The 144,179-nt window shown below is 27.5% G+C and overlaps 3 protein-coding genes and 3 long non-coding RNA genes across 10 annotated transcripts in view; all 6 read right to left on the bottom strand.

Moving 5' to 3' along the window:
• Nucleotides 1-18,181, bottom strand: part of LOC107456390 (uncharacterized) — a 62,005-nt gene extending 43,824 nt beyond the window's left edge. The window contains exon 1 of the long non-coding RNA XR_006224786.2: nucleotides 17,908-18,181. This is a non-coding gene — a long non-coding RNA (uncharacterized lncRNA). The remainder of the gene's footprint in view (nucleotides 1-17,907) is intronic.
• Nucleotides 18,182-46,353: 28,172 nt separating this feature from the next.
• On the bottom strand, nucleotides 46,354-67,851 carry LOC139424937 (uncharacterized). Of its 2 annotated transcripts, XR_011636074.1 has the most exons (3): nucleotides 62,098-67,851; nucleotides 55,462-60,624; nucleotides 46,354-53,232 (listed from the first exon to the last, which is right to left on the bottom strand). It is a non-coding gene; the product is annotated as an uncharacterized lncRNA (long non-coding RNA). The 2 variants fall into 2 exon arrangements; XR_011636073.1 differs by having other exon boundaries at nucleotides 55,462-67,851.
• A 963-nt stretch (nucleotides 67,852-68,814) lies between these two features.
• LOC139424832 (histone-lysine N-methyltransferase PRDM9-like) lies at nucleotides 68,815-110,877 on the bottom strand. The gene is made up of 8 exons (XM_071178139.1): nucleotides 110,826-110,877; nucleotides 107,699-107,878; nucleotides 96,535-96,657; nucleotides 94,040-94,258; nucleotides 92,487-92,539; nucleotides 80,888-88,279; nucleotides 77,864-79,251; nucleotides 68,815-75,574 (listed from the first exon to the last, which is right to left on the bottom strand). The coding sequence occupies exons 1-6, from the start codon at nucleotides 110,875-110,877 to the stop codon at nucleotides 88,136-88,138; spliced, it is 771 nt and encodes a 256-aa protein (XP_071034240.1). The 3' UTR covers nucleotides 68,815-75,574; nucleotides 77,864-79,251; nucleotides 80,888-88,135.
• LOC107456375 (oocyte zinc finger protein XlCOF6.1) lies at nucleotides 82,479-85,563 on the bottom strand. The gene is made up of 3 exons (XM_043039879.2): nucleotides 85,434-85,563; nucleotides 83,679-83,825; nucleotides 82,479-82,678 (listed from the first exon to the last, which is right to left on the bottom strand). The coding sequence occupies exons 1-3, from the start codon at nucleotides 85,561-85,563 to the stop codon at nucleotides 82,479-82,481; spliced, it is 477 nt and encodes a 158-aa protein (XP_042895813.2).
• Nucleotides 110,878-113,603: 2,726 nt separating the features above from the next.
• On the bottom strand, nucleotides 113,604-120,149 carry LOC122268918 (uncharacterized). Of its 3 annotated transcripts, XR_011636078.1 has the most exons (3): nucleotides 119,562-120,132; nucleotides 116,970-117,389; nucleotides 113,604-113,741 (listed from the first exon to the last, which is right to left on the bottom strand). It is a non-coding gene; the product is annotated as an uncharacterized lncRNA (long non-coding RNA). The 3 variants fall into 3 exon arrangements; XR_006224781.2 differs by lacking the exon at nucleotides 113,604-113,741 and having other exon boundaries at nucleotides 116,864-117,389; nucleotides 119,562-120,149; XR_011636079.1 differs by lacking the exon at nucleotides 113,604-113,741 and having other exon boundaries at nucleotides 116,864-117,389; nucleotides 119,636-120,149.
• Nucleotides 120,150-127,002: 6,853 nt separating this feature from the next.
• Nucleotides 127,003-141,611, bottom strand: LOC110282086 (zinc finger and BTB domain-containing protein 8B). 2 transcript variants are annotated; one of them, XM_043039847.2, is made up of 5 exons: nucleotides 139,763-140,749; nucleotides 138,203-138,268; nucleotides 135,031-135,075; nucleotides 131,262-131,530; nucleotides 127,003-128,229 (listed from the first exon to the last, which is right to left on the bottom strand). In XM_043039847.2, exons 1-4 carry the CDS (start codon nucleotides 139,779-139,781, stop codon nucleotides 131,295-131,297), a joined length of 366 nt encoding a protein of 121 aa, XP_042895781.2. In that variant the 5' UTR covers nucleotides 139,782-140,749; the 3' UTR covers nucleotides 127,003-128,229; nucleotides 131,262-131,294. The 2 variants fall into 2 exon arrangements, 1 of the variants encoding a protein (XP_042895781.2); XR_011636062.1 differs by lacking the exons at nucleotides 127,003-128,229; nucleotides 131,262-131,530; nucleotides 135,031-135,075 and adding an exon at nucleotides 141,477-141,611 and having other exon boundaries at nucleotides 136,416-138,268; nucleotides 139,763-140,006.
• Between the last annotated feature and the right edge of the window lie 2,568 nt (nucleotides 141,612-144,179).

Below are 144,179 nucleotides of genomic sequence, written 5' to 3'. Positions count from 1 at the left end.
GAGATTTTAAGGAAGTCTTTCTACTGAAGCGTTTGTTACACTTGCCACATTGAAAAGGTTTTTCCCCAGTATGAATTCTGATGTGTCTTGTTAAGTCTGTCTTGTTCACAGTTGTGTAGCGGCAATAAATGCACTGATGTACTTTATTTTTCCTAAAAAATTCTGAAAAAATTAAAAGAATCTTTAATTGAAACAATTTAAAACTAAAAACTTAATACATAGTGCCAATATAAAAGAGAGAAAAAAAATCAAATAAATTTATGAAACAGAAAATGTAAGAAAAATATTGCAGAATTTATAAATATTTTAGGGATTTAAATTTTAGGAATTTTTTAAAATCCATTAAGGGAAAAAAATGTAGAAAATTATAAACATATATCAGAGTTGCTTATGCTCTCTTAAAGGTTATTTGCTTATTGCGAAAGTTTTTTCAAAAAATAACAAAAAAATTAGAAAACAATATTGCATAATTTATAAATGTTCAACACTTAGGGAATTTTAGGGATTTACAATAACACATAATAGGAAATAATAAAAATAGTGTAAGCTGCTTTCATTTCAATTTTTTTTAGTCTATTCAAAAAATAAGCAGATTCTAAATAGCCTAACAGCAACATAGATGATTAGCAGCTGAGCAAGAAATAATTTTATAAAGTGCAAAAAAAAAAAAAAAAAAAAAAAAAAAAAAANAAAAAAAAAAAAAAAAAAAAAAAATTGATCTAAAGATTAGATTTCCATGAACTAGAACTAAAACGTATCGGTTTGTGAACCTCACCTCAAATATGCTCATCAATTTCAGAAGACAATATTCCAATAAACAACATTAGACAAAAATGAAATTAAAATGAAAATGCGAGGGGTAGTTTTAATCTGAAAAACATAAACCCAATAATTTAGACAGAAAAGTGGCCAAAATTTTTAGCTCTTTAATTGTAATTTCATTTCTGACGTGTTTTGCCAAATCTCCAGAACTAACGATGCAAATTAAGGAAGGAAAAAAATTTAGATACACTTATAAAACCAAAAATAATTCCACATAAAAGATTATTTTTTAGAGTTATTTATTATTTCTTACAATTTTAATTTGTATGATACAAAAAAAAAATTTGAACTGTGGTGTATATAAATATTTACACTACTCTAAGCCACATAATTTTAAGTTTTAAAATCGCAAATTTGAAGGGAATTGGTAAATTAGTCCTTCAGAAATAAAAATTTTAAAATACTATAATTTGAGATGGCAAAATATGCAAAAACTGAAGTTAATGTCATAAGGTTGAAGTATTTGACCATTGTCCTGGCAAAAATATTAGAACCATATTTCTCAGATTGTAGCCATTAAAGAAAAAGAATAAAAAACAGTAGGAAAAAAAAGACATAGAAAATACATTTTTGTGTCTGATTTCATAATTTAAAATACTGTTTGAAATATTTAATTAGTATACATTTAAGTTTGTTTACTTGAACCACAAAAATTGCATCGAAGTACCTGAAAATTCGATCGTCAGATCTCAAAGTTATTAGTGTGTTATTCATTTTGATCCATGGTTCAAAAAAATATTTTAGGAGTAGATCAATTAAAAATATACAGCAAATTTAAATTTCAAGCGAGACAACTATACGAATACCTGTATTGCAAAAAGAAAAATTATATTTAATGTCTTGTGGTTATTTACTAAAACTTAAAAAATTGAAGAAAAAAAGTTACCATTTTTTTAATGCAACAAAAAAATTTTTTAAACAAAAATTAAAAAAAAAAAATTTATCAGTAAAATATCAACATTTTTCATTATGCATAAACACCTTAAAAATGAAACAAAATATATCTATACTAATAAAAATATACATAGTAATGTGGACAATTATTGTTATAGCATTTACAAGCAAAAAAAAGCAAAAAAAAATAATTAAATGTAAAGCAAAAAAAAATAATTAAAAAAAGTTATATGTAAAAATAGTTTTTAAAAAAATGAATTTTGGACTGAAAATTGAAGTATTTCTTTTTCTCTCTTTTTAACCTCTTTGGGACGGGCGAATAATAGATGTATTTCGAAGTAACTTATCTCAGGGCCAGGTGGTTCACCTATGCATTGTTGGAGAACTAGCCTATTGAACAGGCAATGCGGATATGCATTTTCAGCTGGAACATTTTTAAATAACCTTTAGATATCCATTATATTTAAACTGAAAGTAGTTTCAGTATTTTGACCTTCGGCTTGATCATATTTTTCCTGTCTTCGGTCTACTGCACATTGGGTGTGGCTGGGGAGGGGAGAAATCGTAATGTAAACGAACAGAGCTTGGTTCTTTTACTTTCCACCTGATTTAAATATTCTCGCTTCTGACAGCTCTTCAAAACTTTTTTCGGAACTTCCGACAGCTTTTTATCTACATTCCATTTTTTTAAAAACAATTACATAACTTTAAATTTCTTACTCTTATTTATTATTTATTTAACGCTAAAAATTCATGACTTTTCATACTACCAAATTAAATGAAATTTAAAATTGAAACAGTAATAAAATTTTTTTATTTTTTATTTTCAGGCTTTTTAATCCCTCAAGTAAAAAAATTTTACGATTTAAAATCTCAATTAATTTTTATCTTTATTAAATTAACTTTGAGGAAATGCAGCTTGATGATTCTTTACTGCTCTAGGAACCCACATGAAAATACGTAAAATAAACCCAAAGTCTAGTTTAAGGACTAAGGTACTGATCTGTAAACAGAAAAGAGCGAGAAGACCATTAGCTTGCCAGTGGCACTTCACGAACGATGAAATTAACAAGAGAAATATTTGCTATTAAGGAAAATAAATTTCTGGCAATGTTTATTTAGTTGGTTATCAGCAAAAATTCCAGAAATTTTTCGGTTTGATTCCAGAGGGTGGAAAATGAGAATTTCTTGCAAAATGCAGCAGAGTTGCACATGAGAGTACAAGAGTCCTTCCCTTCCAGCCGAATCCATCTCAGTATACTCACATGCTAAACTGCAAGTATTTCATCAAACATGTAAAAGGACAGGCATTTTTGTACGCTGAGGACCAACAGTACACCGAAATAGATTGTGGTTGAATGCATTGTGAAAACACTGAATAGAAAAATGTAAAAAAAAAACACTTTTTTTTTCATGATTCATGGCAAAAATTGACATGCTAAAGAAAAAATATCTTGTTTTGGAAACGGGAAAATTAAGCACTTTTTAAAACATCCAATGAAAAAAGCACCCTTAAGGGCTTTTAAAAAACAAAAATCGAAAATAAGCACGTTTAAGCACTTTTTAAAAATGCTATGCACACTGATTTATATATATGGCAGCGTACTGTGATTTATCAGGACAGCAAGAATCTCATGAATGACTCTGTATTAAAAATTTATAAGTTTTTATTTTTTCCATTAAAGACATTCATTGTGTTTTCAAAATATGCCTTTCAAATTTAGACATTTCAAAATATGCCTTTCAAATTTAGACACTTTACACATTTAGATACGTAAGAAAAATAATAAATTTGCTTAACAAATTATTTTTTTAATCAACACATATCATATGGGATAATTTTTATAATGAACAATCAGATGAGTTTGCAATGTAGCCTTCCGGTTAAAACATTTATAACAAATAGCGCATTGAAATGGTGTTTCTCGATTGTGAGTCATCACATGCATGCTATGACATGTGTTCCAAACAGTTGAATAAGGACAATGAGGACATTGATACATTCTAGCTGCCTTTGTAAAAGCTGTAAAAGTAAAACAGAAATGTAGTAAAACTATTTTTAAAAAATTGCTTGTAGTAGTCATTTGATCACATCTGAGTAGTAAAATGAATGCATATAGCAAGTATAAAATAGGAAAAATATGTTATTACATTTGACATGTATACTCTTAGAATCTATAGATAAATAAATATAATAAACAAATTACAAAATTTTCTCTGAATTTAAATATTTAAATAGATAAGTTGCGTGCATAATAACTAGAAAACGATATAGGTATTGCTGAAATTTTAAGTTTATAAGCATGAAACGTTTGATAAAATTTTGAAAATTAAGTAGACATCAGTTAAAAAAAAATATATATTAACTACAACAAGCATAACTTAAAAATAAAATAAAAATACTTTTCTATAATATTGCTGAGCATTATTAAAGAAAATGATTTTAGCAGTTTCAATAGGTGGAGAAATCTATTAGCATTGTAATGTTGAATTACAGTTAAGCTTTTTATAGTATACAAAGATCAATTTTCAAAGTTTAAAAAATATATCTTTATTTTCATAACACTGCTAAAAATAAAGTAATCCAAAATAACTTAGAAAAAAAAATCATTAAAAACTTAGTTTGAAAATTGCTTACTTACATTTTCTAAAAAAATAAAAATAAATAAAATATAAAAAAAATAGATTTTATTATTATACTGAAAAAATAAAGAAACAAAAACACATTTTACAATCATACCATAAAAAATACAGTAATAAATGTTGTAGATATTAATATTCTGTATAAAACTGAAAAAACGTGATTTTATTAGTTTTAAACAGAAAAAAATAAATAAAAGTGAAAAACTAAACATTCTTGCATGATATAAATTTTAATTTGTTTAAGCTATTCTTAAAATACTTATAGCTAAACAAATGTATGTCATTTTCAGTTTTTTCAATTTTGTTCAATTTCTTCCATTTTGATTAATTTCCTCTGGTATTTTCCATTTTTCCTCCGCTTCTTGGAATAAATTGGCTTCTGAAAAAAATACCAACCCTGGTTGAAATCAACAGTACTTTTCAAGTCCATTTGAAAAAAGCCTAGGCAGGGTGTTTGAGGTCGGCTCATCTTTTGCAGATAGTATTTGAAATAAATCCGCAGTGTCTTTTTTTGTTTCAAGAACTGAAACAATTTAATATCAAGACAGAAAATCAAAAGAAAATGAGAAAAATGTGCAAATGTAATAACAAGTGGCTAGATTTTCGTGGGAAATTTGTCATTTTTTTAAACAAATAGCAGAGCAAAACGCTTTTTCTTGAGTTCGTGTTAGAAAATGCCTCATTCAATCTCCTTTTCTGAAAGCACAATAGTCGCAATAGTAACACTGGCGAATTTTAAGAGGCTTTTCCGTATCTGAAATATCAAAACAAATAGATTATATAAAAAATTCAAACCGAAAATAATAACCACGGAAGTTTCAATGAAAGTAAACAAACACCCAACATTAAACCAAAACATTTTGAAAAACTTTTGTTTTATTTTAATCTTTTATACTTTTAGAATGTTTTAACACTGAGTTGTTTGCAGGGGTCTGTCCAGGGCAAACTTACTACCGTTTGGCAGTATCTTCACAAAGTCAACATAAGGAAAAATGGCAGTTTCACAAAATACTTTTAAAAAAGCAAGTTCTAAGATCTAACCCCCCCCCCCCNAACCCCCCCCCCCCCGTCGCTTCTCTTTTAAAATTTGTTGTTGTGTCCCCATAAAAACGATAAACTCCGGGTTAATTACGCATTTTAATTTGCAACGGAACTCTTCCTGTGGATTGCTATCATGGCGTAGAAGAATTTGCTTCCCACACAGTTTGTAAGAAAAGCACTTTTCATCCCCATGCTTTCAGCCATGGGAGAAAAGAAGCGTCAGCTACTCCGTTCCTTAATTGAAGTGGAAGGAAAAGCGCCAGAACCATGTAAACCCCGTTCTCGTAGCAATCTATGGAAAAAAGGAGCTATTCAGAGTAAAACGAGCTCTTCTACAAATAGGCAGCACGTGTTTGGTCCGTTAGTGCGTTGTGGTAAGCCTAACCAGTCGCTTGCGCCATATTAAAGCAAGCTTTTCTTTAAAAATGAAATGAAAAGGATGTCCATCTGTAAAGTTTATAGGAAGTAGAAATTCAAACTATTATTTTAAACATTATTCTAAGTTTTACAATAGCAAAATTGTTTTTGAACATATAGGAAAAACATATATAGAAATTTACCAGTCATAAATGATTTTTATTTGTAGTAAAAATTTTTATAATTTTTTCTTATTTTACCATATATATTAAATTCTCAAGTGGAACAAGGTAAAAAAAATTTCTTGCAAATCATGCAATTAGATCTTCGGAAAAGTTTAATTTTTCAAAAGTTTAAAAACAAGCAATTATTCTTAAATTGCCAAGATTGTAGCTGAGGAGCACACAAATCATCACTCTCAGTGAGATCGATTTATCAATAAATGTGAGTCTAGCAAAAGTGAAATTAACTGATCTCATAACACATGAAAGAGGTAAAGAAATTGTGATTTTAAAATTTACTATTTAAAATACACAATACAAATCAATAAAATAAACAACAAGAATTTATATGATGGTTTCAGCACTCCTAATCTATATAATCTATAAATTAATGTGAAGAAAAATTTTTTAAAAAATGCTGAGGTAAACTATAATCATTGAAAATAATTTAAAAATAATTCCTAAATTGCTTGCATAACATCAGTTTTTTCTTCCTTCCTCTTATTCAGGGGTGATTGTGAGCCTAAGTCAAAATTCTGGAAAATTTCTTGAGTTAAAAAAAAATAAAAACAGTTTAAATTGAAAAATTAGAAAAAAATTTAAACAAGGTTTTTTTCCTTTTTCTCAATATTTCTTAGTTTAATTAAAATATATTTAAAATTTCACACATACCTATACCATTAACACATACCTATGATGACCTGGAGAAGTAATTAAAATTNCAGATACTATTGGTGATTATAACAACTATTTACTGATAAAAAATGAATATTAATCATGAATATAAGCTTATAAAGTGTCTCTCTGGCTCTCCCTTACAAATGAATAAAATAAACTGTGTTTTTAAGTTCCACCTTTGAAAATTTGATTTCCAGAAACTTCTGTGATTAATGATTTTTTTAAACATCTGAATCTCCGGAAACTTCTGGATCACTGTTAGCGAAAACTCCGGAAATCCGGATTTTTTACGGAGCACAATCAGCCCTGCTTATTGGAATTTTTTTAAAACTTGAAATAAATATTTTAAGTAACTAATATTTATTTAAAGTAAAGCTACTAAATTTTTAATTTAGTAGAGCAGGAAATATTTTTTTAATAAAACAAAACGGCTAATATAATTATCAAATATATCGAACTTTTTTCAAATAGAACAGAAAAATACTTTCACAATATATAATATCATAAATTTTTATTTCTTTAAAAACAATTATACAATATCATAAACTTTTATCAAATAGACAGTCAAATCATCAAGAACAACATTCTCTAACATGCTTTCTTTAATATATTTTCTTTAATATACTTACTTTAATATACTTACTCTGATATATTTTCAATAAACACATTCAGTATAGTAGCAGGTAAATACTTATCTCCACTCACAATTTCAAAATTTTAGGGCAATCTAAAAATCTAGATTTAAATTCAGGCTGCAAACCACATGCATAAAATATTTTTAATTAATAAACCTTATTGAAAACTGCAATAAATAAAATTTATGCTTTTCAAAGCAGGATGCAAAATTTCAAAATTTTTCTTGACCTAGTTGGATCAAACATTCAACTAAATAATCACAAAACATTGGGAACAAAGTTTCAGATATTTATAAAAATTATAATACAAAAATACTGTACAACTATTTTATATTTTCTCTGCACAAATTAATTCAAATTTATCGGTAATATTACTCTGAAAAAAAAAGAATTGAACTTTTTTTTGTCTTCAAAATTGTAACAAAGAAATCAACATGAGAAACTCTCTTTGAAAAAGACATTGGACACAGAAAAAAATTCAATATTTGAAATAGCATAAACATCCAACCAAACGATTACCAAACTCATTCCTGTGGTTTATAAATCAATATAGAGTTCGATAAAAATTAAATATTTTTAAAAAAAATCTGTAATTTTCAAACAAATTTTGCCAAAATGAGGTGGCAACAAAAGGGTTGAAACTAGTTATACGAGCTAATGAATGCATACAGAAAGTTTTTCATTCTATGTAAGTCTGGCATTATTTTTCAGCTGTTATTTATACTTCTTTCGGCTATTTTTACATGGCTTTTCAATTTTTTTCCTTATTGCCCTATTGCGACGAGGAATTGAATTTGATTTATCCGTAAACCTACACCATTTCGCTATTGTTTTTTTTTAACCATTTCCACTTGTTTTGTCCAAATCTGATATTCTTTATATAATATTATTATGACAAGCATGCATTTCGAACTTAAGGAGTCACATTTGTTTTGCACAGTTTGCAATGATTCAATCATAAATGTACATCAATTATGGGCTGCTATTTTGGCAGACATTTGGCAGTTATTACAGTTACTTATTGTTATTTCAGCTATTATACATAATAATTACAAGAAGCAACATTTTCAAAATATAAGAATTAAGCTCGTTTTAAAACCAGTTTATAGAAGGGAATTACTTTTAGTTTAACTATCTCTCTGAAAATAAGATTTTACCCTTTTTAAGGTCTAGAATAAACCCTGCCTTAATTTCAAATACACAGTGTTCATTTTATATTAATCTGTCCATTCATATTATTTTATTTTACTCTGATTCATTATTTGTTTTAAATTATGTATTTTTTTTTTATTTAAAACAGTTCAATATTAAAAGCCATCTGCACAATACAGGTAAAATCTTGAACTTACAGGGAAAAGTCAGGGAATTTTAAAATGTCTTTTCACTGGACACCCTGAGAAAAAATGACTTTACATCATTATGTTTCAATTAATCTTCAAGTAATGCTAGAGTTGTATACTGTCTTTAATTAGTCAAACAATATCCTAATTGTAAATAATTGATTAATGATATAAACCACTAATTGTTTAAAAGGGAAAAAGTAACAAAAATATTATTCATTTACTTACCCACGCAGACATTTCTTAATTTTTTAAAATATTAGTCAAACCCAATCAGTGCATCTACCAGCATCTACATTGGGCAACACATTGTCTTTGCAACTTAATAGATAAACAATATCCTAATTGTAATTGATTGATTAATATATTGTTCTTAGACTGCCACAGGTCTACATGATGATGATTGAAGTAATTTAAAAGTAAAGCAAGTGTGACACATTGTTTCTAGTAAGTAGTCAAACAATATCCTAATTGCTAACAATTAATTAATGATATAATCATGATGCTTTTTGACATGAAGATTTGTGTAATCTTAAGATTACACAAATCAATGAATAAATCACAATAATGTACTAATTCATTCACTTACTCAAGCAAACAGTACTTTATTTTTTTAGTATTACCAAACAACCTTAAAGAAACCTTTGGAAAACCTCAAAAACCTCTTATGAATAACTGGCCAAAAAATCCTAAATTCTTGAAATTAGATAAAGCAAGAAAGGTTTCTTGCCATTGCACATTATTTACGAAAAAAAATTCATTTATTTAAAATTTTTCAACTTAATCATGTCATAATGTTTCCCTAATATTTATTATTATTTAAAATTCATAATGTAGCTAATATTTGTAAATAAAATGTTTAAAATTATTATTTTATTAATTACAAACTGTAGCTCGTTCACCAGGAGTTGGCACTTGGCACCGCCTTCATCACGTGGTATGCGACAATACTATTTTGCTATTTTTGGGAGAAGAATGTGAGCAATTCTGAACTAGGTTGCTATTTGGCGATAGTATGGCAAAAATATTTATTTCACAAACTTTATCCGCATTTTTTTTTCATAAATAACCTGCAATATTTTATAAATTTGACGATATTTCACGCCATTTTTTATAATACTTCTCTCTTTTGAGTGAATAGTTTGTCCTTTTTGAGACAATTTGCTGGAAAAAGCAAGCAGTTTTTAAATTTAAGATATATTTACTTAGCTAGAGTAGCGAAATGTATAATAGCAGATGATAAAGTGAAGTAAGTGACTGAAAAAGAATTCTCTGTGTTTGGCGTGCAAAGGGTTGTCTCAATTTCAAGGACGGAGATGTTTCTCTTCTTACTCTCAAGCTGAAATGAACTCTGCGACCGAGAAGGTGGAGCAAAGTGCTAACTCTCGGTGAACGAACTATAAATACTTAATAAAATTATTGTTTTTGTTAAGTTAAATGTCCTAAAATTTTAAAGAAAGAGCAATTTATCTGTTAAATATCCAATGAAAAGTAAATTTCTCTGGGCAAGACAAGTCTTCATTCATTATTGATACTACACTAATTACATATTAAATTCATTTTAAAAGCACTTGTATTAAAATAAACATAAAATTGAATGAGTGTAATTGAAATATGTTTATTACTAGTTAATTACTTTAAAAACAGCTTATAGAAAATTATAATTTGAAAGTTTAATGTCACTTAAAAGTATCTTTTTTATTTATTTCTCTTTGAAATATAATAATTTACATACATCCCCATCCATTATTTCTCTGGACAAAACCTTTATTCTTAATTAAATTTGACCTAAGAGTATATTTACAAACATTTACATATGCATTTTAAAATCACAACCCAACTATTATATTTATACATAAAATTGTATATAAATATTTCCCACTTAAGGATTTATTTTAAAAAACATAAAATAAATTTGGCTTAAATCAAAGATTTTTTTTTTTTAAAAAAAAGTAACATTTAATTTAAAATATGCCAATCCATTCATTGTGACACAAAGTTTTTTTAAGTAATATTAGAGTGACACATTGTCTGTAATTGGTCAAACAATATCTTAGTTGCAATTGATTGAGTATTTTCTTCTTATGGGTTATGAGTGAAAGAAATGCTTCACTGTAATTCATCTACTTACTCAAACAAACAGCTCTTAATCTTTGAAATATTAGGAAAATTCCACAAAATCTCATAACCAGTGCTACTACCATACAAATTATGCACCTTGATATCCAGAATTCATGAGTTTAGATAAACAATGATGGCTTTTCATGGTCACGATTTGAATTATATTAGAGTAATACAAACATGGCAAATATTCTTTTGTTGGTCAAACAATATCCTAATTGACATTGATTAAATTAATGACATTATCTTCTTACGGTTTATTAATGAAAAAGTCAAAGAATAGTTATTAATTTACTTACCCAAGCAAACAGCTTTTTATGTTTGAAATATTAGGCAAACCTCATAAGTTCTCATAATCTGTCCTTCTGCCTTATGAATTAAGGAACTAAAGATCCAGTATTCATAAGACTAGATACGACATGAGTATCTTAATGTCACAGTGATTCAATACTAGCATATTTGCACATTATGACAGTCAAACAATAGACTAATTGTAAATGAATGAGTAATGATATTATTTTCAGATTACTCTTGGTTATGATGATTGAAAAGGATGCAAAGTATGATACATTGTCAATTGATGGTCAAAGCATATCCTAATTATACATGATTCCGGTAATCTGAAAGCGGTACTAGCCCCGAGACAAAGCCTTCAGTTGGTCAAACAAGATCTTAATTGCAAGAGATGAATCATTGACATTATCTTTTGAGCATTTATAAATTTAATTCATATACTTACACACAAAAATAGTTTCCTTTATCTTAGAAATATTAGGCAAGCCCTCATAATCGGTGCCATTGCTCTATGAATAGGGAAAATTCGAAATTCATGATTAAATACAGCTAAGAGAGCTTTTGGTCATGATATGTTACCTTTCCAAGTTGGTGAAAAAATATCCTAGTTGTAAATAATTAATTAATGATATCCTCAGACTGCTTTACTTCGTATAGATTTAAGTATCTTAAAATGCTATCAAGCATCACTCTACCCTAGTATCTCATAGTATAACAAGAACAAGGCATAGCATATTGTATTCATTAGTATAACAATATCCTAATTGCTAGCAGTTTAAAAAAATAGTATCCTCAGCTTGTTTATAAGTCAGGAGCAATACCAGAATATATTCACTCACAAATGCAAACGATTATTCATCTTTGAATTTTGTTTCTTTTCTACGAGAGATAATTTAAAATAAATTTTCTTTTACTTAACTACTAAACTAAACTCAGTGGCGCGACAGCCCATAGAGGGCCAAGGCCTAGTGTGCCCATCTCAGTTTTCTTGACTTTGGACTCTGGGGTGCAGGAGCAGATGTTCTGGTTAGGTGGTCAGCTGAACGCGAACCTCCAGTGTTTAGTTTCCAAGCATGCTTGGTACTCATTTATTGACTCACTGAAGGGATGAAAGGCTGACTCAACCTTCCCCGGCCCGAGCAACGAACCCAGGACCTGTGGAACGGAAGCGCGAGGCACTACCACACAGCCACCGGGCTTTTTCTTTTAATAGGACTTCATTTAAATGGCCGTTTTGAATATTGTAATTAACTCCTCAGCAAGTTATGTAACTATTTTTTCAGCATTTTTATTTATCTTTGAAATCTTTAATTTAGTAAAAAACTACAAGTTTTAATACGCAGATTTGAAGTTTAATATTCTTATAAATTTCATTTTTTATAATATGATCACATTCTCTTCAATTTCAAATTAAATCTTTTGGTACTTTTATTAATTAACACAACATTTAAATAAAAAACTAAAAAATTGTTACCCATTGAGAAGCTAACAAATTTTCATATCCTTATTAAAAATCCGCGAACCTCCAGTGTTTAGTTTCCAAGCATGCTTGGCTGGCATTTATTGACTCACTGAAGGGATGAAAGGCTGACTCAACCTTCCCCGGCCCGAGCAACGAACCCAGGACCTGTGGAATGGAAGCGCGAGGCACTACCACACAGTCACCGGGCTTTTTCTTTTAATAGGACTTCATTTAAATGGCCGTTTTGAATATTGTAATTAACTCCTCAGTAAGTTATGTAACTATTTTTTCAGCATTTTTATTTATCTTTGAAATCTTTAATTTAGTAAAAAACTACAAGTTTTAATACGCAGATTTGAAGTTTAATATTCTTATAAATTTCATTTTTTATAATATGATCACATTCTCTTCAATTTCAAATTAAATCTTTTGCTACTTTTATTAATTAACACAACATTTAAATAAAAAACTAAAAAATTGTTATCCATTGAGAAGCTAACAAATTTTCATATCCTTATTAAAAATATCTCGAGTTATTTTGAGAGTATAACTTGACTCAATAAACACTTCAAACTGGCAAATGCTTACCTCAGCTTTGATAACACAACTCGCATAAGGTGACTGCTTAACTCCTTAAGCTTTCTGATCCGAAATAAATATTTTGACAAATTCAATACTTTTTTAGCAGAATGTCATGCAACTATGCTCTCAGGTTGTTGTTAAATGCAGGTCATCAAAAATGATGAAAAATGCCTTTGGAATACTAAAACATAACAAAATTAATGATTAAATTTCATTGATTCTTCAGAATCATCTATGAAATTGTAGTAAGGTCAGAGCTCAAGTAATTAAATTATTACTGAGGCAAATTGAAGCTTTTCAAACTCAACTAAAGATATGGAGAGAGAAAAATATGGTATCCACATATTAAATGGAAGCCTTACAGAATCATAACACCTGGGCATAACTAACAGTTTAAATTGGAAACTTCTCTATATAAGAATTTCTTAACAGATGCGTAACTCATGAACCAAAGTGGAATAACCGTTGAAATGAAACCAGAATCAGTTAAGCAAGCTTTGGGAAAATTCAATTTATCCATTAAAGTCTAAAAAAATTTGAAAAACAATATAATGCTTTTGAGCTATATTAAAATAACTGATTATGTTGAAATGGATCCAGAATTAGATAATCCAGCTATGGCTCAAATCTATTCTTCCATTCAACTTATTGCATCAGCAAACAATAAGAAATCCAGAAATGAAATCCAGAAATCCAGCATGAATTTTGTAACAGAAAACTTATAAAGATAATGGATGGATTCAAACAAAAAAATCTCTATTTCAAAGTCAGGACAGCTAAAAAGTAATGAAAAACCACAGAATAAGATTATGTATATTACCGTAAAATTTATACCATCAATTCTATCCATTTAGGATTTTTATCAACAAAACTTAGTTTTGAGAAAAAATTACTGTAACAGGTAATAACGACTTGTTTGCAATATCAAAAAAGCATCCTACAAAAATGCTTTTGATGCAAATAATAAATTTTCATATACATAATAAATTTTTAAAAAATCAGGAAGCCTTGAAACTACAATTATAGTGAATATGTGCATTTATGCACAAATTGCCTAAAACCATTGAAAAATAATCCAAATAAAAAAAATCAGAAGCAAGATAAAACACTTCTGGTTTCTTTGCAACTGTTGAAAATAAAGCGAGGCTGCCAAATAAATAATATTTAGAATCTAGTTGCAATACTCATATGACATTGAGAGAAACCTGGGTAAAAAATTAAAGACCTGATTGTAGTACCAGCAGTTGGAATGGGAACAGTTAATATTCAACTGAAATATCATGTTACACCATTAGTTATGCATGTACCAGACCTAATGATCATTTTTGAACCTTAAAAAGTAAATGATTTTTTACTTTAATAGATGAAAGATAAACCAATGAAAGGTTAAAAAAAAAATGAAACATCTACAATTGTAACGGCAATCAAAGAGAATAATCTAAATACATTAGATACCTTCAAAATCTCAAATTACCAAGAAAGGTAAGTCAATAAGATTTTTGCTCTGATTGATGTAAGGCGTGCACTGTACATAAATAAGATGTCAAAAATTTAACCATTTTACTTTTTGACCTTTCACTTTACTTTTTCAAACAGAATTTTTTAATACAAGAGAGAAACATTTGGAAACTTTAAAGATTTAAAAATCAAGTCAACAAAATCTAATTTCTCGGAATACATAATGGAGGATCATATGTAAACAATACCCAAAAACTGCTATAAAGTTTAATTAGTTACGAGACAACAATACCCAAATTATCAAAATATAACAATATATGTGATTATTCAAAGAGAACTTTAGGGTTCAAGAGAATACCAGGATTTTCAACCTTATTACGAAATAAAAGAATCAATAAGTAACTAAAGCCGTAACAGATATGACTTCTGAAGAAATAAATAATTTCTTCATTACTAATTTTTTTATGAAAAGCAGTGGTTCAAATTCCAGATGTCAATAAACGACATTGCATTTTCAACATGTACCTAATGAATTTTCATTGCTACAGCAAAGAAACAAGAGGATGCCAAATTTATAGTTCCCCACCATATGATGTCACCTTCATCAAAAATCAATTTGTTCATACTTCCCCTTAAGATGATTTCAGTGCAGCTGACTTATAAATGCTTAGGTATGGATGCAACCCAAATAAACATTTCAATTTCCCCCACAATACTAAAAATCAGACACTTCCAAAACAATCTCAAATGATGAAGATGAAAATTATTTTAAAGGTATAAATAGGTATGCCAGAAAGGTTACAGAACCTAATAGTAAATTTGTTTTAACAAAGACTCGTTTATGCATGAAGTAAAGTTTTGTCAAATGCAAGATCCAGAAGCTTATAAAGCAGCCACGCACTCTTACAGCTTAGAAATAGTAGGCTGCTACAGATGAATAAATTCAACCACATAGGAATTAAGTGGATATATTTTTTTATAAGAAAACAATAAAAATAGATGGATGATGAAATGAAATAGTGAAATCGAAAGACATAAGGTGAAATTTAATTTGAAAATGATATTCTAAAAAGTATGGAACATCTATTGCAGAATGGTTCTGTGAGGAATGGTGTATTGAATAGAAAGGTCTTCTTTGATAATAATCAGATTTAATAAGTATAAATAATATAAATAAACAATAGTGGTGTGACATTTGTTTGGCTTCCTATAAGCCTTCCATTTCAATATGTTGCTTAACGCACAACTGGTATACAATCAGAATTATTGTAAAAAAATATAGTGCCATCTGTTGATCAGGTGGAAATTCGTAACATCTTCATCGACAGTCGGAAATCACCCCATCAGCTTTCTCATTGTTCAAGCAGTTAAATTAGATTTAGATCAATAGGATATTATAGTTGAATATTGATTTAAACAGAGCTTGATGAAAAATCAATATCGAATGTCTTAGAAACTTCTCATTTTTTATAAACTAATTAATCCATCTAAAGACTAAAACAGGTGAACCATAACTTTATTACTGATACTTTGAATCAGCAGAAACATGAAATAAAAGTGATACCTAGATAATAAAACTTAATCACCAGGGCTGATACTTGCATTTTCTACACAAACCAAAATGGAAATTATGATTAGTAGCATTATAAGTAGATAATGCGTTAATCTTATTTAATAACAACAAGCAAAATAAATAAATAATCTCTTCAGGGTCTGAAATGATATTTTCCTGAATTAGAGAATTATATGGCGGCCATGAGATACTTGGATTGCTCATCGCAAGAAACTACAAGAAAGGTACAATTAGTTTAGACCAATCGAGAACATGATAACACAATTCGATCTGAAAGACTTAACGAAATAAAACTCCTTTTAAGACGACTATTCTAATTAATCATATGGGTGCAAAATGAAAAAGGAAAGTAAAAAATAAAAAAGAATTCCTTACAAAGATATGCTGATGGAAGTTCAAACTATGCAACAGTAGCAACACTAGGTAATATAATACATAGAATCAGAATAGTTTGTAATATGCAAACCTCAATGGAAGCCAATCAAAAGAATCCAAAAGGTTTACGATCTCAAAAACTAAATTTTACCAGAGAAGAAATTTCAAGACTTAATTACTGATGACCAAGACAATTGAAAATCATGAACTGAATAAAAAAAACTATTGCTAGCACCAAGAACTTTAAAAAATTATAGCCTTATAAACAGCCATAAGCAGATTACATGCTTAAAATTACTGCATCATTAAAATTGATATGGATACTACAACAAAACAAGAATTATTCGAGTTCATTTAACAGACTAGAACAATTGAATAGCTTAACAACAATATGAGTGCTAGCAAAATAAGTTCCAAGCATATGTTTTTCAACTTGCATGAAAAAATAAGAGAGATTCATCGCTACTTTATGACAGAAAAAAATGAATAAGGACAGATATAAATAATTTGAAAAGAAGAGTTGCAGTCATTTTGTTAAAACTTGTGATCAATAAACAGATTGATGTAATAGAATATTTCTAATATTAATATGAAAGGCTTTGAGAATATCGATCCTTCAAATACATTATCTAACCTTCTCAAAATTAAATTTAGGAATATCAGCATACTATCTGCTTTGTAAACATTTATTGCTTTAACAATGCTAAACTAACAGGTATTTACATTTAGAAGAAGTCTAAGACTTTGATATTTGAACACAATTAACACAGATTTTAAAAAAAAATTGTGAAATTGATCTCTCAAGATCTAGTAACAAAGAGAATTGTATAGAGAAATGTTCTAAAGAAGGGGAGAGCACACCCTGAGTTGGCATGCTAATGATAGCGAAAAATAGCATTTGTCATTCAGGCTTTCAGTGTTTTTCAAATTTTAAGAAAAAAAAAATCCATCAGACTAATTTAATGGCTCTTTCCCGGTATTTTATATTGCTTTGTTCTGTTAGTACTGCTCAATTTTAGCAACGTATAATTAATTGCGTGACAAATTAAAACCCTAATTCTACTAAATTTCAAACAAACATGTTCAACTTGAAATAGGTTTTCAGATTCAAACAGCAATTGTTTGATTACGTTATTTTGGTAAAACATAATTATTAACTCACAAAAAAAACTTATAACTCAACACTTAATTCATTCTTAAGGAAAACTACACTTAACTCATACTTAAGGGAAACTTAAAATCAATATTACACAGAATTACAGCAAATTTCTTGAACTTGCACCGTTAATTTTGCTCACAATACTCTTTTTACTCCAAAATTTAACTCAATATTTTCTCTGCTTTAAAAATAAATACATAGAAACAATACTTTCATAATATATTTCAATAATGAGAACATATAGAGAATAACATTAAATCTTATCTGTTTAGAATCCAAACTGGACATCAGAAAAGTCTGTTTTAGCACAAATCAAAATATTGTCCACTATCTCAGATAACAGTACAACACAGATAAACAAATACTAATTTTTCAACTCACAGTGTCACAATTTAGTTTAAAATTCGTTTTATCAGAAACATTTCTTTAAAATTCCGCCGGATTTTCAACAAAATAACAAACATTTCGTTAAATTTGAATGCGGCAAGTTTCAGAGCTTTATGCGGTGTTGCTTATAGCTTGTATAAAAGTAACCAATTATTTGAGTATGAAACTACAACGAGTTTAGTTGCAAAAATTGGTGAGCTAAGCATGGTTTGTTTGCTGCAACTCACTATTTCTGAACTTAGCAAAAATAAGCAGTGTTAGCTTTGTCATGGTAACAGTGAATAAGCAAACCAAACTGTGCCAAGCGAAAACCACATGATATTTTGCTCTCATTCTCATTCATTTTTTGGTAGTTGATGTCAGAAACAGCTGTGAAGGAAGATTTCTAGCATATTTATTTAGTTGCTATGCAACGTGAGATGCTTATTCATTAGTAAATAGATAAAGAACACTTTCTCTGTCCCCAAGACTATGTTGCTTTAAGAAAATATTAACCAAACAGATTTTTATTAACGTTTCAATTTCTTTCTAGATCGCTTATTTTTGTTTGCTTATTGTATAGTTTTTTTTTTCTTAAAAAATTAATAATTACAAAAGTTATTAGCATTACATTAATGCCATTTTATGATAATTCTTCCTGAATCACGTCGATATTAGAGAGAAAAATTTAAATTTGAGTTTTCAATTATTATTGGACACTGTTTCAGTTGAAAAACATTTAAAATATGCTGAAAACTTATGTTCAATAAAACAATTACTAATAACATAAATAAATAAAATTATTTACTCACTATCTTGTGAAAAAAAATCTTCTCACAGCGAATGTTGGAATGCTGAGAAATATTAATTTTTTGTTTTACACGAGTTGACTACAAAATTGATTCGAATAAAAAAACAAAAGTTTTTCACATAACACTTTTTTAAAGCAATCCTTTTAAAAAGTGTTAAATAATACTTTGTTCCGCGGGCCTTAAAAAACGTATTACCACAGCATTACAAGTACCGATAACCAAAATACATGCAGTACCTATTTCCACAATTAATTAAGCATCTCTGTAGTCAACAATATATTGATGATTATTTTACGACTGCAAAAAATTTATAAAATACATATTTCTATTATTATCACAGTTATTATTAATAAAAAATTATTGAGAAATATTTAGAACTTATCTTTGATAAAATTTTTGTCTTGTATTGTTTGAAATTGTCAATTCTTTTTTACCATTTTCTCTTGTATGATTAAGCAATATTTCTTTGGGAAAATGCTAAATAAGTTTATTCTCAATTTACAGCTTTTAATTACTGATTTTGTAATGATAAAACTAGCCGGAAAAGTATCTGCAATACCTGCTTTTTAAGTACCGTTAAGTACTTTGTGATTTTTAAGAAGAAATGAGCTGTCATTTCCTTCTAAAAAATTCAATCATAAGAGAAGAAGATGAAGTAGCTTCTTAAGTCTTCAAAAAGGCTTTTAAACTTTTTGAATTATGTTTAGATCTTTCAGACTGCCTCTTGTACAATAAACTAAGCAATTTTAATGTTTATGCAAATTTGAAAGCAAGAAAAAAATTAATTTTATTTTACCTCTCTTCCACTTTTATCAAACTACTGTACGAAGACTTATTGTTGTACAAAATTGAATTTTACCAATGCTTCTATTAAATTTTACTATCTATAAATATATTTAGCTACATTCATGGGTATTTTTTGTTACATTCATGGCGAATTGGCACGCACTTTTAAGTATAAAACAAATTTAAAATTATTCATTTTTTAAAATGATTTCATTTCAAAAAATTATGAAGAATTCGCAAAATATCTTCTAAATTTGGAATGTATTAGACTAAAACTACTTGGTCAGAAAAAAAAACTTTCTATAAGTATTTCTGAATATATATGTGCATTTTTTAACAAATTGACTAACATACTCGTCCTTTTTTTTTAACGCTCTATAAAAACTGACTTAGACTGAAAAAACTCGTTATTTCTATAAATATTTTAGTTGATATGTCTAAACATTTTTTTCCCTAGTAAACCGAGCCTCAAATTTTACTATAAATGATCTATTGCAAAATTTGATTAAAAAAAATTACATAGTGTTTTCTATTATACTAGCGATCCTCTGAATGTTTCGCACGAAATAAACTTTCTTAAAATTTTCTTTAAACTATTCTAGACAAATTGACGCTCTTTTAGTATAAAATCAATTTTAAATAGCTAAAAATTAAAAAAAAAAGAACAAAAAGAGTCCTCTTTTATTTTAGCTATATATATACATATACACAGGGCCTGATTTATTATAAGGACTGAGAGGCCCGGACTTAGGGTCCCCTCATGTCTGAGGAGTCCCTAAATGTTGCAAATATTTTCTGTCTGTGTTTTCCTTAAAAATTATGAGTTAGCAAAAATTGAAATAAATATATATAAGCTCCGATTTACAAATACATTATAATTTACTTGAGTAAATTATAATATGGTTTTGGTTAATGACATTTTTATGCAGTGATACTTCTCGATAAAACTTTTATAAAAATCATCTTTTTAAATATATTTTTAGGAAAAGCACTATTTATAAAAAAAAGAGTATCAACCTTTTTTTAAACTAATTCAATTCAATTTAAGTTACATAATCACTTACTAATTTTCTTCATTTCCAAAAATTACAGTATGATCTTGTTAAATTTAAAAAATAAAGGAAGAAAGAACTTTTTCACACAAGTTTGTTGAATGTTTATTTCATCAATTGTTCATTTTGTATTTTTAAAATAAAATAAAAAACTTTTTTGCGTGCATTATGCTTTTGTAGCTTACAGAAGTTAAATAATATTTTATTATTTCTTATACTTTAAAAAGATACTCAATAATCTCGTGAAACCTAATTTTTATTCATAAATTCGTTCTGAATTATCTTTTGTTTCATGGGGTGATTTCATGAAATATTAAATAATTATAACCATATTTTTTATAAATTATGCTATTTTAAAGATTTATATATTTTTTTAGTTAGTTAAAGAAATTGGTGATTTTTAAAAAAAAAAATACCTAAGATTATTTTAAAATAAAATTTTGTGAGGAAAAATTCATTTTAATTGAAGATTCATTTCATGTAAAAATCTTTTTTAAAAAAATAAATAATGAAATTAACTTTAAAAAAATTCCAGAAATATTTCTTTACATAAATATGTATTTACTAACAGATGAACGCTCATTTTTAAATGTAAATTCTCATAATAATTTTTAATAACTAAATTCAAAAATAGTTTCTGTGAGGCTCAAATTTCAAAAAAAAATTCACAAACTGACCTAAATTTCCCTTATTTTAGCGATGCTCTAAACTTCGCATGTTTTAGACTAGATAAACTTGAAATTTTCTATAATTATATCTCCATATACATATAGGTACTTTCTAGCAAACTGGCTTACTCTTTAGCATTAAATATTTTTTAAATAATTAGTGCATGGCTAAAAAATTATAATAAAAAAATATGCAAAGCATTTTCCTTTGTGCTAGCTTTAAATATACTCTGAACTATTAGCATGTTTTGGACTAAGCAATTTTTCAATTTTCTTTAAATATTTATTCACGCATATGGGTATTTATCTAGCAAATTAACACTCATTTGTTAATATATTTCTAGTTTCAAATGATTTCTGCAAAGTTAAAATTATGAAAATTTTTTTAAGTAAATCCTCCCTAAGGTAAGTTAATACTCTAATCTGGCAAATTTTGAATTAAACAAACATTCTTAAAAAATTTCCTTAATTATTAATGAACATATCTGAATATTTTCTAACAAAATGGAGCTTGCTCTTTAGTTTAAAATAATTTTCAAGTGATTTCCATATAGCTAACAATTTAAAAACGTGCTAAGTGTCACTCTTTAGCGAGTATATACTCTGTAGTTAGCATATTCTGTACTAAACAAACTTTTTTAAATATTTCTTGCTTATAAAGAGGACTCACTTCTTATATATTCTGTTCCAAATGATTTCCCATTGTTAAAAATTAGAAAAAAAATTGTAAAATATCCTTCTGTATGTTAGCGATATTCTGAAGTTTGCTTGTTCTGGACAAAAAATGTTTTTTTAAAAAACTTTTCTGTAGAAGTTTTCTAACAAATTGGCAATCACCTTTTGGTATAAAATGATTGTCAAGTGATTTCCACAAGCCTAAAAAACTTAAAATAAATAATTTGCTAAGTATCCTCCTTTATGTAACCAATATATGTGTGTTTAGGACAAAACAATTTTTTAAAATTTTTTTCTAAAAACCTTAATTGCCATTTATACTTATTTTCTAACACTTTGAAAAATTCAGGTTTACTTTAATTAAAATAAAGTGATTTACAAATGATTTCTGCTTTGCAAAATTTAATATCAAAAAATTCCTAAAGTGCTCTTTCTATGTTATCGATAATCAAAATGTAAAATTTCTTGGATTTAACTTTAAAAAATATTTTGAAATGTGTCTATTTTATCAACAAAATTTAAAGGGCAACTTTAAGTGTATTAAGTCCTGGTAGTTTTAACAGTTACGGTCGATGAAAGTTAAGTAACTATTTCTTCTCTAGAGATTTAAGAAATGTTTTTTTTTTTTTTTTTTTTTTNTTGACATGTAAGAAATGTTTTTTTTTTTTTTTTTGGAAAAAAGAAAGATTTGTGATTTGAAGAACTATGTCCATCTTTCTTCTTAAGAAATAAACATGAAAACCGAAGGGCGTATGGAATAGAGTTATGAAACAAGTCAGGGCCCACCAAGGGCTGTAGAGCTATAGAAAAAGAAGTAAACATTATAATCTTAAAATCTATACGCAACTTCAACTCTGCCAACATAATGCAAAACATTTTTAACAAAAAAAAGGAAGAAAAAACTTGACTATAAGATGTTAACACTTAGTGAATCAGGGTTATCAAGAAGTTTTACTTTATTTATATCGATTTGATGTCATTACAATTTTAAAAAGAAAGAAAGAAAAAAAACTAAAGTTGTTAGTTTATAAATGAAAAATCATGTTCACATTAGCTCATAAAAGACATAGGTTTGTTTATGCTTAATGCTGTGGTATTGCTTTTATGATGTTTTGTTACTTTTATATATATGTGGTATTGCTTTTATGATGTTTTGTTACTTCTATCTTTGCTGCACTGCTATTATTACTTTAAAGTTTTAGTTTCTCTTTCATAAGTTGTCACCTGCCCTTAAATAATTTAGCCAAAAATAAAAATAAAAAAAGAAATAGCAAGTATAGCCCTACTTATTTTGTGATGGTGGTAACAGCCAATAAGAGTTGAGTATGCTTTGGGGGCTTGGTTAGAGGAGGTGAGAGAAAAGGCAAGGACACACATGGTTTTGGAGAGCTGAGGTTAAGATACAAAATATGAGGATCCTCAACAGCTAAGTTATATTATAAAATTTTCTATCACCCCATAATTATTTTTTTTAATATTTATTAGCAGTGCAGCTTCATAATGTATAATTTAATGTTAAATTTTTTATGTACCTATTATTAATTGGAGTGAATGCCTTCCTGGAACAAAATTTGTAACTCTAAATATCTTAAATGATCTACTATATTAAATAAATAGTTTTAACACCTTGCAATTAGTGATCATTCTAATGATCTTGTTCTCTTACTTAAGAGTATATTATTTTTAATTGTTATTCATTTTTATTCTTATCTTAAAGTGTGTGGTGATGAACTGAACATCACCACAATGCTGATTAATTGAATAGAACATAAGTCAATATCAAAATCGGTAGAAAACAGTGTCATTTATAACACATTATCATCTTCAGTTAAAATTCTGAAAATAAAATATGTTAATAAATAAGTAAAGAGAAAATTGGAAAGTTATTTTTGCATCTTAAAAACTTTTTTTTACAAATTTCTACTACAGTATTCATAGTGTTATTACGCAATATGCAACTGCACATAAAAGTGTACACCTATGTTGCCAATTTATGTTGTCTCACAGAAGAGATTTGATTAATAAATAAATAAAAAATACTCAAGATGTATACTTAAGCCCCATGTCCACACTAGCCTCCTCTGTGTATATGCCTAGTTTGTCATAAATAAAATGTATACACATAAAAAAGAACGACATAAATACAATACTATAATTTTTATTGGGACATACACTAATAAGCTATAAAATTAGGAAAACTTACATGAAAATGTTTCAAAAATGTTATACTTTGAACAAAAATAAGTAACGTTTATTTAGTTCTTAAAAACACATTAAAAATGAAGCATGCCAGGATAAGCGAAATTTTTAAATCCAACCTGTTCCTTAATATTGTCTCCAGATAGATAGTTTACAAATTTTAAAAATTTTCAGCAAGATAACAAAATGCGTATCACAGAGGCATGGGAATCGTGATGCTTTTTAATAGAAACACTCTTCTGAACTATTTGAAAGTGAGACTTATTGTTATCTTTCTCTAAATACTTCAACTGTAATAAAATAATAACAAAAGTTTATAACAGCCAATAGCAACAGGAGAGAGATTGATTTTTCAAGATTAGATTTCTCAATTCAGTGATTTAAAGATAATATTAATCCTCATTTTTCTTACTTTAAAAAAATAGCTTATCCAGGCAGACATTTTAAAAACTTAGTTTCATGCATGCTCTATATTCACTCACCCCAGTTTGACACACAATCACAATACAGCAGAATGAGTGACACACATAATAATGATTGACTTATCCTCAAATGCTTTAAAAGAAAAATCTAACCTGAAGGTATAGTGTTTTGGAAGTCTTTTTACTTTCCTACCCGAATTTCATCTTTATCTTCGATTTTCTTGTAAGCAAGGCCAGATTAAGAGGCAGGCCAGTGGGGATGTAACACCAGGCCCCACAAATACAATGCTTTACCACAAATACATTTTTAGGGCTCCACAATTGCAATGAAATTTTTAATATAACACTATTTTATTGGTTAAGATTACATTATTTTGTTGGTTAACTTCATTATTACTTTATTCTCTTTAATCATGATTTACATATAAAGCTTAAAATTTTGGTGGGCTGTCAATGCACACATATTTATGAAGAAATTTAAATGAATATGTAAACAATTTAAAGATTTTTTTTCTTTTCAAAACAGTATCACAACTTTATTTATTTTTCATGATTTAAATTAATAAATATTAGACTTTTTGCTCTCTTCCCACTCTCAATGCCTGTAAAAAGGCATTTTATATAAACACATTATTAATGAAAGACAAACAAATGTAAGGAATTAATGATAAATTATATTCTTTCACACCTATGTTTTATCCCTTGTGGCAAATTATATTCTTTCTGTGATTTTTATTACTTGTGGTGACTTGATTCTTTCCAACTTCGGATCGATGTGTACCAGCATGTCTGGGACGTAAAAGCTGCTGGTGCAGAATGCTTACCACATCATGCTCTTGATTCTATAGAGCCTTAAACTGTAAGGCCAGCAAGACCAATAACTCACACAACAAGCCAATAATTGCCCATTTTGGGAGTGGTTCTATATAACATTCTTTCCTTAACAAGCAGGGTTGGATTGTGGCATCATGGGGTTTGAGGCTGATGTGTAATTAGGGGCTCTACCAATACCAAATTATCTAAACTTTACCTATTTTCAGAAGTATTGAAACTTTTCATGAAATTGAAATCTAGATAAATTTGTTTTGCAAATATTCAAAAAGAAGCAAATTTTTAATTTTTTTTTGTAAATAATTAAATTTAAGATATGAAATACAATAAAGGGTTTATGTCAGCAAAAATATCATGTATGACATTATAAATGTTAAGTAGTGGTAAGAACTATTAAACATACTAATTTTGAAAATCGATAGAAACAAATCTGAGTTTTCCGTTTTTACTGAACATAGTATATTTTTGTCAACCAAACACCATTAGATTTTACATGTTTTGTAGATGGTCACAGAAAATTAGTCAGAAATATCAAGCACTTGTGTCTTGAAGCAGAAAGATAATGGATAAAATTGAGTAATGGCTAGAAGCCTTTATTTATTTTTATTTTTTTTTTTTTTTTTTTAAAAAGGCTTCAGGGGTATAAAAAACAAAACAAAAAAATTTCTTCTATTTTCCAAAATTTACAATTAAAATGCACAAAATATTTTTAATGATTCTAAAGAAAGTTTTTAAAATGTACGTTTGGAAACATCTATTAAATTTTTCAAAAATTTCAATTACAGCAATCAACAGATTTTTATACAAATCAACAATTTAGCAAGAACATGATGTGGTAAGGACAGTTCTGTGCATGATGTGGATGGTTCAGCCAAGAGTCACAGAATCTTCTGCCTATTTTTAGGAAACTTTTTAAATTTTTTTTAAACATTTCATTGAATGAATACTTATGTATTCATACTCATATAGGTATAAATAAATACACAAATTTCTCAACGTTAAAAAATACTGCATTTCATGCTTGAAATTTCAGTATTGTTTTAACATATGGGTGAGCATGTGGCGTTTCAAACTAAACTTCTTAGGAAAACTTTTGTTGCAGACATGACATACATAAGGTCTTTCATTCCTATGACTTCTGATGTGTCTGTTAAGATCACTTTCAATAAATGTAGTGTAAGTGCAAATGGTACACTTGTACCATCTGTCTTCACTAAGATAACCTGAAATATCAAAGTAGTAAATTGAAATGTGTTAAAAATCATAAATATTTGTCAGGCAAGTGGTATGAAATAAGCTAAAAGGCCATCATACATTCTAAAATACAGTTATGGACTTATATACAAAGGGCTCTTAGTAATTTGAACTCAGAGGAGAAGGTTAGAAATGATTGAATAGTCCTAAATTAAAATATTCATTGATTAAAAATAAGGGGGCGTTCGCCTTCTAATGAGGTGAGCTGAGTTCAAATCATGGCGATGGCTGGTAGATACGAATTCCGTTAGCACCGATCACGTTGCTGACATGAAATATCTTCAGTGGTAAACAGATCATGGGTTAGAGCCCCCTTGCCGTCAGGCTATCCGAGGGAAGTTTTAGTGGTTTTCCTTTTCGTGTAAAGCAAATGCGGGTCAGTTACATCAAAAAATCCTTTATGAAGGCAAATTTTTCTCAATACTTGATACAAGAGTTCCCTTGTTTTTTGGATTGGGTTCAAAATTACAAGACTACGGAATTAAACATTAGCAGTCGTAAACCCATAATTGGGTTGGCTTTTCAACTGTATTTATATGCATAAAATTACATACTACATTAAAATTAGTTAACTTTGATGCTCTAAAATTACTCTAACATTATAATAAATTACTAAAAAAAGTATATATGAAGAACTTTAGCAATATAATAATAAGCACACATTTTCAAATTTGTCTGAAGAAAATGTTATATGAAAAAAGCTACGACTTGCACTCAATGTTTTTGCCTATTGTGCTGTAATCAAATGGATTGTGTGAAAACTATTCGAAGAACCTATCTAGAACCAATACAAATCATTAGTTTGATGTAAAAATTTCACCTCTGGAAAATTTCACCTGGCTTATCACTCCATTGTTTCAAGACCTTCATACATGCACACGTTAATACTTCAAACCACTTAAAAAATTGTTACAACTAGGTGCTTAAAATAGTTTAACTTTATATTATTTATAAAATGAATTAATTAAAGAGAAATTTTTTTTAATAAGTTTAAAAAGCAGTTTCTTCTAGATCAGATAAACTAGTATCATAAGAAAAATGTGTAGTATCAAAAAAAAANAAAAAAAAAAAAAAAAAAAAAAAAAAAAACAATGCTGGTATGAATAGAGGAATTAATTTCCATATTTTGAATTATAGAGTTCCCTGTAATATGTTTCATCTTTTCTTTACCTCTGTGGTGTCAATCTACCATATAAGTTCGTTACCAAGGATTCATTATTTCCTCGCCTAGTTCATAGTAATTTTTTGCAACAATTAAAAAAAATTATTACATGAAATGGGGAAAATGGTAGATAAAACTTTTTCTCTCTATATCAGAGGTCGCCAAAGTGGTCTATATAGACCCCTCGGGGTCTATTTAACATAAGCGGGGGTCGATTGGTCGAAGGATTATCAGTATTTTTCAGATATGTGACAATTAGAAATAAAAGAAGACTTGGAAATATATACAGGTAATCATCAAAAATTGAGCGACGATTTTAAACTGCGTTTTGTTCATTTGGAAAACATTGACATCCCTGATTGGATTATTGTGCCATTTTCTGCTCAAATTAAAAACGTGGACATCAACCTTCAAGATGAGCTTGTTGAATTATTATGGGGATTTGAAGCAAGGACGCTTTTTAAAGATTTAACAATAAGCAAATTTTGGACAAATATAAATATAATGCAAAAATATGTAAGACTTTACGAAATAGCTCAGNTATTCATAAAATGAATTAATGATGCGAAAATCCTTTAAATTATAATGAATTCACTGACGAGAATTTTTTTTTAATAAGTTTAAAAAGCAGTTTCCTCTAGATCAGACTTTGAATAAACTAGTATCATAAGGAAAATGTCAAAAAAACAATGCTGGTATGAATCGAGAAATTAATTTCCATATTTTGAATTATAGAGTCCCCTGTAATACATTTCATCTTTTCTTTACCTCTGTGGTGTTGATCTACATTATAAGTTCGCTACCAAGGATTCATTATTTCCTCGCCTAGTTCATAGTAATTTTTTGCAACAATTAAAAGAAATTATTACATGAATTGGGAAAAAATGGTAGACAATTTGTTATTAAAATGCGTAGAACAATCTATGCTCACATTAAAGAAAACTAATACGCTACTTATTATCTCAATGGCGTCTTTGATGGATAATAAATTAAATTAGCAACTATTCCAAAATCAAACAGTGCGCTCATTTGCTATTATTAACTATGCAAGCCAATGAATTTCGTTTGTAAGGGTTTTTTCACCAGAGCAAAGCGAATTTTAACTGTTGCAATTTTTTTAAGTTAAAAGAATACACAGATCTAAAACAGTAATTAGCTTTTTTTTAAAAAAAAAATTAGCTTAATGACGCTGCTCAAGAACTAAAAATAGCCTAATCAAGTAAATGAATATCTACGTTAAAATCAGTCGTTACATTTATATTTGATATGTTTAACTGGTAATTAAAATGGACCTGCGAACTCGTTTTATTTAACTTTTCAAAAATTAAACGAAAAATTTTGATACTTAAAAATTTTCTTTCTTAACAGACCCAAGAGTTGACTTCACTGATCTAAGACTTAAATGTGTGTTCTCAAATATATAATTTATGCAAATCAGTACCCCAACTCTCATGTTCTAGTTAAGAACCATGTGTCAGACACCGCTTTTTCGAGTAGTTACATATACAATTACACACATATATGTATTATACATACATTGTACCTCAATTATATGCTTGTATGTATATACATTTGTGCATAGATACATTGGACATAGATATATTGTACAACCATACACAGAACATCTATTGTACATATGTACCAATGTATTTGCACTCAATATATGAATGGATATCATTATCATGCAATGTTATCTATTTGGTATAATTATATATTACATGTTTATATTTATATATATTGTATGTATTTACATGCTTTCTTACATCCATAAAGTGTATGTACAAAAGTATATTGTTTATTTTATGAACATACTTTTATTTTATGCCCTATTAAACATAGATCTAATAATTGGAATACATACTGTAATTTCATTCTTTGTAATCACAATTAATGTAATCATAGATTTTGAGTTCTTGTAATCATATGTTTTGGTTACTTGTAATCACAATTTCCTATAATCATTTCTTGTTGTGATTAGAAGTAATCATGAATATATGTAATCAGAGATCATGATTACTTGTAATTGATTATACCGAAGTAATTATATGTAATCAAGAACAGTTGCAATTGATTACTGCAATCAATACTTAACGCTGGCTCTTTTCCGATTTGATATCGATTGGTTAGGTCTTGATAGCATTTTTGTTTACTTTCCACTTAAATATAACTTTGAGATAGCTTATTTGAATATTCTTTGACTCATTTTTTACTGTGATTCTGAATATGAAATAATATGTTATATAAATATAAGTCTATACTAAATAGTGCTATTTCTATGAAAAGTGTTTGGTTACTGGGACGAATCAATATTTTAAATATATTCAACTTTTTAAGAAATTCTGGATACCTATCTAAATAAAAAATATTAAAATCAATGAATAATTCTCTACTTTTTGAATATTTATGTATAAATCTAAACAATTCAGTGAGGGGTATTCAAGAACTGAAAAATTGAATCACAATTGTTTTTCCCTTTTTCATAAAATTGTAGCTTTACTTCATTTTGCATTTTCATAATTAAGATAGCATTGTATAAAGATAACCTAAACTCACTCGCAATAATTATAAAAATAGCATATTATTTATTGAAAAGCATTATTCCATGTGATGGCAAAGCTTTCACCCATTAAAATATACAGGGTGGTCTTATAGAACATCTTGTATATTTTGATGGTTCAAGCTTAGAAATTTTGAAATTCTCTGGTTTTTAAGAGCTCCTACAACCAAAATTTATTTTTGAACACAAATATCAAAACAAAGAAAAAAAAGAGCCCACTTCATAAGTTTTATTAAAATTTTATTGCAATGGTAACAAAATATTTAACACATTCCTTTTTGGACATGCAAAATAACTTCATGCCGTTTTAGATCATCTTTGCGTTTAAAACCTTTACCACAAACTCTACAAGTAAAAGGCTTTTCATAAGTGTGCTTAGACCGAATATGTCTTGTTATATTATTTCTCTGATTGGAATTGTAGGAGCAAAGGGTACATTGATAGATCTTTGGCATGTTGACAAACGCTGAAATATTAAAATAAAATCTAATTATTAAAGATTTAAAAAAAAAGAGTATTTAAAAATTAGCTGCTTGTTAAAACAGATAATATTGATTGCTTTAAAGTGGGCAAAATAAGAAACAGATCATCCTACATATCTTTTTATCTAATGATCGGATCTTCACGTTTTAGGACTCAATCTTAATGGTTTAAGAGGAGAGTGACCTCAAATATGCTAACTAATTAGTGCAGACGATATTTTAATTAACAAAATCAGCTAGAAAAACATACTGTCTCTGATTAACATAGCTTCTTTTCAATGTTTCAGATTTCTGACTCCAAAAATATAGGAGGTAGGAGCAATCTGGGAAATAGGGTCTCAATAGTTTGGTCAGAAGAGCCGTCCAAGGCTTGGACTCCTCAATGTTAATTTTACTTATCGGGAGACTACTTCCTGAGAATTCAAATTTGAAAAAAGACATATTTTTATATTTCTCAGGAATCATTATTAAAATTTTGTATTTTGCCATGTAAAATTGCATTCTTTAAAATGATGTAAAAAAAATAATAAATACCTCACATTACAAAATTTTTAAAAAAATAAAAAAATTAAATAAAATAATAAATAAATAAAATAAGAAAGTTATCTTTGGATAAACAGACTTTATAAACGTGCGCCAGAACTTTTTAATTTGCTTAAAAAATTCTCAAGATATGTTGAAATGTGCAAAAAGTAAAATTAACGTTAAGGGGTACAACCTACCCCTTACCATATTCCCAAGATTGCGGTTACTCTCAATATCTTGGAAATTTCCAATCTGAATCTGTCCAAAAAAAGGTATGGTTATTCTGAGAAAGTATGGTTTTGCATTACATTTCGTAACTTAAAATAGCTGTCTTAGCATGTTAGAGGTTACTCCCTTGAACTATAAATATTGAGTCTAAAACGTGAAGATCCGATTATTACATCAAAAGTTATTTAGGGTGGTCCGTTTTTTAGTTTGCACACTCTATATCAAATTTGATAACTTAACTAGCAAATATATTGAAGTTAGTAAAATATTTTAAAGTACAGTAAAGCTCTCCTACAACAGCCCCTTGTGGTTCAAGGAGGTTAAGGCTTTACAATTTTATGACCAACGATATGATTGTGGCAATGTGATCATCATTGCGCACAAGCCGCTTTTATTTCCCAGCACCAGGCAGGCTAGTACCCATCGATCTGAAATTAGGTGGGTATAGGCAATCAAACCCCAATCTTTCACATTGACAGTTCAGTGCCTTACCCACTGAGTCATCGCAGGCCAGTGAAATGTTTTAAGATAATCTCTTTTAAAATTTGTAAAAGTGTGCTGAAAACACAGTAAATAACTTATTTGGGGTGGAAAAATACAGGAGAGCCGCATCCATTTAAAATCACTTGGCAAACGCAATCAAAAAATTTAAGCTATTATTTTTAAAATAAACAAAACTGCTGTATAATGTATAAGAAATAAACAATTATAAGAAAACACTTATTGGTGGTCATTGGTTTCATACTTCCTGTCTGTAAGATTAAATTGAATACAATAGGTATACTTTTAAAAATATATTAGATAAAGATCTTTATGGGCAAAATCAATATCTTAATCACATTTAATTTTCGGTAAGTCTTCTTATTAATCAAACAATTAATGAATGAGAATTATCAAACCAATTATATGCAATAGTACCACAATGAAATAAAATAGTCCAGTTACATTGCTTGCACAGGATGTTTAATTTAAAACAGGATGTTTAATTTGGATTCAGTATTTTCAGAAGTTACTTCAATTATTTCTATATTTTAGCTTCATCCGCTGCAACAAAATGTGTGCATAACACAGCCTACTACTTTTACTTTCCTTGAAAGTTATTAGCGAGCTAAGTTTTGCCAAATACTTTTTATTTACCCATATGTATCTTGTATACTTTTAAAAGTTATGAAGAAACACTTTTCGATTCATTAAATAAAAAATTCAAGAAACTTTTTTAATTTCCTGCCAGTCATTTAAAAAAATCTAATATAATCTTGTGAAATAACTTTACCCAAAAACACATTTATAAACCTTTCATCTAAGCATAAAATAAACANTTATTGCAATGGTAACAAAATATTTAACACATTCCTTTTTGGACATGCAAAATAACTTCATGCCGTTTTAGATCATCTTTGCGTTTAAAGCCTTTACCACAAACTCTACAAGTAAAAGGCTTTTCATAAGTGTGCTTAGACCGAATATGTCTTGTTATATTATTTCTCTGATTGGAATTGTAGGAGCAAAGGGTACATTGATAGATCTTTGGCATGTTGACAAATGCTGAAATATTAAAATAAAATCTAATTATTAAAGATTTAAATAAAAAAAAAAGAGTATTTAAAAATCAGCTGCTTGGTAAAACAGATAATATTGATTGCTTTAAAGTGGGCAAAATAAAAAACAGATCACCCTAAATATCTTTTTATCTAATGATCGGATCTTCATGTTTTAGGACTCAATCTGAATGGTTTAAGAGGAGAGTGACCTCAAATATGGTAATTAATTTAGTGCAGACGATATTTTAATTAACAAAATCAGATAGAAAAAACATACTGCTTCTGATTAACATAGCTTCTTTTCAATGTTTCGGATTTCTGACTCCAAAAATATAGGTGCAATCTGGGAAATAGGATCTCAATAGTTTGGTCAGAAGAGCCGTCCAAGGCTTGGACTCCTCAATATTAATTTTACTTATCGGGAGATTACTTCCTGTGAATTCAAATTTTGTATTTTGCCATGTAAAATTGCATTCTTTAAAATGATGTAAAAAACAAACAAATACCTTACATTATAAAAATGTTTAAAAAATAAAATAATAAATAAATAAAATAAGAAATTTATAACGTTTATAAACAGACTTTATAAACGTGCGCCAGAATTTTTTAATTTGCTTAAAAAATTCTTAAGATATATTGAAATGTGCAAAAAGTAAAATTAACATTAAGGGGTCCAACCTATCTCTCACCATATTCCCAAGATTGCGGCTACTCTCAATATTTTGGAAATTATAAATCCAAATCTGTCGAAAAAAAAGGTATGTTTATTCTGAGAAAGTACGGTTTTGCGTTACATTTTGTAACTTAAAAAAGCTGTCTTAGCATGTTAGAGGTTACCCCCTTGAACTATAAATATTGAGTCTAAAACATGAAGATCCGATTATTACAGCAAAAGTTATTTAGGGTGGTACGTTTTTTAGTTTGCACACTCTATATCAAATTTGATAACTTAACTTGCAAATAGATTGAAGTTAGTAAAATATTTTAAAGTATAGTAAAGCTCTCCCACAACAGCCCCTTGTGGTTCAAGGAGGTTAAGGCTTTACAATTTTATGACCAACGTTATGATTGTGGTAATGTGATCATCATTGTGCACAAGCCACCTTTCTTTCCCAGCACCACGCAGGCTAGTACCCATCGATCTGAAATTAGCAGGGCTTCAAGTACTATAGGTAATCAAACCCCAATCTTTCACATTGACAGTTCAGTGTCTTAACCACTGAGTCATCACAGCCCAGTAAAATGTTTTAAGATAATCTTTTTCAAAATTTGTAAAAGTGTGCTGAAAACACAGTAAATCACTTATTTGGGGTGGAAAAATACAGGGATGCTGCATCCATTTAAATCACTTAGCAAACACAATCAAAAAATTTAAGCTAATATTTTTAAAGTAAACAAAACTGCTGTATAATGTATAAGAAATAAACAATTATTAGAAATCACTTATTGGTGGTTATTGGTTTCATACTTCCTGTCTGTAAGATTAAATTGAATACAATAGGTATTCTTCTAAAAATATATTAGATAAAGATCTTTATGTGCAAAATCAATATCTTAATCACATTTAATTTTCGGTAAGTCTACTTATTAATCAAACAATTAATGAATGAGAATTATCAAACCAATTATATGCAATAGTACCACAATGAAATAAAATAGTCCAGTTACGTTGTTTGCACATATGAAACAGGATGTTTAATTTAGATTCAGTATTTTTAGAAGTTACTTCAATTATTTCTATATTTTGGCTTCATCCATTGCAACAAAATGTATACATAACACAGCCTACTACTTTTACTTTCCTTGAAAGTTATTAGCGTTCCTTGAAAGTTATTATTATTCCTAAAGTTTGCCAAATATTTTTAATTCACCTATATGTATCTTGTATACTTTTAAAAGTTATGAAGAAACACTTTTTGATTCATTAAATAAAAATTTCAAGAAACTTTTTTAATTTCCTGCCAGTCATTCAAAAAAATCTAATATAATCTTGTGAAATAGCTTTATCGAAAAACACATTTATAAACCTTTCATCTAAGCATAAAATAAACAGTTGCTTTAGGATTTATGGAATCATTTACAAAAACATTTAACAAAAAAGTGTGAAAAAAAATTTTTTAAAATATTTTTTCACATAGATGTTCAATACAAAGAATAAAGAAGATTCAGCGTAGTGTGTGAAATAGATGTGTCATATTGTGACGTTTCAGGTCATTTCTTCGGGTAAAATTTTTTCCACAAGAGTCACACGCAAATGGTCGTTCGCGTGTGTGTTTATATTGAATGTGTCTGTTCAAGTTACTCTTCCATTCACTAACATAATCACACAAATGGCATCGATAGAGTTCCGGAACTCCAAAGAATTCTGAAATAAAGTAGATTTTAATAGCCATAAAAACAAATAGAATCAAACAAGTAACATAATATAAAACAAACAAGTAATTTATTTAACATAACAATCCATGAGGTATTTTATTATTTACAGCAACACTTTAACAGTAATAGGATAATAAAAAAGCAGATAATGCAAACATTAAAACAATTAGGTACACTACGTATCGCTGTAAGTAGTGAAAATATTGTAGTTTCCTTTTTTGTAGTGTATTGTGCTACTTTTCAAGAAAAGTTGTGTAGTGAGTCGTATGTTACAAATACAAAACCAAAAAAAAAAAATACTGTAGTTTTCAGCGATTCCTGACAACTACTTTAATGTTCGTTTAGTAAACGGTCAAATGCAAATAATTTTTAAAATTGAATTACTACTAATCTTTGCGGGTCTGTCAGTTGACGCAATGAGAACACTCTTATGGTTAAGTGTTAATAAGAATTATGCATGTAGAATTACTCATTACCAATATTTAAACTAGCCATTACGAATAATAACTAATTCATCACTTTAGATGCTCCTTTCAAGTGCGAATGTACACTCATGAAACACTGCTGTTATTTCAATGGAAAAGAACACATTTTCTTTATTTCTTAGAGGAAATAAAAGAACATTAAACACTTAACGAATTTTAAAATATTTGATAATTTCGCAGCATTTCTTAAAGTAAAATATTCGCTGTCAAGAAAGGCACAAAAAGCTGAAGGTTAAGAGAACAAATTCATAAAAAATGGTTTAACATGCTGGCTTATGTAAACATGAATAAATATTTCTTAATAATTGATCATATTTAAAATTAAATTAATTTTTTATTCAAAACCATTTTGAACATGAGTGTAAATTAAGTTCTCTGGTCAAATTTGGATTTTAAAAGTAGTGACTACATCTCCAAAGTAATTTGTAGTCGCTACATATAAAAAAAAGTAAATGTAGTTCCAGTTCATTTGTAATAATGTAATTTTAGTTTACTACGAAAATAGCGTAGTTTTTCCAACCACTGGAAAAACCAGTTACCACCCCCAGAAATGGGTTTTACTACGATTAACTCCCAAGAAAGGTAAGGTTAAAAATAGGTTATTGTATTCTCATTTAACGCAAGATATGTCACAAAAAGATACCATGTTCAACTACTATCAGAGGCGTAGTTTGTTTATATGATTGGAGGGGGTTTGAGTATACATATATATAAAAATACATTTAAATATCTGAAAGAGATTAACCCCCTCCAAGCAATCTAAACCAACAACGCCACTGATAGTAGTTGACAATGATATCTTCTTGTGACATATCTTGCGTTAAAAGGGTACACTGACCTATTTCAAACCTCACCTCATATATATATATATATTCTCCAAATGCTTAAATTACAAAAAACCAGTAATAAAATTTTTTTTAAAAACTAAATCCTTCTTATCATACAGTAGTTCCATAACCAAGTAAATGTATAATTTTGGAGGGGACTTAGTCCCCAAAACTAAGCCTCTGACTACTATATCCAAAAGTTCCATGACGATTTTCAGGAGATGTTGTACGGTGTATAGGTAGTTCTGAATATATCAAAACAATCGAAAGCAACCAACATACTTACATATTTTAAAGACCAGAATTTAAAAAAGTATTTTTCCCTATTAGATGATTTAAAGACAGCAACTGAACAAAAATATACAGGAATAGCGAATCCGCAAGAAATGTACGGACAAAGCACAGCCTTGTTTGTACTCAAAAAATCACCTTATAGGATATTTTAACTCTATCCACTATTTCTTTCAGACCTAATGCTATCAGATTTCCAATTATTTCTTAATAGAGAAAACTACTATTTTTTAGTTGAGGTAAAAACTCAAGCTGAAAAGTCTGAGAGGTTTTAGATGGGCATTGTCTCCAAGTAATTATAATCAAAGTAAAAATTGGGTGCATTTCAATTTTCTTCGTAATTGGCAAAAACTTAAAAAAAAAAGTTTTTAAAGATTAAATGGAGAAATAGTTTCACAAAACTTTTAAAGTATGTAAGACACTTCTATAAACAAAACCAGGCATATAACATCAAAATATTTAATTTGTAATAAATCAAACAACATACAATTTATAAAATAAATAAATAACAAGAAATGTAACAACATATATTTAAGTAAACAGATATAGAAATCAGATGAAAGCGCTAAGAAAATATAATTGTACATTAATGAAAAAAAATTTTTACAGCCACTAAAAGAAATAATACAGCATGTTAAATTTTAAACACTTATAGAATTAAAAGAAATGTTTAAATGTTAAATGAATGTCACAATCAAAAACATGTACACACACCTCATCTGCAGAAAATATTATAAAAAAATAAGAAAAATGCTGAGTATTTATTCTCGCACACATAAATGTGGAAAAAGGGAACAATTGTACTTAAGACAATTTGAGGTGAGTCATAATGTGACATTTTAAGTCATATTTCTGTTTGAAGTTTTTTCCACATGTTTTACATGTAAATGGTTTGTCACTTAAATGTTTGTACTGAATGTGTCTGTCTAAATTACCCTTCCACTCACTGACATAGTCACATAAATTGCACTCATAGATCTTCGGGATTTTGACGAATTCTGAAATATAAAAGTAATATTTAATAGCAACAAATGGAGAAAGATAAGAAAGGAGTTGATCAACAAAAATTATGAGAATTTCAATGTATTATTTGATTAACTGATGTAAATTTGGAGATGGAATTAGAAGTATTGTGTGAGAGGCACAAAAGTGAGATGTATAAGAAAATAAATATCTTCATTTTAGTTCGCAAACAGCAAACAAAGAAAAAATAAAAATATGAAAGAATAATTATGCCTTTGAGTTATAATAACACAGAAANATTACCAATATTTAAACTAGCCATTACGAATAATAGCTAATTCATCACTTTAGATGCACCTTTCAAGTGCGAATGTACACTCATGAAACACTGCTGTTATTTCATTGGAAAAGAACACATTTTCTTCGTACTTTATTTCTTAGAGGAAATAAAAGAACATTAAACGCTTAACGAATTTTAAAATATTTGATAATTTTGCAGCATTTCTTAAATTAAAATATTTGCTGTCAAGAAAGGCACAAAAAGCTGATGGTTAAGAGAATAAATTCATAAAAATGGTTTAACATGCTGGCTTATGTAAACATGAATAAACTTAACTTTATAATTGATCATATTTAAAATAAGTTAATTTTTTATTCAAAACCATTTTGAATATGAGTGTAAATTAAGTTCGCTAGCCAAATTTGGATTTTAAAAGTAGTGACTACAACTCCAAAGTAATTTGTAGTCACTACATTTAAAAAAAGTAAATGTAGTTCCAATTTATTTGTAATAAAGTAATTTCAGTTTATTACGAAAATAACGTAGTTTTTTCAACCACTGGAAAAACCAGTTACCACCCCCAGAAATGGGTTTTACTAGGATTAACTTCTTAGAAAAGTAAGGTTAAAAATAGGTCATTGTATTCACATTTAACGCAAGATATGTCACAGAAAGATACCATGGTCAACTACTATCAGAGGCGTAGTTTGTTTATATGATTGGAGGGGGTTTGAGTATCTAATATATATATATAAATACATTTACAGAAAGAGATTAAACCCCTCCAAGAAATCTAAACTAACAACTCCACTGATAGTAGTTGACAATGATATCTTCTTGTGACATATCTTGCGTTAAAAGGGAATACACTGACCTATTTCAAACCTCACTTCATATATATATATATATTCTCCAAATGCTTAAATTACAAAAAACCAGTAATGAAATTTTTTTTAAAAACTTTATCCTTATCCTACAGTAGTTCCATAACCAAGCAAATTTATAATTTCGGACAGGGCTTTGTCCCAAAAACTACACCCCTGACTACTATATCCAAAAGGTTCCATGACTATTTTCAGGAGATGTTGTACGGTGTATAGGTAGTTCTGAATATATCAAAACAATTGAAAGCAAATAGCATGCTTACATATTTTAAAGACTAGAATTTAAAAAAAGTATTTTTCCTTAGTAGATGATTTAAATATTGCAACTGAACAAAAACATACAGAAATAGCGTATCCGCAAGAAATGTACGGAAAAAGCACAGCCTTGCTTGTACTCAAAAAATCACCTTATAGGATATTTTCACTCAATCCACTATTTCTTTCAGACCTGAAGCTATCAGATTTCCAATTATTTCTTAATAGAGAAAACTACTATTTTTTGGTTGAGATAAAAACTCAAGCTGAAACGTCTGAGAGGCTTCAGATCGGCATTGTCTCCAAGCAATTATAATCAAAGTAAAAATTGGGTGCATTTCAATAACTCCTCCACCTAATCTTTAAAATTTTTTTTAAAGATTAGGTGGAGGAGACATAGTTTCACAAAACTTTTAAAGTAAGACACTTCTATAAACAAAACCAGGTTTATAACATCAAAGTATTTAATTTTTAATAAATCAAACAACATATAATTTATAAAATAAATAAATAACAAGAAATGTAACAACATATATATTTGAGTAAACAGATGTAGAAATCTGATGAAAGTGCTAAGAAAATATAATTGTACATTAATGAGAAAAAAAACATTTTTACAGACACTAAAAGAAATAATACAGCATGTTAAATTTTAAACATTTATAGAATTAAAAGAAATGTTTAAAAAGAAGTATGTTAAATGTCACAATCAAAAACATGTACACGCACACCTCATCTCTAGAAACTGTTGCAAAAAAATAAGAAAAATGCTGAGTATTTATTCTCGCACACATAAACGAGGAAAAAGAGGTACTTAAGACAATTTGAGGTGGGTCATAATGTGACATTTTAGGTCATATTTCTGTTTAAAGTTTTTTCCACATGTTTTACATGTAAATGGTTTGTCACTTAAATGTTTGTACTGAATGTGTTTGTCTAAATTACCCTTCCACTCACTAACATAGTCACATAAATTGCACTCATAGACCTTCGGGATTTTGACGAATTCTGAAATATAAAAGTAATATTTAATAGCAACAAATGGAGAAAGATAAGAAAGGAGTTTATCAACAAAAATTAAGAAAATTTCAATGTATTATTTGATTAACTGTTGTTAATTTGGAGATGGAATTAGAAGTATTGTGTGAGTGACACAAAAGCAAGATGTATAAGAAAATAAATGTTCTCATTTAAGTTACGGAAGCTGTAAACAAAGAAATAATAATAATATGAAAGAATAATTATGTATTTGAGCTGAAATAACAAAAAAAAGTTTACAAAACATAATTGTAATTATAGAAAAATAAGTTTCAAGTCATTAATTAGATAAAAATTTCATTGCTTTTGGATTGACAGAACTGTTTAATGCTACAACAACTGGTAGTGATTCTGCTATAATAACTGCAAGGTACAAAAGTTGCAATATAGTTTCAATGCAACATAATCAAAAAAGGACACTAACACTTAAAAAAGAGAAGAAAAAATTCCCAGACTTATCAAACTAATTTTATCAGATTTTCTATTTGTTTTGTAACCATCAATGGCATTATTTTTATTCAATCTTTTGTAATTATGCTTTAATAATAAACATAAAAAACACTTATACTTGCTATTTAAATTGCAAAAAAAATTTTTTATAAAATTTATTACAAGACTAATTATTTGAAAAAAATTATAGACTCTTAAAATATCACTTAAAATCCAAATGAATTCATTTTCTCTGACTTTATTGGTATTTTAATTAGCTTCACTTAATTTTTCAGAAAGATTAGATTTTTCAGAGAGATAAAATTATCTGACTACTCCTTGCTATATAATCTATGTGTTATAGCTACTCTGTTAATTAAATAGTACCAAAAACTAAGCGAAAAAAAAGGATAGGAAAAAAAATGGAAACACCACTAGGCAATTACATGTTTTTTGAACCAGTTATCATTAAAAAAAGTTGAAATATAATATAGTAAAAAAAATTCATATTAACTGTGTATGACTATACTTTCATTATTTCTAAAGGAAATTATTTTGTTTTACAAATATTAAAATTTGCCCATTGCATTGCACATATTAAAATTTGCATTAAATATTGTTTTATAATAGTTTAACACAGTTTATATAAAATGCCTTATAGTTGAACCTTTTTAACTACCACCTACTTCATTAAATATTATTTCCTTAAACAAATTCATTAAATATGTAACGAAGCTGCAGTTAGTAAAAAAGAGAATTTGTTATGACAACAATGACAATGTTCAAAAATTTAAATTTCATTTTTTTTCTCATATTTACTAAATAATTCTACTGATAAAATATTTTCACAGTAATGTTATAGTTTTTGAAAGACTACATGAACTATAATTAGATATTTGTTTACGCTTAAATCAGAAAGTAAATCTAAAAAGAGGCATGAAGTATTATTAAACGACATTAAATATGCATAAGCAAAATGAATAAACATCAAACATTCAACTCAGTATATGATTTAATAAACTAGTTCAATTTAGATACAAACAAATAGTATTCAACATTTTTGTATGAAAACACATACATTACAACAGAAAAACTTGGCAAAAAAACAAAACAAAAACAGATTGATTTATTAGAACGGTAGAAAAAATAATTAAAAAGCTTAAAACCATATGAATTTTTATATTGCTCATAGTGAATTTAAGGTAAAATTTGATTGATTAAATTGGTAAAATTGATTTTTTAATTTAAAAAAGCTTTTTCTAAAGAAAATTTCTGTTACAAATCTTGATGTATTATATTTAAAATAAATTTGAATGACACAAAAAGTAAATTTGCATGTTGTAAAAGAGATTATGCACAATATATATTCTATAAAAAGATAGAAAAAATGTATTCTCTTCCCATTTATCATAATACTTTGTCAAACTTATTAACTCCCCTCCAAACAGCAAATGACTGATTTCATAGTAAAAAATAATCATCAGTTTAAAAAAAAATGATATCAGCTTCAATTATTTTCATCTATGGAACCCTAACTTCATAAATAATAAAGTACATAAAAACAAGAAAATAAAGCATATAAAAATAATTGTGAGCATATTAATTAATAAAAGACTACTTTATTTTGAAAATATTTATAAGAGGAATAAAGTTTTATCACAGTTTTTCCTTAATGATATACACAATATTATAGGTATGCATTATATAAGTGAACATGCGAACTCTATTCACACAAAATTTATCACCATTGCAGAATTTTTTTAAAAATATGTCTTATTAAAAAAACGGTCAGAATTCACATATTACATGCTGTCAATTTTAGAAAACTGCCAAATTTAAAGAAATGTATGGTGGCATGTATCAATATAGAGTTTTATAAAAATTAAAGTTGTAGCAACACTACACTTTTTAAAAAAATTAGTAATTTTCAAACAAATTTGCAAAATAGTTGAAACCAGTAACAAGAGTAAATAAATTTTCAAACAAATTTGCAAAATAGTTGAAACCAGTAACAAGAGTAAATAAATTGCTCATAGAGAATTTTTCAGTTAAAATTTTGTGTTTACAGAAGGTTTTCATTTTATCTAAGTCTGGAGGGGAGGAGGTGTATTTTTCAGTTAATTACACATTAAGAGAGAGGAGTTGATATAACGTGAAAAAAGAGTAAAGGGGAGGCGATATAATGTCGAAAGTATGTTCTCCAAGATGTATGGCTTCAATTTTCAGTTGTTATACCTACTCCTCTCAACTCTATGATTATACTCGGTTGGTGTGATGCAGGAAAGCATAAATGTGGCTTCAGTCCCAGAAAAGTTAAATACATTCTTTTGAACAATCATGATTAACTATCCAATTTACTCTTTAATTTTATTAACAAGCATAGTTCATAAAAGTTTATCTTCAATTTAATAATAACACTTTTATACAATCTTATTAATTAACTTCTTAAACAGATAAAATAAAGCAGTAGTAATTGGCATCCATGAAACACAAAGATAAGTCAACGTAGGCCACCTTTTAACAAAAGTATTAAGTGATTTTGTATAAAAGTGTTTTTTATATCCACATTTTCCACACTAAATTACACAAGTAGAGATGTTTTTTTGATGCAGCTTCAGCATTTTAAGAATTGAGTGCAGTATGAACATTTTTGAAACAGTCCGTTGGCAAGTCCTTCAGCGATATGCTTTCAAGATGTGTGTCACATCATGACGTTTTAAATCGTCCTTTCGTGTAAAGCTTTTTCCACATTTCTCACAAGCGAATGGTTTTTCCCGAACATGTTTATACTGAATGTGCCTATCCAAATTACCTTTCCATTCACTCACATAATTACAAAAATTGCACTGGTGAATCTTTAGGATTCGGGCGAGTTCTGAAATATTAAAGCAACATTTAATAACCACAAACAGAAATGAGAAAGTTTTCAAAGAAACATTAAGATATCACACAATGAATAACTTTTGTTACTAGCTTTCAAAAACGTTTAAAAGATTCAAATTTGAAAAATGAAATTTAGGGGATGTAATAAATTTCAAAAGATGTGTTCTAGAGATTGAAATGGGATATGTAGTTAAAAATATATATGCTACTGTGAATGCCTGAAATTGGTAGTTGCTGACTTCCACCTGTAAATGTTGACAATCACAGCAACTTTGGTAAATGTCCGAAACATATACTAGGTCTAGTTATGTGCCACTGCCCGGTATGCCTAACATCAACGTTTTTTTAAGGTTCAGTGCCACTTCCTGGTATACATTTGCCTGGCATGCCCTAAATAAATGTTTTTTTTTTAAGGTCAAGTGCCACTGACCAGTATGCATTTAACTGATACTCCGAACACTGATGTTCCTCCTAATCTATCCTCCGCAGATATTAAAATATCGAATAAATATAATGATACCAACGAATAAATTAATATCAAATAGGATATAACAAATATTTCGGATATTCACCAAAGCGACTATGTAATTGTTGACATTCAGCGGTGAAAGTCTACATTCTGTTGATTTCGGTCATTCACGGTAACATATATACTTATAATCACTTCTGTAGATAGTGCCAAAATTTTTCTAAAAAGGAAACAAGGCCTTTGTAGTCCTTGGCTAGAATTTTTTAAATAGCTAATATAGTGTTATAAGTTAATATAAGCAATTACTGAATTTTTTTTACAGTAAACAATAACAGTAGATCTTCAAAATGAAGAGTTTTTATGTTCTAAACTCCTGATTATCAAATGTAGATGTGATCTCAATTGATTCAGATATTTGAGATTCTACTTTCCCTTTAATCTACGGTTACCCCTTTTTCAATAAATTAGGTATTTAATTCACGGCTTTATGCGTAAATGAATATTTATAACATAAAAAATAAAATACTCAGAGAAATGTTTTAACATGCATTAACCCGTAGAGTTTCAGGTCATTCTTTCATGTATAACTTTTTAAACATGTTTAACATATAAAAAAATTTTCTCGATTATATTTACACTAAATTACCCATAAAAATAAAAAAACATTTCTTTCGTTCACTGCCATGATGACATTGAAATATAAATTTTAAAGTAAAATTTAATAACAGCAAACAAAATAAGAAAAGTAGGCGATTTGATGATTGTAGAGGAAAATGGTGATAGAGTTGTGAAAATTTTTTTTAATTTCAAATTTAAGAACATGAAATAATCTGCTGTAAGATAGAATTTGAATGGACTCTATCAATTTTAGTTTGTTTGAAAAAAAGTAATTTATTTAGTAAGGTATTTCATAAATTTGATTTTTTTTTCTAACCCAATTGTCAATTGTTAATGTATTTGTGAGNTAGAATTTGAATGGACTCTATCAATTTTAGTTTGTTTGAAAAAAAGTAATTTATTTAGTAAGGTATTTCATAAATTTGATTTTTTTTTCTAACCCAATTGTCAATTGTTAATGTATTCACAAGGAAAAAATATTTCATGTAATAGTGAAATTTCTTCTCAAACACATTTGTCTCTAAACAACTATCAAGGTGAAACCTGGTGTGAAAGTTAGTGGTGATGTAAAGAATTAAATGAAAATTTCCAATAAACCTAACAAAGTGCATAGTTTTAACAATGTAATATAATCCCAAAAAAATTTTACTACGCATAAATAATTTTTACCATGTATATAATCCCGATAAAATTTCAATATGCATAATTTTAGCAATGTATGTAATCCCGATAAAATGTTTGGATATCCTGGTTGGTAGGGCATTGGGCCCTATCCCCGTCAGTCAAAGACTTCCCGTGTAGTAAATGGTGACTGATGCAAGTTAAATCTGCCGAATCACTAAGTCTTCCATGTTCCTATAACAAATCATACCTCTGCGAGTATTGATCCATGAGTTTCCATGTATTCTGGATTGGTTCAAATTTACAAGGCTATGGAGTTGAACATTAGTAGTGGTAAACTCAAAATTGGGTCGGTTGTTCAACGGCAGTTATAAAATATAAAAATAAAATATACATGCCTAATTTTAACAATGTATGTAATCTCGATAAAATTTCAATATACATGCATAATTTCAATAAGATGTACAATTAGAAAATGATTCCAAAAAGCATTTATCAAGAGGTGCTATTCAAGAAACAATTTAATATTTTGTGACACTTGTTGAAAAAATTAAAAACGTCAGCATTAAGTTATTACTTTAATATTTTAGAAAACTAATGTATGTGAAGTGATTAATTGCAGGGATATGTAAAATGGTTGAGTCTTAAAAAGAAAGATGAGTTAAAAGCATGTAAAGTCGCACTGAAATATTTAATTTCAGGACATAGTAAAAAGTCAATTATGATTAAAATATTTTTATTGCTTAAAGTAAAGGCAGTTTCCTTCAAATACTAAAATAAAATCTAATGGAAATGTCAGAACAAGTTTTAAGTTTTTGCAAACTTATACAGTAAATTTAATTGTCACACACAAAGAGAATTAATAAGTCTAAATTCCTCAGGACGGATACAAAACTAGAGGATGAGAGATGACAATACCCTCTACTGTATAAAAACACAATCCATGAAACAATAATTCACAAAACAAGTAATTTTCTCGTGTGAAGCAGTGCTTAGGGGAAATTCTTTGGCAGTAACTGGGATCCAACCAGGATCCATTAAGTCTGCAACTGAATTATTAGTAATGCTGAAAAAGGGTGTGAAATCCCAAACAGCATGTTTTAGGAAACTTTACATAGTTGTCATGGCACACTTCTCCCTGTAACAACTTATCAGTAGTTAGCTTTGTTAACAGTAGTGAGCTTTTCTATTGATTGAGATGCCACACGGTCGTGAGTGCAGTTGCTCTTCCAGTACAGTTCTGGCCTTGACTTTTATTGAGACTCCGTCGATTAGATTTGCATGTCAAAGCAAACTGCGTAGGGAGGCAAAAAATGTAGTGATGCCATCTATCAAAGAGTGACGGCGTTACATGTGTGGAGGAGTGCATAAGAGTTGAATTTTGATGGCGCCAAACTAGAATCAAACCAAGCACCTTCTATCACGGAAGTTCTAAGAATCATGGAAAAAGAGTAAATCTCCAACCAGGCATTATATAGTTGCTTATATATGAAGCTTCTAAGGAACTTTATATAGTTGTCACCGTACTCAATTTTAATTATTATTCAAACAATGTTTACATTATAAAAAATATGTGATGAAAAATCAAATCCTATTTACATATTTGTCAATTTTAACTTAAGTAAGTTTTATACAGTTGCCACTACACTCACACACTTTCAGTTATTTTAAAAATAATGTTCAATATTATAAAAAAAAATACATGATGAATAATCAACTCCTATTAAAAACTTCACCAACTTTTTTTCACGAATTAGGCAATGATTAAAATGGCAATTTAAAAATAAAAAGAGTTTATGAATACACAATGCTGATGTGTGTTATTTTATGTCGCAACATATTGGACTTTCTTGAGAAACACTTTCCACAAGTCTCGCATATGAAAGGTTTTTCTCCAGAGTGAGTTCGAATGTGATCCATTAGGTGAGACTTTACTCTAGTGTTGTAATCACAATAGTAACACTGATGAATCTTGAAAAATTTAGTAAATTCTGAAATTGATGAAAAAAAATTTATTTAATGTATATTATTCAATTTTTAAAGCATGCATAATTTAAACAATAATATTTAAATATGCATACATAATTTTTACAATGTATATAATCCCGATAAAATTTCAAAATGAATGCATGACTTTTACAATGTAAATAATTCTGATAAAATTTCAATTTGCATGCATAATTTTAGCAATGCCTATAATCTTGATAAAACTTGAATATGCATGCATTATTTTTATAATGTATATAATCCCAATAGAATTTTATGCATAATTTTAATCAGACGTTCGATTCCAAAAAGAAACTAATAAGCATTTATATTCCAAAGAAATACAGTAAATGACGAGATGAATTTGTAAATGCTGATGATGGTTTATACAGCATTTATGTGTTTATTATAAAGTATACTAACCAGTTACAATAAAAAAATTAAGTGCTTTAAATAATTAAAAATATTTTTGCTGAAAAGAAAGCGCATTAAATAAGTATGATCATTGCCAAAGTCAATGAAATATTGAATTCCTTAAATTTATTACAACTAATTAAACACTTAATTTTAAAAACTTAAAATTCAATGTTATTAAAGAGTATAATGACAGTTATTATTAAAAAAAGGCAACATTAAGCTATTTTTACATTTGCTTAAAAAAACTATGACAAACGAGTTGAATTCATAATAACAAAACACACTTAACAGCAATTAAAATTAATACCAAATGAAAAATAAACAAACTTTTTATATTATTTTTTATTGATTTAAAAAAATTAGATAAAGTGATTTATTCATGAATTATAATTAAATTAAATAAATATAGGAATGAAAAAGTATTGCAGTATGAAAAGTATTTGTATTAAAAATATCCTCCCCATCATGATTTTTACATTGCACAATGATATTGTGATAGACTTCATATTATTATAACATAAGAGAACAATGAACGTTATGCCTCATTATAATTGAAATACTTTATAATGTTTATACTATTTAATTGCAGATAATTTTCATTACCAAATCAAAAAGAATTTAAAAGTTATAATTTAAAGAATTTATAATTAAATTAATAAAAAAATGAAGATATTGGTGTCTATATCTTAATAAGAAAAGTTAAAACCATAGCGTTAAAGTCACTAATTTTTATGGAACAAAATTCAGTTATCAAGTTACTTTTTTTGAGAGAATTAATTAAACCTTCAGTAACATTTTAATTAAAACAACACTAAATTAGAGGATCTGGAACAAAGATGGTAGTGTGTCCAGTTAAAAAATATAAATAAATAAAATTCTTATTAGGGTCAGTGGAATTTATATTAATTGTAGAAGATAGTTAAGACTAACAATTGTAGCATTAAGTTAACATTTTGGAATTTAGAGTGTCTCACAGAGTAACTTACAAAAACAACATACTTAAATAATGGAGAAAGTCCTTATTTATTACAATAATCAAAAATTCAATATTTCAGGAATTTTCGACAAATATATGCAGCAATATTCAAACAAACAAAGATAAGACTTTCAGTTAAAAAGTAATCACATTATTAATTCTAATTTTACTAAGTGAATTGTCATCTTTTATGAATTTGTAAATTTTCGTTTTAATAATAAGCAAGTTTCACACTTAAGTTTCACATTTCATCTATTAGTTTTGATAAGTTGTTTTAAAAACATTATCAAATGAAAGATTAGTATATAAAATTTTGTCAAAGCAATAAATTTTCTTTTCATTACAATAAAAAAAAATTGGGAAGCATTTATACTTACTACATGCTAATTATTTGATTATGTAATAATTTGGGTATAGATTTCTTAGTCCTAGATATTAAATAAGCTTTTAAAAAACAACTGACCTCTGTCAGTTTTCAGAAGATAAGATTTCACTTAACATGTTAATTTTTATAACTTTTGCATGTTCAAATATATACACTACCGGTCAAAAGTTTAGACTCACTCTTGAATTTTTAAAAATAGACAAATAACAATTAAAAATGACTTTTTTTAAACTGAAAATTACATTAAATTAACCTTATTTTGAGAAATGTAGGTACGCTTATATGGTAAGAACTGTAATTTTATGCATAACTTGTGAATTTCGTCCAATCTTGCAATCTTCGATATATCCTCCTTTAGCCTTCATCACAACAGCACATATTTTTTGCATTCTTTCTATTAGTTTTTGTAAGGTTCTAGCTGATATCTGGTTCCAGCAACTAAGTAAAGATTCTCTAAACTAGCAACTAGTAAAGATTTGATTGGTACATCTCATTTTTGTAACATTTCTATTGAGTTCATCCCACAATAGCTCAATAGGATTAATATCAGGGGATTGAGGGGGCCAATCCATGTATTTCAGAACTTTTTTCTTTTCTTTTGATGCAATGTAGTTTCTACACAATTTCGATTAATGTTTTGGATCGTTATCTTGCTGAAAAACAAATCCTTGACCAACGATTCTCTGTCCACATGGAAAAGCGTAACACTGCAATATTCTGTGATAATATTTTTTATCCATAATACCCTCTATTCTTATAAGATCTTCAACTTTATCACCAGCAAAACATCCCCAAATCATGACTGAACATCCACCATGCTTCACAGTTGGTAGTAAACATTGACTTGTCATACGTTCACCAAATAAACGACCAACATACTGCCTTCGTTTGCTTCCAAACAATTCAAATTTTGATTCGTTCGTAAACAAAACCTTTGACCACTGTTCTAAAGACCAGGTAACATGTTTTTTAGCCTATTGCTGTCGTTTTACTTTATTTTGTTTTTTCAAAAGAGGTTTTCTAGCAGCTACACAACCTTTTAAACCATAGTCACGAAGTCGACGTTGTACAGTAGATACTGACACAATTTTCTGCCGAGTAGCATTCAATTCCTCACGCATTTCTGGTGCTGTTTGAGTTTGCTGCCGCTTACTTTGAATGCGGATAAACTTATCCTCACGTTTGGACGTTATTCTAGGTCTCGCTGATCGCTGGCGGCTCTTATTTTGGCCAGCTTCTTTCTCCCTTTGCAAAGTTCTGACAACAGTGGTCTGAGAAACATTAGTTTTAGAGGCAATTTGTCTACTTGAATAACCTTCTGCATGAAGTGCAATAATAACTGCACATGTTTCTACACTTATTTCTCGTTTTTGACCCATATTTCTGTAATAAATTGTATAAAAAAGAATTTATTTTTGTTTTTAATATATACCAGTTATTCTGGCTAATTAAGGCTATTATATCAATATTTAAAATTTATCATGTACATGAACATAACTTATAATTAACCCCATGAAAGAAGATGAAAAGTAAATTGTTTATAAACTAAGAATGCACTTTCGTTCATTTCGTTATCAACTACAGAATAGATACAAAATGAAAAAATAATGAGCAGTTTTAAAAGAAAACAGAGTTTTGAGATGTTTGTTTATGATTATGTTTGATAAATTATATGTTTAAGTCAGAAACATTTAACTATTTTTGAAAATTTTGAAATAAATACAAGTGAGTCTAAACTTTTGACCGGTAGTGTATATATATATATACTAAGAGTAATCTGCAATCTGCTTAAAAAAACAAATTAGACTGATATAAATGAAATAATGTTAAAAATATGAACATTTTTATATTTTTATTCATAGTCAAATGAATGGTTAAAGAGAAACATTGATTTAGGTTTAGTTCTTGATGGTTAAACTAAAAACAGAATGCAAAAAAATAAACTTACTTCAAGTGACAAATAGTAAGTGTTTAGATACTTTACAAAAATAAAATATATTATGGTATTCAAAACTTATGAAATATATATGAAACAAAAATATTAATATATAATGGAGATTATGAAAATTTCTGCATTTCTAAAAATATTAAACAAATTAGATAAACAGAAATGCATGCAAATGAAATTGTGAAACACATAAAAATAATTTGTAAAGTAAGAATCAAGAAACAATTAATCACTTCTTAATCTATTTTTATTTTTTTCAAACTCTCTGCAAATTATCAATACATAAAAAGAGAAAGGAAACAAAATCAAACTACTTTTTCAAAAACGTTTTTGCTGATATCCATTAAAAAGTGTCCAAATAAACATTATAAACCTACCATGAACAGAATGTTAAAGAGCTGCACTTTTTCGAAAAATTAATCCACATTACTTAGACAAAAATGAAAGTCAGGTATATAAAATAAAATTTTTTGTCAAGTTTTATTAAAATATCTTTCATAAAAACTTGTAACTTTCAAATTTATTCAAAAAATTCAAGTTAAAGTAATCAAAATTGATAAAAAAAATCAAAATTACTTTACTTGAGCAGTTAATCCTAATAAAGTGTCACTAATAATGCATTTAACACAGATTAACAGATTTAAAAAGTAACTACAGTTGAAGTCACTAGTAAAAAGCACAATCTTTGCTCCCGATAAACAGAGTGTTCATAAAAAATGCAAAAAATTTTCATACATACTTGTTAAATTATAAATAAAATACCAACTTTATTTTTTATTTCTGTACAGTATAAAAGAAGTTAATATTTTGGCTTTGAGCCGTCTGTCCTTGTTGTGCTATTACTCTTCGAAACAGAGTCATGGCCGTAAAAACATCATCATTTGCGTCTCTGCTTTTGAAAAAAGTTCACATGTTTGCTGAATTTATGACTCACACTAACTTGCAGTTGTTTTTGCAATGATGAATGTATTTTTCCAAGAAGGGATTAGCAAAGCTAGAGTGTTAGAAGTTTATGGAAAGTTTTCAAATCAAAAAAGTATTGCTCTTTAAAACTAAGGTTTGCCTGTTTAAAATAAATTATGCTTCAATAGACTTAACATTGTACCAACCAAGTATTTTTTTACATATTCGAAACTGCTGAATAATTATGGTTCAATTTCAATTTTAAAAACTTTTTGAAAACCATATTTTACAGAATTCTCCTTAAAAAATAAGAGATCTCTTAGTTTATGATACAAATCATAAGATTTCTCAATAATTATAATCTCAATTGTATTTAGAAGTTTAATCATTTATTTTTTAAAATTAATATATGCATAAAACCTATTGAATAAAAGTAGTGCATAGAAAAAGCGATCATGTTAATTAGATCATGATGATTCATGATCCTATATCTCCATGATCATGATTTTTTTAACTTTTTAAAGAGATAAAACAAATTTTTTTCCCATACAGACTTACAAATAGTATTTAATAACAGTGCAAAATTAAAAGAAATTATATTTAAGTTTTTTTTTGTCACAACAGAAAAATTTTCCCTCATGCCCTACATGGGAATGAGAGAGTTCTGTAACAGTCATCTTTGTTACAAATTGAATAAATAGGAATTAGAAGCAATCATAGCAAAATTTTTTATCATCCTAAAAAAAAGAAGAGAAAATTAAACGATTAACCTGGCTTAAATACAAATTACTTCTTTGGGCTATTATTATGACTTAATTTGTGTCGAGTTAAATTAGTTTTTTGTGCGAAACACTTTCCACAAGTTTCGCACAAAAAAGGCTTTTCTCCGGAGTGAGTTCTGAGGTGATAAACCAGATGAGATTTTATCGGTGTGATGTAGCTACAAAGAGGACAACGGTGAATCTTGCACCTTCTGATGAATCCTGCAACAAATTATAAGATTTTGATTAGAAAGATACAGAAATGTCTAACTAAAAATAACATATAACACACTTAAAGGAAAAATATTATACAGTAAACAGTTTTCTGCTCCTTATTTAAAAGAAATAAAAAAAAATTTTTTTCATGCCCAATATATGAATTACTACAATACTAATTTAGAATTGCAACATTGAAAATCAGATTCTGTTTAAATAAATCATATTACAGTAGGTATATCAGATCCATACAAAAGATCAGATTCTTCGACCTATTTATTTTATTTAACACATTCACTGCCAGCCGAGAACTGGTTGTTATGCTGATGCTGTATTTATCATTGAAAAGTGGTAGTGGATAAAAAAATAAAGCCTTTCGTTAACAACTATTTTAGTTTTTAAAATTCGCAGTAAGTTTATTTCAATGAACAATATGTTATTGTTAGGAGAAAATATATTTTCTGCAAAAACAGTTGGATGATAATATGCATCGTCCAATCACTTAACTGATATAACTACTAGGAAGAATTTCATCACCTGCTGGCGTGGGATCAGCAGAGAAACTTTTAAGTGAAGTTAATACAAAGAACAATCCCTTAGTATCATATAATAACCAACAATTTTTGAGTATCACACAGAATTAACATGGTATCAGGCAAAAAGGGAGAATTAGACACATAACTTGTCAAGGAATTAGAAAATTCTGTTCTAATATAAAAGTTTTGAGCAAACATGACTAATTCAAGAAATAAATATTGGCTTTCAGACAAATAAGTAATAACAAGACTTTTAGTCATCACAAGCCTTAAATGGAATTTGTTGAATAAACAGATTACTTTTTTAAACAATATACAAGGGCAGTTTCACGTCCTTCTATTACTATTGACAGCCTATTATTGAAAATAACTCAAAATCTTAGTAAGTTTTGCTGAAATAGAAGTTGCCTTATTGTTTTTAAATACATATATAAGTTTGAAGGGTTCAAAAAAATTGAATATGTGTTATCTCGTAGGTGAAAGTATGACAATGATATAATTCTACCTTTCAAAATACAAAATATTAATTTGTGTAAAACAAATTATTTTATATTTTTAAATAAATGGTTCACATTTACAATTTCTAAAATGTAAAGAACAATAAAATAAAATGAAAAAATTAGTTGATAAGAAAATGTGACATTTTTGGCAATGTTTTTATGGTTTGGTAATCACACCAATTATTTATTTAACAACTAAAAGCACAAAAAACTTTAAAAAAACCACCATTAACATTTAATCAACAAAAATTACAATTTTTTTGTTGCATCATGATAGTGTCACATGAGGAACATTGCAATTAAAAACCTATCAAAAATTAAGCATCTCACATTGTAACATTTTTAATAATAAATTTAATGCGAAATATATAATGTAATGCAAGATAATTATCATTGCTTCAATTCATATCATTTATTTGGGCCGGGCAGGGTAATCTCAGCCTTTCATCCCTTCAGTGGGTCGATAAATGAGTACCAAGCATGCTTGGGAACTAAACACTGGGGGTTCCGCGTTCGGCTGACCACCTGACCGGAACATCTGCTTCTGCACCCCAGAGCCCAAGGTGAGATGGGCACAGTAGGCCTGGCCCTCTAGAGCTGTCGTGCCGCTGAGTTTAGTTTTAGTTCAATTCATATTTGTTCTTATTTATAAAAAAAAAATTAACCACTAAATTAAAACACAAAACCCACATGACTTCCATAATCATAAATACAAAATCCTTTAGCTAAATATAAAAAGCATTAATTTGTAGATATATAATACACAAAGAGCATTTTTTTATAAAATCAAGAAAAATATTAGAGAAGCTATAAATTGTTATGATAGTGACCTTCGGGTCATTTTGTGAATAAAATTTTTTGAATTTATTTAAATTTTAAAAGAATGCTGCATAATTATGTAAAAAAAAGTATGAAAGTCATCAATTTATCCTTGTGATTATAATTTGACTACTCTATGACTACAGAAATCATGTATACGAGTTTTTGCATAATATAATCTTATAATATTGACAATTTAAAATTTATGAGTCAAAAAGTAATAAAAGTGAAGTAACACAACCAAGTTCATGAAGAGCTAGTTTAAAAATTTATTTTGAGAGACAATTTTTGAAATATTTGTTTACAAGGTCTATTACAGAATGGCAATAATAAAATTCAAACCTAAAAATAAGCTTAAAATATTTATAGCTAATACTGACACTCAGGTCATTTCACATTGATTTTTCACTGCAATAAATTTTTGGTACAAGGCAAAAAATTCTCAAGTCAACTCAAGAAAAAGCTTCTCAAAGAATATCAATTGGACAAAAGATAATGTACTGATCTGCAATATGTAATATTAACTAATTTAATTGAGGAGTCATTGAATAGACGAAGTGAAGTGAAGGGGTAAAAGAAACAGTTGATTAAAAATTTTCCTTTCTTAATGCTTTTTTGACAGGCTGAATTATATCTTTCTTTATTCAAACAAAAACCAGGCATAGATACAAGGTGTACTGATATTCAAACGCCAAATTCAGAGATGTGATGAAAACATAAAAGGGGTGAAACCATACTAAAGAGCACAGTGACATAAACCACGTTGAAAGAACGGAAATCATGAAACCCCTGCAGGTTTCAAAATCATGATGGAAAAAAAAAGCTACAAAAGATAGTACCAACTAGCTAACTATAAAATGATTTATTTCATTAATAAGTGTAAAAATTGTTGAGATGGCAGCAGCTGACATATGGAATTTCACAGTTTCAAGGTCATAAAAATGATACCCTGACAGGTTTGAAGTTTCCAAGTGTACTTGTGATGTTGATCGAAGCAACGACACTCCACACTATGATATCTTTCTATAGATTCAGAGACTGCGTTTCTAGCGATTTTCACCATTTTAATATGCTTTGCGAACCCATTGCTCAATGATAATTTTTTTTATCTTCCTAAGTTTTTTTATCACCCCTTTGAAATTGCCAGGCGAATTTTGAGTTACCTTGAATAACGTCAGTCTCCACCTGTTTGTAAAATAGATCAATAAAACTAACTAAACATATTATCTTTTACAGTTTTTTCTCAATCTCATAAACAAATTGTTTTTGTATTTAACCTCTCAATTAGGTTTTAGGGAGATGCAACATATAAAACTTAATATAGATTCAATCAGGGGTGAAAGTTACAAAGATTGTCAAGACAAATTTTCAAAGACACAAGAGAGCATCCAAAGTTTTTAAAGTAAGTTAAATACAGGTCTTTATACTTTAAAAACAAATATTTAAAATAAACTTTAAAAACAATTCCTGATTAATGTCCCTATTATGTGATGAAGATTTATAATGATTACCGAAGATGTATTTTGACTTCATTTGGTCTAACTATTCATCATAAGATAATAAAGAGTAGTTTGCTTTTTAACATAAATTTGTAATACAGATTAAATTAAAATTAACAGCACATCAAATAAAATGACAGTCATAACTCATGTTACTGACTTCTCTTATTATTTTTTATAACTTTTTTAATTTCACCAAGTTCCATCTCACATAAGCTTCAGTTTTTTAAAAACACAAAAATCCTACAAAAGGCTAAAAACTAGAATCTTTAGATTTAAAAGTGCCTCATGAACGCTGCCATTAAAATTGCTTAAGGTTTCAACACTGATTGCCTTAACTGAAACAAATCTTAACATAGAGCACCTATATGTTAAAATGTTTGTATTAAAATAAATTATTAGTCATGACATTGATTCACTCTATATTAGTCTTGATTACTCTTTTGAAAATATGAATCATTGCATGAAATTTCATATTAACTTTTTGTGAGAGGTATTTTCTACAGAGGTAAAAAAGTTTCTAACAGTGAAAAATCCATAACCCTTTTAAAAAAGTCTAAAGTTGCAGTACTGATAGTAATTTTTAAAACAAATCTTACGTTAGAAGATCTATGAATCTAAATTCCTCCATCTTAACAGTTAAATTACAAAATTTATTTATGTTGGTCATGACATTGATACATTTGACTTAATGAATGCCAATCATTCTTATGAAAATATGAATCATTGCATGATGTTACATGTTAGCCTTTTGTGAGAAGCATTTTCTACGCATGTAAAAAAATTTCTAAGAGTGGAAAATTCATGATGCAAAGTGAAAGCTGCTTTAAAAATTGTCAAAATTTGCAATACTGACAGCAATTTTTAAAACAAATTTCACTTCATAACAACTATGAATCTAAATTCCTCGATCTTTATATTTAAATTACGAAATTTATTTAAATTGGTCATAACATTGATACATTTGACTTAATGAGTCCTAATCATTCTTATGAAAAATGAATTATTGCATGGCGTTGCATGTTAGCCTTTTGTGAGAAGCATTTTCCACAGGTAAGACATTTGAATGGCTTTTCACCAGTGTGAGTTCGATTATGTCTCTTCATGGCTGCTGTTTTATGCGTTTTAAAGTTGCAATATTGGCAATGTTGAATTTTTATACTCTTCCAGAATCCTAAAATGAAAGAAAATTAACTGTAACACAAAATCTTAAGAGGCTTAAACTAAAACTTAATGATGAACAATTTCATTATAAAGATTTAAATGATTTTTTCCAAATAATTTTTTCTTATAATGCAATGTTTGCACAATGTAATTTGAGCATTTACCTTCATTATACAATTAAAACAAAAAATTTATATCTTAGATTGTTATTTAAATAGAACAAAAAAAAGAAATAAATAAAAAAAGTAAGCAATAAAATCTAATGTAATGGGATATAGTTATACATTTTACACATAGCACACTGCTCTCTCTCTGTGTTGAAGTCATCATAGTTTGAATAGCTCAATTCAAGAAGTTTTCAATTTAGTGACAATTTCATCATACTTTTTGAATCAAGATATTTAATAATTTTTACAACACATCAAATTCAATAATTTTTAAATATTAAATGTGTACTAAAATAGTTAAAGGGTTGCTGAGGAGAGGGATAAGAATTTAAAATGCCACTTTTGTTTAAATAGTAAGTTTTTTTAAAATGTCATTTGTCAGAAACTATACAACCTACATTAATTTAACACTTTTAATAAATTTTAAATTTGTAATAAAAAACAAAAAGCAACAAACAGTAGAAAGGAGGCAATGGTTTTTCTTTTTTTGCTCTTCTAAGTTAACTATTGAGACTAAATATTAAGTTTATTTCATTTTTATAAACTAAATCTTAAAAATTAAAGTAAAATTCTTTTTAGTTAATTAAAAAATATTTAATAGAACAAAATCAATCGAAAAATAAAATTGAATTGAAAATTTTATTTCAATATAAAAAAAAAGCTAAATACTTTATTTATTTTGTAATTTTTAAGCTGCACCTTAAAGTGTTATTGATTCTTATCAACTTTATAACATTCGTTTTAATTATATTTAATAAACAAATCGCAATTATTACACAAACAAATTAAGAGGGAGAATTATATGTATTGATGCAGAAATAGAATTAAGTGTTTGAGAATCTTAGGTTATGTGATGTCTTTAAAAGCTTTTCCAAATGATTACTCAAAACCGCACTCTAAACAAAAGCAGTTGATTGCATTATGAAGTAAAAAAAAATAAAAATAATGATAAGGTTATGTAAATTCGGAAAAATTAGAAAGTTAATGTATATTATTTATAGAAAATATACACTGTAGATATATACTGCCTAGAACAAGATAAACATAACAGATTTAAAACATAAATCTGTTATATTATTGATCACCTTACTTCTCATTTGATATTTTTTTGAATAAAATTCTAATATACAGAAATTTAAGATCTTATATTTGATATAATTATCTGTTTTTTAAAAAGTTTTGATTTTATTTTTTATATCCAGGTATTAATTAGAAGTGTTGGTCATAACATTAAGTTTGTATCAACAGACAATAAAGTATTATTTCTTTTTTTAAATTCAAATGATCATAAAATTTAAAATTTTCTTAATAGCTAGTAAAATTAACTTTATTTTAATTCATAAACATGAAAGGCCATATCAACTCTTGGCTTTTAGAGTCATTCATTGTATTGTTATCAGGAGAACTGCATTCATTGTATTGTCTCCTCCTCTTAGACTTACTGTATTGATTATTGCCAAATTTATAACATTAGTTTTAATTTTATGTAATAAAAAATTGCAATTATTACACAAACATATTTAAAGTGAGAATAATATGTATTGAAGCAGAAATAGAATAAGATACACACAAAAGACACGTGTTAGACAATAAAACCTTATTGAGTATGCCAAAATGCTGAATTTTATCAAAATAAAGCTACTATATTTCATCCTATTTATTGAAAAAATTAACGTACGGAGTGTTCCATAAGGCCTCAATAGATACATATTTAAGTCTAGAACATTTCTCAAAATGAAAGAAAAATAAACAGGCACAACAAATTAATATTTTGGCAAGAGAGAAATAAAAATTATATCTAAACCTGTCAAATCAAAAGTGAGCAGGTAGGAATGAAAAATATCAAAACCAGTTTGATTGCCTGATGAAGCTTGGATATGCTTTGATGATTTTCATCTCTTCTTTATCCTTTGCAAATAAAACAGATTTTGATGTTTCATTCTCATTTAATTTTCATTACTTTTTTGTTTCGTTCCAGCTTAAATATCAATTTGAAACCCTAACATGTATGTTTTTCACTTTATTTTTGACAAAGATTCTACAAATAAGAACAGTTATTACTAAAAAAATCCGGCAGATAATATATATGAAAGAATATTCACTTAAAAGTTATAGCAATGAAATACAGTAACTAAATATCTCATGAATGATTTGAATTTTTTTCCAAAAAACACACCAGATATTCAAAAACATCTTCGCTTATGATCAGCAACAAGTAGTCAATGGTTTTATAACCAAAATTAGACAGGTTTTGTCTTGTGCAGTTCGCTTATTCCTACATTTGCATTAAAATTAGCATCATATCAAATAAAAAATAATACAATAATATTTTATTAAAAAACAACATGGGTTTCAAAACACAAAATTTATCAATTTAAAAAAATAAAATAAAATGTAAGCAAAATTAATGTTGGAATTATTAATGAATATGAAAATTTTTTAATCCTCAACCACAAGTGTTACTTTTGTTGATTTTTTATATCTCTCATCCAGTGTCTAGCTTCATGGCGACGCAAATTACACCGACTGGTGAGTTTTGCACCGCAGATTTTACACACAAAAAGGCTAAGCATAATTTTATGTGTTTTTAAATGCTTCAACATGTCAGCTTTGTTATGTGTAGCATGTTTGCACACATTGCACAGTTGGGTACTATAAGTTGAACTGCTACCAGGAATATTAACTTCCAATAATGTGTATAGGGAATTGATATCTAGAAAAAAAAATATAGCTTTAATTTTCAGTTAAATTCTTGAAAATTTTCAAGTGAAGCAGCATCTATATTTCATTCTTTTTATTTTTAAAATTGAGAACATATAAACATATGTAATAGGCAGCTGAAACAAACTATAGTTCAATTCTAGAGCATTTGCGTCAAAAGTTATTTAAATTTATTTGAGTCTAATCATGAGCATTTACTCATTATTAAACTCTAGAATCTAATGTTGAAAATCTTCAGAAATAATAGCTTATTTTTCTGTTATAATATAATTGAGACTTTAACCCACTGATGGTTCGGCACGTAAAAAGTCGCATTTTAACCTGCAGTCTTCTCTGCATAGCAAAACCGGTTTTCCCATGTTAACTGATAGGGGAACTGTGTGTAGGGGAGAAACATTCTCCCAATTTTGCCCATTTCCTTAACCGCCAATGGGTCAAAACAGATCGGAAGAAATACATTTTAATGAAAATTGAAAAATAGTGGATGGTAAAAACTTAAATTTATTTCCTCATTTTGAAAGTAGGTGATATTTAAAAGACTTTGAGATAGTCAGTTTTAGAATGTACAGGCATTTCAGGATCCTGTTTACAAAAACAATTTAACAATGAAAACTATTTTGCTTAAAAACTCTGTCGAAAAAATTAAGATATTTTATCAGCAAATTAAAATAACTTGTTCTTAAATCTAAAAAATTTATTCTTCCACAAAGCATTGCATTTATCAAAACATTTACAGCATTATGAAAGAAAACTTATATTGGAATACAAAGCAAAATTTGAGGTTTTGCTCCAAGAATTAAAGATAAAAAAAGGTGTAATAAAAAGTTATAAAAATGTTGAAGTTTTTTAAAAAATCAATTCAAAAAATCATTAAGTCGATTGTTTTCAAGTTTAAATGTAAACATGGGATATTTAATAGTTGAACATTCTTAAGTTTACAAATAATATTAGACAGTTTTAAAAATGTGTAATAAAAAAATGTAAGGTTTTAAAATTCTAGGTAAATAACATAATTTTTTTGTTTTCAAATGTGCATGTTTTCACATAGCAGTGTTCAGCATTTAAAAAAAATATATATATATATATAAAAATATTTTAAAAATTTCAATACATAAGTAAATATCAGAGATAATAATAGGGCTTCATATCAGCTAGCTTTCAGACGAAACAGCTTTTTAATAACAGCTTTATAGTCATCATAAGCTTTAGAAAGGACAAGCTGAATAAATATTTAATACTTTTATCTTTATTTTTCACATAAAAAATATACAATTTCTACATTTCTTAGAAATAGAAATAAATTCTACTACTAAATTTTACAACTGCACATTATTGAATAATCAGTATAGGATATAACAAAATTTTATGTATATATATATATACATATATATATATATAAGCCCTCATTTAATGATAACCTGGGTTAATAAATACTTCATTTAATATTAAAAAGCTTATACATAACCTGTTATTGTAAGCACAACTCAAATTCCATGAAGAATTTTCCTGAACTTCTAGGAATCTAATTTTATTAAAGCTTTCATATAACGAGCATCTGACAGTTCATTGCATTTCAGTTTTCATTTAGTTTAAAACTTATAGATGAACAATGTTAAGTGTCTTATATATCATGCCATAAAACACATAAATGTGATGACTAACAGATGATGTTGCTATGCAAACAATTGAATAGACTGTATATTTACTGATGCTTTTGTGTCTGCATGCATGCTCCTGGAAAAATAATTGTGAAACACAAAATTTGACAATGAAGAAAAAACAATTAAACCAGCACCGTCCACATCGGAGGATGTGCAGTTTTCTGGGAAATCAAGTACATTTCTATCATAAAAAAATGTTCGTGACATGCACCTCAAGTTGTATGAATCTGACCAAGTTTTTAAACCAGTACAGCAATTTGACTATATATCTTGTGGGGAGAGTCTTATCGACAATGATAAGAGCTGTATTAAGTTCACTGGATTTTGAGCGCTTGTGGTGAGAGCTGTATTAAGTTCTCGGTTATGTGTATGGTCCCTTTTGTGTTGCTATTAGAAGTCGAGTGTGTGCAGGATCTTGTTGTGCCTAGATGAGATTGAGAAGCAACAGCGTAAGGAGGTCGATGACACAGTCACATATAGCAAGTTAACAGTTACTTCCGTTGTAGGTAAGTTCATATCACATCCATAGATCACCAACGTGGGGAGAGTGTCATCGACAATGTAAATCGTCATATATCAAAATGTACCCCAAGATGAAATCGAGCTAGCATGTCTTATATACTAGTGAATTGATGTTTAATAATCGTAGTGGTAGTTAACCAGTCTTAATATCTACAATCTTGTCACAAACGAGTTTGACTGTATATTTGCTGGGGTAACAATGCACATCTTTAGCAGAAGAACCCACATAGATGAAACATTACAATCATTGTAAAACTTTAACTTAAAGTATAGTTTGCAAAAACTTTTATTTTATTCATCGGCTTTAAGTGCTTTGTTTAAATAATATTTCAAACTTGAGTAAACAGAAATGATCTGAGAATGAGTAAACAGAAATAATTATCTAAACTTTATTTCATATGAGGTTTCAATGATGCTTTTCATATAATTTACACATTCTCAAGTTCTTGGCATATTCAGTTCTCCTAATTATCTGTCAATGAAGTGTAGAAGGTTTTTAATCTCATTTAGGTAAACCAAAGCATGTTATATACCATGTATATAACAGAGTAAAACTTTATGATGATTACTTGTAAAGATGAGTTATTGCATGGCGTTGCATATGAGACTTTTGTGCAAAACGTTTACCACAGGATGAGCAAAAAAATGGTTTTTCACCAGTATGTGTTCTATGGTGTCTGATTATGTCTGTCTTTATTAAGGATGAATAACTGCAAAACTGGCAATGATGTAACTTGACTTTTTTCGGGAATCCTAAAATGTAAAAAAAAAAGTTAGTAAAAGTTACATTTTGTAACATAGCCGTAATGTCAATGCCCTATTACCGAAAAAATCCTAAAGTTTAAAAAAACTGATATTATTCTTAGTAGTATAGTTTGAGTTAGAAGTAAAACCTTTCAAGGGAGTTCGATATAATTTAAAGCATTTATAAATGAAATTATGGTCTATCTTCAAATATAAGTTCATCATAAGCAGGGAGGTTTTTTCTTTGAAAATTGACCCAAAATTCAAATCCCATTTAAGCTGATAAAAAAAGAGCTAACTTTTAATGGTAAATTTCAACTTATAATGGTAATTTTCAACTTCCCCTTCAGACTATCTAACCATCTTAATTTATTTGTTTACATTTGGCCAGAAATAACAATCCATCGAAAGTTCCACAAATTATTTTCTTCCTACTTCAGTTTTCCCTTCTCTTCTTTTTAAGTCTTTTAACCTACTAGTCCTGATTGATGTGAACAGGAAATTGTTTGACAAAAAGTTCAAGTAAATCATAGAATAACAGAGAAAGAGCATCTAAACTCAGAAAGTATCATATTAAACTTGTGGCGCTCATTTGCGGTTTTATGACGAAAAAAGTGCGATAGAAGTCTTAATAAAATAATATTCTTTTGCTATTGACATTTCTATGCGTTTCTTTTTCGTCTTTTCTTTTCAAATGCGTTATTTTATAAATTTATATGTTTCATATGAGCCATTTCATGATATTCAGTGATTTAACTCTAATACTCGATCAATGAAAAAGAATTTTTATTGGCGTTGTGTGTGTGGAGTTTTTCAAAATTAGCAGATTAGATTATAAGCTGATCCACCCCAACTTAAGCTTTCCAAAACTTTTCGTCTTATGTTTGGAAATATATGGTAGTTTTATTTAACATCAAATCACATTTTCGTCATTATACAGACTAAAATTAAAGAAAATGTAATGTATTTCGAGTTTATATTCTAAAATTAATTTTGTATAGCTTATAAGATATTATATTTTATAGATAGAAAAGGTAGAATTTCCAAGTTAATAAAGGAAGAATTATGTGAACTCAATCTCTTTATTCCTTAAGTTACTAATTAATATTTTTGAATGATTTTGATTTATTTCATTCATTGTAATGTATTCAACTAAACCTAGTTGCAGCAATTTGTAACCAAATTTGAAAGTTCTTAAAATTTTAAAAATGGTAAATATAGGTTCAATAGAACACATTTTATTGATTAAAATGGAAAAAAGAGATTAATTTGGTACTTAATAAAAAATAAACTGAGTTCATGTAATTTTTGGTACGTTAACATGAAGAAAGTAAAATGCTTTTTCTACCTTTTATGAACAATTTTAAAAACTTTTTAACTGAAATTTAATTTTTTTCAGCATTTAAAATGCACAATTACAGAAAAACGATTCTTTTGAAAGCAAACATTCAATCAATTAATGTGGAAAATGATATTAATGATATTTAAAATGCAAAATTTGAGCAAATCAAGATTTTAAAGATGTATAAATAATGTAAATTAATCAGTATGTATACATTTATATATAAACATTTATCAATCAAATAGCTAAATAAACTTTATAAAATACATAAATGAGAAACGTCAAATAATTATTTATTCCAATCATTAGACTTCATTTGGGAAGAAATTTTTTATGAGTATTCTTTGTGAATATTAAAATAAAATTGAACAACAAGGCACAACGCTTGAACAACACACAACTCTTTAACTGTTAGCAAAGAAAGCCAGTTTTCTCACATATTACTCAAGGAAGCAATGCTCAAATATGCACAAGTATAAAATCAGTTGTAGTGGTAATCACAATCATGAGATAACGGCCGGGATAGCCTGGTTGGTAGGGCACTGGACCCAAGTCCAAGAGTTCGTGGGTTCCATCCCAGGCCAGCCGAAGACTCCTCTTGTAGTAAATGGTGACGGATGCACATTAAATCTGTCGAGTCTTAAAGTCCTCCATGTTCCCATAGCAAATCAAACCTCTGGGGGTACTGATCCAGGAGATTCCTTGTCTTCTGGATTGGTTCAAAATTACAACGCTACTTAGTTGAACACCAGGAGTCGTAAACCCAAAATTGGGTCCGCTGTTCGACGACGGATATAAAATAAAAATCATGAGATAACATCACAAAACATGTCTTTTTGCATTTTTTTTCAAATCTAAAAAATTACCATAAATAAAAATGAATTTATAAAATTTTGAAAAATGAAACTGGAATCTATGAGAGTTTTTTCATTAAGAACACAAAAATTCTCTCAATGATTAATGTATGAATGGCGCATCAGTGAGGACTTTGCTGTAAAGTTTTTTCCACAAGTGTTACAAGAATAAGGTCTTTCACCAGTATGCGTACGGGCATGCCTGTTGACATCTCCTTTATAATGTGATGAATAATTGCATAATTGACAGTGATAAGGCTTTGGTTTCCGTAGAAGTCCTAAAGAAATAAACACACAAAAGAAAATTCTATGATTAGAGTAGACAAGTCTATGGACTGCATAAAATTTAAGAAAAATAAATAAGTGCCATAGTATATTTAGGTATGAACATTGGTTAGTTAAACAACTCATGAAAAACTACAATAAAATAGCTTAATAATGAAAAAAGAGAAAGTGATATACATTCAGTAGTTTAAATTCTTATTGATTAAGCTAATAAACAGAATGATGAAAATATTTACATTGACACATACTGTTTGTCTAAGTTTGGTACTCTGACCGATACTAAGTCTGCGCAGTCTGATGCTATAGAAACAAGAAGAGAACATTTTAGGGAGGTTAGCTTCGATGAAGAGGTCTCCTTTTCTCTTCCGAAACCAGTCCTAGAGAGGGACCACGCACCCCTACTTAAAATAATCATACCTCGTTACCATAGTCACCGCCACAGCTCCAGACGAATGTCTGGCAGAGTATCTATCTTAGACAAACAGTACAAATGAAGAAACATCTATATATAGCAATAATTACAAAGTAATAGTGCAATGCGTAAAAGTGAAACCTTCAGGAGAGAATAGTAATTGCTCTCATACAATATATTAAAATATTATCACAACAATGTAAAAATTTAGAACAAAGAATTGAAACCTTTTATGCTTACATACTCTCGCCAACATTTACTGCAATCTTAATTAGTCCATATGTTTGGTAATTATTACAAACAGTATACTTTCCTTTTTTTAATATTTATCAATTTTTAATATTAAAAATAAAGTTGAGTTTTTAAACTCAATATTGTTATTGTTAATTTTGGGAATAAATTTATTGATAAATTAAAAATTCTGTCTATATTGTAATACAAAGGAATTTAATTTCATTTAAAGTCAATATAAAGAAATACTAATATTTTTCACAAAAACTTTCATTAAAATTGATGCATTATTTTTGAATAAATTTTTAAGATGCAAAATGGGAGAGATAAAGCAATTTCAGTGATTAAAAAGGCAGACATAGGCTATTTTTTTAACAACTTTTATTTCCCAATTTTTTTAAATATTAGACAAAATCTGTTAAACATCGCAAATGGTCTCTATTTTTTTAACAACGGGGGGGAGGGGGTATCCATGTCACAAAAATATTATTGAACATGATTCTAAGCTAAACAATAAAGAAATTAACTGAAAAACAAACTATTTTAATTCATGTTTAATAAAAATGTAATATTAGTAGCTCATAAGAATAGTTAGTAGAAGTAGCTATTGAATTATGGAAACTAAATGAAATGGAACTTTAAATGAATATTTTGTTATAAGTATGAAAAAATAATAAATACTAGTAGCACAGCAAGAAAATTTTCTGGAAAAGGTTTTTAAACTTAAAAAATTTAATCTACCTTGCAATTTAAAAAAATTACTAGTAAAAATACCATTAATAAAATTATATTTAGGGTCACAATATAGGAAAACAGACAGCTTAGTTCAAGTGATGCCGTGACAATATGCCTACATTCCAGCAAGCTGTTTGTAGGATTATATCAGTGTATGACATCATATTGAACGATATATATTTAAATTATTTGAGGCCATAGGAAAAGTTTTGGGTTCTCCAGTGTATAAAAATAAAATGATGGTACATAAAACAACTTTTTTTTAACAAAAATGTGTGTGTGCATGTCGCAGCATTGAAGATTTTTGGGTGAATCGTTTTCCACAGATAGTACACGAAAAAGGTCTTTCACCGGTATGCGTACGAGCATGCCTTTTGACATCTCCTTTATAATGAGACGAATAATTGCAGAATTGACAGTGAAAAGGCTTTGGTTTATCCAGAAATTCTAAAAATAAGAAACACAAAAGAAAATTAATATAATTAGAATAGTTACAGTGCATGAACTGCATAAACTATATATCAACTACAAAATTAGCATGAGAGGCACAGTATATTTAGTCAATCTAGAATTATGAATATTAGTTCATTTGAAAACTTATAGATAGCTATAATGTAACAAAAAATAATGCAATAATTTGATAATTATTTAAAATTTTAATCTTATAACTAAGTCAATGAGCAGAACATTGAAGATTTTTTTTATTAATAGTAATAAAAAAGGATTAATTATATACAATTATGACATTGGCAAAGCACATAAAGTAGTAATAAAAAGAAAACTATTGCTGAGACAGAAACTGCATTTGTATGATAAATAAAGATAATGTCCCTTTAATGTAAAAATAACATATTAAATTTTTTTTTACGATCGCGTACTCTGACCAAGAATTACTACAAACTTAACTAACTCATTTATAAAATAACTATTACATTAAAAATTATTTTAAATCTTTGAGTGTAAATACAAATTTTTGAAAATTTTTCAAATGCAGGCCTTCAGGCATCAAAAAAGCAGTTTGTCATATTATTAAATACGAAAGTAATGCAAAAAAGGGAAATTCGGTAGAATTTAAACCAAGTGCTCAACACTTGAAGAGTTATTTTTTTTTACTTAATAATTCTGCAATTTTTATTAATTAAAATAAAATTGTGTTTCAAAGCAACATATTGGAATAATTTACTAGTTGGAGATAAATTTACTGATATATTAACAAATCTGTCTCTAAATCGTAATTCAAAAGGATTTTAAGTTTTTTTTCCGAAATCACAAGGAAAAGAAAGAATTTTTAAAGACTTTTTTCTAAAATAGTGCATTGGTTTTTAAAATAGTTTATTAAGAGACAAAACAAGAGTAGCATGAAAATTTCAATGACAGAAAAGAAGACAAACTAATTAAATTTTTTTTTTATTTCAATGATTTTATTTTTTGTTTTATCAGACAAAATCTGTTGAACATCAGTAATGGATGAATGCCCTATTTATTTAACCTATTAAAGGCCAAAATTAAAATCATGGATCACATCAGTAATGGATGATTACCCTATTTATTTAACATATTAAAGACCAAAATTAAAACGAAATTTGTTTAAGATATAACATTTCAACTTTATACACTTATATTTCATTATAAAAAGAACACAAAATTACTCTTTTAAACATAGTGCTGCATTTGCACAAACCCAGTAGAAAATGTGTGACAACATTTTGTCGCAATTTCTCTTTGATTTATAACTACTATAAAAGCTTCAAAACTGCCCATAAGTTTATTAAATTTAAGCATACAAAAAAGATGAGATCATCAAACATGAAATTGATGACCTGAAGTAACACAATCCCATACATTTTATTAATAAAAAAATTTGCGATGAAGTCTAATGTCCTCTTTAAAAATTACACTAAAATGTGTGAATGTTCAAATCTACAAGTTCCATGAATAGATTTACTTGCCTTACTTGATTAAAAACTTCAGATCTTTATTGAATTTTTTATAATTGTTGGGGAATTTACCACATTCTTTGCCAATGCAGCCTTGGACAAATTATAAAGCAACTTAAAACTTAGGTTTAATCAATGTCCGCTATCCAGAATATGAGAAATTATCAATTGCTGAGTATTGTTGGATTCTTGGGCATGAATTCAATTTCAACAATGCCAAAATTATTTCCACCCTAGTTACACCAGCTAATCTTGATGCCCTGGAATCTTGTTTTATTCATATGGACGCTGATTCACTTGCTAACGACATTAGATCCGCCCTACTTCTCCATAATAGCACAGAAATTCATTTTACCCTAATAAGCCTATCTTGTCCTCTATGACTTCTTAGTTCTGCTTTTTTCTATCTCAGTTACTGAGGTTTTTTTAGTTTTGTTTCTCATCTTTATTTTTCGAAGGTAACATTATGTTTTATATTTCTAGTTACTTTTGTTTCTTCTCATACATGCACCTATTTTTGAGTAGTACCTGAAAATTTTTTTCCAATTTGTACATTTTAAAAGTGAATGAAGTTTTTAATCAAGAAATATCTTCCGTTTCCTGGGTTCATTTAACAGACTTACTTGTATTTTTAAGCTAACTAATTTCTCGTTATCAGTACGTTTAGAATAGGGTGTTTTCTCTGAAATCTACAACAAGCTTTTTATGGAAAAATTTTTAAAAATTTTCGAAAAATTCCAATAATTTTTCATAGCAAGTCCAATATAATTTATAAATATTGTTGGCAATCAATCTAGGTCTAAATTAACTCTATCCTTTTATTTTTAATAATTCAAACACATCAGGTTTTGTTCTGAACTTCTCCTAATGTATGAATACTTCTTTACATGTATTTTCGTACTAGCAAAACAAAAAAAACTAGTACAGTCAATATGAAATTGATAACTCTGCCAGCATAGTATACTTGCAATATCATTTTCTGTATAAACTCTTACTAGTCTTAAAAAAAAAATAAAGAAACAGCAGGTGGAAAGGAACTGAGATAAAAAGCAAACTTAGATAATAATTATTCTCCTTGTTGAACATAAAACAATATTACTTTAATTGTTACCATAAAAAACTACATTTTACAAATTTCGGTAAAAAATGCTGCACATTTAGCACATATTATAAGGAACAAAACAAAAGTTGTATGAATTTCCTTAACATTAATTTACTAACATTTCTATTTCAAAATAGATTTTTTGATGCATTTACATTGTGCAAACAAAAAAACAGTAATGGATAAATTAAGTGGGGTACAGAAGTATAATTGACAACAATAGTAGCAGTTATGAAAAAGCTGTTTTTTAAATAAAAAAAAAATTTAATTTGATGTTTAACAAACTTATTTCAATTCCATGTTTAACAAAATTATTTCAATTCAAGGCTTGATTAACATTTAAAGCTCATAGGCATGCTTTAAGAGTAGAACAAATTATATTTAAGAAATTATATGTAAAAATAAAATGAAATTTTTTAATAGATATTGGATTTATAGAAAAAACTATCATTAGTTTCCCAACAAGAAATGTTTACAGGAAGGGAATTTTAAAACTTAAAAAATTTATTCTCCCCTTCAATGATTTTTTCCTTTGAGTCAAAATTCGACTGTTATATTTCGCATCACAATATAGATAAACAAACAATTTGGTTCAAATGATACAAGTGACATGAGATGTAGCACCATGGTTGTTAGATTCAACTGGCGTGCAGGGCCATATTTGTTTATAAAAATGGTGGCACAACAATGTAAAACAGCTAACTTAACTATAAGTGAAACAATTTGAGCCATTCAGTATCAAAAATAAAATGATGGCACACATGTAAAACATAAATATTTCAACAATGATGTGTGAGTGAATGTCGCAACATGGATGATTTTTGAGAGAAGCATTTCCCACAGGCATCGCATGAAAAAGGTTTTTCTCCAGTATGAACTCTACTGTGTCTAGTGACGTCTGTTTTTGAATAGGCTGAATAGCGGCAATAAAGGCAGTGATGATACTTCTTTTTATTTCTGATTCCTAAAAAATAGTATGCAGAACAAATTCAAGCATGATGAAATGATAGCAGTGCATATGACGGTAAAAAACAAAAGACATTTTAACACCAGACATTAATGTAAAATTTTACAACCAATAAAATAACGATTTAAAATATCATTTAAAAGAATTAGGAAAACATTAATTTTTACCCACAAACCATCTCCAAACTGAATTTTGGATTGGTTTTAAAAGGCATAATGCTAATTCGTTTTCTTTAAAAAAATAAATTTCGGTGCAAACTATGTTTGTGGTATCTGGCAACCTTACTGAATAACTAATCTATTTTATCACCATATTATTCAGTAGAAAAGTATTTACATGAAAATATTTTCAGCCCAAGCTGCTTGAATCTACGTGCTCATTTTAAAGAGATTATGCAACAAGAGATAATAAAAAAAAGCTAAAGCATTAAAATAAATAACTGGGCAAACAATTATTATTGATAATCATAATTCTAGTAATTGTAATTCATAAATAAATATTATTTCTAATGTAAACTTTGAATATACTTGCAACAATGAAGATCGGCTTTTATAGAATATTGCATGATCAGCGACATTAATCACAGTTATTAAAAAAAAATCAAGTTCAGAGATAGAATTATAAGTTGTTTTTTTTCTCTTTCAGAAAAATAAAAGGAAAATGAAGTATAATATAGTAAAATGATTTTTCATAATAACAATAAATGAATGTTTAAATCCAATAATCAAATATTAACTTAAATATATTTTTTCCTTAAAATAATCCAGGATTTTTTAACGTTTAAGTGCTTACGCTTACTCAGGAAGATTGAAATTTTGCAGTTAAAAGAAATAAAATAGAATGTCTCAACATAGTAATTTTATAACAAAAATATACAGTTTAAAGTAAAAAATATAAAAGTATGATGAATAAATCAATGTTTACCCCGTTAACATAAAATATATGATTTTTTAGATCTCACATATGCAATAAGAGTTATATATAGTTAAAACAGAAATAGCATTCAAAAATTTTTATTTCATGCAAATAATTCATTTTATTTACACTGTACTTCTATGAGTTTTTCATAAATCATGAGTATCAAAAAGAAATCAGTATAACTTGGTTTTCCAACATGATGTTGCTTTATGGCGCAACAAACTTGAATTTTGAGTGAAAGAAGTTCCACAAACGTCACATGAATAAGGTTTCTCCCCAGTGTGTGTTCTATTATGCTTGACAAGGTCTGCTTTAAAATAACTGAAATATTTGCAACGCTGACATTGATAAATCTTGAATCCTTTCTGCAATCCTGAAACATTGAAATAAAAGTAAATCCAAGCAATCAGGTGAATATACAAAATTTTAAAAGAAACAGTTAAAAGGAAAATAAATATAAATGTATGGCAAACTTTTTTTTAGTCTATCTTATTCAGTCAATGAGTTTTGAATCTTAATCATTTTGAATATGGAAAGCTTAAGCCAAACATTGGAAGCTCTTAAGGTTTTTAACAGCAATGAATGATTATGATTTTATTCTTTGGGATATTTTACATCAACTTCAGTTGGGGCTTGGAAATCAAAACAATGCATAAGAAGTGAGCATTTAATATTCAAATGCTATATAAGCTTTAGTTTATGATTGGCTTAGTATTAAAGTGCCTTATTGTGATTAAAATGCCTTATTGTGAGCATTTTATTCTTTAATGCCATACTTGTTTAAAATACATGCCATATTATCTTTATACCAGCTATAGACGGGGCTTGAAGCTTGGTCATATATGTCATAAGAGAGAATTTAAATTTTTTTTCTATAATAACATTTTATTTTCTCATTAAAGATGAACAGCCTTAATATTTAACTGCTTTGTATTTTAGAAGTGATCTCAGAAAACAAAACAAAAAAATATTCAAATAAAATATGAGAGTAAAATTATGAAGAACAATTAGCTATAGCAACTATGTTAATCTTCTCCATTTATCATAGTTGGTCGTGTACACACTTTCCACAGTTGTCTTGTTTTTAAACCTTAAGTTGCTTGGTTTTATTCCAGTTGGGAGCCACAGAAGTCTTTCCAGGTTTCCTCCCTAGATTTCTTAAAAAGATATTTGACTCAATGGCATGGCTGTGACACTCTTAAAATAAATAAATATATGTATAAAAAAGGAAAATAGTTTTTATCTTTTAGTCCATAAGCGTCTTTCCCTATTTATATCGCTATTTTTTAAATAAAAATTAAGTTAGAATGTCTATGTAAAAAAAAAAATCAAAAACATATGTGTGTAAAATATGGAATTTTTTTCTTTGCTAAATAATAATTTCATTCCCCCCCCCCAACAAATTCCAGAAAAAAAACGCCTTTCTATTTCTCACAACTTAAAATAAGTGGCTAAAATTTTCTACTCAAAATATGCTAAATACATATTTTTTCATTTAAATATCATAAAATGTTTGGTTGGTAAAAATATGAAAAAAAAAAAGCTAGAATATTATTTCCTTTCACTTTTTCAGAGTTCCCTCCTTAAAACAAGTTCTCTCTATGCCTTTGTTAAATTTGGTTTTCTCTTAAAATGCATGTAAGAGAAGCATAATAATGCTATGAATTTGTTTCAAATGAATATGGAGGGGAAAAAATTAATTTTCTTCAGATTTTCAAGATAAACAAGTTTGAAATAGCTTTGTTTGAATGTATATTCAAATAAGTAACATTAAAAATTGAGCTAAGCAATTAAAATCTTCAGACAAACATTTACATAACTATTTTTATTGAGATCAATAATATGCTCAAAATTGCATGTAAGATATTACAAAAAAAACTTTCATTCAATTTTTAAAAACTTGAAATCAATATGCTTTAATTTGAAAAAACGTATAAAACTAAAGCTATTTTATACAAAATAATTATTATGTATTAAATCATTTGAGAATAGTTATTGATATACAATTAAAATAAATATATTAACAGCTACCGATATAGTTCTTACGGTAAAATATGACATTTTGAAAAACAAAATATAGTTATAATGACTGAATAACAGTTATAAATTAATTAAAGCACTACTGTAGGGTTTAGTTTACTAATTAATAAACAAAAACTTCAAATACTCTCAACAAATGAAGACAGTCAACATATTTCGAATGTTTAAACACATTCCTTATTAAGAGCCAAATGGAAAGACAAACTTTTGTTGAAACAAACCTTCATTTAACCACATTTTTTCGTTCACGTCATCAACACTCAAGACATGTTGCCTGAATTTTGCCTCATTTTAGTTTCTTTTAGAGCTTTTTGTACAACAAATTAACCTACATTTCAACAAATTTGTGATTATTAATTTAGTTTTTTAATACAACAAACTAAAATATTAATCCTTTTTACATTTTTTTTAATATGGAAAAAGAGATTATTTTTAAACTATTATTTGGTTAATATACAGAATAATTATGTATTATTGATACAAGTACTTTGATGTACAGCAGAAACGATGATACTAAATAGAAAAGGAAATTAAATTTTTACTTTTCACAAAGCAGGGAAAATCGATAAATAGGTCACATAGAAAAATTCCTGCAAAAGTTTTTTTAGTTATTTTTTAAGGTTAATGTGACATTAATAGGGCTGTAATGTAAGTAAGGCTTGTTTTAATGTAAGGTAAATTTCTTACAGTTGACAAGAATTTTTTTCTCCTATTTATAATATTTTTAACAATTTAAACCTATTTACATACTTCATATCTCAATTGTAATGAATTTTTTTATATTTGCACAAATAATAATGATAAGCCTGAATTCTTTTGTTCAATTTATGCATCTTAAGGGAAGCATAAAAACAACAAAAGTAACAATAATTCAATCATAACTCATGCATAGGCAAAGAAACCAACATTGGTTTGCTGCTTAACACTTAAAAAGTGTAGAAATAATAGTTAATTGAAGATAGTAATAAATATGAATAAAGAATATATTGTCTGTATCACAATAGTTTCTTGATGCATGAATTGACTTGGTGACGCAGCAGATTGGACTTAACAGTGAAGAATCTTCCACAAATGTCACATGAATACGGTTTTTCACCCGTGTGCGTTCTGATATGCTTGACAAGATCAGCCTTAAAAAAAGTGGAATAACTGCAGTTCTGACATTGAAAAATCTTGACTTCCTGTCTGAATCCTAAAATATTGACAGATATTAACATATAAAGAAGATTGGACTGAAGAAGAGGAATTTACTGTTGTTAACAGGATTTAGTACATGAAAAAGGAAATAAAGTTTTTATTTATATATATATATTCATAAATATATACACACACATATATATATTCACATATATTTATATATATATGAAGCTCGGTGGCTGAGTGGTAGTGTTTTGCACTCTCGTGTCAAAGGTTCTCGGTTCGATCCTAGGGCCAGGCAAGACCTTTGACTCAGCCTTTCACCCCTTTAGTGGGTCGATAAAATGAGGACCAACATGTTTGGGAACTAAACACTTGGGGTTACGAGGTTCGGCTGACCACCCAACTGGAACAACTGCTCTTGCACCCAAAAGCCTATGGTCAAGAAAACTAAGGCGGGCACAGTTGGCCTTGGCTTTCTATGGGCTATCGTGCAACCAAGTTCTGAGTTATATATATACTGTTGAAGAAATAAATTCTGTACTTTGCAAGAAAGAAAGTGTACTATTTGCTTTTGAAAAAAATTACATCAACCGATGATAAAGGAAGCAAAAATTGCAAATTTTTAAAAATTGGCTAGAAATGTTCTTTGGGTAGTGACATGGTCCAAATGGTACAAAATTAGCTCATTCCTTTTATTTTGATTGCATCATATTTTGGATGTATTTAAAGCAAATAAATACTTTGTTACATTTAATAAGTTTTTTATTAATGGCATAGGGCCAAAGTAGCACAGAATTATCATTGGGAAGGTTCTATCTTTTAAGGCTGCTCGAAGCTCACCCAGCTTCAGATCAAGTTTGCGTAAGAGGGAAGGCAGTCAGTGCACAATTTCTTGTCATATTGACACTACCATACACTCTTCGTCTTGAAATTGTGAAGTCTTACCCTCCACTTCTTAAATTGTGAGTCCTTGGCTAAAAAATAGATTATGCAGAGCAGGAGATGCATAGGGTATAGAGGTTCAAATCCCAGTTGATACTAATTCTGTTCCTGGCTCGAAGTGACCACAGTGCTAACGTAAAATATCCTAATATGAATATATAAATCGTTCAAAAAATATAAATCATTGAAAGTGTAACGATTATTCAACCAATTTTAATTTGGTCATGAATCACAAATCAGAATTTAGAAATTCATCACTTGAGAAATAATTATTTATTAAGTAACTTTTTAAAACAACTGCAGAGATGGTATTGCATTTAAAAGTGACAACACAATTAATAAAAATCAAATAACTAATCACAACTCATTAAAATCACAATTAATAAAATGATATGTAATACAAAAAGGAATAAAGAAAACATAAGAAAAGTTCAGCGGATAAAATCACTGAAAAACTTAAAACTACAGTTGGGAAAAAATTTATAGAACCAAAATTTTTTCTTTTAAATCACTAAAATAAAAAGGATTTCTAATGTAAAGGGGATGTTTATAAATAGCTTCTGGATAGTTCTATATAATCTGGGGTTGATTTTTCTACAATTGATTTCTATCTATGCAAGGTAACATGCTTTTACACTAAGTTCGTAAATTAGTCTTCAAAAGCAAAAAATAACTTTAAAATCTAGCTGGAACAAACTCGAAAATCGAAAACCTTTCTCAGTAATTTTTGTTAATTAAGTAGCAATTGAAAACATTCTTATGAGCAAAATAATTATGAGAATAACTTAACTTTTGCATTAACTGAAACCAAAACATACCTATTTATAAAAAACTTGGTTTGTAAAGTTATTATGAATTCAACAATTGAAAGAAAAAAAATTTATAAATAAATAAATATATATGTACAAATATAAAGGATGTACCAATCTAGTTTAAAGAATTTTTTTACTTTTAATGAGACAGTCAAGAAGTGAACACAGTGATTTTGTCAGAAAGAAGACACACCAATCTAACTAAAGCAACAGCAACAAGTAAAGTACAAACAAATAAAAGTACTCAGTTGAGGAAAAACAGAAGGAATAAGTTAAAAGAAATATTGATAGTCTTTTCTATACTTAAAAATAAAAAGTGCAAGAAATTTTTACAAAAGTGTTTATAAGCAAATATTAGTTATTTGTATGGAAAAGTAGTTTTACAATTGTAGATTTTATAACGTTTGTAATTTGAAGAAAAACATTTATTTCATATGCTACATATAAAAAAAATATTCTGAAAAAGTATTTTCAAACATTATCATATCGTATCAAATGTTTCCTGTAATGGATAAGCATATGATTTTTTAAAGTAGACTTCAGGCTGAAACACTTGCTACAAAAAGTACATTGAAAGGGTTTTTCACCAGTATGACACCTGAGGTGTCTGGTAAACGATGTCTTCCAGATAGTGGAGTAATCACAATAAGTGCACTGATACTTCTCGGGTCTCTTTGAAAAGGCTGAAAAATGAAAAGAGAGACTAGATGTATAATAATTAAAAACTATTAAAACTTTTATACCACAGACATTTATTTTTAACATCAAGGGCATTTACAGATGATGTAAATAAAATAAAGATAAAAAAATACTCAAATCGACATGAGTGATAGCTGTAGAAATACAGTAGGTATAGCAATGCACCCTTTAGAATTACACATGAGCAAGAGAAGTGCAACACTGTAGCATTTTATTTATGCTGCAATTGAGCTGCACATTAAGATATCAAAGAGATTTGAAGAAATGTTCCTGAGTATAATCCAACTGGCATGCCATCACTAGACTGATGTGATGGCATCAAAGAAGTGGGGGTATGACTAGAGAAGACTACGTTAGAGAGGATAGGCTAACATGGCATGGAATGGGCTATCATGGCTAGAGAGGGAGGCTCCTCCACTTTGGTAGCCTAAAACCTGCACGTGGAGTTAAAAATAAATGAGCAACAACAGTATAACTAATACCTTCACTCTTGATCCCTTTGCAGACTGATCAAAGTTATCATATACCCCCACTCTGACCACTGCTAATGATGCTTGCCTTCAATGATCTATTGGGAGCTGTACCTTATAATCAGTACACTATGGAACACACTACAAATATCATTAAGACACAGCCACTTGTTCTTGACGTTATCCTAGTTTGTTCATAAACAAAAACAACTGATGAAATATATCCACAAAAAAACTCCCCTTTTGTTCCCAAAAATAAAACTGCTGCATATTGTTCTGTCATCAACACCTCTTCCTTAGTTCCAACTTTAATTTAGTTCACTTTAAATACTCTGAAATGAGTGGGACGACCCACTCATGAGCAGTTTGTGGTGCACTCATCTTTCCTTTATTATCTCAAATGACAGTGCTGCTATAGTTACTGTTTTTCTGGTGTCATCACAATTTTCAACTTCAAGATTGGACATTTCTCATAAATAAATGCAGGAACTAGGAATAAAACTTTTAATAAACAATTCAGTTTTATTTACAAAAACAAACAAAAAATGATTAGAGGTTAAAAATTATAAAATATCAGAACATTTCTGAAAGAAATGATAGTTGTAACGATTACAAAAATTTCTTTTTAAAGTGTGTTAACATATGACTTTGCAAATGAGATTTCTGCACAAAACGTTTTCTACAAGTTCCACACTGAAAGGGTTTTTCTCCTGTGTGAATTCTGACATGACGGGTTACATCAATCTTCTGATAACTTGAGAACCTGCAAAAGCTGCATTGATATCCTCTGCTATTTTTTGAATATCCTGCAACATGAAAAAAAATGCTTGACATACTTTAAAATAAAAACAAACCAGAAGTTAAAAAAAAAACATTAGTTGCTTCACGTTACATTTTTTAACCCTGAAATAAATCAGTTAAATATTAATTTACCATCTTAGCAGGATCTACTCAGAAGACAAAAATACACTTGTGCTGGGAAAAACATAGGATTCTGATTATTGCAACATTTCTAATTTTGGAAAAAAAAAATGATTCTATTATAATTTTCCTTACACATTTGAAAAAAAAAACCCTAAATATGATTTCTTTATTATTTTAAAGTGTTATGAGTTTGACAAAACATAACACTTTACTGTGTTATGTTTTGCTACGTACAACTTCAGTTTCACTTTATTTTGATTTATAAATAGCACAAGAATGGCCACCTTATTAACTAGACTTGAATCGATGAATTTCTGTTCAGTCTAAATTGGACACAAGAGTTTCGCTAAACCACTTTGGGTATCCCTAAAAAATTTTGAGCAGGGAATGGAACAAAATATTAGTAGATGACAGCAGACAGTTTTGTGAAATTCATACAGCTTTGCTTTAAGGCAATATTATCTGGCAAAGTTCTAAAAGAAATAACAGTAACTCTTTTAAATTTTCAAATTAAAATTTAAAAAAACAAAAAAATTTTCTCAATATTTTTTAAAATTTACTAGCTAGTAAAATATTTAACACATAAAATCAATCAGACGAATTTAAATTGAACTTTTAAAAGTTCAAATAACATTATATTTTTTCTTACATTTTTACTAAGAAAGAAAATGTAAATTAAAAATTTCCATAAAAAATGCAATTAGTAAATGTTCATAAAAAAAACAGATTAAGAAAACTTTTGGAAAAAATACTAAAATGAAATTGTAATTTATATATTTTTTTATAAGTATACTTAAACAGTATCTTTTGATTTTTTCCTTATTTTTATTATGAACATTCACAGAGATATAAAACAGCAATATTCTTTTTCAAATAAAAAAACAATTTTAACTTATTGTGCTTTTCTAAATACGCAGGAATTAGGAAAATTTTCTTTTGCTAGAAGAGAGGATTAAAGAAATAGGTTTTTCTTCCTGATATTAAATATTTTTTACTAAGAAATTAAAGATTTTTTTGGTTTTTTCAAAAACATAAAATTTTCCTGGCATTTTCAGGTTTTCCAGGGATTTAAAAAATTATTCAGTTGATTAGACAGTCTGTCATCACTTTAATTTTTTTTGAAAGTATGTTATAGGTTCCTATACTAATAGTTTCCTCTTAATTTGAATGTTTAACTTAATATTTTCATGAACATTTGAATTATAGTGTATGTGTTAAGTTATTGCTTGTCACATATGAAAATCAAGAAAACATGAATTATTGTAATAGCTAAGTTTAACTTTAGATGAGAAAAGATTCTAAAATATATAAATATAATATAAACAGTATTGGTTTCATTAATTTAAAAACCATCAAAATATCAGACATAAAATTTAATATTTTATTTCGATTTAATATAAAATGTACAATCTTAGTATACATTATGCCCACACACATTACATTTATACATATACACAATTCTAATATAATGTTTTAAGAAAAAGAAATTTTATCAATAAAAAAATGAAGCATCCCTACACTATGACAAAATATTTTCTTCTTGAATTAATAATGAAGGGAACTTGCAATTTACACAGGTGGGCAGAAATATTCCTTATGAATGCGCACCAAATGACTCTGCAAATGAGATTTTTGGATGAATCGTTTGTTACAAATTTCACACACAAATGGTTTATCGCCAGTGTGTGTTCTGATGTGCTTGTTTAAATCTGCCTTCCAAACAGTTGAGTAACAGCAAAAAGTACATTGGTGTATTCTATGTTTTCTGAAAAAGACTGAAAAATGAAGTTACAATAAGTGATCCCATTATCTTAGCAATGTAAAAAAATCAACTTCTAACAATATGTGTGCATCATAACACTAAAAAAAGGAAATTTAAATTAATATTTTTTCCTAATAAAATAAAAATTTATACTAACAATATTCATGTAACATCAGTAAAGGAATTAACAGGAACAGCAATAGACTTTTTTTTCTTTGACACATCTAGACTCCTTAGACACACATTTTTTTAATAGAATATATTGATGGCAAACCGTGCAAATGCCAAACATTTCATAGGGATTGACAGTAATTTTTTTAATGCGTGAGAAAGATAATCTCACAAGTTCAACTTGGGCATAGACTACTCAACCTGGTAATATACATTACTTAATGCAGTAAGAATGATATTTTTAAAAAAAGTTGTTAAGTGAAATACGATAGCTGTAAAGAATATGTATGGAGGAAGAAGGCTAGCTTTCATAGACATAAAGTAAACAGGTCCTCCAAAGGTTGGAGTGGTTATGTGTGAAGGAAAAAACAACATTTAGGGGCACAACAGCATAAATTTTTGAAGTAGGTTTTCACTCTCCTCTCCTCCCAACCTCTACTGGAGCGGAGAATGGGTAGTGGAGGAGGTGAAAAGCTCTCTTTTTATTTATTGTTGCTTTTTTCTGCATTTTTGAACTATTTATGAACAGTTCCTAACTATGAATTAAGATATTCTATAACAAACCAGCTTACAGGTGACGCATTTTCTGACTGTCACCTTGTTTGTTATGCGCTGGATCTTAGTACATATGACGCTCTGCTATACCTGAGTATCTTCCTTGCTCGGTAAGCTGTTTTCTGGTTTAGCATGCTGTACTGAGCAGTTCCTCATGTTAGAAGAGTATTTAAAGAACTACACTTCTTCTCCGTTTTATATTCTTTGGCAGCTGTGTACATATGATTAAGAAAAGTATTTTACATTTTTAATTGTAAAATAAATTACTTGACACTGTGCAAATACAATCACCAACAAAATCCTGGATAATGTAAAAAAATAAATAAATTAAATGTTGCTTTATATATGCAAGTCAGTTGCTCACAAAAGTAAAAAAAGAAAATGGAAATAAATTGACCATTATTTTAAAAAATCAGAAAAATAGGCATATTTGTATTGAGAGAGAAATCAAACAGAAACATTTATGTAATTGGCTATCAATATATTATATATTCTAAATATTTTTTTAAAACTTTGCATTTTTTATTTTGTTTTTATACATAAAATCTTTTTTTTAACCATAAATCGAAAATGACTTGGTTGCAAATATTTTTCATAAATAATACATGCAACTACTTTAAATCAGAAGAAATTCGGTTTCGTATGAGTTGTAATAGTATGTCTCATCAAATGAACTTTTTGAGAAAAGCGCCTAAGACAAATTTTACACAGGAAGGGTTTTTCGCCAGTGTGAGTTCTGCCATGGCGTGTCATATCAGTTTTATAAGCAGTAGAGTAGGAACAAAAATGGCATTGATACTTTTGGTCCTTTTTTGAAAATCCTGAAATATTAAAATAAAAATACAATTATGTATGTCAATCATCTGGTACAAATAAAAAAAAAAGTTTTAACTATTTTTGACATAGAATAAATAAAACACTAATCCTTAATTGTCTAGCACGTTAGACTAATTTGCACAAAAATGTTGTATATCAACATTGATTCTCTTTCAAATGAAAAATAAGTATGTTATGAAAGACACATAATACAATCAACAGACAATAACAGATGCAATGGAAGATTTATATATAAAAAGTTTTTAATTTGCAATTCTTCATAAACCACATTAACAATAAAAATCCTAACTTAAAAATTTCTTCAACTCAACAAGACAGTTAGCAGATTATTATAACTGTTCACAGATTGCCAGAAATATTTTTCACTGAGTGGGTAAAAATTTTAAAAGCAAATTAAACCAAAATTGATAGACTTGTTTGTTGTCAGTTACTATGTTCTTGATAATTTAAATTTTTTTCTGTATCTGTAAATAATAAACACTTATGTGCCAATTTTTGTATTAAGCATTTATATTAAAACTTATTTTCAAGTATTTTAATATTTATCTGGCTGACATATATATTTCTGAGTTTAGTAAATAGATTTCATGATACATGAAATGATCTATGCAACATAAAATTCTATATAATACACAGCACCACATTTTAAGTTTTGCATTATACAGATTTACTGTATGTCTCAGTCATCAAGTAAGATTTTTAGAGGAATCATAAGTAATGAATTTCACACCTTATGAGTTTATCATCAGTAAGAAATTAGACATGCCTATTTAACTGTGCTCTTTTAAAGTGAAGACAAAAAGTAAGTTAACACAATCAATATCGCCTGAAAATATATAAAGATATTATTTTTTCAAGAATACTGACATAAAAGTTACTCTTGACAATATTAATAGGACATCAGGAAATGAATGATAGAGGTCACTTAATTAAATTAGAAGAAATCTTTTCGAATATGAACTATCATATGGTTCTTCAAATGACCTTTCTGAACAAAACGCCTACTACAAATATCACATTGGAAGGGTTTTTCGCCAGTGTGAATTCTGACATGGCGTCTCATAGCAGCTTTATCAATAGTACAAAATGTGCAAAAATGGCATCGATACTTTCCACCAGTTTTCACAAATCCTGAAATAACAAAGAAAATAAAATATTTTAAAACATATTTTGCAGAATAAAAATTAACTTTTATGATTTTTGAGACAATAATACAAAACTAACACTGTTGGGCAATTCTAAACCATGTTGATTAAATTTACATAAAAATTTCTTTTCAAGGAATTTTTGTCCAATTCAATACCAGTTAGTAATATAAGAAAGCAATAGTGGCAGGCAGGTTTTGAGCAAAAAACGAAGATCCAATAGACAACTAGCAATACTAAAACTTTGATTGTTCAAAAAATATTTTATGAATAATGAAAGGTGATTTTCAAATAAATTTAATAATGAAGGTTAAGGTCATAAAATCTTTATTTTTTTGCATTTAACAAACAGTTAAGAATATTTGATCTAAGCATTTTCTTACAGAACAATAAATATTTAATGCTTGCATAAAAACTTCTAATTTTTACAAATAATATTTTTTATTTTTGGACTTCTCATAATAATATTCTTCACTTCAGGGGCATCTAATTGAAGATTTTTGCTCTGAGCATTCACACATATATGCGCGCCACTGGTTAAAAATTAATTTTTGAGTCCACAGTTGAAAGGTAGATGTAAAATTTCATAAGATAATTTAGTCTGTTTTTATTAAACAAATTTTAATTTTACCTTGAAATTGTACTATGTTATTTTAAAAAGTCAAATGGTTGGTTTATTTTACGATGATATTAAAAACCTTAAACACCATACACATATAAAAGTAAAATAGTAACTTGATCATTCTAATCTTTTTCACCCAAATTCCTTGTTGTTAGTGACTTCAGGCGGCGGGATGCGAGAGAAGCTGTGACCACTCAAACATTTTCACGATTCGGCAGATTGTGCTTGCCCATTTGCCATACTTACGAAAATTCCTTTCCCTTTATTTTATTTAGAGATCACAAATGGAAATACGTGTGACGCGCCTTACTTTTTTTGGATTTCTATTAAAATTGGAGCAATTAAATAGTAAAACTCTGAGGATACAGGAGCAATAAATGGTAGAGGGACTAGCTTTTAATGTAATTAAAATGTAACATAAAAAATATCAAGACATAAAAAATTGGGGTACTAAATTAACTAAAAAGTAATTATTTTTATTTCTTCTGTTTATATGCTAGTAAATTTATTGAATTATTATAAATTATAATGTATACTAACTGAAAGAAATTAGGGATAAAATCACATTTACTATACCTGTATTTACTTTATAGTTGTTCACGTTTTAAATGCAGCAAGTAAATATAAAATTTAGATAAATTGAGCACAATATTTGTAATAGTAAATTGTTAATTTTTAACTGATGAAATTATCTTTTCATTTTAAAGCACAATTCTCAGAATACCTATTTTATTTATACCCAACAAGATTTGCTGATGACTAAATTATTTGTTGGATAGAGAAAAATTATGTCACCATTTCAGCTGCAAATTAATTTTCTTCTTTTTTTAGATTTATTAAATAAAAGGTTCAATATTCATTACTTATTAACTAGAATAAAAATAAAGCATTCCCGTTTCAGAGGGTTCATGAAAGTTTCGGTCCCACCATGTGGCAGTTGCTGATTGTGGGGATGTGGTCAGCATTGCACACTGGCAGCTTTGACTTCCCACATAGACTGGTTCCCATTGGTCTGAAGCTGAATGTGCTTCAAGCCACTAGGCTCTAACCCCAGTTCTTCACAACAGTTTACTTCCATACCCACAGACAAATCGCAGGTCATTGACTAGAATAATTAAGTATAAAGTCGTTAAATCAATAGTATATTGGTGGAAAGAATTGAAATATTGTAAAAATATTAGCAACAAAATAATTTTTTTTATTGAAGCTAATGAATTACATACTTATTCATGATTAGGTCAAATTTGAAATTTCATTCAGCAAATTGGAAATTTTGTCCTTCCCAAAAGTAGAAGTTTGTCATTCTACCTTAAAAGTCAGTACATTACTTGGTCTATAAGAACAACATTAGTTCTTAAATTGTCATGACCCACAGACAATTTTATACAATAATATCCTGTATTGTTTCTTTTTTGCCAAATACTTCTCAGAACATTGTTCTTTATCTTTTCTTTTTAAAAAAATTTAGTGCATCTTTTGATTCATAAACACAACATTTCACTTCTTTTATTGATGAGCTCATCTGGCAAATCTGTGAAAATAATTTTTGCATACAGCCTAAAATGGATATTTTCAGTTTTCTAAAAAATTAAAAACAATTTTTAACACTAGAGAATGGCATTCATCAACCACGAAAAAATTAGTATCAAAAATATGAACATTCTCTGAACATTGTTTTTCACCTTTTTTTTTTGGAAATTTTGTGTATTTCTTGATGCTTAAGTACAACATTACTTCATTTATTGATGAGCGCCTCAGACACATTTGTGAAAATTTTTGCATAAAGCCTAAAATGGTCATTTCCAGTTTTTTTAAAAAAATTAAATGCAATTTTTAACACTAGAGAATGGTATTCATCTATCACGAAAAAAATTAGTATCACAAAACAAAGAACAAAAATTTTCAGTGGTAAGTTACACATTTTTTTCGGTTCTTTAGAGTTGTGTAATCTTGAAGTGACTGTGTTATATATATATATATGCTGAAAATGTAAAATAACACATAAAAGTCAATAAAGTTGTTTCAGTAGTTTGAAAAGTTTTACTTGTAAAAACATCATCAACAACTTAAATATTGACAATAAGAATTGAATAGATAACTAAGAAAAGGTAAAAACTGTGTGAGAAAAGAAGTGACTGTGTTTTATATACACACATATCGCTCATGTACAGCAACACCAGCACAACTCAAAAAATCAAGTTTTGAGATAAGTGGGTTTAAAGTTTTCATTGCTAAGGAAGATGCAATAGAAATGCTTCAGTTTGCTTAAACGAAGATTACCTTCAAGTTGAATTATGAGTTGTGCTAGTATTGCTGCTGAAAGAATGTGTATTTTCATATTTACACCTGTTCTTAGTACAAAACGTGTGTTTTTTTAGTTGTGCCACTATTGCAGCCCATGAGCGATATATGCCGAAAATGTAAAATAGCAGGTAAAAGTCAATAAAGTTGTTTCAGTGGTTTAAAAAGTTTCACTTGTAAAATCATCATCAACAATATTGACAATAATTGGATAGGTACTAAGACAAGGAATATAATTTTCTAATCACCCGCTTAATTGTATTTTTTTTGTTACAATATGTAATACACAGAAAGGATTAGGACAATACAAAAAAATAATAAATAAAAATATAGTATGCGAAATTAATGATGGTGTATTCTACAGTGAAGGAGTAGTAATTTTTTTTATAAAATACACTTCTAAGTTATCATATAATAATAAATAAAAGAAAAACTACACAGGCAAACTAAGCAGGTTTTAAATAAAAAAACAACATTTTATTAGCATAATTAAAACTGCAGAGTGCTCTTTATAGATATGAAAAATATTTTTAACAATAAAAGTTTAACTTTAGTGATAAATATAACGCTTCTTAGCAATGGGTAAATATCATGTATTTAAGTTCCTTAGACTTTTGAAACCATAGGATTCAAACATCTTAGAATACAGGTTCAGAAATTTGGGAAATTATGCTTTACATAATAGAACTATAGTGAATCTCTGGTACAAGAAAGTCATCCATTATTCCATTGTAAGTAATGCCCAGTTGGTTCAAGGCGTACATATTAGATTCTGGGAAGTGCTATGCAACAGAATAGAATCAGCAAGTATCACAGTACTACTAAAAACTCACAGTACGATTATAAAATACAACACAGTTGTCCATTATCAGTGATGTTTAGTTGCTTTATGTAATGCATATTAAACTTAGGAAATATTACATAGTGTAGAATACTCTTGAATCAGATGCTACCTGATACACATTTTTCTTTGGGGTTTGTTGAATATCATAGAAGATTCTTGATATAGCTCAGAAACTAAAAAGCTGTTTGTTGTAAGTGATGTGTAGCTGTTTCCTGGTGATACATATTAGACTTTAGGAAATTTTACATTGCATGTAAGATTTCTGATGCAGCCAATACACCAGAAAGTTGCATAGAAAATTTCTGATATAACTCAGAAACTAAAAAGCTGCTTGTTGTAAGTGATGTCTTGCTGTTTCCTGGTGATACATATTAGACTGAAGGAAATGTTCTATTGCATGTAATATTTCTGATACAGCCAATAGAATAGAAAGTTGCTTCTTGCAAGTGATGCCTATCCAATTTATGATGATGCATATTAATAATTTGGGAAATGTAGCATTGCATAGATTCCTGATTCAGGACAGAAACTAGAAAGCTGCCCGTTTTATGTGATGTCTAGTTGCTTCATGGCGATACATATTAGACTTTTGGGAAAAAGCTTTACCACAAACACTGCAGGCAAAAGGGCGTTCCTTAGTGTGAGTTCGTAAGTGTTTCACCATATCACATTTATTAAGACAATTGTACTTACAAAGATGACAAAAGACAAGAGGAAATTTTTGATGTTGATTCCTTTTAACATCCATTATCGAAAACAATGAATCACTTCCTGAAAAAAGAATAACAAATTAAGCATAACATGTATACTTAGTCCGTAAACAGGGAGCTAATCATTGTCATGTTACAGTGTGCAAAGGATAAAAATAAAGATACATACTGAAATTTTCTGTTATGTTCCGAAAAATCTAATTACTGAATTATCACATACTTAAGTGAAATCTTTGTAATTCCAAGATAATACAAAAAATATGTAAAAGAATGAGTGCAGATGGTTCTTAAGATTGGTATCATTGAATTAATACCCCAAAAATGTACTTTTGCTGGAAAAAAACATACCCTTTCTCACAGGTTGAGATTTTTGCCCTTTAAAATATGGAGGGTAATGGCACTTTGGAAAATATTGTATCATTGTTTAGTCAGGAGAGTTTTGAAAACTTGAGCACTTAAATAAGTAAGCAAAAGTAAGATTTACATTAGTAAATCTTACTTTTTGAATATTACCTTAAAACTAAGTAGGTAAAACCAAAAATTAAACAAAGACACCGATAAAACTTCTTTATCCAAAGATATTCCAAGCAACATTGACTAAAATTTAAGTATAAAAAAAGGAATAAACTTTTTACTTCCATGTTCAGTCAAATAGCATTTGAAAAATAAAAATGTAAAATACTTTTAAAATTTCAATTTTCTCAATATGTTGATTGATAATAAACATAGGAATTAACCATATATTACATTATTTCATAGCCTACCAATTCTTGACAGTTTTTCAAAGTTAATAAGTAACCTTAAGACTTTTAAATACTTCTGATAAGTTGAACATCAATTTTGTTCCCTTTTTTTGTGTTTTCATAAAAATAATTATCCTGAATTTTCTTGATATAAATGAAATATAAAGCATGTATGTTTTAAACTAATATATGAGATGTGCAATTAGTTACAGAGCTATAGTTTGAAAAATAATTATTAAAATACAAATTTTATTTTTTCTTCAATTTAAAAAAAATAAATATATTTTGTGCATGAATTACTTAACAAAGGATTAAACATTCATACAAACAATTTTGATCAAATTTTTATATTACCATTTTTATTCAACTATCTACGACTGCTTTTAATTAAATGTATATGTAGTATTTAATTAAACAAAAGTTTTCATTTAAAATTTTACCCGTTGAGCTCAAATTCAGTAACAATGATGCATTTTTGTACAATAAATTGGATTTTATTAAAGTGAAGTGCAAATTTTTTTTATACAAATATACAAGGTTGATGATTTAAAATGTTAAAAAATAAGAACAGGAAAATAAAATAAAAAATAATAAAACAAAAACTTTTAGAATGTAGAAGAAAAAGTTAATAATTTTACTGAATGATACTTTTTTAAAAAATATAAGAAACAAATGCATTTACACACAATAAAATTTCACAAACAATTTAAAAAGTCTGAATAAATTATTTAATAAACCACTTACAATGAACAAAAAGGATTTAGCTTGTTTATATGACAAAACTTATTAAAATATCAACCAATTATACTTGAAACAACCAACAGCTTTATATACAATAGACCGTTAAACAAATGTTCCAGAACACATAATAGTATACGAATAAAACTTTAAATATGAATGTATTTTAGATGCATGTTTCAAGTAGGTAATTTAAAATGAAGCAGCAAAGCGAACAGAATAGCAGAAAGATTATACATATAAACATAAAACAAATGCACCAATATTAAAAAATTTTAATATATATTCATACAAATAGCTGTCAGTTGAGATCATGATCGTAGCACATATTTTAATTTTATAAGAAAATAAGATAACTAGAAACTTGTAAAATACCAAACTGGAATGTACACCTTTGGGAAAAAAAAGCTAGGCTTATATCATATTGCTTCAAGCCCTTTAAATATTTCATTAAGTGTAAATATAGTTTACATCAATTACTGATAGTTAAAACAATAGAGTGTTAAAATATTTAATGTAGACCAACAATCTACATCAAAATAAAGTCTTGACAGTTAAGTAGGTAACAAAACAGTAATTAGCTACAACGAAGTATGCAAACACAACACAGTTTAAAGTGCTAAAACATTTTTATCAATTCTGTCTTCTGTAAACATCTAAAAAAAAATTTGAATTCAATACTAAGCCTGAAAGATAGAAATAAAAAAAAATAACAATTATGTAGTAATATTGTTTAAATAAGGTTGCTAAAAGTAGTAAATGGTAGTGGGGGAAATATTTAAAAATACAATTATTGTAAGTGCAATATATGCATATTAATACTTATATTATAATTAATACATATTATAATAAAGTATAATATATTTTAAAACTTTAGTTTATACAACATTTATTTACTTCTTAAAACTGATGTTATACAGATTGTTGAGAAATATTCAATATTCACCACCTTTCATGTCAAGATCTTTGTGATATTTAAAAGTATAAACACACAGTGATAGCAGGGTCGGACTGGGCACCTCTTAGAAGAATGAAATTTTCCGATTATTAACATTTCCAGAGATGTTAATAATCTGTAACTGGTTTTATCATTCATAATTCAATTTCCAACATTACTTAAAAAGTTTAATATTTTACATTTAATATTTTTAAACACTTTATTTTTTAATTAATGTGGCAAATGTGACATTACTTTTGTTAGTTCGTAATATTATTATCATTAAAAACATAGTAACAAACAAGTCATTTTTTTTATAATTACTTAACTTAAAGAAAAAAAAAATATTATCCAATTATATGCCTTCTAAATGCTGAAGAAATATTGACTGAAAATTCAAATGCCATTTTGGCCTGAGTATTTTTCTTTTCCTAATTTTAAGGAGGGGCTGCACTTTAGCCCCCCTGACCTTTAAACATTTTGTGGGTGGGGTCCTTCTTTTATAACATCGATACTACACTTGCACAAAGCTGAAATGCTGGTTGATGGATTGCAATAGTTGTTTAAACTGGGATGTTCTATCACGCCTTCAGTAATATTTATTCAACAAAGTTCTAAAAAATATTTCATTAATAATGCTAAAATGGAATAAATTACAGTAAGATATATTTTAAAACGATTTTAAACTTTTTCAATGCTTTTTGTTTCAAATTTACTTGTGATTCCAGGGCTCACCACAGAAACTGGGGCCCATGAACGATTGCAATTTTATTATGGGTTTATGGTCAGTCTGATCTTGAATAATTGCAGAACTTCACCAATGAGATTCAAGATGCATGTAACAGAGGTCTAGTATTGGACGAAGATTTTGTTTTCCTCATTGGTCGATACTTAAGCAGTGATATTAGCACTTTATTGACCAGGAATTTTATACAAAAACTATGCAGTGCCGTAGCGAGCTTAACTCGCGCCCGGGGNTTGTTTTGCTGACCATTTGGCGCCCCTTTGTGAGTAGCGCCCGGGGCATGATGCCCCCCCTTGCTCCCCCCTCGCTACGCCACTGAAACTATGTCATATCATCAGCTATTATTTCTATAAATCATGCACAAAACTTTTTAACTAAACACAATGCGGAAAACTTTTGTAATATTCTATATCACCCTGAGCTTCATTAGTTGAAACAGATAGTGCAATGACGAGTTGACTCGTTATTGAACAACGAGTTGACTCATCACTGAACAATGAGTTGACTCGTCACTGAGCAGCAACATTTGGTCCTAAAAAGACCAGTTAACTCGTCAGTCAACAATGTGTTAAGATTATTTAAGAGGAAAGACTCAAGCGAAATGTGAATAACATGAGGTAACAACAAGGTTTTGTTCATACTGTCAACTCTTATTGACTGTAAGTATGCAAGTTCTTAGGTTTCAATTAGCCAATCTCTGACTTGGGTAGTTTCTGACTATTTCTACTTTAAGGTAAAATTATAAATTATGATATAGATGGAAAAGTAGAATAAAAAATTTGCACAACATATAAATAATGCAAGTAATGACATGCTTGTGTTGCATATTAGCTGCAATAAGTATATTAATTTTCTGTTAAGTGTCAAAATACTATATCTTGTGAGATATTATAAAGATACTTAATGTTTTTCTTCAGGCAACTGTATACCTTTCAAATTCACAAGTACACCTAAATTTACATCTCTTTCATAACATGAGTAATATGATGACGCTTCAGGTTATTTTTCTGGGTAAAGTCCTTTCCACAAAGTTTGCAAACAAATGGACGTTCTTTAGTGTGTATTCTTATGTGCTGTTTCAAATGGCTGCTGTTCGCAGTTGAATAGTCACAATATGGGCACTCAAACAATTTTGCAGGAGTTATAGAAAGTAGGTTGTTGATCAACTCTATGGTAAAAGAACACATGTTAAATAAAGTTTTACATACTGCAAAAGTTCGATAATTTTACACATATAAAATTTTAAAGCAATTTGCTGAATGTAAATACTACTTATACTAAAGATGAACTCAGGCTTATTTTTACATAACATAGTCAAAGTAAATACTACTTACACTAAAGATACTACTCTACCAAGTGGTTCTTAAATTTTAACTCGAATAGTTCTCTTAGCAAAACTATTTCGCCCGAAACTAATTTTTCGACTTTTTATACAATGGTTGTTAAATTAATTCAGAAGTATCATTATTCTTCAGTTCAGTTTAGATACAAAAAAGTATATATAAATGAATGTAATGAAAAGCACTGAAACTGTGGCATAACGATCCAAGTTGCTTTTTTGTGTAGATTATTGCGCTGACTAATTTCCAAGGAATTGAATAATGCTGCACATCTATAAGCATCAAACTTTGCTAAAATAACATTTAAATAAATAGCCTAAACTATCTATAGTTAACTTTTGAAAACGTCACAGTTTATGACAAGTGTTTGCATTTAAAGGAAAATGCGTTAAAATATTATTTTTTCCTTTTTACAAAATTTCAATAGAAATGGCATTAATATAGTATACACAATTTGTACATGTGATAAATACATAATGATTATTGGAAGCAAGATAAATGTTTTCAATCAATCATTCTCTGGGATCTTTTAGATATTTCATATTTGTCACCATTCTCCAATCAAATTTAATGTTTTTAAGCAATGTTTCCCCTTTATTATGTGCTCTATCTCCCTTTAATGTGTTTTGCTTATATTTTTGAGACATTCTGTATAAATCATTTCTTGGTGTAATTTTAAACTAACATATGAGTGCTAATGGCACAGTTTACTTACAACAGTCACTGCAACTATTAAATAATATAAGTACACAATAAGAATGAAATGCTTTGCATTAATTGTAAATGGATTTTTCCATATGTACTTTTGTTCAGGTTATAAACAGATGGATATAAAAATTTCCTTATAAATCCGACTTTTGAAACTGTTATTTTAAATCTTTTTCACTTATAATAGGGTTAAGCCTAGCCCATTTATAACATATGAACATTGGAAAGAAATAACTTTGAATCAAAACTAAGAATTTCACTTAAAAGTTGACATTTTAGTGGAATAAATCTAAAGTTTGATTAGTAGGCAGTTGTTAACATTTTATGTTTCACTAAAAGTTATCAAGAATTCAAACTATAAATCATTGATTATATTTATTAAAATAGTATTTTTTTGGTTTTTAAAGAAATTACAGTCACAATTTTTAATAGCTGAAAAAAAAAGAAATTAACAAACTTTACAGAAAAATTATTGCAGTTTATTTTTTCCTCGTTTCACAATTTTCGTAAATGTGAAATGTTATGTCGCACTAGATGATGCTTATGCTTGTAACTATTGTTGCATAACTGACAAACAAATGGTCGCTCTTCCGTGTGCGTTTTGGCATGCTTGATAAAGTTCCCTTTGTTATTAGTAGAATAATCACAGATATCACATAGATGGTACAGACGAGTTGGATTGCTTTTTGCAGGCCTGGGAGAGTACGATATCTCAAACTCAGTCTTATCACCTGAAAAAAGCCAACTTCTTAAGAACATTAAATAAGATTTTTCACATTCTCAAATAAGAAAAAAAAAATTTATATTATAATAAAAAAAATAATAATACATATAATAATAATTTTTTTTTATTATAATAAAAAAACAATCAGCTGCCTGAAAAGAAAGAGCGGTAATATTAATTTAATAAAGAAAAATGTTTTATGTTCTAATCAATGGGTTTTACATTTTAATGATTTCCTCATAAATGTTTGATAAAACTTATACTGAATACTAAAAATTAAGAGACTTAATAACTAACTTTGCTTTATACCTTATTATAAGATAAAAACAAAAAAAATCTACTGATAAAAGAAAGGAAGAAAACACTTTAGATGTACATTTTAATACAAATGCAAATTCATGAATTTATTTTTAAACGAATGAGGAAAAAACACTTGTTAACAAATATACAGAAAAATAAGCCCTGATTTTGAAATAAATCCCAATTTTTTTTTCTTTTTTGATAAAACTTGATTTTTTTAATGGTACACATACTGCAATTAAAGGAGAAATAAAGTACTAACCAAATCATGCAATCGTTATGATTTTAAAAGTAACAATTCTTTAATTTTCAGTTTTTAATGTTTTAGCGAATTTGAGTACATTGGCTAAAAAAGATAATAGAAAAGTGAAGATGTCTTTGCTTCATTCTTTCACATTGGAAAAATCCGCAATATTTATTTAAATTGTTTCTAGTTTTTTGTTCTCACACTTTAAGCTCTTTTATTTGAGATCAAAATACAAGTTTTTGAAAGTCACTCATCAACTGTTAGTTGTTATATGCACTTATAACTATTTACCGAGATCTCCGAAATTTAACTACTTAGCAAAATAAATCCAATAGCAGTAATAGTAATATTAGTTTCTTTTACGTCGCACTAGGGATGCATAATGGGCTATTGGCGACAGTCTGGAAAACATCCCTGAGGATGATCCAAAAACATGCCATCACAATTTTGATCCTCTGTAGAGAAGATGGCACCCCCCGATTCGGTAGCCAGATGACCTTGCACACGAAGTCAAGCACTTTGTGGTAGAAAAATTCAACAAGGATCAATACCGTACAACCTCGGTCCCTACGCAGACTACTGATCTAAGTGGTCCCCCACCCGCACACTGACCGCAGCCAGTGATGCTTGACTTTGGGGATCTGTTGAGAACCGTGTCTGAACAATCAAACAATCCGTGTCTTAACAATCATTGAGGGACAAATAAATTCAATGTTGTATACTTAAATAAAATTTGATTTATACATAATATATTTTGAAATAAATTTATTAAAAATAAAATTAAATATAAAATGTTAAATAAAAAAAAATGTTTTTTTTAAATGCTTTGAACATTTTTTAACAAGCTTTTCAATTATAAAATATTTCCAACGAGCAAAAATATTTTTCCTAGCATTAGTGATAAAAATGAAAACAATCAATTCACTGTTATCGATTTATTGAGCATTAATAATATTCAATAATTTATAAATGTTATTGAAAGCTTCAAGAAAGTAACTAGGTTTAGTATGACATATTCCACAAGATATGTATGAAAGACTAAGGAAGTGTAAAAAAAGTATTTTATTCTTTAAAAAATCATGTATTATTCAGTTTCAGTAACTAAGTTAAAAAAAATATATAAGGAATTAAATTTATATGAAACCAGTTACAAAAAAAAGAAAAACCAATAACTGGAAGTCTTTTTCAGTTCAACAGATTACAATCTCTTTGCCTGATATAAAAATTTTCATGTTATAGTTAGAATTTTTTTCGAAAAATATTCATTAAAAAGTTACAGCACATTTCAGTGTCATCCATTGTAAATAAATAAATATCATTAAAGTTGTTTCAGTGGTTTAAATGCCATACTTTTAAAACATCATCAACAACTTTGACATTAACATTGATAATCATATAATTTTTTTTTAATGCACAATATAAATTATAATAGAACATTATTAACAAAGCACAAAGAAAATAAATATTTTCCGAAAACTAAGCAAATGAACTTTCTATACTTCTCAGAAACTTTCTATAAATCTTTGCTGAATTCAATGTTTTAAAATTAGAACTAAAATACATTGAAATTATCAAAAATTTATTCTGTGTACACAGTCAACTATTTTTTCATAACATAAAAATCTTTTTTTTTTATCACATTATAAAAGAGAAAAACAGAAATTACAGTAAAGTTTTTGAATAATGTACTATCATGTGCCGTTTTACGTCTCCTTTTCGGCTAAAACACTTTTTACAAATTGCACAAGCAAAAGGTCTTTCTTGAGTGTGTGTCATAATGTGTCTTTTTAAATCATTCCTTCGAGAACTAGAATGATTACAATAAGGACAATGATGAATTTTCAAAGAGGTTTCAGAACCTGAAAAGAAATCTTTTTTTACAATCATAGAAATAGCACAATTTTGAATTATTTTTTTTTCTTTCCAGAAATGAATCACTTATGACGTATAGACACAATTTAGATTTTTTACCATTGTAAGTTCCAAAATTTAATAGACCTTATGAGCCAAAATTTACAAATGAAAAAATATATTCCTAAAATGAAGCAATGAAATATAAAGCAAAGAAAATGTTATGATAAATTATTCCAGAAATAAATTTCATTAAAAATAAATAAAATATATGATAAAAATTACAAAAAACTCATGATTAATTAAAAATTAATTATGTAAAATTAAACATAAAGCAAAATCCAACAAAGGAGAGGGTAATACTTTGTGCAATGTAGACTAAAGCAAAAACCAATATGAATAAAGCTCATTGCACTTTAGTCATAAAGCAAAATATCTGGTACAGATTATAACTTAAGAAAAATGATAGTTTTATATATGTAAAATGATTGTAAATTAATCCATTATTAATTTGTATAAATTATAATATTATTATTACTTTTGAGTATTTATTAAAATAAAATTTTAAAAAGTGTTACTACATCTTTACTGTCCCTGCATTGCTGCTAGAAACAATTCTGAAAATGTTGCTTAAAAAAAAAAGGAATTGTAGGAAATTTTTAAATTTTATGAATTGTGACTTAACAAAAAGCTAATGAGAAACATAAAGTATGGTTTACTACTTGAAAAAATCTGAATTGAAAGCAATTAACAATGGATTAACAATAAAGTTATGTATCAAGTAATAAATGCTGTACAAATTGTAGAAATTTTAGTAGAGAAAAAAAAACCTTTAATGATATTTGAAGAAAAACATGATAAATGATTTTATATATTACCTATAAATTTGATTATAAATAATACAAAGCTTAATGCAACAAATATGATTAAAGCATTACATCAAGAAAATGCCAGACAGTTAGTCAAATGGAGGGAGTGTGAAGTTTTAGTTTTAATATAATTGAAATAGTATAAAAAAATAGCATTGCAAACAAGAATAAGAACGAAATTACAAGAATTAACAGAGGCTTAATGCTGAATAAAATTTATTATAGTTAGAAGTTTTTACAAACTAAATTTTACAATGGTAAACTTTGCAGTTCTCTAAATGGAAAACATTAATAAATTAAAGTAGCACATAAAAATAAATTATAATTAGATTTAAAAAAAAAACTTAAAATAAATAAAAATAGCTATTTTAAATGAACTATCATATGACGGAGCATGTTTGATTTTATGGTGAAACTTTTTCCACAAGTAAAACAAGAAAAAGGTTTTTCACAAGTATGAGTTCTTATATGTTTGGTGAGATCTGCTTTTAAAAATGTTGAGTAGAGGCAGTGAGGACACTGATGACGAGATTTTCTTTGATATCTTGAAAATAACCCCTTATGGTTGTCAAAAGCATTAATTTGTTTGGTATATGCTGAAAATTAAACAAAAATCTATTATTTCATTACAAAAAATTACATAACAAAAATGAAATAAAAGATTCCACACAATATACAGTGGCATACACCCTCATTTCAAGATACATAATGGCAGGCCAAATGTCAAAGCCAAAGCAGATATTTATAGTCTCATTACAACAAAAACAGAATGTAATTCATTTGGAACTTAAAGTGTTAAAAAAATAACCACGATATTGAAAATACACAATATGACATTTCATAATTTATTTTGCCTTAATTGAAAAATTGCAGTTACAGAATTTGTAAGAAAATGTTCAGTACAACTTAACCTCTTATAGCACAGACCTAAGCTTTCTATCATTTTATGTACATATAATGATTGTAGAAATTTACTAATGACATATTAAATGAAAGTCAAAGTTAGTTTCCATATGCTGAATCTAGATGGAGATATTAGGAAAATTTAGGCGGAAGAACCCAAGAGAAATTAGTTTTTTCTTCTAAGGCTCTTTCATTAAGCACAGAGACCCCAAATCTTTTTAACATAGTCCTTGAACAGTCTAAAATAGTAATAAAAATATAAAAAAGTACAAAAAATTCCATTCAGCCATTTTCAGTAACAGAAAGTAGTTGCCAGAGGTTCAAAGTAGTTGCAGTAGGTTCAAAGTTTGCAGTGAAAAATAATTACTTATGAATTTTTACAAATAAATTAAAAGAGAAAAAAAGTCAAAGAAAGAAAAAGTCAATGTGCCTATAAATTTATCATAATTTGCTTTATCTAAAAAGTATATTTGCTTAAAGCTATTTACATGAATCTTTTTTATGATCTATAAGAGAGCAAAAGATCAATTGTACATTTGTAACTCATTCAAACAGACATTAAATATTTCTCGTCTTTTTATAATTACAGCATCACATTAATTTTGGCCCCCAATAATGTATTTTGCAGTTTTAATGACCCACTGCCAGAAAATGATTGTGCATCCCTGATCTAGCACAACATGAGATTAGAATAAATCATTAACTCTTGTTGACTTTAAGTAAGCAGTGAATTAGGATATAAAAATTTACATTGTTTCATATGTGTATTTATTTACCTATTTTGTCCAGTTTTAGCTAAAGTATTTATAAAAACTCAGATTGAATGATAGAAATAAAAAATTTAAATAACATTAACAACTAATTATTTAAGATTTAAATTTAATGTTCCAAGTTTATTATTTTGCGAAAATTTTGCTATAATACATAATTAAGTAAGTTAACATCTCCAATGATGACATTATAAGATAATGTAGTCTTTTGTTCTGGTAAAAATGCATATTTAAAACCCACGTGTACATTTCAAGTAAACTTTCCTTCATTGACATGAGTAATTTGATGACGGTTCAGGTTATTTTTCTGGGTAAAGTCCTTTCCACAAAGTCTGCAAACAAATGGACGCTCCTTAGTGTGTATTCGAATGTGCTGTTTCAAGTGGCCCCGATGAGTAGTAGTATAATCACAATGTGGGCACTTAAAAGATTTTAAAGGTGAAGGAGATACACAAAGCAGGCCGCAGATCATCTCTGTAGAAAAAAGAATACAAGTTGAATAAGTTTTACTAACTTAACATAATAGATTCCTTAACACATTAGAAGAATTTCATTACAGTGAAACCTCTCGGTTGCGACCATTATCCATTCGACAGTAAAATAGTCATTGACGGAGGTTAAATACATTGACTGGAAAACTGTTATCAAAGCCAAACAATTTTAATTTTAGTCAGTGTCATTTTGTTAGGGCGAAAATGCAACTTCTGGTGGCGTCATGGAAAAATGGATAGATGAATAAATTTTAGCATTTATAAAAATGATCCCAACAGATATAACTGTGCGTAAAAACAAATATACCAACTATGAATAATAAAGCTATTTTAAATAAGTAAACAATTTCGTTTTTGCTTAAGTTTGTATTTAATTTTATATCATATAAATTAGTTAGCTTTTAAAGATGAGTAGAGATTTATTTGTTTGAAATGCTTGTTTTTTTTTGTAGAATAACTTTTTTTTTAAATTCAAGTTTCAACTCTAAAAGTAAATCATAGATAGCCTCGTCTTTAGTGCAGTCTGACTGCAACATGAAGTTATATCATCAAAAAGAGCTCTGAAAATAAGAGCCTCGCACAAATATTTTGAATACATTTTAATCTACTTATTTTTTTGTTAATATTTTTTTATGCTTCCTTATTTGACTTTTCCCCATTTGGTACATATGTTTGTCCGGTCACTTGAAGAGATTTTAATGCTCTCTCCTAAAGGTTTTTTTCAACATATGGGAAAATTCTGTGCCTCCAAAGAGTGGTCGCTACATAGAGGTGGTCTTTCCTGGAGGTTTCACTGCATAAAATAAAAATTTCAACATTAAAAAGGAGTTTGGAATCACTTTTAGAAAAACAAGTCTGTTTGAGTTTATTTTTTAAATCTCATTTAATTAGTAAATCGTAAAAGCCAATATACCACATTGGATAATGTTGAATTTCCCTTTTAGTTAGACACTTAGCGATAAAAAACAAAATTTTGGTAAGAAAAAATTTGAATATATTATAGACAGAGCTATCAATTCTATGACTACAGAGATGCCAACTGCTCCGGACACGCCAAAAGAATTTTAAAAAAAAACGGTAAATAACTACAAAGTAAATTTTGCAAATATTTGACTATTTTTACTTGCTTTTAAAAAGGTATAGCATCACATAAGTACTATAAAGTGGTGAATTATATAAGCCAATGAATTATTTAGAGATAGTGGTGGATAAAAATCTACTAAATTGAACTTATTAAACCAAGAATCCCAATTGATAAACTACCACTTTAAAATATATATTTGCTGTCCGGAGCAAGTTGGCATCTCTGTGACTATAATGCACAGCTTTAACTCACATTTAAATATAAATGGATTATGGATACAGATGGGCAATGATAGTACAAAGGTTAAGGCACTGTGCTAGTATTGTCCAAGACCAGAGTTCTTGATGAATTTTAAAGTTCACTCAATTTTGGATCAATAGGTAGAGTTGGTCTGAGATGTAAAAGTGGCTGGGTTGCAATTCCAACCCCATTGCCACCATTATGTCAGGATCTTGAAATTGTGCGTCCACCATAATTTATGCCAAAACTCAGTCATTGTGGAAATGCATTACATAACAAAAACAAAATTTTTGGCATATAGTTCGTCAATTGCTACAGTAAAAATAAAATTACATTAAAATAATTCAAATTATACCATGCAAGTTGAAAATTTCTTTTAATTTATGTAAGAAGATAGGCCTAATGGTGTCATAAACCTGTGGCCAGGGTAACAGCTCTCAGAATCTTAAAAATTTAAGAAAAAAATTACTCCACGAGACAGTCATACATGGTTGCATTCAAATTTCATTTAAAAAATGGCAACCTAAACTTATATTCAACAATATTCTTCATTATATATGATTAGCAAATTATTTTACCAGGTATTACAAATTTGATAAGTGTGTTATACTATGCCGTTCGAGATTATACTTATGCTTGAAACTTTTACAACATATTTTGCAGACAAATGGTCGCTCTTTCGAATGAACCTTAACATGCTTGAACATATTTCCACGGTTATTGGTACTATAACCACAAATATCACATAAATGGTAGAGAAAATTTGATTTGCTCTTCGTAGGATGGGAAGAGTATAATTTCAAATTGCCTGAAAAAAAGAGAATTTTTATACTTGTATGATACAATCAAAACACAACCAAAAGTTATACAGTACATTGATAGATTTGTTTTTTAATATAACTTATTTCATTCTTGAATCTATGCATTTCCAAATTCTAAGGCAATGCAGAACAGTATGAATGCTAACAATACAAACAAAAGAAAAGTTTACTTTAACCACACATGTGTTATCAGTTTTTTTTTAACTATAAGAGATATTGACATTTATAAAAAATCAAGCTAAAAGGAATAAAAATTAAGTAACTAAGAATGATTAATATGACACTAAAAATAAAAGGGTTAATAGCTCATATAAAAATCAAGTTATGGTATACTTTCAATTGTAGCAAACTCAGTATAAATTTTACAAAAATTTTTTTTCTAAGCCTTATTCAACAATAAAGACATGGTCTATATCTAGAAATAAAAATCGATTTATAGGGAATAAAAGCAGAGAAATTGAGAATAATTATTATAAAATTAAAGCTGAAAGGGTTAAAGGCTCATAAAAAAAACAAGTTACTGTACTTAAAATTATAGGGAATCAACTGTATTTTGAATGTAATGAAAAAGCACTTAAAACAACATGTAATGAAATGTTTATCCCAAGAACTAAAGAAAAAAAATTATTAAAGGAGACATGTTCCCTCTACATTCCAGAGTTGCTAATAAGTAACAACATTAAAGGTAGAAGAGGGTGTTTGTTAAACTTTACAACAAATATAAAGCAGAAATGAAAAACACACATAACATCTTTTGTTAATTTATAAATGTTAATTAATTAATAAATAATAATGATTAGAATTCACATAATGTGTACAAACGAATAAGATTAATGAATGTATATAAATGAATATGATATAGATAAATATACTATGATATGAATTGTTAAAAGTTTGATTTAAATGTTAGTTTACATCAATTATAAGGCACGATATTGTGATAAAAGGAAGAATAGAAAGGAAAAATATACGAACTAATAATAATTTCCCTATATATAAAAGCAAAAGTCTATGTATGCATTTATTCTAATAACTGGAGAATGGGAGTACCGATTTGGATCATGTTTTTTCTACAATACAGAATAAATTTTCCTCGATAATTTCTTTAATAGTTTACCTAACTTTTTCTGTGATTAACAGATTGCTAATATTTTTTTGATCATTTTGCAAATCAAAAAAATTGATCAAAAAAATTATGCATCTTTCATTTTCAAAAAGTACACTGACAGGGAAACAGCAATTTAAAAAAATACTTGAAAAAAAGGGGAATAAGCGAAATCTCCAGGAAAAAAAAATGAACTAGTACCCATTTGAAGCTCTCTAAGTTCATAGTTCAAATGTTTGATTTAAAATATGAGCTAGAAACAAATATATAGGCTAACATAAGTTCCCAAAAATATAGAAAATACTATATTTAACCTCATAGGTAAATTTAAACATAAATATGCTACATGGTTAGATTGGTTTTGTTAGATCCATGAATTAAAATTCTTCCAAATAGCTTTCCAATTTCAAAATGTGTAGGTATATAAAGTAACTTTTTGTTGGCAAATATTAATAATATTTTAAATATCTGTTTTTAAGCATAAATTTTTCACACTTTATATTATTATTTTTTAAGTAAAAATATCATAAAATTTAAAAAATAAAGCCATATTTGTAAAAGAAAGAAGTTGGGTGATAACTGCTAGATACACCAAACATGATTTAATTAAATGCTTGAATACTCAGATTGACTCCTTTGAGTAAATGTTACGGAGTGAAAAAATTTTAGCAGTAAAAAAATCTTTTGTCTCGTAAAAAAGGTAAATAAAACTGGTAGGAAATTCCTTCCCTTGTATAACAAGACACGTTTAAACAGCATTTATAAAAAGCAAAAAAATTGCCCAAAATATTGAAAAAAATACCATTTGTTTATTGTTGTGTATGAAAAAGAACACTATATACAAATTTCCTCTTAGTTAGGAAAACCTCTCTACATAAAAAGGAACATATTATTTTCTTATTTCTAGCAAAATTCTTAAGCCTAACAAAAAGTTGAGGGATGACAATATATTAATTACAAAGATAAAAATAGAAAAAAAAAACATCCAATTTTTTCACCATTTTTATTCATTAGAATTTAAAAAAACTTTTTATAAATTATTGCAGTACAGTTATAATAAAACAAAATAGATTGAATACATATATTAGTTTGAAATTATATGCAAAATCAATAAATATTTTGTATGAGATAAACATTAGGTAAAAATATTTCAATAGCATTTTAAAAGAAACTTAATTTACATAATAACGTTTATAACATAAGGTTTTGAAATAAACAAATCTTACTGAAAAATGTGTCAAAACAAATGTATGAAAACCGGATATCAAATTTTCTAGAATAAAGTTACCAGAAATAAAATGCTTCACATTGACAAATCTTATGCTATATAGAATATGTTGATGCATGAAATCTTCGAATATTTAAGAAGTATTTATATATCAAGACTTCTTTTAATATAAATTATGTTGCGAGGAATAAAATGCTTCACAATAAACTGATTTCGCAAGAAATGAAATTTGGATTTAAAAGAAAAAATGCTTAAGTAATCATTCAATAGATTTGGTTATGCACTTGCTTTCACTGAGTTCTCAGAAGCGGAGAACTAAAAAACAAATGTGCGGACAGCAACAAGGTTTTGATTGGTCCAGATTTTAACACGTTATAAGGCTATTCAGTGAGGTTTTAACTGAACTTTCCACTGAATTTGTATAGCTATTATATTGTCGGGGTATTTGCTACTGACAATATCAACCGTCATCTTTCAAAAGGTACCAGAAGATAGGATTGAATAAACATGTCTTATATACTAATGACTTGGGATTGTATGATTGTAGTGGTAGTTGCCATACATTACTACACCAGAATTTTATCTGTGATAGAATTCGATGAATAGATATCACTAGTTGATTCATTTCTGTTTTGCGAAAGATCAGGAGAGTTGTATTAAGTTCACCAGATATTGATAGCTAGTCCTGAGAGCTGTATTAAGTTCATGGCTGTGTACACGATCACTCCTGTGTTGCTATTAACAGTTGAGTGTATACAAGTTCTAACTGAGTAGAAACAGTGCTAGGAGGACAATATTGCAGTCACAAATAGCAAGTTAACTGTTCAATGCGTATCATCCTTCAAAGTAGACGTGTTCAAATCGAAGTGGGCATTAGTTACATGATGGGCATGTTCAAATAATGACCAAAGGTCACCAATGTAGGGGCTAGTTTACTGACAATGTCAATTGTTATCTATCAACAGATACCTCAAGATAGAATTGAGTTGACTTGTCTTACATATTAGTGAATTGGAATTGCATTATTGTAGTGGTAGTTACACTACAATATAAACCTTATTATTACTAGTAATTATTATAAACTACAATATAACCCATCCCATTATTAATATGATGGAGAAAAAAAACGATGCACATATAAGTGAAGTTGAAAATCCAGGGAAGGATACACATTGTCTTAACTTGTAGTAAGAGTAAACAAAATGCAATATATAATAACTGTTACATAAAAAAAATATAATAACAGAATCCATTATAAAGCCTGCAGAATTAATTAATTAAACATTTTAATTAAAACCATTAAATTTAAATGGTAAAAAGCTAAAAGAGACAGGGTCTGGTTGATTAATTTGATAAGATTATATATTTAACTCATGAAAGATAACATTGCAAAATTTTCAATCGGATACATGTATATAAATAATATTTTTAAGTGAAATTTAAACTATTTCTTTTAAAGGTTTGCAATAAAGACTTATATTTACTTTGACAATTAAAAATTTAAATAACTTGTTTAAAAACATTCATATTTATTTAAAAAATGCTTTAACATATAAGGTTAACTACAGTTTTATATAAAATTTTTTACAATAAACAAACTCTTATTAAAAGAAGTCACAACATAAAACATAATAATAAGCATCTTTGATAAGGTTATAAATTATTAACAAAATTAAAATTATAAAATTAAGTTTAAAACATGTTTTAATAAATAAAATGCATGATAATTTTGAAAAAAACTTAAAGGATTATATTTATTTAAAAATGTTTACAACATAAAATATTTAAAATAAGCATTTTTACTGAGAATATTAATTTGCCATTATTACATTAAAGGATTATTATAAATTAAAACATATATTTATTATGCAGTTAATACTTATTAAAGTATTAGCACATTTATACTTGTTTGTTTTAGAAAAACTAAACATATGAAATATTACGTATATTAAATGACACTCTACTATTTATAACACAAAATTAATCTCAATATATTAATGGTATTTTTTTAAGCACACATTTTATTTAATTTTCAAATATAATTATAGGCAAATGGTAGAATGAAACGCTGAAATAAATGTAGATAAATGTTTCAAATGTGCCACTTAACTTATTTTCAAATGTAGATAAGAAAATTAAAATATTATGAATAAAAATATAAGTGCCAAATCTTGAAGTTGCTTTATTTCATTATTATATGCAGCTTTTAAAATTTTGCAATCCAAAAAAAGACAAACTTGGTTGATTATAATGAATTTCTGAGATGCACCAAGAAATTGAATATGTAATAATAAAAACTTAATTATTCCTGAAAAACTAAACTTTATTAAGTTTTATCAACAACAACTGAAATGGAAATGGCTAAGGGCACCAATTGAGAAATAAAACGCAATCAATGATGTAAGTGTTTACAAATATGGAAAATCTACTTGCATTCACAGACATAAATAATAAAACATAGATATATGGAATTCAATAATATATCAAATATATAACGATTTCAAATGCTAGATCAAATGTTCAAATTTATTGAATCATCAATATCAATTATCATAATCAACAAATAACTATAATCAAACTCATAAATAAGAAGCTTTATAAGTTACCAAGAAAATATAAACTTGAATAGAAAATCAAAATAGGATTTAATATTCAAATATTCTATAATTTTTTAAATTTGATCTCAGATTACTTTGCAGTAAAAAAAATCTTATAGAAATGCTACCATGAAAGTATTATATAAAAAGTAAATAACATACATGCATATGTTACCGTGATTGACAGAAATCAAGATAATGTTGACTTTCATTGGTGAATGTCATAGTTGGTTCAGTGAATGTCCAAAATATTTGTTAAATTCAATTTGACATAAATTTATTTGTTGATATTATTATATTTATTTGATATTTTAATACAGGATGAGGATAGATTAGGAGAAACATCAGTGTTCGAAGTACCGGTTAAATGCATACTGGGCTGCAGCACTTGACCTTAAAAAAACATTGATGCAGGGCATATCAGGCAGGTGGCACTTAACTAGATCTAGTATATATTTGGGATATTTACCAAAGCGACTAAGTGATTGTTAGCATTCACCGTTGGAAGTCAACAACGACCAATTTCGGTCATTTACAGCAACATATATATATTCATACATAACATTTATGTAAGTTATATTGAAGATTCTGTTAACTGCGTAAGCATTTCTATTCCACATATGTCAGAACACTGATATAATGCATCTTTTTAAATTGATTAAAGCATAAGGAAATATAAAGTACTTTGTTCCACCGGTTAAATCAAATCGAATAAAGATTATAATACGAACACACAACCAAGTTCTCATAACATTTTGATTCAGAATAACAATAAGAGTTAGAGAAACAGCATTAATGAAGCAAAAACATAGAATATATATAAGTTCGAAATTGTTCCCCATCATAAGAAGCTTAATATATCAATAATTAAACCCTGTATTTTTTCGGTAAGTGACAAATTGAATGGCGTGTTAGGTGTTCCTTGCGCGAGAAAGCTTTACCACACACTTTACATGCATAGGGTCTTTCACCTGTGTGTATTCTGATATGTTTTGTAAGATTACTTCTACTAACAGTTGCATAGCTGCAGTAAGTGCAGGAATGTACATTTTTGTATCCACTACCACTTCTCAATGAAGCAGTAAAAGATCTCTCTATCACAGGCAGAATATCAAACACATCTGAAAAAAAGGAAAAATCATTTTTAAACCTTTTAATTCTTTACAGCAATTGAGTTAAAATCATAATTTTCATTGTATTTTTATGCATACATAATTTTTAAATAATATATTTTCGCAAATATACATTTTGGCAAAGTCGCTTAAGTTTCATATAATTCATAATTTTTTTAATAATATTACATTTTTACAGATAAAAACTAGGTACAGTTGTCCAAGTTGATCTGGTCCATAATAATGAAGTATTAAAGTAAGCTCAAACATGTAAAATAAAAAGAGTAATAAAGCTTATTTTAATAAAATATTACTTAAAAAAATATAATTTATGTATTAAATAATGTTTTTAAATATTATTATATTTTTGAAAATATATAATCTGGCAAAGTTGCCCAAGATTCATATTATTTATAATATTTTAATAATATTAAATTTTTGCAGATAGAAATCAGGCACAAGTTGCCCAAAGGGAAAAAGTTGATTGGGTCCATAATAATAATATAGTATTAAAAGTATACTCAAATCTGTTTAAAAAAAAGTAACTAAATTTACTTTAAGAAAATAATATTTAAAAAGGAATCTTCAGAAAACTTTGATCATTTAAAACATTCAAAGCTCATCATTACGGTAGAGAAAAACTTAAGTTCTCTAAGCTTGCTATATTTTTTACAGATAGTTTATGTGTTCCAGGATGTATACAGCAATTCAATAAGTTCTACATATATTCTCTTATAAACAAAAATTTTTGAAGAAAAAAAAACTAAAAAAAAATGCAGAAGGTGATTTATTACAATTATTTTATCTCTTAAATCAATTTAATGGGATTAAAAATAGGAGATTTATTACTCACAGGGAATTATTGTGTATGAGTAAAAAGAAAATAAATTTAAATAATGATTCAAATTATATACTTACAGCTCTTCTGTGTAATATTGATTTACTTTGTGAATAATAAAATTAACTAAGCAGGCTAAAATAGTTAATAAATCTACTGAAAAAGATACTAAATTAAATAGTAAATCTAACTAAAATAATTATTTATAACTAAATTCAAATTTAATTTTTTGTTGCTAAACCTTGATATTATTAGAAATAACATAAAATAAACACTACTAAAAATGAGCAATTAATAACTTATAATGAGACATAAAGAATTTATAATTAGAAGTAGAATAAATTAAATTTGTATACTATGAATAATCTATAATTTGTAGAAAAATAAAAGAATTTTTTTTACATGTGTGTATGACTTTAAATAAAATGCTGGTTTGCAGTAGTTAAAACAATGAAATATGAAATACATCAATATCAGTTGTAATTAAAGTAAAATAATCACTATAAAATTGAAGCAACTCAGAACAATAAAAACAGTAAGTACATTAAAATATTCCATTATCAAGTAACATGCATTTTTCAAACTGATATAAGATAAGATTTTAGGGGTAGGAAATAACAAAAAGAATTGTATAATTTACCTAAAAAGAATTGTATTAATTTATCTTTGAAAATAAGAACTTAAATTAATATACAAATTATGAATACATAGACACGGTTACTGATAAATCAGAATGAAATTTTACATGCACTTATAATTCTTTTAAAAACGAAAATTCTTTTTATACAATTCAGAACATATAATATGTATAATAGTTACACTTATTTAAAAATTTATCAAAGCCCTTATCATTAACAAATATATTAACCATTGTTTACAAATTTAACACAATGAAAATTTACAAATTCAAAGAATTCTATGCCCTTTAAAATTTTATCCAAAAATTCTTTGTTTATTTGTAAAAAGTCCAAGATTCTCATAAATATATTAAGCCAAAAGAAATATCAAATTATTCGATTTTTAGAAAATATGAGACCTTACTTATGAGGATGCTCTTCCACGCGTTCATAGAATATAAAAAATTTCTTATATCTCTGTTTGTTTGGGCTTAGTAAGCTGATTTTACTGTATTTTAGGAGCCAAAAAAGAAGAGGCGCTATGAAAGTTGACAACATTATATAATATGGATCATTATCATAAATCTAAATATTACTGAACATATTTTTGGATTAAATGCCATTAAAAAGTTAATTCAAAGTGAGGAGAACTTATTACATTTGCAATATCCAGTTAATTTATCATCGGTCAACAACGTTTGGGCATGAAATCAATATTTAGAATGTTTAACTTTACTTCTATATTCAATGTGAAAAATTTCTGGTCAGAAAAGTTTTAAGATTAAAAGTATAAAGAAGGGTTAAAATAGTTATGTCAGAAAGTTAGTGACAACCATGATAATTTACCAAGTTTTTTTCTTTAACTGCTAAAAGTATTATTTTTGGAAAATTTTTTCTTACAGAGACAATAATTGTTGGACAACAATAATTGTTGGAATTCTAATAATTCTAAATTCCGTGTATCAATAAATAAAAAATATGCTTAAAAGAAACTATATGGCACTATAACATTACGAATTTATTTTGGCCTATATAGTTAGGTCTTTAAACATAATGGTGTGTAAATATTAGTTATATTCTTAACCTAATGCAGATGACTAATATAGATCAATAAAATGAAGATTTTAAACATGAAACTAAAAATAAAATAATTACATGTAGCAGAAAATCATGTCACAATAAATGCATATTTGTTAATGATACTAGCCTCAGATCTTTCAATTCTCACAAGAAAATATCATCATTGGCTAACTGTGTAAATAGAAGCAGATGTAACACAACAGCTAAAAACTTTTGTAACACTATTTAAAATTATTAAAAATAAGTAAGATAATAAAAATTATGAAAGTGATAAAACATTTTCTTTTCAAATTGCTAGTATATTACCAAAAATGACTAAATCAATTGTTGATATACTAATGTAAAAAGGGGATAATATGCAGAGCGTAAAAAAATAATTACCCCAAAAAACTTTTTGTCTCATAATCAGATTTTTACATACTAGGACTGAATCTTAATGATTCAAAGTGGTGATGACCTCTTATAAAATTCATGTACCTGGGCAAAAAAATTTTTTTAGCAATTAATTATTTTACTTAATAATAGTGGAAAAAATTTTGAATTGTAATTTATACAAATTTTTCCATCATTCTAAATAATGTAATTTTCTATGTCAAGATAAAAAATTTATACAAAATCAGTCAAATGGTTCTTGTGAAATCAAATTTTAAATACATATTTTTTTAAAAATTCTATTTCTCAAGAACTATTAGACTAATTTCATTAAAATTTTGTATTTTGACACATAAAATTATGTAAGAACTTGTATACCTTAAAATTTAAATAAAATTATAAAAAAAAATAAAAAATTATTTAAAATTTTTTGCCTGGGATTATCTTTGGATAAATGAATTTCCTAATTGTGTGCAAATTTTTTTCCATTCACTCAAGAAATTCTTGAGATATGGAGAAACTATCATTATGAAGACTAAACTCGAGTGCCATTATGGGAACATACTTCCTAGATAACGGCTACTCTCTATATTTTGAAAGTCCGAACTAAGGCATATTTATTCAGAAAAAGCATGTTTTCGTACCTAATTTCGTAACTAAAAATATTTCTTGTACTCATTACTTAGGAAGTTCAAGGTCACCTTCTTAAAATATAAAGATCGGGTTCTAGTATGTGAAGATCCGAATAAAAACAAAAATTATTCAGGTGGTTCAATTTTACTTGCACATTAAGTCTTTAATGTCGTGACAAGTTATAGTTCTGCTGTTTTAAAAAGCTCCATTTAAAGTTAGCAAAGTCTCAGTCAGCATACATTTAGCAATTCAGTTTGTAAAATACATAAAAATGGAAACAGTTCTTAAAAGCTTGACCCCAAGACTGACATCAATTCGATAGATATAAAAATATATTATCTCCAGATGCTGTAAATTCTTGTTAAGTGTTAAGGGAAAAAAAACAAGTTAATAAACATACATTTTGATAGTATCACTCAATTAACTTGGAATTTTTTCACCCCAAAAGGTTAATTGGAAGTCCTCCACGAAGGCAAAATTTCTCCCAATACTCGATCCAGGAGTTCCCTTGTCTTCTGGATTGGGTTCAAAATAACAAGGTTACTGAGGTGAACATTAGTAGCCCTTAAAACCATAAAATCAGGTCGGCTGTTCAATGAAGGTTATAAAAAAAAGTTAATTGGCATTTAAAAGCTCAACTCCAGTTTTTACCAATAATCGATTTAATCACTTTTGACTGTAAACCTACAAAATTTTTAGCTACATTTTGAACAGTTTTTATTTAGAAATTTATTTACAGAATCAAAACAAGAATAATAAATAAATTTATTAACTTTTACTAATAACAGTGTAACAATAATTGAAGTATTTATACATATATATATGATAAGAAATACAACTGAAGACCGTAAGAAATATAATCAACATGTGTAAGAAAGTAGTTCAATAGGTAAATATTTGATTTATAAAATGCAATTGGTAAATTGAATTTTATAAACAATGATTCAAATACAGGTATAGTCTGTTCTTAGAAAGAACTTCCCTCGCCATTTATCTGGAGCAGTGATGGTGACTATGGTTATGACGTTTAACTATTTTTTAATAATTATGATTAGGTTCTATTATGATGAGGGGTGTTCGGTCAATATTTGAGAGGTTTTGGTACAGGTTGCAGAGAGAAAGAAATAAAAGAAGAGAGAAGCTCCCTTTTGAAATACACTATTTTTTGTTTCCATAGCAGCAAGTGGCCTAAAACTCTGTGGTTAGGGAGTTTTTTCTAAAGACAAACTATAAAATGGCAGTGTGTCTCTTATAATAAACATTTGGATTACCAAGGATTCAAAGTTTAAAATATTCTTATTTTAAATACATAATTATTTGGCAAAATATTAAAACATTTTTTTAACGTTTTCTATTTCTTGTTTTATTACAAAAGTTATAAATTTAGATTAAGGTTAGTATAATTTAGAATAATACTACAACTACAAGTTGCTGGAAAAAAGTTCAATGAATGATCTTATAGTTGAATAGCTGGGTTGGGAAGTTGTAATTAGCATTTCTTAGAGACCAAATCATGACAGTTAAGCAGAAAAGAACACTGACCGATTAAGGACAATTAGTGTGATAAGACATTTCATGAAGAATAGAATATCAACTTTGGCTTCAAATAAGGCAAAACGTTAATGAAAGCGAGAAAGCAGTGAATAAATTGTTTTTGAGTGATTTATAAGCTTTAGACAGCTGCTAAATATGACAATGGTGCTTTGAGCAATGCTAAAATAAGCAATTGCTCATAGTTACCACCACTAGCATAATTGATATCAAATGTGTATTCTAGCTTGTGGTGATTATTTAAAATACCAGTTATCTTGTTTTGGTCTCTTATTTATTTTATGAGACCATTCACAGAATTTTTCAAACACAACTTGTATTTTGCTTATTTTTGATTTTCTTCTTCTTTCCTTTAAAGATACATAGATATAAAATATAAATTTGGATAAGTAAATATTAATTAAATAAATCATCAACAGTTATTGGGCACTAAGCCAAATTTTTTTTGTTTAATTGATAAATTGCGGTGAGTCAGCATTATTCATTTATAATTATTGAACATGTCACTTTTCATTTACTTTCTATTCTGTGCTTCTTTGAATAGATTATAAATTAATGTGAGAAATTTGATGCCTCTTTAGATTTTCTTTCTGTGTAAACCCTTTGTAACAGACTTTGCATTCAAAAGGGCGTTCACCAGTATGCTTTCTTATATGCTTCTCAAGATTACCTCTACGACTAGCAATATATCCACAGTAAGAACAAGAGAATTGTTTATGGGCCTGTTGCAACTTTACACTGGATAAGACTTTTTTAAATATCCACGCATTGTTTCCAGAAACTAGAAGGAAAAGAAAAATTAATCAAGAATTATATAGATGAAAAAAGAAAAAAAAACAGCAAACAAACAAAAAAAAAGAAAAAAGAGAGCAAATTATAATTTATCCATACTTACAAAATGTAAATTTTTCCTTTCAAAATTGTTAGAAAACTTTGTTAGAAATTAAGCATAATTCCAGTCAGTTAAAATAATAAATATAATATCCCTACTATAATAAAACTTATTAATATCTCATAGAAAATAAAAAAACATAGTTTTTTTTTCTAGATGCAAAAAACTTATTTTTTAGCGTGTTGCAGGTCATCCTTAATTTTCTGAAAAATAACGAAATCATCTAAAATAGAACTTTGGAAAGTGTCTACCTTGGCAGCAATATAGCTCAGACCATTATAATGTTGCATAATTTTTTACCAAATAAGGTTCAGGGAAGCTGTGTTGTTAACCAAGTTTTTCCCTGGGCAGACCCTATTCCCTTTACATGCCATAATGCGCTATATACACTAATAATTGCAGAGGAGATGCAAAAAATAAGTGAAGACGTGACCCCCAGGACGCATAGCTCTACAATGGAGAAAAAGGATAAAAAAAGGTAACTGCCAGATTTATGTAGACAAAATTTCAACAAAACTTTATACACACACAAAAGGGGCATACAGGTAGAAGGGATTCAACTATTAAAGGGTTAACTTATATATTAAATATACAAAGGGTTAACTTATATTATTCTATTAAAGGGTCAAGCAAAAGAAATATCATTTAAAGGGGATGAAAACATGCCAGTTTGACTAATATGTGACATTTTTATAACAAATAATTGTAATAGATGTTAGAATTATTTAATTTGAATCTCAATAACTGATTATTGTAACAGAAAATTCTAAGAGTAATTAATTTCCAAGTAAGAGTTTTCCAGGTTTTTTTTAAATAAAAAAATGCAACTTCCCCGGATTTTTGGAAATAAATTCCATGACAATTCCAGGTTTTCCCTGAAATATGTGAGCCCTAACCTATCGTAAACAACCAGTGCTAATTCTTGCAGGACATTTGTGGAGCAAAGATAAAATTGTAGCTTAGAAATCTTTGAATTGCTAAAATTGCATTGGAGCTACAATAATAGGTCTGCTGGGAGCTACAATAATTTTTTCTTAATGAAGATGTGATGACAATACTGGCCAACCAACCTATAAATACAAATAATCTTTGAACACAAGAAGAGTAGTGGCCCATTTTTTTTCTAATTTAATATTTATATAATATATTTAACACATGTTATCAAATAAAGTTGTACCAATAGGAGTTTTAAAAAAAAAAAAAAAACAGTACAATATTTCACATACATTTTATATTTATAATGAAAAAAAAAAATCCCTTTCTTTTGGCTATACAGAAAAATATAAATCATAGAACCTTGGATATTATTTTAAGGAAATTTTTGGCACTTATTACAGTTGAAATAGAAAAACAAATTATTTAAAAGTTAAACTCTTTTACAAGCCATACTTTTACAAAATATCAATATAATAATATTTAAACTAATTTGCAAAAAATATTAACAAAAAGAAAAATATATGAATAACGTAAACTTAATAAAAAAAAATTCTAACACTGTTATTGTAATTAATGAAAAATTATTATTTTATTAGTTTTAGCTTCAACATAGATGTTTCTGACTGGGTTCTTAAAGCTATTTTATTGCTATTTCAATACGTGGAAAGCAATTCTACAATCCAAAACATTTCATACCAAACATTTGTTGTGAAGATTGGGCAAAAATATTGAATAAAGTCTTATTAAAAGGATCGTTTCCTCAACACTTCAAGGTAAAAACAAAAATTATAATGCAACATTGCGCTAGACTTTTTTTCATAATTGTATCAGATATATGTACCAATAAATATTTGGTAAAATTACATGGATAACAATAGTGTTTTCAAAATTGTGCTGCAGCAAAAGTTCTTTACGATTTCATAACTCCGGAAATGCCTTTTCAAATGACCTCTTTTTATATAACTTCTATGACAAATGCTCAGGGTTGATTGTGAGCCCAAATTAAAATTCCGGAAAATTTCTTGAGTTACAGAAAACAAACAGTTAAATTGAAAAAAATTTAAACAAGCTTTTCTTCCTTTTTCTCAATATTTCTTAGTTTACTTAAAATATATTTAAAATTTTACATATACCTATACCATTTACACATACCTATGATGACCTGCAGAAGTAATTAAATTTTACAAATATGTCTTTTTTTCTTGAGTTTACGATTATAATAACTATTTACTGATAAAAAATGAATATTAATCATGAATATAAGCTTATAAAGTATCTCTCTGGCTCTCCCTTTACAAACAAATAAAATAAGCTGTGTTTTTAAGTTCCACCTTTGAAAATTTGATTTCCGGAACCTTCTGTGAACAATGATTTTTTGAAACACCTGGACCTTCGATCCCCGAAAACTTCCGGATTACTGTTAGCGAAAAATCTGGAAATCCTGATTTTTCCCGAGTACAATCAGCCCTGAAAATGGTCGGCTTCTAATATGAGTATGAGATATCAAATTATTCTCGCAAGATATTATATGATTTCAGGGGGGATAAGAGAAACCGGTTTTGTTGCTGACTGAAAATTTTAAGATCTTTTTCAATTGCACCTCTATAAAAGTTTACCAAAAAAATTTACAATAATTAAAAACATTTTCAGAACAAATCTTTTAAAGTAATATTACAAGGTGACGACAAGAAATATCTTGGTCACACATGCAAAATTTTAATGCTTCTTAAAATTTCCAGCAAAAGTTTCAAATGAATGTGAAAATATTACTACATTATGCATATTTACAATCTTAAGCACTTAAGGCGCAGCTGCAATTGTGTAATTTTTGGTTTCTAAATAACTTTCATGACATCTTTTAGGATGGGTTAGCGATGAGAATATATGGTTTAAATTTTGTGCGCACAATGCACTTTAATAAAAAAAAACTTTAAAAATAAACCATTTTCTTATTAAAGCAATATTCCAGTTGAGAGTGTAGAATTGGGGGAATTATATTCATCACATTTTCTTGTTAATAGAAAATCCCAGTTTTTAAGTCATTTTCCCTGTAAGATCATGAAATATTGTCAAAATAAGAGGGGCAACCAATTGTAAATTTTTATCATCGACATACAGAAAAAAAAGTATATAAGATGTTATAAAAAGAATACGAATGACATAAATAACAATATGATTTACATTATAACTTAATGGTTATGCTTGCACATCTGTGAAGTAACTAATGATTACAGTCAGGAAAATGTAGTCTTTTAAATATATAGTCCTTTTGAATTATTTTTTAATTGCAAAATCTTCATGACAGAAAATAAGTAAAAATGTCTGCTTAAGTCTTTCGATTATATAGTTAAGGATTTCAAAAAACTCTATGGGAAATAATATGTCTTTTTAAATTTTCCTTCTTTGCAAAACTTTTAGGACAGAAAGTACATACAAATGGTCGCTCTCCAGTGTGAGTTCGTATATGGGCCATTAAATTACTCTTGCTGGTTGATATACGATTACAGTATGGGCATCTGTGAGAGTACAAATATGAGGGGAAATTTGTAGTTGACTGGTCATTTTGTAATACTTTTCCATTTGACGGAGAACGATATCCACCTACAAAAGGAAGTTAATATTAACTAATCAATAAACTTGAATGAAATTTCAAAGATATTGAGAATGGTAAGCAATTTTGCATTATATTTTGAAAAATCTTTTTGAAAAAAAAAATTATTCGTTAAATTTATGACTAATTTTGTCAGTAATGCAAATTCAATTGAAAAATGAAATATAAAGAAAAATAATTAAAAAATAAATACAATGTTTTAAAAAATTTCAACAAAGCTTGATTATATGACAATAGGAAAAAATAATTTAAAGCATACTTGCATAATACCTTGTAAAATACAATATCGAATTTCAATCATTAAGAGAATAGCATTTCATTAAGAAAAAGAAAAATTTGAGTTTTCCCAAAACTCAATTCAATTTTGTAAAAATTAAAATAAGCTTTTATAAAAATAGTCAACACAATTACAAGTGCAAGAGGAATTTTTTCTTGCCAGCGCTGAAGAATAAACAATTAAAATATAGATAAAAAATGCTCTAAATTATTTCAAATATCATTAAAAAATTGCATTTTCTCGGTGAAAATGTTATTTCCATCAAGAAATAAAATTTTGAGTTTTCACAAAACTAAATTCAATTTTTAAAAAATTAACATAAATCCTTATAAAAATAGTTAATTTTTAAATTCAAGCATACATAATATTTCAAAATATAAACAATAAACAGCTTTGTGAGTCAGTTTTCAATCAAATGTGTAATATTAGTTTTATCATGTACCCTAGCCAAGACTAGTCAGAAAATTTTATTACATTAAAAAATCTAGAACAATCAGTCAAACTAATCAATAATAAATAGCTTAATTTTGTAATTAAATCAATAAATTTTGATACTTAAGGACACAGTTATTAAGTTTAATTTTCCAACAAAATTTCATTTTTTTAAAACTTTATTTGGTAAACTCAAGTTACATTTCTTTTGAATTTTAAAACAATAATAGTCGTAACAACTAAATTTAATATTAATTAAAAAAACAATTATGTTGATAATTAAAAACTAACCAAACAACTTAAAAAAGCTTCCAAAATTCAAATTCAAACTATTTTTCTAAGAAATAAAACAAAACATAAGTAATTCAGACACAATGTTTTATTTTATTCTTCCTCTATTTAGTTGGCAATATACAGCAATAATGAAAAGCATAAAACTATTTTTGCAATATCCCTTGAATACACACAAGAAGTATAAATTAAAAAATATATAAATATTTTTGTATTTCATAAATTAAATATGTATAAAGTTATAAGTAAAGTACATTGTACAAGTAAAAAAGGAACACAATTTAGAGTTTTGAGTTCATATTATTGTTTTGAGAAACAAGTAGTAGCATTTGAAAAACTAAGCCATAAATATAACTGTAAAATAATATGTACTCATAATTAGGTAAAAGCAGGTACTTATTTAACACTATTATCAAATAGAACGCTACCTTCATCAAATTATTATGTGTTAGCTCTAGATAATACAATCAAGGAGAAAAATTACTCAAAAAACTCAATGTGAATTATCTTGCTTAAAATGTCATTTAAATAACTATTTATACTTAAGACACTTTTTCTGTTTTAATTCCTTATTCCTTCAGAGTTCAAAAATAAATACATTAAATTTAGAGAGGTTCAATCTTTGCAAAGATCAGGTACACAAAATTTTCTTTTAATTATTAATTCTATTACTTTATTTCTTATACATCTTTTGTGTGCTTTTAAACAAGTATGTCTTTACATTGACTTTAGGGCAGTCAAAGCTATAATTTATAATACAAATCTCTTTTAAAGAAAATTATTTATGTTCCAAAGAGAAAAAAAAATGTTGATATTTGAGGAAATTCATATATATGTCTTGCAAAATACATTTTCTTAGAAAATGATTTGACATCCTTGTTTCTTCTGAAAGCCTTCAAACTAAAACTAGTTTAACAAACAAACTTAAAATATTTTTAATATGTAGCGAATGAAATGAGTGTATATCTTCTTAGTCATAGAATCATACACATGGAATAACAGCCAAATTTTTAACCACTACTCTTATGAATTTACATAATTTAAAACTATAAATTTTTTTTTGCAGAACAAATATTGAAAATTACATTGAAATTACTTTATCTGATTACTCAAATTATTAAAGGATACTGATAAATAAACACAAACACAGATATTCACATACTTGCTAACTATGCAATAATCACTTTTTATATGTTCCCTAAGTGTGTTAATTCTAAGATCATTAAAAGAATTTACACAGTATAGAAAATTTTCTGAAGATAGTATATCCATAAAAACCAAAAGCAGAGACTATGGTTGTACATGGTGGCTGATCATATGGCGTTTCATATTTTCTTTTTGAGTAAAACCTTTACCACAAAATTTGCATTTAAATGGACGCTCTCCTGTGTGTTTCCGGACATGTTTCTCTAAGTTGCAACGGCTTCCAGTAATGTATTGGCAATAGGGACAAGTATATAAATTGGAGAGTTTCAGATCATCAGTAAATGAAGTTTTCTTCTTAAATGCATAAAGTTTTTGAACATTTGAAAGGGTTGGACCTATAAAGAAGAAAAATAAATAATATTTTGCACAAATGATTTCATTCTAAACAAATACACAACACACAAAATCATTAAGGAATACATTAAAAATCTTTAAGCAGCATTATTGTGCTTAAAAAGGAAGAAATCTTCAAGATTCAAAAAATGTTAGACAACATATTGCCACACACATTAACATTTGACAATCAAAGAGAAATCAGATTAAAAAATTTAAACCCTTTTGAAATCAAAACAATTCCTTTAAATTTTCTACATAATTCACTGTTTGGCTAACATAATTCCTGGAAAAATATTTTTTCATTAAAACAAATGAAACTTCAGTTAACTCAAAGAGAATTAGGAATCTTTACAACACTTAAAATGAATATAAATAATTTAGAACAGCAGTTTTACCAAATCATTTCCCAAGCATAAAGCAATTTTAAGTTGACAACTCATTCTACCACTCATTTTAAAAATGAATATATCATTAAAATATAATAAATAATAAATGAACTGTAAAACTCAATCTGAAAATAAACTATTTACAGATTTTTCTTTCTTACATGGAAGACAATCTCTAAGACAGTTACCTTAAAAAAATTATAGCCTTAAAAAAGTTAATTTAAAAACAAAAATGACATCAATTTAAAAAAATTTAATTCATAGATAAAATGTTAGGCCAGTGCGACGGGGGAGTAAATAGCATTTACCTAAACTTATAAAATGTTTCCTGAGGAGTCTAACAAACAGTGAGATAAATAGCAAAGGGTACATATTTACGAAAAACTATTAAATATGAGTTTCAGAAATATTATTTTTCTCATTCAAATACCCCCTTTCAATTTCGTTTACTATTTATGGGTGCAATAATTACATCAAATTTTTATCTCATTTAACTAAAAATGTAACAGTTTGTCTATTATTATTGTAGTGTTCCTAGCACATTGGTTCATTTTTTAGCAAATTGGTGACACAATAAGAAACAATAAACGCTTATCACTCAATTAAAATCAATCACATAATATTATTGACTGAAACAAATAAGTTAATTATTGAGAATTTAGTTGCATATCTTGTAGAAGCTTAATCATAAAAAGTATCAAAACAGATCCATATTGTACAAGCAATTCAAAAAATTAATTTAAGTCAAGGCATATAATTTCTTTATTTAATTTTCAGATAAATCCAAATTGAACATTTACTCAAAACAAGAATAAAAACATGAAATAACACTCGACAAACCTGACAGTTTAAATCACTGCTGCAATCAGTTCATCATATGAGAAAACACTAATTTTAACAGAAATTTAATGCCTCAGCTTAACCCCAAAACAGCTTATGTTTCTGTACATAAAGCAAGTTTTTCTCATTTTAACATTGAATAGTTGGAGAACAATATTGGATGCCTACATGAACAAGGTAGTCAGTTCACAATGCTTGGTTTTTATAATAATGAGCTGAATATAACCTCCATAACAATGTAAAAGAGAGAGTTTGATTTTGAAGGCACTTTTAGTATTTAAGAGATAAAAAAAATATTTTAACCCTTAATAAGCATATTGACTTTCTAAAACAATTATTTTTGTTTTGTTTAAAGCACATAATACTAAATATTTTTAAGAAGAAAATTTCATCCCTGTGATTTCATTTTATTTTATAAGCTTCGTTGAACAGTCAACCCAATTTTGGGTTTACGACTACTAATGTTTGACTCACAATGCCTTGAAATTTTGAATGCAATACAGAAGACAAGGAACTCCTGGGTCAAGTATTTGGAGAAATTTGCCTTCGTGGAGGACTTTTTTGATGGAACTCACTCACATTAGCATTACATGGAGATTAAAACTACGAAAACCTACCACAGTTAGCCTTATGCCAATGGGACTTTATCCCACGATCCGTCTATGACTGAGGATATTTTACGTCAGCACCGTGGTTGTTGCAAGCCAGATACGGAATTTGTATCGACCAGCCATCTGTAGGATTCGAACCCGGTTTGACTCCTGGGAAAGCGAACACTCCATCCACTAAGCCATCACAGCTCAAGCAATGTGATTTAGCTTACACACTATAACTCATTAAAATATGTCAAAAATTGTGGAGGCGATGCAAAATATTCATTATTCATGCATCTTAAGGGCCATTTAATTCTCAAGAGCGGAAAAAGATAGATTGAGGCAAAATTATAAGAAAACTTTAAGCATATAAAAAAAATTCTTGTCTTCTTTATTAGTGGCTCAAAGATAAATAGAACAATTCTGAGTATCTTATTCAGGGTGGCCACTCAAAACAGATTTCAAATTTCCCTGATTTTTCCAGGTAAAAATTNACTATGTTATTACATTGCTGTTTTTCCTTGAGGCAGGTGCTGGATCAGTCCTTATAAAAAAAGCCTTGATTGCTCTTTCTTTTTTTGTCTCTCAAAAGATAGAATGTGCATATTAATTGAGATGAAGAATATTCATATTATATTTCAAATAATAGGGACCGCTTTTTATTAAAAGGGATCCAGAAATTTGGAAACACTGGGTCCTAAAGACGTAGTTCCCTGCGTCTAGAGGAATCATTAAAACCAAAAGACTTCTTGAAAAATTACTTGATTTTTTAAGCTTGAAAAAAAATGCATTTCTAATAACCTAGCAAGAATGGGAGATAATTGTATTTCTTTCATCCAAAAAAAATAGAATTTCATTAAAAACTGTAAGAAAATAAAAACGTTTTATGCACATTCATATAGAAAATTTCATAATGTTTACAAATTACTTCATTCACATAAATTAACTAGCAAGAGAGCCTTTTAATATAAAACTAAGGAGAAAAAAACAGTTTTGTGAAAAACAAATTTAGAATGTTTTGAATATTGCACATACAATTTCATAAATAATGTGCAAACTATTAAGTAAAAATTCTTGTATGGTAGAACAGTAAGAGTAAACAATAAAAAAATGAACTGTTAGAAAACAAAGCAAATCTGGTGCTTATATTTTCCCCTTAATTTTAAGCATGCAATAAATACCTTGAAGGTACAGGATATGCAAATGTAAAGAGCATTGATAACTAGAAAATTTGTAATAAAAAATTGTCAAGCTGCAAAGTTTTATACTTATAGTAGAAGATTTTACCAAAAGATAGTCAGTAAAAATCAGTCAGGTTTAGCTATAGTGTAACTGAAGTTCAATAGTTTGGTTAAATTTATAAACACATGGTAAGTTTTTGTTCCATAAAATTCCCGCTCAACTTCTGAGAAAAAACTTCCAGACTTTTCCAGGCATATCAGGTAAACTTCAATGTAAATTCAGCCCATATTTTATCTATACCAAACAACTTTTCATCACAAAACTTTGATCTTATTTATTAGAAGTGCCAAACATTAAGTTTTGTAAGTAAAAAAAAATCATTGAATGAGGATAGAATATGTCAATTTGACTAAAATGTGAAATTTTTAGAACAAATAATTCTAATAGATGTTAGAATTATTTAACTTGAACCTCAATAGCTGATTACTGTTACAGACATTTCTAAGATTGGTTACTTTCTAGGTGTGATATAGGAATTTTCCAAGTTTCTGTAAAAGAAAATGTAACATTCCCTGATTTTTGGAATAAAAATAAAATTCCCAGACAATTCCAGGTTCTACCAGTTGTCCATAACATTTTCAAACTTAACAAAGTAATTTTATGTATTTTTTGTTCTGCACTAGCACTATCTTTGCTTTGTACTACATCAAAGGTATTTTTCAAAATTTGTGTTAAGGCGGGGGTGAAATCAGAAAATTTTGGGTTCTCCATGGTATTAAATCTATGGCGGCTGGAGTTTAAAAACTGGACTTAATATCTTTAAATCAAATTTACCAATCTAGCCTTATTAAAAGTAAAACTTAAATTTCTTGACTACTCGGAAAAATCTTCCTCAAAAAGTGTAAAAATTGGCAGCAATAAATTTTTAAACAACAAATTATAAAAGCTTAAGAAATGGAGAGCTAAAATTTTTCTTATAATAATTATTCAATAATCCTCCAATGTATGAAATTTTTCAAAACATTCTGGTAAATGCAGAGGTATTAGGCACTTTTTGCAATGCCAGATAGTTTCACTTCTTTTATTATTTCTTGAACACACGTAGCATCTCTTTGTAGGACGTGCTTTTTTAAAACTGGGTGGTATACGTTCAGGAAAATGTGCCCACTTGATTGCTTGCAGCCGTTCGGGCAACTGTTGTTCATATAAATCCAAAGGGGCCACTTTACTCTCTGACACTATAATATACAAAATGCAATATAATTTCAACTAAACTAAAAACAATACGAATGATATTCATCAAACCTACAATGTATGGAATTATAATGACACATAACAAAACAAATTTGGATAATTAAAAAATAATTGAAAAATTGAAGTGTTAAATTAAACCTTATTAGTTCATAAATATAATGCAGCATAGCAGGTATAAAAAAAATATTGAAAATAAATTTTCATGAAATATTGCTTAATACTCAGTATTTTCACTCTTTCTTTTATAAAAGAGCTTATGGCTCAGGGAATAGAAAGTTTGCCTTCAAATGAAGTGATTCAGGTTTGAATCTCAGCAGTGGCTGGTTGATATGAATTCTGCTCACAGTTTGCTCCAACCACAGTGTTGATGTAAAATATCCTTTATGGTAGACAGACTATGGGTTGAAATCTTTTTGCCGTCATGGAGGTTCTCGTGGTCTTTCTCCCCACGTAACACAAATGTGGGTTAATTCTCTTAGAACGCCCAGGATGAAAGTTAGTTGGTCCCTATGCTTGATCCATGAGTTCCGTTGTCATCTGGTTTGGGCTTACTATTACAAGGCCACAGAGTTGAATTTAGTTAGTCGTAAACTCAGAATTGGGGTCAACTGTGCAACTGCAGTTATAAAAAAGCTTGTATATAGATAATTTTTCGTAAATAGCTTTCCAAGATAATGAGTAGCTTAGGTGATTTTAATTAAACTAATAGAAAAGTGTATTTTTAATAAGTAGACTCAAAAATGGGACATTTTCCTCTTCTACAGTATTAGGTGTGATTTTTTAATGGCACACATAAATTTATCTGATTACTTAAGGATTTGTGTAAAAACTAAATAAAAACAATTATGGCCAGTATAAGTTCTAAATTAAAAATATTTTTACTGTACCAATGAAATAAAATAATTCATGGCAATGTTGTTAGATTTTTACTGGTGGACAAATGACAATTTAAGTTAAATTAATTATACTAAGTGCTTGTTTGTGGTTATTATGAAATGTATTTCTCTTATTTCAATTGAGCATAAACATGCTTATTTGTATAGATGTATAAATTTGAACTGATACTTAGTTGTTTAACTCGTATATACATTGTAAAATTAAAGAAAATCATTGTTGAAAAACAATATTGTGTTATGAATTTTTGTTTTGTACTAGACATTAAAATAAAATTGCTACAAACATTTCAAGATTTACGTTGCAAACAAATCATATAGAATATTAGTCATAAAAAATAATGCTACCTGTAACTAAGTCAATATAATAATAGATATCTTATTTTAGAATAACTTGTAAAAATCTTAAACTAAAATTAGTACTATAATTTACAAGAAAACCTTTTTTAGCTCTTCCTCTATAACGCATATCATAATTTATAATTATCGGTTTTCGTAATATAGTAATGTTAAATATGTACTTTCAAAGAAATAATTTTTATTCAATAATGAAAATTGTAATAAAACAGTTTAAAAACAATACAAACATGTATATTTAAAAACTACAGGTAGAAGAAAACATTAATACAAAATTGAATGAATACAGAAACATCCTTTTAATTTTTCATCACCCATTTTAAATGAAGCAATTAGCTTTTCTGCAATCTAAAATTATTAAATAATAAAAAGTACACTAATTTTCAAATGTTAAAAATTTTTCAAAAAATTAAATAAATAAAAAAAGTTTTTTTTTAATAAAATGAATTTTTTTTTTAAAACACTAAACGTGATTCTAACATATTAATTAGTAGTAATAATATAAAATCAATTTTATAATACTAAACTAAATTTTATTAATAAAAATTGAAAAAATTTATTTTACAATCTAATGTTACATAAGCATTAGATTATCAATTAATTAATAAATAATAATTAGATTTACATCAAGTTTCTAATGAATATCAAAATATAGAGATTAAAATTTTTATAATACTTAAATAATTAAAATTCAAATTTGCAAAGATCAGTTTTCTGTTTCGAAAATATTTTCAAGTTACAGGACATAGTGTAAGTAAGAAATTTCTTATTAACTATATCAGTAATAAATCACTTCATATCAATGCTCTAATAAAACTGCTTAAAATGTAAACCTTGTAAATTACTAAATATAAAATTAACAATACATATTTATTTTTTTAAATAATATTTTACTTAAGTAGCATTAGCTAAATGAATAATAAAGTATGAGATAAAAAAACTTGCTATAAAAGACTGTTACTATTGCATTAAACTTAGTTTAATGTAAAATTAATTTAACATGGTAAACATTAACAGTATTTTAGAAATTTAATTTAACTTTTTTCTTTTAAAAAAGAACTAAAAAAACAAATTTTCTTGATATTTATAACAATCAAAATTTAAATGTAAAAGAAACTACATTAGCAACACATACTATTTAATTTTAAACTGAACGTTTTTGTATTGTCAGGTTACGCTGATTTAAAACTTTCTATTCGAAGTTAGAAATCTTAAAAAAAAAAGGTTTTAAATTTATAAAGTTTAACTATAGAATTAAGCTTCACAGAATCTAAATTAATATTGGCCCCCCAAAACCTGATATTATTTTGAGTTTGTCACCAGGCCATAGCTATCCCTTTGCCTCTCACAATTATCTCAATTAAGCTTAGTAGACATTCAACATGTGATCTTACACACTACTTCCAATATCCACATGATTTTCCACATAATATAATCGACTGAAACAAATAAGTTAGTTATTGAGAGTATGATACAGATTTAGTTGTATATCTTATCGAAGATTAATCACTAAAAGTATTAAAAAAAATGCATATTGTACAAACAACTTATTTAAGTCAAGGCATATAATTTCTTTATTTAATTTTCAGATAAATCCAAATTAACATTTAATCAAAACAAGAATAAAAACATGAAATAACACTCAACAAACCTGACAGTTTAAATCACTGCTGCAATCAGTTCATCATTGTAAGATTGTTCATTACAGAGTTTTGAGAAAACACCCATTTTAACATACATTTAATGTTTCAGCTGGATCCCAAAATAGCTCAAGCATTTGTAATGCAAGACATTAGGTTTTGTAAATAAAAAAAATATATCATTGAATTAGGATAGAATATGTCAGACTAAAATGTTAAATTTTTAAAATAAGTAATTGCAATAGATGTTAGAATCATTTAACTCCAATCTCAATAACTGATAACTGTTACTGACAATTTTAAGACTGGTTACTTTCCAGGAGTAATATAGGAATTTTCCAAGTTTCTGTAAAAGAAAATGCAACTTTCCCTGATTTTCGGAATTGAAATAAAATTCCCTGACAATTCTAGGTTTCTCCTGTTCTCCCTGACCAGTGGGAGCCCTGTTCTATAACATTTTCAAAACTAACAAAGCAATTTTATTTATTTTTTGTTCTGTACTAGTACTACCTTTGCTTTGTACTAAATCAAAATCTTTTTAAAATTTGTATCATGGAGGGGGTGAAATCAAATAATTTTTGGGTTTTCTGTGATATTAAGTCTATGGGGGTTCGAGTTTTAAAACTGGACTTACCTTTACTGATTACCGAGACTATTTAAATGCTAATCAGGTCTGTTATGTAACGCTTGCTTTATTATTATGTTGTGGTATTCACAGTATCTTTAAATCAAATTTACTAATCTAGCCTTATTAAAAGTCAAATTTAAATTTTGTTACTACTCAGAAAAATCTTCCTCAAAAAACTTGTAAAATTTTGCAGCAATGATCTATTAAGCATCAAATTATAAAAGCTAGAAAAAAATGGAGAGCTAAAATTTTTCTTATAATTATTCAATAATCCTCCAATGTGTGAAATTTTTCAAAACATTCTGGTAAATGCAGAGGTATTCGACACTTTTTGCAATGCCAGGTAGTTTCACTTCTTTTATTGTTTCTTGAACACACGTAGCATCTCTTCGCAGGACGTGCTTTTTTACGACTGGGTGGTATATGTTCAGGAAAATGTGCCCACTTGATTGCTTGCAGCCGTTTGGGCAACTGTTGCTCATATAAATCCAAAGGGGCCACTTTACTCTCTGACACTATAATATACAAAATGCAATATAATTTCAGCTAAACTAAAAACAATACAAATGATATTCATCAACCCTACAATGTATGGAATTATAATGACACATAGCAAAACAAATTTGGATAAATAAAAAATAATTGAAAAATTTAAATTTTAAACTAAACCTTTTAAGTTTATAAATATAATGCAACATAGTAGGTACAAAAAAATTCATTGAAAAAAAATTTTCATGAAATATTGCTCAATACTCAGTATTTTGAACTCTTTCTTTTATAAAACAGGTTATGTCTAACCGTGGTGCATCAGGGGATAGAAAATTTGCTTCCCAATGATGTGACTCGGGCCTGGTTTGGGTATAAAATTACAAGACTACAGAGTTAAACTTTGTTAGTCGTAAACTCAGAATTGGGTTGACTGTTCAACACCGGTTATAAAGGAGTTTGAGCATTATAGTTAATTTTTCATAAATAGCTTTCCATGACATCATACTCTACTTAAAATTTATCTTAATGATGAGTAGGTCATGTGACTTAATCAAATTAAACTAATAGAAAAGTGAGTTTTTAATAATCACACTCAAAAATGAGAAATTTTTCTTTTTCTATTGTCCCTAATATGATTTTTTAATGACACACATAAACTCATTACTCAAGTATTTTGGGTAATAACTAAATAAAAAACAATTTTGGCCAGCATAAGTCTTAAATTAGAAATATTTTACTGTAGAAACAATGAAATAAAATAATTTATGGCAATGTTGCTGGACAATTTTAGTTAAATTAATTATACTAAGTGGTGTTTGTGGCTATTATGAAATGTATTTCTCTTACTTCAATTAAGCATGCTTCTTTGCATAGATGTATAAATTTGAACTGTAATTTGTTGTTTCTTTACCCTTACAATGTAGTATGCATTGTAAGGTTAAAGAAAATCGTTATTGAGAAACAATATTGTGTTATGAATTTCTGTTTTGTACTAGACAATAAAATTATTACAAATGTTTCAAGATTTACATTGCCAAAAAATCATTGAGAATATAGAATATTAGGCATAAAAAACAATACAAAGCAATAAAAAACAATGTTTATAACAAGATCAATATGGTAATAAATTTCTTATTTTAGAATAACTTGTGAGAAACGTAAAGTAAAATTACTATAATTCACAGGAAAACCTATTTTAGCTCTTCTTCTATAACTCCCATCATAATTATCTGTTTTCATAAAATAGTAATGTTAAATATGTATTTTAAAAGAAATAACTTTTACTCAATTTTAAAAATTGTAATAAAACAGCTTAAAAACAATACAAATATGTATATTTAAAAACTACATGCAGAAGAAAATGTTACTATGTACAAAATTAAATGAATACAGAAACATCCTTTTAATTTTTTATCACCCAGTTTAAATGAATTAATTAGCTTTTCATCCAATCTAAAATTATTAAATAATAAAAAGTACACTAATTTTTAAATGTGAAAATTTTTTCAAAAACTTAAATAAATAAAAAGTTTTTTTTTAATAAAATTAAAAACATTTTTAAAACACTGAATGTGATTCTAACATTATAATTAGTAGTAATAATATAAAATGTATTTTATATTACTAAACTAAGATTTATAATTAAAATTTCAGAAAAATTTTACAATCCAATATTTAATAATAGCATTAGATTTAAATCAAGTTTCTAATATCAAAATATAGAGATTAAAATGTTTACAATTCCTAAATAATTAAAACTCAAAATTACAAAGACCAGTTTTTTGTTTAGAAAATATACCAAGTTATAGGACATAGTGTAAGTAAGAAATTTCTTATTAACTGTATCAGTAATGAATATTTTCATATAAACGCTCTAACAAAAATCTGTTCAAAATATGAACTTTGTAAATTATAAAATACAAAAAAATTAATAATATATATGTAATTTTTTAATAATTTTTTTTAAACAGCGTTAACTGAATAATAAAACACATGTTAAAAAACTTGCTATAAAAGGAACTTAGCTTAATGCAAATTTCAATTAACATAGTAATTTAGATGTATAATTTTTTTCTTTTAAAAAAATAAAAAACCAAAATGCCATTAACAAGTTTGCAGACAAAAAAATTAGTCATCCCCTGGGACATTAATGCAGATTAAAAGCTTTAATCATAATCTGTCTTTCAAATAGACTGAGGAGAAGATTCAGTACTTAACAGAGGCAATTTCTATAGAACCTATAAGCAAGTTAGACATACAAACTGAAAAAGTTGTCATGGGTCAATCTTTTGCATCATGGCATTTTTTACTGCTGTTCTCAGTGGCTGATTTAGGGAGGCATATGTGCCCAAGGACTCAGGTTGTGAGGGACTCATTAGCAATTGCTCAAACATTTTTCCATTTTAAACAATTTGTCATTCAGCTTTTTGTGTCATATATACAATTTAAATGCATATAAATATTTTATGCATAGGATAGCATTGTGTGAAGGAATTTTATCAAAATAATTATTTAATAAAATTTCCACCATATCATTAATCTCCTTCAAGCATTGAGTCTCTGAACAAATGTATCCTTGCAATTCTTTACTTTCCTATTGCAAAACATGGGAGAAAACATGTTTTTGAAAGCATTTAAAATTTTGTAAAAAGTAAGGACTGACACTCAGAGGATAAAAGGGTTCCTTTGTCGCTAAAAAGTTGAGATTTATGATGTGCTGTTTTCTAGATATGCAAATCTCTTCCTGACTGTTCTTATAATGTAATTCACACATGCTACATTACTTCCTAAAGCCAATACCACTGTTTAAAATAGTATAATTTATATATTGTAACTTTAACATGATTTTAGATCAAGCAAGTTCTTATATATACCTAAATTTATCAAATTATCACAGATAATTTCATCATTTACTACATTTTTTTAATTACTAAAGAAATGCATCAATCTTTTTTGTATAGTTGATCAAATAGAATAAAACATATTAAAAAATCCACTTTTTTAAAATGCATTAAAAGAGAATGAAAAAATTAAGAACATTTTTTATTATTGAATGCACCTTAAATAAAAGAAGTAAAACAATTATTATTTTTTACTGCTCAGAGTAGAGTTTTGGAAACAAATGAACAGAGTTTTCGTGACGTAACATGTTGACTTTCTGGGTAAATGTCTTGCCGCAGAACTTGCAAAAGAAAGGACGCTCTCCTGTGTGCTTCCTCATGTGTTTCTCAAAGTTACCTTTATGGAAAGTAGTGTATGGACAAAAAACACAAGAGCGGAGTAAAGTTTCAGGAGCAATCAACGACTTTTTTGAAGAATCTTGAAAACCTAAAAAGATTTAAAGATAAATAAGTCAACAATAATTATATTAAAACACATAATTATAAGTTCATTAAACATGGTTATAATTTTTTGATATTTTCTCCAATTTTGCTAAATTTAATAATTTAACAAATATTATGATCAATTAAGTGATCTAATTAAAGGAACTCAGAAAAAGAATGTTAGTATTATTCTCCAGTTAATTCAGAAATTATTTAATAATTTTAAAATGATATAATTAATTAGATTATTGGAAGCTAAACAAAAGTATTCAGAGGTAGAATGCTAATATTATTCAGACTTTAATTGAAAACGAATTTGAACTCTTATGAGATCAATCCGGTGATCTAAGTTATATCAAGTGAATTGAGATGTAAAATTCATATCATTCTCAATTCAATTATGAATACATTTAGAAATTTACTTTTTATAGTGTTCATTAGATAACTGAGGTTAATCGAAGAATTCTGAGGAAAAAGAATTGAGTATTATTCTGAATTCAACTATAAATTTACTCCTATATTGTATGATCAGAAGCTGATTATGTGAATTCAGAGTTATAATGTAAATTATTATTCAGAATTTAATCACAAATTAACTCCTAATATGTTGGATCAAGTGAATTCAAAGGTAAAATAAGAGCATTTTTCTCAATACAATTACAAATTAATTAATATGTTATGGATTGGAAGATCTGAAGTTTAACAAATAAATTTCAGAGTTAATTAGTTTTACACAGATTACTAATTTTAGACGCTACTGGTTTGTTGTTTATAAATTGTGGAACAAATATGGTTCAACTGAAAGGAGTAGGCAGTCAAAAAATTTTATTAAAAAAGTGATAACAATAATTAGTGAAGTTAAATACAAGATATCGTATTTTTCGGCGAAAGCGCCGCTTCGTCACAAGCGCCGNCCTTTTTTTTTTCTTCTTGCGAGGTAAGCGTCTTTCGTTAAAACAAAATGTTATCTAAAAGAAAAAACGAGAACTGTGATCTCGCTCCAAAGAAGAAACGATTATTTCTTCTTCATAGGATTCTGATTATTTCTTCTTGATTATATTATATAGATTATTATTTTGATTAGTAAAATTTCTCTTAAGATGGGCCAGTTTTAAATTCACCCCACTCCATCATAATCTACGATCGAAACTTGACTAAATTTATTGGTTTTTCTGAAATTAACAGTGGAATTGAATTATAGTAATATTTGGGGGATTGGGGGCCATATTGGAATTTTGCGAAAGAGATCCGAAGTTCGGCATTTCGCCAGTTCCGCGAGTGTCGGGTTTAGAGTCCTATTCTTCCTTTTCTGTTCGCTTAAATTACTATTGCCAAGGCGCTAAATAGATTTCTAGATTGCGATTTTTCCTTAAGCTGGGGGTGGATACAAGATGCATACGTTTTAAATTTTCTCCTTATGCGATGTTTTTTTTAAAATTATTATTTCGTTTTTTTATTTTCTTACAGGCTGCTGCCGAAAGTTTGCTAAGAATTGGCGATGTTCTGCAGCAGATCGCNAGATCTGAAGTTCAACAAATAAATTTCAGAGTTAATTAGTTTTACACAGATTACTAATTTTAGACGCTACTGGTTTGTTGTTTATAAATTGTGGAACAAATATGGTTCAACTGAAAGGAGTAGGCAGTCAAAAAATTTTATTAAAAAAGTGATAACAATAATTAGTAAAGTTAAATACAAGATACTTTTAAAAAGTTTGTGTTAGTCAAAGGGAAGTCATAATTAAAAGTAAGTTTAATCCAAATATAAAACATTTAAAGAAACCTTTATGAAGTGGGTAAAAATTAATTAACTATTAAGTAAAAAGAACTGATTTAAAAGTAGTTTAAAAAACAGGCAAATAATTTTAAGCAATTCAACAAGTTTATCAAACACAGAGAAAATTGTTTTAAACTTACAAAAATTGAACTACATAAACAAAAAACAAGACACAAATTCTAATAGGATAAAACAGAACGGTTAAAAAATATTTTTAAGAATAACAACCATCACAAAGTAATAATATTTTTAAATCATTACTTATAATAATATTAATGCATGTATGACGACTAATGGAGACCATCCTTATGATAAGCAACATAAGCACAAGTTCCATTTTGTCAAAGTAAAAAAATTAATTTCAAAATATTTTAAATAATTAAACGAAAAAAATATTAAAGTAAAACTTGACATTATACCTGGTTCAATTTTGATCACAGGAAAAACTTGATTAAGATAATCTTCACACTTAAATATTTCATGATTTTTCTTATACATTCATGTTTCAGATTGATTTTTTTTATAAACCAGTCTTAGAACCAATCAGTGATTGATAAAATTTTCATTTATAATTAATTCATATCTCTTCAAAAACTAAGAACAGCCCTTTGCTTCAATTCGATTTAATTTAAGATTTTTTTATTTTAAAAGAAAGAGATGGAATCGTGTAAGTAGATAAAAACCCTTACAAATGAAGCAAAGCAGATTTTCCAGACCTTTTTACAGTCCAAGAATAGCCACCTTATCCAACAGACTTGAATACAATGAATTTTTCTTTTTGGTGCATTTTGGGGACATGATTTAAAGTTTCATCTCTATAAGACTCAAGCATCAAAAAAAAATTTCTTTTTTGTACAAGGAATGAGATAAAATATTACTAGGTGCATAGCTACTCATAACCAAAAAATTGGCACATGTTTACAGTCCTGGATTAAGGTCTAAGGTTGTAATTTCTTAAATTTGCAGATATATAGCCAGAAGTAATATCTTTTTCAGAACTTGATATTTTAATAAGCATTAAAATTTTAAATTATATATGTTCAAGTAACTTTTTACAACCATGCATTAAAAATATTACCTGCATATGCAATACGATTCAGGATAATGAAAACTTTAAAGTTTTCATCATATACAGAAATGTTGATTCATAAAAACATTTTAGTTTCTATTTAATCAAATAAACACTGATAACAGCTTAAAACACTTTAAAGTTTTCCTGCAATTGAAAGTTTAGAGTGCAATCTCTATCTAATGTATTTCTTCTTTGCTTTCTGCATACAAAGAAATGTTGATACATGAACACATTTTACTTTCTATTTAATTGTATAAACACTAATAATTACTTGTCATGAAAAAGCAGTACAAAAACAGTTGTTTTAATAAACAGTCAAATGAAACAAATGCTAAGAAGAAAATGTACAATTTTTACAGTACAGATAAAGTTTTCAGAAACAAAAGGGAAAAAAAGGTATTACAGATTATGGTCCAACATATGAATACCCAATGACGAGGCACTACGGAAACATTCTTTACAAATATGGCACATTAACAGTCTTGATTGTGCATGAAGATTTTCATGAATAAGCATATTTTCTTTTTGAGTAAACTTTTTTTGACAGTAACTACAAGAGAAAGGTCGTTCCCCGGTATGTTTTCTCATATGCCTCTGTACATTACCTTTATAGAAAGATGAATATTTGCAATAAGAGCATGAATATTTAGTATAACCTTCAGCCAATGAGGGATCCAAACCTTCTGGAATCTTCGTTGAATCTGATGTATGAAAAAAAAAAGAATGTCAAAAGCATTCATAGCAGCAATAATTACTGATAGACTAAATATACGTTACACAACTTGCTTTTCAATCTTTACAACTTCTTAGTTTTTTTTTATTAGAAAGATACAACTATAAAACTTTTTTTCTACAAAAGAAAAGGAAAGCTTCATTAAAAAATAAGAGAGTGATCTAGTGTCAAAGTCCAAGCTTTTTATTTCTTTCATTTGAAACACAGAATTTAAATATTAAAAAACATATTTAAAAGAAGTCCTGTAATATTATGCATAGGGAAAAAATGGTACATACTATATAACTTATAAGAGATTCAATAAAAGCAATAAGGAAAATTATAAACAGTATTCTACCNTTCCATTTTAATACCACTGGAAAAAATGAAAATGGGAAGGATTAAAAGTTGGCAGGTATGCTATATAACTTATAAGAGATTCAATAAAAGCAATAAGGAAAATTATAAACAGTATTCTAGCTTTCTTAAGGGATGAAAAAAATATAATATATAGCAAGGCTAAAATAAAATAAGGAGGCAAATCTAAAATAATTTTACTGCATTTCATTATTTCAGTGTTTGAAAAAAAAAGAGTTATTAAGAAACAAAATAAAAAACACAGTTTTCAAATTGCCATATGGTTCGTTTATTAAGTCACTTGGCTACTTTTGGTTATGTCTCTCAGTGCATGCATTTTCATTTCACTCATACTTTCCCCTTCACTGCTATGTAGATTCAGTTTCAACCAATTTTATTAAATTCTTTAAGATTTAAAATTAAGGATTGACTTGTATTGTCATAAAAAAAAATTTAGCAACAGTCAGTGATTCAGTTTGCCTACATCTCAGCAGAGACATTGAAATACAAATATCAAAATATTAATTTACTTTTTCTAAAAAAAATATTTATACTAACAAATACTTCGTAAGAATACATTCTAAGAATATTCTTCATATATTGCAGAAAAACTACAATAAATTAAAAATTAATTTAAATTTTGTGCAACCAACAAACCGAAAAGAATTTTCCCGAAAAGAATTTTGATAAAATAAACATTTAAAAAATAAATTAAGTATTAAAATGTATAATTAAAAACATACTAATACTTAAACGCATTGAAATTTCTCTACCTTTCGGAGCCACAAAGCAAACTAGATTCTTGGAGGTTATTTTTAAAGAAACTATTGGTAGTGGAGTTACGTAATCTAAAATTTATAGAAGGGTAAAAAAAATCAGAGGGTCAAAATTGTAAATGAGGAAACATGTTCAAAATGTTTGCCTTGAAAATAGGGTTCTTATTCTAAATATTTTAAGCAAAACGAGAAACAATTTTGAAACACTAAATTTTATTTTACTAGTTACAATATTGTGTAGTGAAAAATGTTATAGTACATAACTGTAAAATAATAGAAGATAGACTTAAGAAGGAAATAGTACATGTTAATAGAACAATAATTATAAGAAGTATTTACAATTTTCAAACTTGAATGAATGTAATTTATTGGCAAATACTCTTTATTCAATACTAAATTAACAAAAAGGAACAAAAGTTTACCTAGAATATTTTATATTCTATGTCATATGCAAAATAGAAATTAAAAAAATAATTGTTTATAATAAAGATTTCTTATTAATTAAAAATCAAATGACAAAATGTTACAAAGAGATAACAGACCTACTAATTATGTCTTTATAAATTATATAAGAAACATACTATGACGTTTAAAAAATAGAAATTGTTTAAGATTCTATCCTGAAAGGCTAAAAATAATAATATCATATATATGGAATATTTTGCATAATCATTAACCGTTTTAACTTGAGTGGTCAAAAAATAAAGTGTAACTGGTGATATTTTCATCTTGTTATAACATGATAATCAGATATCATACAAATACAGTAAACTCTGGATATATCCAAGTTGAAGGGACACTAAAATTATTCGGGATAAGAAGTTCAGAGCTAAATACGTTCTAAAAAGTAGAAAAATTTATTCTAAATTAGTCATAAAACATAAGAATAATTATATAATGAGGTTTTGAGAAAAAAAACACTTTGACATAGGAATTCAAATTAACATTAGGTGGATATGTAGGGAAAAAGATTTCTTTTTGACATAATAGATTTCTGAGATATTGAAGTTAGAGATATTGAGAATACACTGTACTTACGATTTTACAATTGTCGTTAGAATAAACTAAAGCTTTTTTTTTCATTCTTTACATTGGAATGAAATAGAAATGGCAAAAAATATGAAAACTAATAATAAAAGAAACTATCAGCAATTGAAGCAAATAATTTTATAAAAATTTTTTTAAGTGAATAAGGAACAATATTTTGCTGAAAAAAATCAATAAGTCAGTGATTGATTCAAAAACATATTTAATTATCATGTGAAAACATGTTTAATTATATTGTTATAACATGCTTAGTTATCATGAATGATTAAAAAACTAAGCATAACTACTATTTTGATGCTCACATAACTTGATTATCAGATATCAAATATGTAGAATATTTTGTTCATAACAAATCTAAGCTCATCAATAAACCAACTAATTATTTATACATGTAAATTATAAAACAAATAAACAAAAGCAATTAAGAGATGAATAACATTAAAAATTTCAATGCGAATGGTTAGAAAATAAAGTTTAACTGGTGCTATTTTCATAATTGCAATAGCAAGATAATCATATATCCTAACATAACAGTACAATCAGATATAACATATGCATATGTATAATAGAAAATAATATTATGCATAACGTAAAATACTTATACAAATGCAACTTTGTAAATGTTTTGAGTAAATCTAAAAATTTGGGCTTAAAGAAATTTTAATAGCTTAGTAAGTAAATTACTCAATTCATTAGATTTTGATAAAATGGATTCTATGGGCTATTGAGTTTACTTATGTACTATATTAGCAAACACCAAGGCAATGGTTCAATGTTTTAATTTTCACACAAAATCTCGGTGGCATTGCTTGTGGGACCACATATGGTGTTTTTGAGCAAAAGTTTTACCGCACACATCACAGTGGAATGGTCTTTCACCCGTATGTTTCCGAAAATGTTTAGTCATAGAGGATTTATAAATGGTTGAATAATTACACTGTGGACATATATGTCGAGTGCGGCCAAAAACCTTCTTGATGTAGGGTCTCGCTATTTCAAACACTGAAAAAGAAAGAAAAAAAGAATTGGAGTCAAATATGACAAAGTTATTTTTTTTTTAAAAGAAAGAAACTTAAATGCCATGAGATGAATTCTAATTTGCACAAAATGAGTTTTCAAGACAAATAGATGCATATTTATTGTAGTTCCACACAAATGTTATAAAAAGTTTTTTTAAAATCATATAAATGAACATTCAATTTCTTAATTATAAGTTTCTGTATTAACATTGCATCAATAAACCCAACTTAATAATGAAAGCTTTGAAAAGGAATCTTTGTGGCTAAAATTTTACTCATTCTTAAATACTGTTTTAATAACTATTGACAAATCCAAAATGAATATCATCAATAGGTTACTAAGTCTATTGAAATAATGAAAAGAATATTTATTTTTTTTAAAAAATTAACATAATTAGACAATATTGTTATACATATCAATGAATATTAGAAGAAAAATTAATGCCATAAAACAAAATTTAGCATAAATATCTTCCTCAGAAACTGACAAATAGAGCCATAAAAAATACTTTTAAAAATATTTTAATTAATCCTTTGAATACATGATTTGAATTTTTCCTCATTCATTCAGGTAACATTTTAATGCTACGAACTGAATAAAAATCATCAAGAAAAGGATGCAAAGAAAAATTGTAATTTATGCACAGAATTTTATAATACCATGGGTAAGTATTAATACTGAGATGATTGAAAACTTGTTTTCCTTTACGATCAACAAAAACTTTACAAATTTAGCAAGCATTAAAAATAATCGAACATTTAGATTTCAGAGGCACAACTTTAGATCAATATTTATCCTCATCTTCATTCATTTTATCTTTATTTTATACTCTGCATCTGTAAGCACCACCATTTTCCTACAATGTGATGGAGATACAGATACACAACCTCTATTATTATATGAATAAATTTACTAATTCAAATCCAACTAAATAAACTGAAACACATTTTGAAATTAAAAAATGAAAAAGAACCTTTCAATTACATAAGAGTAGATATTTCACGAAATATCAAGCTATGTTTTCTCGTAAATCCTCTACCAAATATTCTACATATAAATGGTTTTTACTATTATCATTATTATATGAATAGGTTCACTCATTATATGAATTCTTATTATTATCGTATGAATAGATTTATTAATTCAAATTCAACTAAATAAACTGAAACACATTTTGAAATTAAAAAATAAAAAAGAAATGACAAAAAACCTTTCAATTACATACGAGTAGACATTTCACGAGATATCAAGCTACGTTTTTGTGTAAATCCTCTACCAGATATTCTATGCATAAATGGTTTTTATTATTATCATTATTATATGAATAGATTCACTCATTATTACTATATGAATTCTTCATATTTTTATATGAATAGATTTACTAATTCAAATTCAACTAAAATACATTTCGAAATAAAAAAATGGTAAAGAAAATAAATGAAAAAGAAAAGAAATGATAAAGAATCTTTCAATTACATATGACTAGATATTTCATGAGATATCATGCTATGTTTTTGTGTAAAACCTCTACCACATATTCTACATATAAATGGTTTTTCTCCAGTGTGTTTTCTCATATGCTTAGTCAGATCTGATTTGTACAATGTTTGATATGAACAGTGCGGACATGGATGAATCATAGGAGATTTGATCTGAATGATGTTTCTGTCCATTTTATTACAATCTGTTCTTCTGAAAACTTTTTCTAACTCCTTGATTCCTAAAAAGAAAGACAAATTAAAGCCTCTTTTAAAAACCAGCCAATGCAAAATGACAATTAATTAAATACAACTAAAAATGATAGTAAGAAACATAAATAGCTGTTACACATATAGCTATTTTGACCGCAGAGTGATGTGAATTTACATTCTTATTATTCACATAGTTGAATTGCCAGCATGCTCACAGTAAGAAAAGAATAAAGTTTTTATGTTTTGCCTTTCTTTATATGTTATTTCGTTGCAAGACAATATCTATTCTAATTAAAAAATTATCAATATTGGTTTATGGAAAGCTTTAGTTTGAACAATGAAAATTTTCATAACAGAAGTGAACAATGTCAAATGTGTATATTTATCCAAAAAAAATATGTTTTAATCTGATTATGCATTTACGTATATTATAAGAGATAAATTTAAACCTTATAAAATATTAAATTAACCGTTGTAATGATAAACAAAGACATATTTTGCAACTAAATATTTAAATTTATTGAAAGTGTATATTCAGTTAAAAACAAATATACTCACATACATAGATGATTCCTCAAATATATAATATAAAACTACATACATATTCATTAATACAAATGAAAAAAATGAATTGTAAAGCTTAAAATTAGTTAGGTCAATAAATGTCTTATATGATTCAGTGTTGTAGCACTATTTAAATTGACGGTCATGGCAGAATAGTAGTTAATACAGTACAGAACCCGTTATCCGGAAATCAGAAAACCGGAACGAAATTCGANCGCCATATTAAAAAAAAAACAATTTTTTTTCCTCATAGGATTTTAGGATTTTTCGTTCTTATTTGAAAGATGTTTACCTTACCATCATTTTGGAAATAATCATTAGTGTATTATTTCATCGTTTTTTCTTCTTTTTAAGATTATTTCCAATTTTTTTTTTTTTTAGTTGGGTTTAACTATAAAAAAAACGGGTTTTTGTAGCGATTCAGAAAACCGGAAAAAATCAGTTATCCGGAATATCGATGGTCCCGATCGTTACGGATAATCGGTTCCCTACTGTACTATCATAAGTGCAGCATGAGGGGGCACACTTTTTGTTTTTAGATAACTGTTCATCTATTTTAAGTTTTATACCTTCTTTAATATACAAATATGCATACATATAAAAAAATAAATAGGTCTATATATATAAAACTTAAAATAAACAAACACTTACCTATAAACAAAAGTGTTCTCACACTACGCCTATGACTACACTATTAAATAACATACTATTTTAAAAACAAATATAATTACAAAATTCCATCTAAAAGACATTTTACTTTAAATTATAGCAGCCAATAATGTTTGTTTATATATAAAAAATTTTTTTTCAATATATTTAAATGTTAAAAACATTTTGCACTTATTGTGTAAAACTATTGCCTGACTGAGATTTCGAAAAATGTCTTTTATACTTATGAGTCAACATTGAGTGCTTTTGACTAAATTTTTTCTCACAAACATCACATTCAAATGGCTTTTCTCCTGTGTGTGTCCTAACATGTCTATTTAGAGCAGTGGAATAATAAGTACTGTAGGGACAATATGGACAAAAATGTCGACTTTGAATCAATGAACTTGTCAGCGATGAGTCGATCATTTTCACTACAAATGTGCCTGAAAAGAAGCAGTAAAGTTTTTATTAAATATATGCCAAAAAAAAAGGAGTGAAAAAACACATTAAATGGAAATATAAAATGAATATACGTGAAAAAAATATTTTGATGTTTAACCCTTTCGAGCCGACTGTCACATATATGTGCCATCAAGAAACGCGCTCACTTCCCAACCGACACACCCGCGTGTCAGAGAGTATTCTCGTTCACCCCCGACCGTCACTTATTTGTGCCAGCGTTTCGGAACGTTTTAAAAAATGAAATTTCTTCCAAAAGATGGCATTGTATGTCCATATGGTTTCAGATACATGTAGATTTGACCTTCTACTCAAGATGAAAGTACAGTCACGTGGTTTTTAGGGGAAGGAGTGGAGGGGGGGGGGGAATGTTTTATGAGGGCTCTTTAAATTAGCACGTGATATTTATTTACAGTAAGTAATGGAGTTTTTTTTTTCTCGCGCTACTTTCGATTTTCGGATCAGTTTTTAGTGGATAATTAGATCTTGTAGGCTTGAATTTTTTTTCTTTTTACCGTTAGAATGTCGAAGCGTCGAAAATTTTTGACTGAGCTGGAAATAGAGGAAATTATGCAAAATAATTCAGATATTGATTCTGAAACAGATTCGGATAGTAGTGATAGTGACACTATAATGAAAATAAAATGTGTAAAATATACATTTAAACAAGAAATAACTTAAGTAAATAAAGTAGCCATAGAAATATATATAAAGCACATGTCACTTAAATACTCTACAGAACAATATTAAACAACGCGGTGATATTTCGGTAATTTCATATAATTAGGTCCAGGGGAGACACACGCTAGAGAGACTGCCGGCCTCAGCGGTAAGCGCGCATTGCGTCGCGAAAGGGTTAATGTGCTTCAAGTGCTGATTCATGGAGTAAAATTTATCAGATTTAATACCATATAGTGAATATTCACAGTAAGTTTTTTAAACAAAAAGATTTATATACCACTTGTTACAATCACACATTACAATCAAAATAAAAAGAATCTAACATAGTAAAAATGACTAAGGCTTCTCAAATAAGGTAGCTGGGACATGTAATTCAATATAGCAATGAAAATTCTGTTATAAATAACTTTCTTAACACCAGAAGGAAAAAGAAAAAGAGGGAGACCTAGAACAAGATGGTTAAATAAAGTAGAGAATTAATTAAAGGACTTGGGCGTTAATAGATGTAGAAATATAGCATCGAATAGATCAAGATGGGGTAAACTTACTGAGGCAGCCTTGGCTGGTAACCGGCTGTAGTGCCTAAGAAGAAGAGCTGATCAACAGGTAAGAAAAAAATGGTTGTTGAAAAAGGTTAAAGTGATCTTAAAATAATGAAATGTTAGTTTTAATTAAATAAAATCATACTGTTACATAAAAATAAAACTATTAATATAAATAAAAAAGTTTTAACAAGTCTGGTCATAGAAAACTCAGTTCAAATGACAAATATAATAATTTAGTAAAAATAAATTAATAAACAATCTGAATTGTCAGGCACTAACCTCAATCTTCATCAAACCATCAATTCAAAGTTTATTTGATTACATTTTATACATTTTGAATAGAGCAAACTTTATGATTTTTCTATCTATTTCCAAAAAGATTTGACATAACAAGATAATGAGAAGAAATACTTCTACATAGGAATTTAAATTAACATTAGGTGGATATATAATGTCAAGAGGAAAAAAATATTTTTGATATAACACGGTTTTCGAGGTATCGAAGTTTGAGATATCGAGAGTGTGCTGTAGTTTAAAGGTATAGTTGAGAGGAAATATTTGTAATGATAATAAATTTAAAAAAAATTCCCTCACAACATAAAATATTAAGATTATGATTTACCCTTAAGCTAAGAGATTATGGTTCACCCTTAAACTGTATGACTTTAAGTTTCTTAACATTTGAAATTTATAACTACAGTTCATAATTGTTTAGTACAATTTTTAAGATTAATTTAGTTAGAAGTTAACAGATCATGAAATCAAATAGGCAAAAAAAAAATAAATAAATAAAAAACAGATCACACACAGTATTTGAGACTGATATGTATTACAAGTAAGAGGTGATTGATTTTAAGATACATTTTGATCTTATGATATTTATAAATCCAGTACCAGTCACAGTTGTACAGCCAGAAAAACATAAAAAAAAACCTCAAATTAATTTGCAGGCAAACAAGTAAGTTTTTACACAGTAAGAAGCAATCTTAATATATGATCGACTAAAATATGCTAATTAATTAATTCAAATCAGGAAAAGACGTACTTTCAATGAATAAACATACCTTTAGATCATCATTAGTATTTTGCAGAGCAAGTTTATTGCCAAAATGTAATGATTTGCACAATCAGTTCAGTGATATATCAAAGAAGGAAGAAACAAATTAGCAAAAAAAGGTAAAGTAGTCAGATTCATGCTTCGTATATTAAAATTACAAAGAATCTTCAAAATGCATAATCTAAAAAAAAGTTATTGAAATATTTTACGCTGTAGAATGATAAAAAATTAGAATTTTTTACTTT

This window comes from Parasteatoda tepidariorum, chromosome 2 (assembly GCF_043381705.1).
Source record: "Parasteatoda tepidariorum isolate YZ-2023 chromosome 2, CAS_Ptep_4.0, whole genome shotgun sequence".
Taxonomy (NCBI): Eukaryota; Metazoa; Arthropoda; class Arachnida; order Araneae; family Theridiidae; genus Parasteatoda; species Parasteatoda tepidariorum.
This window is presented reverse-complemented; position numbering and strand designations above follow the sequence as displayed.

Coding starts and splice junctions, on each gene's coding strand:
- LOC107456375 (XM_043039879.2), bottom strand. CDS start 85,563: ATGACCTGCGATTTGTCTGTGGGTATGGAAGTAAACTGTTGTGAAGAA. Junction 83,826..85,433: donor GTGGGAAGTCAAAGCTGCCA/GTGTGCAATGCT, acceptor TTGTTATTTCAG/GATTTGTGAAAACTGGTGGA. Junction 82,679..83,678: donor TAGGCGTTTTGTTCAGAAAG/GTCATTTGAAGA, acceptor TTAATATTTCAG/GATTTTCAAAAAAGGACCAA.
- LOC139424832 (XM_071178139.1), bottom strand. CDS start 110,877: ATGAATTTTATAAGAGGTCATCACCACTTTGAATCATTAAGATTCAGT. Junction 107,879..110,825: donor ATCATTAAGATTCAGTCCTA/GTATGTAAAAAT, acceptor CCTTTTTTTCAG/ATGTGTTTGATATTCTGCCT. Junction 92,540..94,039: donor AGTGCGACATAACATTTCAC/ATTTACGAAAAT, acceptor ACATAAGAATAC/ACACTAAAGAACGTCCATTT.
- LOC110282086 (XM_043039847.2), bottom strand. Junction 135,076..138,202: donor TCGACATATATGTCCACAGT/GTAATTATTCAA, acceptor TTCATACATCAG/ATTCAACGAAGATTCCAGAA. Junction 131,531..135,030: donor GGATCCCTCATTGGCTGAAG/GTTATACTAAAT, acceptor AAATCTTTTTAG/GTTTTCAAGATTCTTCAAAA.